Source organism: Phascolarctos cinereus, unplaced genomic scaffold (genome assembly GCF_003287225.1).
Source record: "Phascolarctos cinereus isolate Bilbo 61053 unplaced genomic scaffold, phaCin_HiC Scaffold_4;HRSCAF=312, whole genome shotgun sequence".
NCBI lineage: Eukaryota > Metazoa > Chordata > Mammalia > Diprotodontia > Phascolarctidae > Phascolarctos > Phascolarctos cinereus.
Window position 1 is genome coordinate 721,548,396 of NW_027555847.1, and position 117,739 is coordinate 721,666,134.

At 49.0% G+C, this 117,739-nt stretch overlaps 1 protein-coding gene and 1 pseudogene across 4 annotated transcripts; both read right to left on the reverse strand.

Annotated features, from left to right (window-relative positions):
* Positions 1 to 9,162: 9,162 nt before the first annotated feature.
* DGCR2 (DiGeorge syndrome critical region gene 2) lies at positions 9,163 to 111,289 on the reverse strand. 4 transcript variants are annotated; one of them, XM_020996481.2, is made up of 11 exons: positions 111,197 to 111,285; positions 89,950 to 89,982; positions 70,624 to 70,746; positions 61,622 to 61,744; positions 57,826 to 58,036; positions 55,755 to 55,831; positions 50,923 to 51,099; positions 48,072 to 48,275; positions 20,090 to 20,242; positions 15,773 to 16,009; positions 9,163 to 13,886 (listed from the first exon to the last, which is right to left on the reverse strand). In XM_020996481.2, the coding sequence occupies exons 1-11, from the start codon at positions 111,273 to 111,275 to the stop codon at positions 13,645 to 13,647; spliced, it is 1,659 nt and encodes a 552-aa protein (XP_020852140.1). In that variant the 5' UTR covers positions 111,276 to 111,285; the 3' UTR covers positions 9,163 to 13,644. The 4 variants fall into 4 exon arrangements, with proteins under 4 accessions (XP_020852140.1, XP_078010570.1, XP_020852142.1 ...); XM_078154444.1 differs by having other exon boundaries at positions 57,826 to 58,043; positions 61,620 to 61,744; XM_020996483.2 differs by lacking the exon at positions 89,950 to 89,982 and having other exon boundaries at positions 111,197 to 111,289.
* On the reverse strand, positions 32,002 to 38,114 carry LOC144457149 (small ribosomal subunit protein uS19 pseudogene; annotated as a pseudogene).
* Positions 111,290 to 117,739: the final 6,450 nt, after the last annotated feature.

Here is a 117,739-nt window from a genome sequence, read left to right on the forward strand (position 1 = left end):
GTTGGGTGTGACAAGATGAAATTTAATAGGAATATGTGTAAAGTCCTACATTTGGGTTCAAAAGATCAATAGCAAAAGCACCATGTGGGTTCGACTTGGCTAAAAGGCCATCAATGTGGGAAATGTCTTGAGGCTTTAGGAGACTGCAAGTTCATTATAGATAATTGGATCATACGGGATAGGGATAGAGACTGGCCCTGTGATTCCTCTGATATCAGGAGCTCCTGGATAAGGAAACTCCATCCACTAACTCTACCACCTCCTACAGGAAGTCAATCTTGACCCCCTCAGATGCTGGTATCCATCTCCTCAGAAGTTATTTTGCATTTAGGAGAATAGGGACGGAGCCTATGATTGGAACGATATGAGGAGGAAACTTTCAAGTGGGGACTTTCTCTCCCAATGCAGGTTGGTTCTTTTCCTGGTAGCTGTCTAGAACATTGGGAGATATATGTGGCTTGCCTGAAGCCAGAATGCATCAGAAGCAAGACCTGAACCCAGGTCTTCCTGGCCCCAAGACCAACTTTATCATCCACTCCTCCATATGGTAGCCAATGACGTTGTGATCTTGGACTAAAGTGATGGAAGTTTAGCATTGGGCATGAGAAAAGTGAGCGTCCTTCTGCTCCAGTCAGAAAGACCATCACAGGCAGATTGGAGAGTGTCCAGAGGGGAAATTCAATAATGAGAGGACTGGACTATGCCCTATGAGCATCTATTTAAGGAACTTAGAACACAAGATGTGGAAAAGGGAAGGGTAAGGGAATAAGATCCTACTATGTGCTAAGTGTGATACAAATATTATCTCGTTTGATCCTAATAACCCTGCGAGGTAGGTGCTATTATTATCCCTATTTTATAGTCGAGGAAAGTGAAGCAGACAGAAGTGAAGTGACTTGCCCACGGTCACAGAGTTACTACGTGTCTGAAGCTGGATTTGAACACAGGTCTACCTGACTCCAGCCCCAGCACTTTGCATACTGCCCAGAGAACATAGGAAGTACACATGTTTGCTGTTGTCCAATTTTTGGAAGAGCTTTCATATGAAAAGTGCTTTCATTAGCCTTGAATCCACAGAGAAGAAGTAGCCATTAACAGAAGTTACAAAGGGGCCAAATTCCATTGAGCATATAAGGAAACATTTCCCAAGAATCAGAGTTTTCTAAAAATGGATCTGGACTGTTTCTGGAAGTGATGAAAACATGGTCTTCTTCACTTTGGGATGTGATGACATGAACATGGGCAGAAGCTGATTCATCCTTTGGGGGTGGCAGGCAGGTAGACCTTCCAACTCTAAGATTCCAGGAATCTTTCTGTCAACTGGGTATTCAGTTATCCAATTCCTTCAGCAAGCTGTCCAGGGTTCCAGGCCTAACAGCAGTGCATGCCGATGTCAAGATATTAGAGACACCGTGTTTTCCAGAGCCAAAGCCCAGAAAACAAGCTGTGCCCCAAGCTTGGCATAACCACAATCCTTTGTGCTCACCCTCTGGCAAAATCATACGATCACTGTATTGCTGTGACCAGCACCAGGTGGTCTCTGAGCTTGGCCGAGCACTTGCTATATATCCACGCTCTGGTCGTGAAGCCCTGCTATGAATCAGAATTGTCTTATTGTTGTTACCCCTCATTGTCAGGGCTCCAGCTCACTGCGTAGCCACAGGTACAAGTATTGAGATCTCCCTACACTTCCTCAGGTCCCCCCCACTAGGGGTGAGGCCACAGCACCTATGTCTACTTTCCCTCTTTGCTTGCAAGCCATTTCCCTCACTTTGAAATTAAACTTCTGTTTGTTTCCTAACACTCCTATCTCTAGCTTGTTCTACTGGGCTCCAGCCATCCACAGGTTAGAGGGCAGTTCAGTCGAGTTAACACCTACATCAGGTAAGAAGGGTTAGACTAATTGAACTCTGAAATTCCTTTCAACTCTTAAGTTCATGTTTCAGATTCTAAAACATTGGTTTGGTGGAGGAGAGAAATGCTAGGAGCTTTGGTGTAAAGAAAACAAAACCAAAAAAACAGGCAGGAAAAGGTGGGCTGGAGGGGGGAAGGCAGGTCGCAGCAATGCGCAGACCTGGGACTACCTTAGTCAGAATAGCAAGGATTATCACTTGAACTTTACAAAGCTAACCTACAATAATCCAGGGAGGAAGAGAGTGGAAGGGTCATCTCCATTTTGGAGACAGGGAAACTGAGGCTGAAACATAGCTGTTAAGGGGCAGGACCCAGTCTCAAACCCAGGGCTTTCTAGTACAAGGCTCTTCCAGGTGCCTCTTGAGTGTGTCGCTAAGAGATTGATTTCTTACTCTGAGCCCAGAGCCCAACCAGGCTCCCAAAGGACCCAGTCTGGCCAGTCCTTTGAGCCTCCTTTCTCATCAGGCTGACAGGTTTGGTTCCTCTGGCAGCTAGGTCTCAGGGGCAGGTAGAGGGCTAGCCCAGTCCTGGGGGAGGGAGCCTAGCCTCATCAGAGACAGACCTAGTCTAGACCCCAGGGAAACTCAACTCCAAACAGCCTAAACAAGAGCATGGCTGTAGTGTCACGAAAGAGCAGAGAAACAGAGAATTGTAGCTGGAAGGGACTTGTAGTTCATCCTTCCCATGCCTGTGCAAGCCTTCCTTCCACAACATACACTCAGAGCGGTCTTTTAGCCTCTGCTCAAAGGTGCATGATGGTGATGGGAAGCTCACTGCCCCTCGAGGCAGCCCATTCTGCTGACAGACAACTCTGTGAGAAAATTCTTCCCTAAGCCAAACCAAAATCTACCAGCTGTCAACTGTCCCACCTCCACCCCCCCACTCCCAGTGAATCACTGAATGCCAAGTCGGAAAAGACTGTGGTCCACCTACACCCATACCACGTGAATCTCTCAATGTCCCCAATAAGGGTAATCCAACCTAGACTCAAGCTCTCCTGTGATGAGGAGCTCATTCCCTTCCCAGGCAACTCAACACATTTCACAAAGGCCCCTAATTATTAGGAAATCCTTCCTTATGTTAAGCTAGAGTTGGCCTTCATCTTCAGCCCATTTCTCTGGGTTCTGCCCTCAGGGCTCAAGCCGACCAAGGTAAATCCCTTTTCCTTAGAACAGCTGCCAAACACATGATGAACCTGGTCATATCCCCTCCAAGTCTCCTCTTTTCCAGGCATGGGGCCCTAGGCTGAGCAGACTGATGACATCATCATCATCATCACCACCACCATCATCACCATCATCATCATCACTATCATCACCATCATCATCATCACCATCATCACCATCATCACCACCATCATCATCACTATCATCACCATCATCACCATCACCATCACCAACATCATCACCACCATCACCACAACCATCAGCAGCAGCAGCAGCACCATCATCACCACCATCACCACAACCATCAGCAGCAGCATCACCATCATCACCATCACCACCACCATCACCATCATCATCACCATCATTATCATCACCATCATCATCACCATCACCATCATCACCATCATCACCACCATCATCACCATCACCATCACCATCATCATCACCACCATCACCATCATCATCACCATCATCACCACCATCATCACCATCACCATCATCATCACCATCATTATCATCACCATCATCATCACCATCACCATCATCATCACCATCATCACCATCACCATCACCATCACCATCATCATCACCATCATCACCACCATCACCATCATCACCACCATCATCACCACCATCACCACAACCATCAGCAGCAGCATCACCATCATCACCATCACCACCACCATCACCATCATCATCACCATCACCATCATCACCACCATCATCACCATCACCATCACCATCACCATCATCATCACCACCATCACCATCACCATCACCACCATCAGAAGCAGCATCACCATCACCATCATCAACAACAGCAGGACTTACGTTGTACTTCTAGGTTCGTGGAGCCTGTACATATGCTATCTCATTTGACCCCCTGGCTTCCTCAGGTCCCAACCACAATCCCACCTCTTTCAGGAAGCCTGCCTCAGCTTTTCTCAATTCTAGTGCCTCTTCCCCTATTTATTATTTCCTATTTATATTGTACATAACTTTGTTTGTTGTGTCCCCCCCCCATTAGACTAGGAGCTCCTTGAGGGCAGGAAAAGGCCTTTGTCTTTTTTTATGTCCCTAGCACTCAGCACAGTGCCTGACATACAGGGAGAGAGAGGTCAGAGCCTGGGAAACAGGGCAAAAGGAGCAGGGTCGACTTTCTGGAAGAGAAAGGGCTTAGTATGGTGGCCAAAACCCTGGGCAGGAAGTTAGGAGACCACGGTTCTTCTTTTTGCTCCAACTCTACCTCAGACAAACCATTTTTCCTCTCTGGGCTCCAGCTTCCTTCTCTGTAAAATGGGGGGGGGCACTCAATGATCTCTCATAGTTCACAGTTCTATGTGTTTAATCCGCCCCCTCCTAGAGCCACCCAAACTGTGAAAGTGAGGTGGGGGGCAGTGGATATGTTGAGAAAGCTCTTTCCCTTTTTGAAGGGGGAGCCAAGAGTCCCCTCCTCCTTCAGCCCATCAGCAGATCCTAGGGGCTGGGCTTCTACTCGGACCATCACACAGTACAAGGGGATGGCTTAGACCCAATTTGACCTGATTTGAGTCCAAAGTTCTGACCCATACCCAGAGACTGCTGCTGGGATAAAAATGTCAGTCCTGAAACAACTAAAAATGTGTGGTTACTGCAAGTCCAGGGCTAGAACCTAAAAGTTGTGCCAGAGCTGATGGGGGCCTTAGAAATGAAGTTCAAATACAACACTTTACAGATGAGGGGAAACTGAGGCCTAGAGATGGGAAGGCAATTTGCTCCAGAGCCTTGCTTGAGTCTAGACTCGATACCAGGGATCCTGCCTCCCAATTCAGAGGTCTTTCCCCCATGCTACGCTGCTTCAAGATAAGTGGAGCTCAATCATATGATACGGCTCATGGACTTTGAATTTAGGGAGCTCCAATCCAAGAGAAAATTCCCAAACCAACCCTCCAAAGAGTGAATTTTCTCCTCCTCCTTCTTCCTCTTCTTTCTTTTTTTCAAGTTTTTTCACTCAATTTTTTAAAATGATGATTGCTCCACAGCAGGTCCCCTAGCCTCCTCTCCCAGGCCCCACAAAGGGGCAATCCTCCCTCAGCCATCATGTAAGAGCTCATGTAAATAAACCCTTCTAAGGTTTATCAAAGCAAATTCAACACCACCACCCTCTGAGTGGAAAAGCATTTTTATCTCCATTTTACAGACAAGGAAGTAGAAGACTGCAGAAGAAATACTACCCAACGTCTACATTCTATCCCCACCTCCATGCTTGGGCTGCTACACCTTTCCTGTTTCATTCTTTTGTCTTTATACTCCCAGCAACCTATCACTGGGGCTGGCACACAGGCGCTGCTTAAGAAATGTTCTTGGATTATTTTCCTTCAAGGCTCAGCTGGGGTGCCACCTCCTCTATGAAGCTTTCTACCTTTGTGAGTGTTGGGATGGAACATTTCATCCTTGTTTTTGCATTCCCAGAACTTCACACAAAGAGGATGAACCTAGGTGGCTCGGTAGGCATGGGACTCTAGAAAATTTGAGTTCAAATTCTGCCTCAGACAGAACTTGTGACTCTGGGTAAGTCAATTAGGCATTAATCACCTTAGTTTCCTCATGTGTAAAATGGGGGTAATAATAGCACCTGCCTCCCATAGTTGTTATAAAGATAAAATGAGATGTTTGTAAGACATTTTACAGACCTTAAAATGAAATGTCAGCTGACATTATTACAGAAATGCTAGCTGATAGGCATATAATAAGTGTTTAACTGAAATAACTTGGCCAATGTCCCAAGGCCAATTGGTGACTAAGTCATGTCTCAAACTCCATCTCCTACGCGCCTTCACTCTGGGTCACCTCTCCTACCGGAAACTGCAGTTGATCGTTATGGCAGGGAGAGATAGGGGGGCACACCAGCCATGGCTTTTCCTGGAACTATTCCAACTCACTCAGGCACAGACAAGTGATAAAGTCAGCCAAGTCAGCCTTGTGGGGTCCCTTAATCCTCCCAGGCCTCTGTACTGGTCACACCATACCTGGAGTACTGGGTGCAGGACTGGATCCCACACTTTGGGACAGACATCACACTGGAGAGGGTTCTGTTGAGGGCAACCAGGATTGGTGAAGGGGCTTGCAACCTTGCCAATGGAGAATATGTTGAAGGAATTGGAGAGTTGAGCCTGAAAGATGCCTAGGAGAGGCGTGACGTTAACCTGATTTTCAGTTTTATCTAGTGTCATCGTGTAAATGAAAGCTCAGACTTCTGCAGGTTAGCCATAGAGGACATAATTAGGAGTTAGGAGGAGGGAGACATCACCTTAACATAAGGAACAAGTTCAGAACCGTCAGAACTGTTCTCCATGGAATGGGCTGGCTCCTTGTCCCCAGGGGCACCAAAGCCAATCATCTTTGCATCCTGGACTCCTCCAGCGTTCTGGAGAAGCCTTTAGCCCCCCTTCTCAGAAGAATGGTTTCAAGTCAGTGAAGGAAAGCTGCCCTTGAGTCTTCCTTGATGACCCAGCCCAGAATTTAAGGCTTCTTCCCTGAACCAGTCAGCTTTCCCAAGAGGCCAATGGTTCCCGTTTGTATAGAACTTTATGGCTTATACATCTCTCTTCTTCTTAACAAAGCTACGCAGCAGCTAACGTTATCAGACTTCACAGCACACAGTGAGAGCTCAACTGATGTTTCTCTTTTACTGATGAAGAGGAGGCTTTACATTTGACACTTACTAGCTGTGTGACCCTAGGCAAGTCACTTAACCACAGATTGCCTCGCCAAAAAAGAAAAAAAAAAGAGCAGGCTTGAAGCAGGAAAGGACTTCTAACTCTGAGATCTGGGATCTGTCAACTTTAACAAGGGATCCTACTTTGTGTCATGGATGCCTCTGGCACACAGACCTCTTCTCAGAACCACATTTTTGAATGCATCAAACAAAATACAAAAGAAACCAGTTACGCACCAGGTTAAGAATTCAGATACTAAAATGATACTTCCAAGAAAGTAAACACACACACACACACACACACACACACACACACACACACACACACACACACACGCATGCACGCGCGCTCCTGAAAGGAAGGAAGAAGGGTCATTTATCTTGTGTTCCTTGCTCAGTTCCATCCCTCTAAGACTCGGGCTTACATCACCCACCAGAAGGGCTGAGCCGTGAGGGTGGGACACTAGGGAGTGCAGACTCACAGGTTTCGAGGAACCACTGAGATCATCTTGTCTCGACTGCTCCAAGCCTCTGCTTCTCTGCAAACTTCCAATGACTCCCTGTCTGGATCAAGTGAGCTTTCTGCTGCTCCCCCCAGCAGCTTCCCCGACCCAGAGCGATCTGGGCCGACAGCTCCTCCTTCTGAGCGTCCCCTCGAGCTAATATCAGTGCAGCTTGGCTATATTCAGCACCATCAGTCATGCACCTCCACAATCCATGCCTCTCCAGCCCATTACCTTCCTCTTTAATCCCACGGTCATTGGCCCAGCCCAGGCTCTCATTACCACCCACGCAGACTACTATCATCAACCCTTAATAGGTCCTCCCGCCTCCACTCTTTCCTCTGCAATCCATTTCTTCCTTCCGCTGCCAGACTCATGTTCCCATCTGGTCACGTCCCTCCAAGAGTCTACTGAATATAAAAGTCCAAACTCTCTCGCCTGGCATTCAAGGTCCTTAACAGTATGGCCTTAGCCAGATTTAGAAAGTCAACCAGCATTGATTAAGCACCCGCTGAGCCAGGTAGCGTGCCAAGAGCTGAGGGTACCAAAAAAGGCGATAAACAGTCCCTGCCCTCGGGGAGCTCCTAACCTTGCACGGTGCCTCCCTCCCAGGTTCCACCTTCCAGCCAAACTGGACTGACTCCTCACCATTTCCGATATATACTATCTTTAATCAACCAAGCAACAGACATGTATTAATTGTCCATTAGGTGCTAGAAGCTGGGGATTTGACACAAAAGTGAGACGGACCCTGCCCTCAAGGGTAGCTAACATTCTGCCTTGCCTTGGTGTGTGTTTCCCGTGCCCAGAGTTTCACCTTCCTGCTCACCTCTGCTAAAAATTTTACCTAGATTTTAAGGCCCAGCTGCTCCCACTTCCGTGTAGCCCTACTGGATGGTCCCAGGTGGCAGGGAGCCTCCTCTCCAATCGATCAACATTTATTAAGCACCTACTATGTGTCAGGCACTGGGCTAAACCCTGGGGATACAAAAAGAGGCAAGCTACACACAGGGTAACTGGGAAATAATCACAGAGGGAAGACAAGACACTCTTTCCCTGCCCCCAATCCTTCTACTCTCCTCCCCACAACTTTAATAGGACCTGCTTCCCTGGTGTCACCAACAATTACAGTTCTTGAACTCAGTCACTGCTCATTTTCTCCCCTCAGCTACTCCAGGCCAGTGACCTGACAAGCCAAAACATCCCTCCTCGGCCTTCACTCCCCCCTTTTAGATGTAAGCTCCTCTATGCAGGGGACTGTCTGTGGTTTCGATCTGCATCTTCCGTACTGGGCGCAGTGCTAGGTACACATCACGTGTGTATGGGAAATAATTTCCCATTCATTCACTCACTCTAGTGGGGACTGCTTTTGCGGGATGGGTTGGACAATACAGGTTCCTTCTTTCTAAAATCCTGTCCTCCTGTTTACTTACACTGCTCTCCCCAACCCCAGGGATGAAGGGACGACACACAGAAGGACCCCAGAGCCCCAGAGATGTGATGCTCATTCCTAAACAGAGAGCGCTGCCCTTGGGCCTCAGGAGACGGGCCGCAATGCTCACCTAGCTGGTTCTACCAGGTACTTTCTGAGCCTCGGTTTCCTCAACTGTAACATAAGAAGAGTATGATACCACCTACTTCATGGGTTGTGGTTAGCCAGGTGATTCACAAGCCTCCAAGTGTGGGAGCTAGTTTGCTCATTCTGGTCCTCCGGGCCCACCCGGTCCAGTCTGTGGGCCAGCAGCCCGAGGGCCTCTCAGGCAGAGCCTCTACAAATGGTGCCAAAGATGGTACCCACAATTCCTCCCGCCCACAAGCCCAGCCTTCCAAGGGGCTACCCTGTCCTTCGAAAGGTCCTGGGACAAAATGACGACTACGGAGCTGTGGCCAGAACACAAATTTATTTGGCATTTAGATGACACAGTTCTCACAGCATCTTGAGGAGGACATAAAGATTAGTGCCAACTGGACAACAAAAAACAAACAATCCAAACAATTAACCACCTCACCTCCATGAAAGCAGGAGAGAAAGTCTTCAGGATGTCCACACTGCCCAGTTCGGGTATTACAGGCCTTTCGGAGAAGACCAGAAACACTCCTCCAGGGCTGCAGAGTTCACCAGCTGCACAGGGTCAGGGCGCAAGGGGAGGGTGGCAGCGGCAACAGCAGCATGGCCCCCTCACTCTCTACCCCCCACCAACAAGGGCAGAGTCTGGCCCTGGGAGCAAGTGAAGCATGACGGCAGGTGGGGAGTGGAAGGGGGTCCTACTTCAAACAACTGAATCCACCTTGTGTAGGAGCTCTGGAGGCAGGGCGTGTGGGGAAGAGGGAAAGACCCTCACCCCTTATTGGACCACACAAACCTCCCCTCCCCTGGTGAGGTACTCAGTCAAGTCTGGAGCCCAAATCCTTGGAGAAAGTGGCAATTTTCAGGGGGATGAGAAGAGGACCGTTGGGCATCCTGCCCAAGCCTCCGCATTAAGAGTCATGCTTCTTGGTGACCCCTAGGGATGCTAACCTAGTGCATAATGTGGAAGCATCTTTTCCTATGGACAGAAAGCACATTGGACTCCCAGGCTTGACCCATAAGGAAGCCCCTGTACAGACTTCACTGAGCAGAATCCAGTCCTCATTCTGAGGAAGGAGGCAGGAGGGGGAAGAGCACCCCAGCAGCTCTTTCCAAGGAGGTGGGGTCACATGTTCACAGACAGAAGCCACACGAACCCTCAATCAGTTCTGAGGTGATGGGTGGCCACCTGTCACAGAAGTGTGGAGTTCCCCTGGCAGAGCCACGCCACTACAGGCAGTTCTAAGGAGATACACCCACCCATACACTCTCCTGCCTTCATACCCTGGATGGCTCAGGGTAGCAGAGAGGAACACGACAATCGGGCAGGGCAGGGTTGGGCTGGGTGCCCAGGCCCTCAGGCCTCAGCTTGGAATGAAAGGCACTCATTTGCATGGCCTCAGGAGGCCTCAGGGCTCAGGCTGTGGCTAGAGTGTTTGTGTTTAGGGGTATGGGGGTCCACTAATGCTGCCTCTACTATCCCAGATCTCACTGCCCACCCAGGGGCAGAAGCCACCAGAATACAGAACTAAGGTAGTGACTGACAAGAAGCCATTTCATCAAGTGAAAAAATAAGGACACCCATGACTGAGTATTTCTGAAAGCATAGATCCCAGTGTTTTCAAATGGCACTGCTTTGTGTTAGGAGAAGTGAGGAATAAGTCTCTAACTACAAAAGACCCAGGCAGGGCTGGGCTGGGGTTGGGGGAGCTACATACAAGGAGATTCACTACCTACAATACTCCAACGTGTAGAAATGCATCTCAGCTCCAGCCCTGGGTCCACCGCAGCTCCCTGCCTGGCTCTCGGGCACTGCGCTGGCCTAGGCTCTACCCGCAGGCCTTCAGTTACACGGGGGATGGCTCTGGAGCCAGCCAGGGGCAGGCCTCTCTCACGGGAGGCACAGCCTCAGGCCACCTTGGATGGACCACCGTGGCTTCCCTGCTCGGGGTTCCCCAGTGGTCTGGAGTTGAAAGCAAACAAGCTGACTAGCGACTTTCCTTCCGCTCTGGTCGCGGTGGATGACAGCCTTGGAGATCAGTTAGCGTGGTGTGAGCCTAGCGTCTTCCTGGTTTAAAAACGAGGAAGAACCCATCCATCTGAGGGCCCGGGTGACACAGGACAAACACAAGGGAGAGGCACATAAGCAAACGATGAGCACTCCCCCATTCTGAAACACGGCCTTTCTCTCTTCCCCAGCAGACCTCAAATAATATTCCGGAAACACCAACCTAAAGCCTTTTTTGTCTTTAATTAACAATCAGAATGAGGGATCCAACGTGCAAACAGATGATGCCACCATTCTTTAAAAAAAAAAACCCTGACGCTTCTCCCAGCAACCGTCTGGTAAGAGGAGGGGAGAAGGATTCTAAGAGCCCGAGTCCCCGGGAGCAGCTAGCCAAGGCTCCCCACACCAGGCCCGGGCAGCTGTCAGCAAGCTCTGCTTGGGGCAGGAGCCCCCGGGGGGCAACCATCCCTCCGAAATTAAAAACACGCCCACACACGCCCGCGAGAGAAAAGCAAGTGGGCCCCATCCACAGAACAGGAGGAATGAACAGCCACAGGTGACTGAGGAACCCAAGAGGAAGGAAGGGCTGCAGGGACGAGGCGACAAGCCAGTATCCGAATCACTGAGCTGAGACTGAACGACGCCCTCACAAGGCAGCCAGTTCTGGCCCAAGGAAATGCGGCTCGATGAATAAAGGAATGAATGAATGAATGAATGAATGAATGACCCCAGCAACACTTGCTCCAAGCCTCCTCAGAAGGCTCCTACCTCAGCCACCCCAGGCCTTTCTTCCTCAGGTGGGCAGCCCACCGTACCATGATCACGCCCGCCCACACACACAGACACACACACCTACATCCACACACACATTCGACCATTCATATAAAACTAAAGGAAACACGATCAGTACATACAATGTATAGAAAATGTATAGATGTGCTCAAAAGTGCACAACACCCGCTTTATTATTCCTACTTGGGCAACATTTGCTGTCCACAGGCTGTGTCTGTCTCCGGCCGGCCAAGGCCCTGAAACAAGGCCATAAGCGACAGCACACCGGGCAAAGAAACCCCGCTCCGTTCACCGGCTGCTCACGACCGACACCGTGCCGCGCACATGGTGGCTGAGGGAGAAGGAACCACCCTTCAGCAGGGCGAGGCGCCCACAGTGGGCCTGGCGGGCGGCTCTGGCCTCGAGGGCGGGACAGAAGCCCGAGCGTCTGCCCACACTGAACAACCACAAGCTGCAGACGCGCAGAGCCCTGGGTAACCTTTCCCCACCGGGAAGCATCAGCCCCGCCCTGACGGGAGCAGCTGCCCACAGATCCCCCCCCAGAGTTCCTAATGAGGTAAACCACTGACCAAACTGAAGGGGAAGGCAGAGGCAGGTGGGGACAGATACCAGTGATCACACGGCCCAGGCTGAGAGGTCTGGGCCCAGGGCAAATACCTCTGGGGCTCATCCCCATGACGCTCTCAGTTTTAAGTGGAGAGTGGAGAGGGAGCGCCCCAAGCTCCCCAGTGGACCAAAGCCTACACCAGCAGAAATCAAGCATCTTCTCGGCTGCTCTCCCGTCCCCTGAAAATCCCCCCTCAGGGGCAACTCCAGCTGTTTCCAAGAAAGACCCTGTCCTCCCCTTGCCTGCTGCCCACTGCCACCAAGGCCTCTTCTTCCAGAGGCATCAGAAAGGGCGGCAACTGCCCCAAGCAGGGTCCTCAGAGGCTCAAGGGCAGAGAGGGCAGAGCATGGGAGGAGGGACCCCAGTTTCCAGAGGCGGTGGCCGAGGCTGGGGGGGGGGCCCACAGGGGCATGACGTCACACGTGGAGGTTCTGCACAGATCAGTCTGGATTCACACCCCCTTCCAGAGCGAGGCCGCCCACCAGAGTCGGTAGTCACTCCGCAGTCTGAGAAGCAATTCTATCACCAGGCCAATTCGCAATGGGCCATTTCCTTTCTTCTGATCTCACACCCAAGCAGGTCTGAGTGCGGCTACCAGGCCGGCCGGCCCCTCCTTATTCTGCACCGAGGTCCCTGGCCAGCAGAGCTGCACTCTCCTTTGCCCCACTTGCTCAGCCCACCTCGGGGATGCCGGACAGCATCCTGAGGAGGCCAAAGCATCGACATCCCAGCGTGCCTGCTCTCCCCACCCTGGAAGCCTGGTGATTTAAGCACTCCCCGCGCTTACGGCTCGCATTTAAGGCCTCTAAAGGCAAACCCTCTGCAGATCCCCTTCTTCTACTCCTCTGCCATCTCAAGATGGAGACAGAGACCTGGCAAATGACACATTCACCCCCAGGGCCTTCCTGGTCCTAAGCTCACACGTGAACATCACTCCACCCCAGCCAGCCCTACCTGTGGCTGTCCTGTGGACATTTCCAAGCGCTACATAGGAGCAAGCGATGCAGGCAGACCCCGCCCCTTCCAGCCCCCAGCCTCAACCCTCTCGCTACCACCGAGAGCCCGTCACCCTATCCCTCCTCCATAACCGAAGAAGACAAGCCAAACCCAAGAGCAGTGACCACAGCCGTCTGACTTTCTGTCCTTTCTTCATCCCCTGATGAGGACCCTCCGGCCTTCCTCTCACACAGCCCCCGTCCCTATTTACACAATAAACCAGGTGGTAAATGCACAGTGAGGGCAGAGCCATGCCTGGCACAATGGGGGGCCGATGCCAGCCTTGAAGAGAGAGGGCAGAGCTCAGCGCCTAGAGCCGTGTTTCCTCGTCCAGTTTTGTGCAAACAGTTGCTCCAATGATTTCTGACCGGCAGGCTATCAGCTCGCCGCCCCTTTAGACAACGGTATTGAGGGAGCAGAGGCTGGGGCGGCTGCCCCCTAGAGTTTCTGCCGGCCTGTTCTCGCTCGGGGGTGTGTCCGGAGGTACAAGGAGGGTGCTGCTATCAGCCGAGTCATCCAGCTCTGCTGGGGAGGGCCCCACCGAAGGTGGGAGAGGCCCCTCCAGGAGTCGGGGAGATGCATCACTGTCTCCGAGGGTGGGCGGACTGCTCTGAGCGGTCTGGGGGCAAACACCATCTAGGAAAGAAGACAAAAAGTGATGAGGAAGCAGGGCAGCCAAGCATGGCAGCATCCCGGGACACTAAAGGGCCCTTCCCCTCGACCCCTGCCTCCCTCACCGTCAAGGCCAGCCTGGCCCAGCCCTGGCAGACAGCCATGAAACATCATGACGGCCACGGCAGCCACCCCCAAAGCTACCCCAGGAGACCCCCGAGGAGCGCAGGGGGAGCTGCAGGCTAAGGTCTCCTTTCCCCAGCTTATTCCTCCATTTCCCTTCTTTCAGGGTCCATGCCTTCTCCAGCAGGAGCGCTCCCTGCACCACCCCAGATCCCCCCAACCCCTGAGCCTTAGGAAGCTGGTGCCCAGTGAGAGCCACAGAGTCCGTCACTGTGCAGGCCTCCCCAGCTGGGCCGGCCCTCCCACAGGCAAAGCCTTTGAGATCCCAGGCTCATCTCGACCTCCATACCACGATGAGGTCCTCCCACAGGGGAGGAGCAGGGCCAACTGAAAACACTGTCAAGTCAGCACAAATTTTCAACCATCAGAAAACAGTGTTTGCCCCACCCCCTGCCCTGACTTGTGCAAACAAGGATGCAGTCAATGAGGAACAAGGAACAAGGGCTCACCCCAACGTGGCCGTCCCTCCCAGCTCACCAAAAGGAGATTCCAACCCCTACTGCATCCTGGCAGACAGAAGCCCAGGCCTCCTCTCAACGACCCTGCCAGGCAGGCAGCGCCACCCACCTCATCATCCCTGTCTACTGCCACCACGACTCCTAGTAAGGAGAGGAGCCGGAACCCAGAGCCATGTCACGCCTCCACCGAGGCAAGGGCCACGGTTCGGGCGTTTCAGTTGTGTCTGACTCTCTGTGACCCCATCTGGGGTTTTCTTGGCAAAGATACTAGAGTGGTTCACATCTCCTTCTCCAGCTCATTTTACAGATGAGGAAACTGAGGCAAACAGAGTAAAGTGACTTGCCCAGAGTCACACAGCTGGTAAGTAGCTGAGGCTGGATTTGAACTCAGGAAGATGAGGCTTCCTGACTCCAAGCCCAGCGCTCTGTGCACTGTGGCACCACCTAGTACCCCAAGAGGCCAGTAGATACCCCCAAAGTTTCACCCCCTTGGCAAGCCCAGCTAGGACAACTAGACTTTTTTTAGAAGTCAGAATCAATGACTCCTGCTATCCTGTAGCTGTCCGCCCATTCAGGACCAACAATTATCACGGGGCTTCCTGAGCAAAGCCAGGTTTGATCACCCTCTGGCCTGGCAGCGAGCCATGGCTCTGCCCTCGCTCTCAGGGTGACCTGGATAAGTGACTTCCCTTCCCTCTGTCTCAGGGCCAGAGGATTCCTAAGCTTCCTCTAACTCTCAAATTCTGCCCCCGAGTTGTGTCGGCAGGGATGACGTCCAATGGTGTGTCCCACTACCCAGGGGTGCCTCATCAGAACAGCCCCAGCAGACAGGCAGGAGCACGGCCAGAGGCCAACGCGTGTGTGCACCCAAGGAACAACCCTCAAAACAGGCTCCTCCGGGGATGGTGTTCAAAGGGGGGGCACGGTTCACATCTGGGTGAGGGACGGGGACCTTCTAGAAGACAAACCGAGGCCTCCGTCACTCTGAGGACCTGGGAATGAACACCTCCCGACACGCCCAGGGCGCCACTTCTGCACCAGAGAACGAGCTTCAGGGAGAGCGTTCAGTGAAAACAGCCTTCTGCCAGAGGAGAAGAAGAAGGGGGAAGGGGAGGGAGGCAGACGAGGGGCATGAGGAGCACGAGGGGGAAAGGAAGAGGAGGACGGCTGCTGTGGAGGTAACAGAACGCTGAAAACCACGCGCTCATCCTCTTCAATCCTAGATTCACTCCAACCCCACGGCTGAGCGGTAAGAAGAGGGGGCAGCACCTGGAGTGGTGCAGAGCACGCTGTCGGGGTCGATGGAGGCCTCGTAGGGTGGCGGGGGGTCGTCAGGGTGCTGGATGTCTGGGTACTTGTAGGCTGTGTATGGCGGAGGAGGGTCGTGGAAATGAAAGGCTCCGCCTTCTCCATCATCAGAGAGGTGCAGCGGAGTGAGGCCCGTCCCGAAGCCATCAGGGCCATAATCGAAGCCCGGGATCCTCCGGCCCAGATTAAAATGATGCACTGTGGGAGACCGGGAAAAAAAGTCAAGCAGAGCCCCATCTCTGTCCTCCACTCCCCGCCCACCCCAAAGACCCTGCTGCCATCATCGCTGAAGGAGACGGGCCACACCTGACCTGCGGAGGAGCAGAGGAGGGGGACTTCTCCCCTCTGACCCACCTGCACGCCACAAGGTGACCTGTGATATCCCTCCCCCATTAGACTGTAAACTCCCTAAGGACGGGGCTTGGCTCTTCTTCAGCTGCGTATTCCCAGCACAGGCACAGGCTCCTTCCAAGCTTCATCTAAGCTTGTGGAACTGGAATTAATGGAGCCAAATTCTCTATAAGTAGTTTTGATTGATATTTCACAAGAACAGTCTTAATCCCTCCACCCACTCTTACATACACACGCACGCACGCACGCACACACGCACGCACATGCACACAAACGCATATCCACACACGCACGCATGCACATGCACACAAACGCATATCCACACACGCACGCACGCACACACGCACATGCACACAAACGCATATCCACACACGCACGCACACACACACACACGCATGCGCACACACACAAGCACGTTTTCGGCTGGTCTGAATATTTCCTCATCTTGGACTTCTCTTACAGGATCCTAGGTCTAGAGCCGGAAAGGACCTTACAAAATAGAGGAATAAAAGTCTTTGCAGCGAGAGTCTCTGATACGGCTCTGATTTCTAAGACACTCAGGGAGTGGATTCAAATTCCTAAGAATAAGAGTCATCCCACAACTGATAAGTGGTCACAGGACGTGATGAAGCTGTATTCAGAAGAAGGAATCCTAGCCACCAACAGCCATATTAAGAATGTCCTGAATCAATAATCAGAGAAATGCAAACTAAACAATTCTGAGCTTCTGCCTCACTCCCACCAGATGGACACGACTGATAAAAATGGACAAAGACAAATGCTGAAGTTGCTGCATTAATGTACTGTTGGGCATCGGTGCAGCACTCGGCAAAGCAGCTTGGAGCTATGCCTGGAAGGCCATTAAACTGTGTGTGTCCTTGGCCCGCCGTCCTGCTACTAACTCTCTGGTCCAAAGTGATCAAAGAGGAAAAGGAGCCATGCGGTCAAATATACAGCAGCTCTGTTTGTGATGGCAAAGCATTGGAAACTGAGGGCAAGATGCCCCATGGGGAATGGCCAAACACGTCACGGTCTGTGAACGTGATGGAACACTGCTGCTCTGAGAAATGATGAAGGGTGTGGTTTCCAAGAAACCTGAGAAGACTTATACAAACTGACGCAAAGGAAAGGGAGTAAAGCCGAGAGAACAATTCATGCAACAACAACACGGTACAGACAAAGAACTCTGAACAACTTCGGAGAGCTGATCACCACCAGGACCCGCCAGCATTCCAGCAGTCTCATGGTAAGACATGCCACACCACCCTGCTCCAGAGGGACACGCAATGGGCTCAGAGAGCAGAGGAAGGCTTACGGTTTGGGTTTTCGATATGCCTAATGCAGGAATTTGTTTTTAATATCTGTATTTACAGATGTTCCCATAGAGTTTATAACAGGATCTGCTTTTGCCATGGGCGGAAGGGGAAAGGGGAAGGAAAGAATTTGGAGCCAAAAACGAAACTGAATTGTAAAAAATAAAATGAAATGAAACTGAGGATTTGAATCCAGACCTTCAGGCTCCAGGGACAATAGCCTTTCCATTGTGCCCCGATGTGCACCTCCTCTTTCACTAACACCAGGAGCCCAGAAGGAATGGGCTTTACCAAGTTCAGGCAGTAGCCCCAGCCTGGGGGCTGAGCTAACATCCTCCTCCAATACCCCCAACTTCAAGCTCCTCTGAGCCCGAGAAGGCTGGGCCCCCCAAGTGAAGTCTCTGGCCCAGGGTCCACCCTGTGCTTCCCTTTTAACCAGAGCCTGTCATGTGGCTGCCTCCTCAAGGGCAGTCTCTTTGTATCGTCCTGGTGTATGCATCCCAGGTCTAAAGGAGAGGCCTGCTCCCCTTGGGAACTCCCTGCACCCCTCAAACATACTCATCCCCAAAGCCAGGTCTACTGTTTCCTGGCCTTCTGGACAAGCTCCTCCGGGCCTAGCCTCTGCCATCTGCTGCTTATCAAATCAATATCCAAGCTGGGCCCTGGGACACAGCTGTACTAGCTGAGGGAGGGGAAGTAACTCAAGAAGGCCATATTCACCAAGGGCCCAATGCCAGGCCTCTCCCATGATGCCTCACAGATAGGCCCTTCAATACCAGTTCTCCTGGCCACCTGGACCACCCCACCCTGCTCAGGAAATGATAACCAAATCAGCAGCCCATCTGGGGACTGGGGCATGGTCCCTCTATTAGAAAGCACGTGGTCATCCACTGTTCTATGGTTAACAAATTTTCCCTGTGGTTTGAAATTAGAATCGGACTCAGATGGCACCTAAATGACAATCTGCTGTCCTCATGCAGCCCAGCCCTGCCCTTCCCTGGGCCCAAGCCCGAGCTCCTCTCCACCTCTGCCTGGTGCATTCCAGAATCTCAGCTCTATTATTTTGTAAACAAAATTGTGCTGCTATCTTTTGTTTATGTATCACCTACATTTTCCACTGTATTCCTCCCCCCACATCTGCCCAGAAAGTCCTTCTTTATAATAAAAAACAAAAGAAAAAAAAATTTCAGGAAAACCAACCAACAACCTAAAAGGCGTTTACCATGCTCCCCCACCTCACCAAGGAGTGAGGGATATTTGCCCTTCTCTCTTCTCTGGGGCCAAATCCAACCCCTTGTCAATCTGCCACTTGTCCGGACGGCCTTGTGGCTGTTCTCCCTGGCCTCTCTATGGGCACCATGGCTTCCCTTTCCATCAGTTCACTGAGCTCTCTGGGGCTTCTGGGTCTCAGTGGAAGCTCCCTGCCCCTTCCAGACCCCCCGCCGCCAAGTACAGTCCACTGTTGTGTGTCATCCAGACGGGATTCCCTACTGGCTTCCAGGCAGGGCCCCTCCACCTTCCTTCTCTAGGAGGGCAGTCCCTCCTCACAACCAGCTGGCCTCCACAACACTTATCCTTAGAAACTTCAGTGGAGGCCCCAATGTCTCTGCTAATGGTCCCACCGCCGTCTGAGCCTTCACTCCACGTTAATGACACACACGAGTCTCACCTCCCCGACCCGGACAGCTGGCCTGCCTCCACGTGGCTGCAGCTTGCTACCCATCTCTCTCTCACCATGCCTACAACTCCCCTGCTTCTGTTAGGGAGCCAACCATTTTTTGGGGGACCCAGAGTCATCCCTGTTCTTTGCTGACCCACCTCCTCCAGCCAGCCAGGCTCCCTGCCCTGTCGATGCTGCTCCATCTCTCTCCCCACACCCACGGGGGCTTCCCTCGTTCAGGCTCCCAACCCTCCTGCCCAGGCCTCTGCCCTGTGCAGGCCGCTGCCTCTGGATAAGATGCCCATGCCTACATGTGGCACTTCCCTTCACTTCTCCCCACTCCCCTCGTGGCTCTGCAGCCAGGCTACCAGGTCCCACCAGGGTGGGGATCTTCTCCCTGCTGTCTTCTGGCTTTCTTAGACTGGAAGCCCGAAGACGGCAGGGCTGTCTCTCTTTTGGTTTGCACTTGAATCCCCAGCACTTGGCACAGTGCCTGGCACACAGTAAGCCCTTACTGAATACTTGCTGCCTGACCCACTGATTTAAAACCATCCCGATCTGGTTCCAACCTCTCCTCAGCACCCTGAGCTTCACCTCGCTCTCCTGCCAGTGCACATCCCGGCCCCCCACCTGCTGCTGCACAGGCTGCCCCCAATGCCCATCCCTCTTTCCCGCATCCCTTCAAGGTACGTCTTCACACTGGAGGCCTTCCCTCCCACCCCAGAATACTGCATACTGACTCTGCGTGACTTTGTAGTATCTGTTGTTCTTCCCGATAGAAAGGAAGACCCCTGAGGGGAGAGACTACATCTCTTCCCTTTGTATCCCCAAGGCTAGCAGCACAGCCTTTTCATCCATGTCTGTTGAGCTGAGAATAGATGAAATGCCGTTCAAACGCAGGAAAGGTCCTGGAACCTTTCTGAGGCGGCCAGCACAGCGCCACCCGCTACTTACGGTTCGCACCAATCAACGACTCGATGCGCTCTCGGCGTCTCTGACGTAGCCGATGGACCATGAAGAGCAGCAAGGACAGGATGAGGAAGGAGGAGATGCAGCTGACGATGAGGCGCATCCCACTGGCCATGGAGTCGAACAGGCTGCTGCCATCTGTCAGACAAACCAAAGTCAGGGACCGCTGCCCCAGGCCGGGGGTTGTTCTCTCTCCCTCTGTCCCTCTGTCACACAGACACACACACATGCGCGCGCACACACACACACACACACACACACAGGTCAGAGACGTGTCCCAGGTGGCTGCCAATTGTTTAAATAGTAAGGACACACCATGTGCTTCGATCACCCAAACCCGAGCCCGAGTTCCAATCTAAAGAAATATCTTTCAACCTAAGGACCTAAATTCAAAGGAGAATGAAGCCCTGGAGAAGGCTCTGGGTTTCTGCTAACTTCTCGCCCTTACAGATCTACTGAGACCAGCAGACAGCACCCCTAATGACCACTCGCTCCTTAAGGGCAGCAGAACGGCGCTAGGCCTTGACCCAATCCACGCTGCTGAGGAACCCAGTCTGAAGGGCGGAGAGCACAGGAGCAGCCTCAGTCCTCGCGGCCCTGGTCATCATGCTGCCCCGTTCATCAATGACCCCTAGGGCGCCAAAGAGCACGGGGCTCTTCACCACGGCTTTGCCCAAACACTTTGTCTTCCCAGGACAATCCGTGGCTTCTCTAGGGAGTCTTCTCTATATGACAGTACTGGCAGCTCCCGCTCCCATGGGACTTCAAGGCTCATAAACTGCTTTATTGAGCTATCATTTTTAAGAAGAGGACGTTAGACTAAAGAAACAGCTTTTCACCAAAGGGAGACACGGACAACAGAACCACAGTCCGGGGTAGGGGGAGATTGGTATCACCTCTGGAGATGCTGCAGACTTAAAGGAGGGCACCAAAGAAGTGGCCCAACACTTTTCTGAAAACACAGCCCCTGAGCCTGTTTCTGGCTGACCAAAGCCTCCAACTGCAGCCTGTTTTCAGAAAGTACATTATTAATGTGCCTTAAAAGCAAAGCCATGCTCCTTTGGAGGGCTCTCCACAAAGATCCTATTTATAGCCATTCTAAAGAAGGACGGCACATTTGTGAACACTCTGGGGGCCTACACCCCTCGGACGCTTCGATCAGGCCCCCGCCCGCCATCACACCCAAAGCTGTGCCTCGAGGACGTGCCACTGCTAACACCTCTTACTCTATAGACTCTGTATTCTAGTAAAGCTGCAAATTTCTGTTGGAAGAATCCTGTTTCCTATGCAAATCAAAACAACTCTGAGGTACCACAACACACCTATCAGATTGGCCAACATGACAAAACAGGAAAATGAGAAATGTTGGAGAAGATGTGGGAAAACTGGAACACTAATACGTTGTTGGTGGAGTTGTGAAATGATCTAACCATTTTGGAGAACAATTTGGAACTATGCCCAAAGGGCTACAAAAATGTGCATACCCTTTGATCCAGCAATACCACTTCTAGGGCTGTATCCCAAAGAGATCATACAAATGGGAAAAGGACCCACATGTACAAAAATATTCATAGCAGCTCTTTTTCTGGTGGCAAAGAATTGGAAATTGAGAGGATGCCCATCAACTGGGGAATGGCTGAGCAAGTTGTGGTATATGAATGTAATGGAATACTACTGTGCTATAAGAAATGATGAACAGGCTGACTTCAGAAAAACCTGGAGAGACTTGTATGGTCTGATGCTGAGTGAAGTGAGCAGAACCAAGAGGACTTTGTATACAATAGCAGCCACGTTATGCAATGACTAATACTGTTAAACTGAACCCTTCTCAGCATTATGAGGATCTAAGACATCTCCAGAGGCCTCAGGATGGAAAATGCTGCCCACATCGAAAGAAAGAACTATGGAAGTCGAATCACTATCACTTATTTTTACCTTCTGTTGAGTTTTGTTTCATCTTTATGATGGTTCCTCCTATTGGTTTTAATTTTTACTTACAACTTCACTAACGTGAAAATATGTTTAATGGGTATGTAAATGTAAAGCCTATATCAGATTGTGCACTGTCTTGGGGAGAGTGGGGGGAGGAAGGGGGAGAAAAATTTTCAACTCAAAAGCATATGGAAGTGATTGTTGATAAATCAATAAATTAATAAAATTGAAAAAAAAAGAATCCTATTTCCTGATTGACTGCCACTGTAAAATCTAAGAGATGGTGCTACACAGAAAAATCCCTCCAAGGTGGGGAGAGATAGAAGGGAGGACAGATTAGGAGAAGGGGTATTCAGAAGGCATGCCATCTTGGGGTGGGGAGAGGGATGAGATGGAGAGAAAATTTGGAACTCAAAATCTTGTGGAAGTGAATATTAAAAACTAAAAATAAATAATTTTTTTAAAAAATAGTTATATTAAAAAAAGAAAAATCCTTCCAAAGAAAAAAACTCAAGAAGAAAGGGTGAGGTAGTTATGCCCAGGGACAGTCTGGGTGCCGTACGCCCCATGCCTACTGAGCATGCTCTGTCCACCTGGAGCACTCCCCTGTGGTGGGAAGGCCCAGGCTTTGGGAGTCCTGAGCTCCAGCAGGGCTGGAGCTGGTCCAGTATCCATACTGAGTCAGCTACTGATAGGGTGAGCTCCCAGGAGCTAGGGCACTATGAGGCTGCCTAAGGAGGGGCAAGCCAACTCAGATCAGAAAAACAGAGCAGGTCAGGCCTCCTTGCTGATTAGTGTTGGAAACAGGCCCATGAGTGGCCACTACATGTCTAGCCTGGGTGAGACAGGGAGACCCAGTCCAGAAGAAACAAGAAAGCTCTATGGCACTTCTCCTTACTCCTACAGCTTCTCCCCACTGTCTCCCATCTCCAAATGGCGGGTCCTTCTGCCATGTTTCTACTCTCCCAGCCTCTTCACAAACCGGACTAAAGCAGCATCCCTGGCTGGCGGATGCCACCATCTAACCCAGGGTGAGTCTACTCTAGTCTAACAGTCCCCGAAATCTGCCAACGCGAATCAGGCCACACAAAGCAGCGTCGTGAACTCTATGAATCTCTATGGCCCATGTGGCATTTACTTTCAAAGAGGGACACCTGCAGCTGACATGAGGAGACACTCAGAAGGCCAGAGCTGAAAGTCACAAGCAGCCACGTGGCAAAGACACCACGCCTTCCGGGTCACTCAGTGACCTGCTGACGCTAGGATCCAAATTCCCCTGCGGACACCCACACAGCTTCCGGTTCTCCTTCTTTCCTTTTTGACACCATGGCTCCTCCCCCATTCCTCCCCACCCCACTGGATGAACTGACCTGGAAATGGCAAATTCTTTAGCCAGCCCTACCTCAGGCCAACGACTGGCCCCAAACAATTCTGGTGAAAGACCGGAAAACAAGACACGGCATTCACTGACAGCCTCACCCGCCAGGTATGGCAGCCTGGCCTACCACCCCATTACAACTGGCAAAGACACAGAAGATGAAAATCATCAACATCAGGAAGAAATGTGGGCATCCAGGAACACCAATACACTCCTGGCGGGGATGCAAATCACAACATTTGTGGAAAACAATTGGGAGTTTGGCAAGAAGGCTGCTCTTGTGTTCAGACTCTTTGATGCGCGATCCCCCAAATGGGTTTACATCTCAAGGATTCACTAGCAGAAAGCAAAGTCTGATTTATACCAAAATATTCAATAGCAGCAAAAAGCAGAATATAAATGATGTGGCTGTCCTGTTAAATTAACCAATCAGCAAGTATCTATTAGGCTCCTACTATGTGCCAAGTGCTTCACGAAGTCATGGGAAAACACACACAAAAGTGAAACCATCCCTGCGCCCTCGAGGAACTTACACTCTAACAAGGAAACACACACACACACACACTGTCAAAGCAATGGCTGCATTACGGTAGATGCATATAATGGAATAATTTTTGCCCCACAAGAATGAATGAATGAAAAAAGCACTTCTAAACAATGAAGATGAACTCAGAGAAACAAGGGAAGGTCTGTCTGAAATGCCGGCACCAAGACAAAAAGGACACCCAGAGAGCAATCTGTGCCCTGACGACAGCAACATAAATGAAGACAGTACTACTCCAAGACGCCAGGGTCTGAGAGAATACGCTGGCCAACAGCCATTCCTGGTAAACGATTTTAGATCGTTGAACACCAACAGAAGAACGCTACCTGAGCTCTGTTTCCATGACAGGAAGTGCCAGCAGTCTGTGGGGCTTGGGAAGTGATATGTCAAGAACAAAACAGGTTCATTTAAAGAAAGAGTTGGCTGGCACGAAAGTGAAGAAATTAGGGTTGGCCCTGTGCACGGGTGGGAGGGCCACAGTATGATCTAAAACAAACTGCCCCCCAATACATTCCCCATTCATGCCTCTTTTTAAATGGAAGCACCCCTAAATTAAACCACAGCCTGGGAATTTCAGAAAGAGCCAGCAGAGACCACCAGAGTGACCCTAGCATTTTCCAGAAGGGGGAGTCAGGAGGCAGCAAACTCACGTCAGTCTCAGACCTCAGGCGTCCTGACACCCAAGCCTTTAAAGGCTCTGTCAAGACATGCTTCAAGACTCCTGAAGAGGTGTACGGGGCTGTCATTTCCCTTTCTTCCTGAAAGAGAAGGAAGGAGGCCCGAGCTCACAGCTTCCGGAGGAGAAATGGGTGGGAGGCTGACGTCAGCCAGGGAGGCATGGAAACGTGTAGGGAGTCGTGTCTGGCCCACCCGCCAGAATCAGTCTCGGAGAATGCCAGCCCCTCCAGAGACACCAGGACCAAGCAGCAATGGGCTCCAGGTCCCATGTCCGATGATGTCTCTGCAGATCATCACAGGACCCTTGAGTGCAAAGAACCTTCAAGGTCATCCAGCCCAACCACTTGCCCAATGAATGAATCCCTTCTACACCATTCCCAACAAACGGTCATCCTGCTGCAGCTTGAACACCTCTGTAACAGGGAACTCACTATCTCACTCGATTCTATTTCCAGAAGTTATAACAATCATTCACTTAATCACCAAGCATTTATTAAGTACCAGCCAGGTGGCAGCCCCTATGCCAGACACGAGGCACACAAAGACAAAAATGAAACAGTCCCCGTCCTCAGGAAACTTCTACTCTACTGTAAGGAAATAAGATGGACCCCAAAAACACTGCCTTATTCATATTCACACGCATACAGAAAGGAGAATACATCTGGAGGTATACATACACATACAACCCACACGCAGAACACACAAGAGTAATTGGGGGGGGGCTGCCATCAGAAGTGAGGTGAATCAAGAGAGTTTCCTACAGGATGCGGCACTTGACTAAGTTCTAAAATAGGCTAGAGTGCCCGTGTGGCCGAGAGGAGAAGGCGTGGGGAACTGCCTGGGCAAAGGCGTGGAGGCAGGAGATGGAATATTGGGAAGTCAGCAGCTTCCATGAAGCACCTACTATGGGCCAAGCACTGTGTTCAGTGCTGGGGATACAGATAAAGGCAAAAATAGCAGCTCTCAAGACTGTTGGGTGGAGACAACACGCAAGAACCCCTACACAAATAGGACATCTACAGGCTCAGCTGGAGGGAAGGGAATGAGCTCCGTTTTGGACAGGCCATTCGAGATGCCCACAGTAGTAGGAGATGGGAGAGTAGAGGTCAGCAGAGAGGTGAAGGCTAGAAAAATAAATCTAAGAGTCATCTGCAGAGAAATAACTGAATCCATGGGAGCTGCTAAGATCACCGAGTCAAAATCCCACACTGCGTATTATGAGGAAAAACAAGCAGGCTGGTTTGGGCTGAACCGGGAAGGCAGGAAGGAGAGGAAGGGGCTATACGTCTGGAGACAAAGGCAGGAGTCAGACTGGGAAGGACTCTGCAAGCCAAATGGAGGAGGTGGTGCTTTGCTCTTAAACAGCAGAGTGACGTGGTCAGATCTGTGCCTCAGGAAGATGGGTCACAGACAAGAGAAGCTGGAGACAGGGAGATCGATTAAGAAGCTACTTCCAGGGCCAGCTAGGTGGCGCAGTGGATAGGGCACTGGCTCTAGAGTCAGGAGGACCTGTGTTCAAATCCAGCCTCAGACACACAACACTTACTAGCTGTGTGACTCTAGGCAAGTCACTTCACCCCAACTGCCTCACAAAAGAAAAGAAGAAAAAGAACAACAAGAAGAAACTACTTTCAGAGTCTCAAGGGAGAGGTAGGGGGGGCTGGAAACTAAGAAGTTAACTGTGTGAGGGGCGAGGAGATGTTGTACGGGGAAGTCGAAAGGGCAAGACTTGGCAACGGACTGGGCATAAGAGGGGAGGAGAAAACGAGAGTGAGGAGTAGAAGATGACCCTGAAGCTAAGAACAGGAGTTATTGCAAAGACAGTGGTGCTCTCCAATGGAAATAATAAAGTTGGGGGCGAGGGTATTCCGAGGAAAAGAAAATGAGTTCTGTTTGGACATGGAGGATTTGGGATGCCTTCAGATCAGTTAGACGGGTCCTGTGATGAGGTCTGAAGTTCAGGAGAGAGATTGGGGCTAGATATAGAGATCCAGGAGTCATCTGCACAGAGATGATCAGTGAAAGCACTGGGAAAAGAGAGACGGAGACAAAGAGAGGGAGGGAGAGAAGAGGACAGAGAGACAGAGAGAGAGGGTGAAAAGAGGAGAGACAGAGAGAGAGAGAGACAGAAAGCAAGAAAAAGAGAGAGTGAGAGGGAGGGAGGAGAGGGAAAGACAGAGACGGAGAGAAGGGGAGACACACAGAGGGAGAAGAAAGGTCTTTTCTTAAATTGAGCTGAAATCTGTTTCCCTTCAATTCCTAAGCCACCAACACTTACTCTACCCTCTAGGCCACCCAGAATAAGGTAAATACCATTTCTGCATGATGGGCCTTCTATTACAGGCCTTCCCAATCCTGTGCCTCCAGACTAGGCTAAAGATCCCAAGTTCTTTCAACCATTTTTCAGAGGACACATGTCCCAGTCCCTTCCTCCTTATCCCAAGTCCTCCCATCTGAGAACTCTGGTCCACTACCCCAGAAATGAAGTCTAAGAAACCTATCTGGGAGAATACCCAGGGGACTGTACACAGAGTGCTGGGCCCAAACCAGCTGTGGAGAGAAGCGTGTCACTGGGACAAGGCAAATTTCTGCCCAATGTTCCAACAGCATTTGCATTACAAGATTCTAATGACACACTCAAAGCTGCAGAGGAGAAGCAAAGACCGCGTGGGAGCGATACAAGCTATCCTCAAGTACTTGAAAAGCGCCTGTCTTGTGGGAACATAGATCTGGGGGGAGGGAGGAGGAAGCTCAGGAGAGGCAAATTCAGGGGATGTAAGGAAAAGCTCCCTAATGATCAGGGCTGAGTCACAGCACTGGCAAGATGGCAGATGGGCTGCTTTCTGGGAACCTCGACCCCAAAAGAAAGAAGCTATTCAGTAGATGTCGAATCACTCGAGGTAGCACTAGAGACGACAGAACTGCACCCCCACCCACCAGGTAAAAACCTCATGAATTAACCCAGGAGAATTTGAATACCCAGAGGTCCACCTCAGCGCCCTTCTCTGTCCCCCAGCCTCCATACAACAATGGTAAGGAAGCCCCCAAGAGCAGCAAAAGCTGACTCCCTCCAGAGAAGGCACTGGGCAGGGTGGGCTTGAAGGGACTGGAACCCTCCCTGAGGTCACTCCTGCCCTAACCCCCTGGACCCCAGGTTACTCTGGCCTGGGACCCAAGCTAATCACTCCCACGGGAAGGAGGCCAAAGAAGCCCTCTGCAGCCTAGCCTCAGGGCCTGCTCACCAATAAAAGGGAAGGACTCTGAAAGTAAATGAAATACCACAGACATCAAGAGAAAAATCTTCCATAAAAACCCAGCCAACAAACAGATAAACGAGGAGGATTACACAAAAATGGAATGGCCTGTCTGAGGAGCTGGCAAGGTCCTCCTCCCAAGGGGTTTTCAAGTGAAATACTTTGGCAATCTGAAAGTGACAGAGAAATACGAGTGAGTAATGTTGTTCTCACTGTTTTAGATCATTTCTTGACATAAGCAGGTTCTAACATATAACCACTGAGGCACTCTGCAGAAGGACAGGGATGGTACGACAGGCAGAGAAGGTGGGCTGGTCAAATAGAGAGGGAAGGAGGGATGGAGACAACCGGAATGCCCCCAGGTACCTCCTGATGTCAGGAGAAAACCAAAACTTAGGGGGTAGACCCCACGTGGCTAACTTACAGGAGGGTATGGATAGGCTGCAATCTGCATCACTGGAGGGAGCTCCAGAATCAAAGAAATCATAGGGCTTATCTGACAGTATTTCTGGACGCTGGGTTATGGCATCAAAACTGTCAATGTGTCTGTTTACCAGCTGCAAAAAAGCTGTAATGAGAATTAGAAGGGACTTACCTTTACTATCATTACAACAGATCAGTGGATGGATGGAGGGATGGATGGATGGAGGGATGGATGGAGAGACAGAAAGATAGATGGAGATACACAGATAGACAGATACACACACACAGAGATAGACAGACCTGTGACAGACTCAAAGGACCAAAGAAAGGACTTTTTCATCTTGGGTGTGTCCTCTCTGGTGGATTTATGAAAACATGACCAGGAATCACACAAGATGAGATGAGTTATGATGGTCCCCAGAGGAGGGAGCCCATAGCCATCCAAATTTCAAAGTAAAAGCAGTATTTCTACTGTTCTTGATTTCTACAGGTGAGTTCTAGTGAGCTCTCCCATTAGATTAGATGTTTTTTAAGGGTAAGAATGAGTTCCTGCTTCTTCTGCAACTCTCCCTAGCCAAGACAGGCCCACAGACATTTACTAAGCACAGGAGATACAAAGAAAGACAAAAGATAATTCACAAGAACTGCCCTCACGGAGCTCACAGTCTACAGAGGAAACCATATTCAAACAACTACGTACTGACGTGTTGTAGACAGGTAAACTGCAGGTAATCGTTAAGGGACAGGCACTAACTGGAATAAAGGGGCACTGGGGATGGATCCCTGTGGAAGAGCAGGAGATGGAGAAGAGGAGGGAGTGAATTCCAGGCAAGGAGGAGAGCCGGAAGAAGTGCATGGAGTCAGTCAACAGACATTTCATAAGCAGCAACTATGTATCAGACACTATTAAGAACTAGGGATGCTAAGGAAGGCAAAAGACAGTCCCTGATACCAAGAAGCTCCAACAGGGAAACTACACGCAAACACTTTCAGACAAAGACACTGCTCAGCTTGCACAAGGGTGCATTCCTGAAAAAGGCATGAAAGTCAAGAACACGAAAGCTGCTACGGTGAACCTACAGGAAGTAGGGAGCTAGGTTCCTGCAGCTGCCAAAACCTGGAATCTTTCACTAGAGATGGCTAAAAACACACCTTGCTGCATACAGTTCTTTATGACAAAACATTCATTCTGATCATATGCACTTCTGCTAACACAGTGACCATGAAACTGCCCATAAAATGCAATACACAAAATAAAACTGGTAACATGCAAAACACTTTTCTCTGCTAGTAATTCCCTAGAACTCTGTGACCTTTTCTACTAATGTCAATAAAGAAACTGGTTTCCGACAATATTCACTTTTCATAACACCTGAAATCTACCATACCATAAATATCATATGACAAATAAGACACTTAAAACGAAAACATTTTTTAACCTGAATCCTACCTTGCCACCACGTCCAACGTTGGTATGAGGGCACTGTCCTGTATGCTACCCTGCCGTGAACCTAGAGAGACCCTGCTGGGGCTTTAGCAGCTGCCGGAAGATGCTCAGACTGGGGAGGTCTAGACGCTGCCTCAAACGCCCCACCCTTCAAGGTCACACCAGCTACTCCACAAACTTGTATACATCAGGCCTCTCATTTTTTTCTTTACTATGTGTAGCCTCAAATGTACTCGGCTGCCAATACAAAAGTAAAAATAAGGTCACTAGTACAATTACATGAATACTTGAAGTCACAAAAGTGAATCTGTATATACATGTATGTATACATATATACGCGCGTGTGTGGTCATGGCCAAGAGCAGCACGGCATGGATGGGCTGCAATCTGCATCACTAGAAGGAACTCCAGAATTGAGGAAATCACACACATCCATAGTATTCATGGTAGGAACTGGGCGTGAGCCCCTAGTCTCCAGATTCACTGTTCTTCCTGCCAGCCCTGTGCCACCTAATATCAGAGGTTAAAATAAGTGTGCCCAAGTAGTAGCTCTAATGAGAGACTTTTAAATCCCTTGTGGACTGGGCAGCTATTTCAGGGAGCAGTTGGGGGCCCAGAGCCCTAGTCCTGGAGTTAGGAAGAGCCGAGTTCAAATCCTTCCTCAGATGCTTCCCAGTTGTGTGATCCTTTCTCTGCCTCAGCTTCACATATCCATAGATCTATCTTTATGTTTCACATGCAGGATAAACTACAGACAACCAACAGAAGGGAGCACACTAGCATGAAAAGGAAACAGCGAAGGCTTCTTGCAGAAAGTGAAATTTGAAGCCAGGGACCAGGAGATGGAGTTGGAAAGGGAAAGCATTCTAGGCACGGGGCACAGCCAGAGCAAATGCTCAGAGTCTGGAAATGGCGAATCTTGTTCTATGCCCCTGGATACCAGAGCACAAAGGGACGAGGGACGAGTAAGGAGACAGAAAGGGGGAGGGGGCAGGTTATGGAGGACTCGGAACGGCCAACAAAGGGTTTGACATTTGATCCTGGGGGTGACAGGAAGTCACTGAAATGTGAAGATAAAATAAGGGGATGACGCGGTCAGACCTACAATGTGGCAGCTGACCGGAGGACAGGCAACCGCAATGGCACAGGGGGAGGTGATGAGGGAGTGAGGCACATCCCTGAGAGCAGGGTCACTAGATGAGAGCAGGCGGGGACGAGGGGGGCAGCGCGGTTCATAAGGTGCGAGAAGACTGGAAAGGTAGGAGGGGGAACAGCTTAGCAGGGGCTTAAAGAGCCAAACAGAGAGGGTCTTCTTTTGCTCCTGGAGGTACCAGGGAGCCACTGGAGTTTACTGAATGGGAAGATGAAAGCTTGGGCTTTCAGAAGCTCGCTTTGACAGTGGAGTAGCTGAAGGGCTGGAGTGGGGAGACCCCCCCCCAAAGGCTATTCAGCCCTAGGACCGGGGGCCAAGCACCCTGCTTCATCTCCTGGGGCCTTCCCCCCAGTACAGCTGAATGAGGCTGGCCAAGTCAGGCCACTGAGCCACGCTGGCTGCCAAGGCCCCCCTGTTTTCCAACCACATGATGAGAAAGCTCCTTAAAATAGGCTGTTCTGTGGTTCACAGGAGCTTGAGAAGGGAACATGGGAAAAGGTCGCATTTCCTCATCAATCAGCTCCCTTTCTTTGATGGCATTCCAAATCTGAAGGAACAGTTCGTTCCTGCCAGTGGGTGGAAGAGAAGCTACTGGGGAGTGGACAGGCTCCTGATTCACTGGCTAGCCAGCTCAGAAAAAGCTGCACATTCTGGTTAACTAACTAACTGTTAATTACTTCTAAAACAACCATAGCAGCAAGCACTCACAGGGCTTGAAGGCTGGCACAGTGCTGTACATATGTCAGCTCATCTCATCATCACAATAACCCAGAGTGGCAGGGGCTATTATTATCCCCATTTTATAAGTCAGGAAGCTGAGGCAGAGAAAGGATCACACAACTGGGAAGCATCTGAGGAAGGATTTGAACTCGGCTCTTCCTAACTCCAGGACTAGGGCTCTGGGCCCCCAACTGCTCCCAGAACATAGCTGCCCAGTCCATGAGGGATTTAAAAGTCTCTCATTAGAGCTACTACTTGGGCACACTTATTTTAACCTCTGATATTAGGTGGCACAGGGCTGGCAGGAAGAACAGTGAATCTGGAGACTAGGGGCTCACACCCAGTTCCTACCATGAACACGCCTTAGTTCATAAACTGCCGACAGCAATACCTGGTCCTACCGTTACCAGGTGGCTGTGACGGTCCAATTCCATTTATTCCTCCAAAAAGAGATCTCAGCCCTCTGCACCCAAGGCACCTGCTGTGGTGTGGCTAGACTAGAGGACCTCTGCGGTCCCCTCCACCTCTGAAACGGTGGGACTCTGATTCTACCAGGTGCTGGGGATATAGAGACATACAGCAAACCCTCTGTCCTCAAGGGACTTATAATCTAAAAGGGGGAAGATATGAACACCGGTGACCAAGAGACAAGGAAGAATGAAGTTAAGTGCAGAGGAACGGGGGCCAAGAAGCATTTACTGAACACCTACTACATACCAGCACTGTGCTAAGCCCTGAACAGTCTAATCCAGGGATGGGAAACCTGTGGCCTTCTAGGTGCTCGAGTACAGTCTTTTGACTGAGTCTAAGTTTTGTTTAACAAGTCCTTTTAGAGGGCTGCACTTGAGGACCTAGAGGGCCACATGTAGCCTCAAGGCCACGGGTTCCCCATCCCTGGAAGAACTGTAAGAAGTCTGAGGAGAGAGGGATCACTTCTCTGTAAGGGTAGGGAGAAAGGAGGAGGAGAAAGGGAAGGCTTCAACAGAGGAAGACTAGGAGTGAGTGAAGAGTCCATTCTAAGTATGAGGTGGGACAGAGGAACCTCAGGAGGGGGAGAAACATCGTGAGAAAGACATGTACGGGAGTAACAGCAAGGGAAGGAGAGCTGGACTAAAACATGTCATCCCTAACAGGTGTTACAGACTGCTATAAGGCCTACAAAGTATTTTAGATCTGCGAGCACCTTCAATCCTCACTGTAACTCTACGTGGGAAGTATACTTTTCCTTATAATGGTCCTGGATCTGACCCTACCTGGGGGCAAGCACAAGGACGCTTGCAAGAGGGGCCTAACAGAGACCCCGGCGGTCAGCGGCCCCAAGGCCTTTTGAGTGAAGCGGCTTCTGATGTCTCCTCTGTGTTCCCTTGCCAAATGCTGGCTCTTATGATAACATTTATCAGGGATTAAGAGGGAGGTGGCCAGACAGAATGGGGACTGACCAGTTCCAACACTGTTCATCACCAGCTCATACCTCATGTCCTTCCAAACGAAGGGATGATCAGGGTGGGAGGAGAGTATGGAGAAACAAATGGAGAAAGGCCAGTCTGGTTAGACAGCGCTTATCTATAGCTAATCACCACTAGTGTTTACATAGCCCCATGCGGTTCGCAAAAGTGCTTTACAAATACCATCTCACTCGATCCTCACAACAACCTCCGGAGCTAGGGGCTGTTATTATCCCCATTCCACAGATCAGGAAACGAAGGAAGTCACAAGGGAAGTGACTTGCCCAGGTTGCACTGCTTGGAAGGACTGAATTCTGGTCCTCCAGGCCCAATGCTCTAGCCACTGCAATACCTACCTACCTGCCTGGAAGATCCAGGCTAGCTCTAAACTGACTTATGACAGTGGGGAAAGGGCCATGGACCCAACCCTTGTTAGAATCCCGCTTGGTTACCTTGAGCAAGTCCCTTGCCTCTCAGTCTCTATTTCTTTCTCTATAAAATGGAGGGCTTTGGGCTGGACACTTCCCAGGTCCCTTCTGGCTCTAAGCCTGATGGTCCTGTGAACCCCAACTCAACAGAAAGTCCACAGAACCCTGGCTTTCCTCTGGCCAATCATATGCCAGGGAGAGGGGTGGCAAGGTGTTCCACCCATGACATTTTCCCCTCACACACATGAGTAAATTTCTACCCCCCTACACCTCCCCTTCCCCACATCTGAATATTCCCAGGGATGCCTTTATAGGTCTGAATGTAACTGGGGAGACTCCTCCTTCCCTCAGAAACAGAAAGAACCGAATGACCAAAGGTTTACTCTTCAGCCCCTTCACAGCAGTCCTTTTGTAGCTGGCAGGTCACCACAACCCAGGCAGCCATGCAGGAAGAAGCCCAAGAATGCATGAGAGCCTCAGTGAAGTCAAAAACAAGCAAGCACACCCATGCTGGGAAGTGGCCCTTCCCCCAGGGCCCAGCAGCACAGGAAGAGGCCGCCGGAGCCGCCTCGGTGGGCCCTTTCCTTTAGGGGGCCAGGAATGGGCCGGCTGGGCTCTCCCAAGGCCGGCCTCTGACTCCAGCCGTCTGAAAGCTCGGCTGCAAACTCGGAACACGCTGCCGTCTCTAGCCTGTATTGATCTGCAGCTGCCATCTGTGGGCTCACAATGGGAAACGGCGCTTTAATAGCGCATTTACAAAACCGAAGTATGGGGCCATGTGGCTTCATGACCCGCTTTAGGCCAATTTCTCCCCACCAAGGAATTACTCTGGAGGTCATTTCTCCGATGATGTTTACAACAACCTCACCCGGACTTGGGAGCCTGGGATTAAAAGCCTGAAGCAAAGGGCCCTTGGGGCTGCCGGCTTCCCTGAGACCAACACAGACCAAGTGTCTGTTTCCAGCTGTCCTGGTCCAGGCCACAGGACTGAAGCCCGTCTGTGTCTCAGAACCCAGTGGGGGCCAGGCCAGGCCACCGGTCTCCACGCCCCGCCCCCTCATGGCAGCTGCTTCTGCCTAGGATAGATTCCCAGCCTGCACACTCTTGGAGGGCCATGAGCTGAGCTCAACTACAATGTAGGCTACCGTGCATGATGCCGCGACAGAGTCCTTGGCTCGCGTGCTCCCACTGGAGTCTGGAGCTCCGCCTCGGGATCCTGCCTCAGTCCTTCACCACCTATATGGCCTGAAGCTCTGCCTGAATCCTCTCAAAGCTTCCTCAACTATAGAACAAGGAGCCTGGACCAGATGGCCTCAAAGGCCCCTCCTGGCCGTTCTATTTAGTGACTTGTCCTGAGAGCCGGCGAGCTGACAGAGAGAAGCGTGGACAGGTCCATCTACCTGGTCTTCTACTTACACCCCCCCGGGGCAAGGGCCCAGCAAATGTACAATGATTCCCCCAGGGAAGCCAGGGGAGCCAACCCCAGGCTCAGTCAGGGCTACGGTGCGCACACAGTGAAGGACGACACCGGAAGGTTCAGCAGCCAGACGCACCGGACAAGGAAAGGACAAGAGCCAGGCACGCTGGCCTCATCTGCTCAGAGTGCAGAGAAGGCATTCACTGCGCCTGGAAACAGACTCAGTCCCTACTCTGGAGTAATGCTAGGTGAGGCAGCAAGGCTGGGAAATGAGCGGAGCCCAGGAAGGCTTGAGTTCAAATCCTGCCTAAGACCCTTAGCAAATGCCTTAACCTCCTTCAGCTTAAGTTTCTCCACCTATAAAAAGGGGACAAAAACAGCAACTACCTCACACAGTTGCTGTGAGGCTCAAATGAGGTACTGCCTGTAAAGTGCTTTATGAAACTTAAAGTACTACAGAAGTACTAGCTATAACCATGGCAGTCCTTCATGCTACTGCCTCATCACTAGAACCTGTCCCAAGATGGGATCAGGGATGAGTGGGGTAGCAACCGCTTCACACACCTTCTCCTCCTCATCCTTTATGGGGTGGGGCACTTTACTTTGAATCCATCCAAAATAAGAGACCTTCCTTCCATCCTTCTATCCATCTATCCATCCATCCCTCCATCCATCCTTCTATCCATCATCCACCCATCATCTATCCTTTCATCAATCTGTCCTTCCATTCATCCATTTCTCCATCCATCATCCATCCATCCATCATCCATCCATCCATCCACCCATTCATCCATCACCCATCCATCCATCCATCCTTCCATTCATCCATCCCTCCATCCATCCATCCATCCATTCATCCATCATCCATCCATCTATCCATCCTTCCATTCATCCATTTCTCCAACCATCATCCATCCATCCATCCATTCACCCATTGGGAGGAGCTCTTCTGTTTCCCTCTATCCTGAGGAATATCTCTTCCCTTCAGTCTGGTACTGTTACAACAGTCAAATCTGAAACACTTAAAATACAGATAATCATAGAATCTGAGAGCTGTAAGGAACCTCAGATACCATCCAGTCAAAGATCTTGGAATTATGAATTGATCATACAACACCGCAAGGGTCATCTGACCTCTCCTTGAGGACCACCAGTCAAGGGGCAACTGACTAGTGGCACTTAGACAGCGAAGAGAGCACTGCCCTCAGGAGTCAGACCTGAGTTCAAATTCCTGTCTCATACACTTAGCAGCTCTGTCACCTTGGACAAGTTACTTAATTCAAGTGATGGACACCCCTCGTTTTTAAGCAATTCTCCTTGCCCTTTAGTAAAATTAGCTTCCCTGACCCTTCTGCCAAGTACTCTCAGCTCCGCCTTCTGGGGCTAAGCCTCTTTCTCAAATACCAGGAGTCAATGGCCATGCTGCACGTCAGTCTTCTTTCCTCTTTCCAGGCTAAACGTCTTCCTTCCACTGATCCTTCCCAGTCCACTCCCCACACAGGACTACTCTACCTCCTTCCTCTCTTTCTTTTTTTTTTTAAGAAGCTTCTTATTTTTATTGTTAGGACTTGGGTTATTTGAGAGGGATGAAACGAGAGGAGTGGGTGACTCCAATACCCAGCCGGCCGTGTTTCACAGGCTCGGGGGTGATGGAGAATTCGCCCAGGTAGCGTCCAATCATCTCGGGCTTCATTTCTACCTGACTGAAGGTCTTGCCGTTACAGACACCCACCATGCTTCCCACCATCTCAGGCAGAATGACCACGTCCCGAAGGTGTGTCTTTACAGCCCTGGGTTTTTCCACGGGGGGCGCCTCCTTCTTGGCCTTCCTCAGGCGCTTCAGGAGGGAAGGCTGTTTGCACCGCAGAGCCCTGCTGAGCCACCGCCACTGTCAAGCACTGTACGCCTGCATGAGCTATTCACAGGACGTGTCCAGCAGCTGATCCGGTGAACTTCCGGAAGGTTTGCTTCTTCTTCTGCTCCACTTCCGCCATCTTGTCTGCCTCTACCTCCTTTCCAAGCGCAGTGCCCAGAAGGGGCCACCGAACTCCATATTTCTGCCATCTGCCACCAAAGAAGTGCTTGTGACTCCCACGAGGCACTACTGGCTACACCAGCTACTGGTCCACTGCAACCTCAAGATTTTTTTCACCCAAACTGCTTTCCAGCCTTGTCTAACCTCTGGTACTTCTACAGATCTTATTCTGAACCCAAATTCAAGACCCGACCTCTGACCCGATGACTTTTCCTCTTGGAGTCATCCTGTAATTTCAGCCTCTGGAGGACCCTTCATGTAGAAGCGGCTCCTTGCACCCTTCTGTCAGGATGGCATGTCATCTGAACACAGAGAAGTGAAGTTGGCGGAGGAAGCAGCGGTTCACAAGGGAAGACAAAGAAGAAAACCGTGTAAAATGTGGAAAGCAGCCACATAAACCCTTCACCTTCAAATTCGGACTTGGCGGGCGGGACACAAGCTCCCTTCCCCACCAAAGGTCTTTCAGGAGGATCCAGTCTGCCTGATGGGGAAGGCAAGGTAGGCCCTGTTTGGACAAGGGGGAAGATTCCTGATTGGCCAATCCAGTAATTCTGGAGCATCCATTCAGCAACACCCTTGTCTTAGCAAAGGTAAGTCTGAAGAGTTACAAAAAGACGGCAGAGGGAGAGGTCACAACAAGCCCAGGGCAGTGACAAAGGTACCAAATAAAATAAAATAAAACCACAACCAAAAAAAAGTAAGAAAAAAATCCTCATAGGAAAAACCTTGCAGGAAAACTAACAAAATGAGCCATCAAAAACACACCATACAAAATGAGAAGAAAACAAGTACAAATACTTTTCAAAACTATAGCTGGAGAAGAATTCTCAATCAAATGAGACAGAGCTCATAAAAGATAAGAGGCGACTGTGGCTACACAAAAAGATTCCGCGCGAATACGATAAAGGTAGAATGATGAGACATCAAAACAAAATGTATAGGATGTGGCAAAAGCAGTGCTCGAGAGGAAAGTTTATATCCTTGAACACATATTAATCAAATAGAAAAAGAGAGGGCAACTGAAGGAAGCATACAATCTAAAACCTCAAGACAGGAAAAATCCAAAAAGGCACAAACACGAAAGACGAAATAAACAAAACTGAATTTTATAAGACAAAAAGCTTTTTGAAAACAATACAAACAAAACTTAATTTGATTAACTAACTAAACAGAAAGACTCAAACAAAATAAAAAGTCCAAAGAGGGAATTCACAATAAATAAAAAGGAAACAAAGAAATTTCTCATAAACTATGATACCATTCAATAATACTGAAAACTTAAAACAAATTTTTACAAAACTGGAATATCCCAATGTCCCATACCAGAAAGCAAGTGAAATGAGCCGTAAAGGAACTCTCATAGAAAGTGACCAGACCCGCAAGCGAAGCAATCGTGAAAGATCAACAAATCCCTAACCATGTAACGTAAACTATTTCTAAAACACAGAAAGAAGGAACTAAACTCTAGGAGAGAACTCCAGAAAACGTTGATTCCTACACCAGAGACAGAACAACCAGAGAAAGTTCTAACTCAGCATCACAACAGAAATGGAGGTTAAGAGATGAACAAAAATAACAATATGCCAACAACACTTGCAGAAAACACTATTAATAAGACAGAGTGCTCATTTGGTTTAACATCAAGAATGGGAATGAAAGAACATTATTTGATTTTTAAAAAGCATTTCACTAAAACCAAGAGTTTGCATGATCTGTAAAGGAGACATACTGGAAGCTCACCCAGTAAGATCAAGGATGAAGTGAGAATGCCCACTGTCCTCATCACTATTTGACACAGTATTAGAAATACATCAAGATGAGAAAATGAAATTAAAGAAATAAGCATTGGGAAAAGTGGCTAAAGGACCTCTCTCTAAAGAGAATATGACGGTTTACCTAGAGAACCCTAGAGAATCAGCTAACAATCAAATCAAGAAAATTATATCAGCAAAAGAATAGGATACAAAACATATCTCCCCCCTTATCAAGGGGGAGTTCTATTGATCCTAACAAATACCAGGAAGAAGAGGGGGAAAGTTGAAAAAATATTTTAAAAAATTAAATATCAGTTTGGAAATAAACTGTGTTCAGTGATTAGCAAACAGCTGGACAAACTGGGTGTGTAAAATGAAATGGAATGCTTGTTGCACCACAAGGAGTGACAAAGAGGATGAATTTAAAGCAAAGGGAAGGCCTGTAAGAAATGATGCCAAGCAAACCAAGCAGAACCAAAAGAAAAAGAAGTTTTACACACACACACACACACACACACACACACAATCCCTCTATGTTTCATTACTATAATTTATTTTGATATTATCTTCATTTCTGAATATTTCCTTCTCCCTCTAACATCCAGCAAGTCATCCCTTATAACAAAGATTATTTAAAAGATGAGGGGGAAAAAAAGGCAGTCCACCAAAACTGGGGAACACATCAACATGTCTAACAGTACGTACTGTATTTCATACTCATAATGCCTCACCCTCTTCTTTTTCTCAACTCTTAAGTGGGGTTAGGCTTGATTATTGTACGGCCTACCATTCAGTTTCTTTATTTTCCTTCTTTCCATTGTTAAGTCCTTGCATTTACTGCTCTGGTTCCGTACTGGTAACTCTGCAACAATCCCTATAAATCTTTCCATGCTTCTCTGAAGGCTCCACATTAGCTTTTCCAGTCCCCGTGATATTTCATTCCCTTCACATACCATAACTCGTTAGGCCGTTTCCCAAGGGATGGGCATCCAGTTTGTTTACAATTCTTTGAAACCACAAAAAAGGGCTGTTATGAATTTGACTATTCCTATCTTCTCTAATCTTGTCAATTTGTTCTAGCTTTGGGCTCATTTGCATTTGTCTTATTCCTTGGGATTTGGAGAATCCTTTCATATGGTGATTAACTGTTGAAAACTCTTTTGAGAACTATTTGCTCCTATCTACTGACCACTAATCTAATGGTTCTTGGTCTCCCCTGTCAGTGCCAATTTTCTAATTATCAGGCTCTCCTAAGAGATATTTGGTGTAAAGGTTTTATCACAAGAGGCACCTTCCCAACTCATCCTAGCTGCACTGATTTTCTCTGTACAAAAGCTTTGATCTTTCAAGATCATCTCTAACCCTTGTTATAATTGTGAAAGGAACCTCGTCTCATTGGTGTCTAATCTTTTTTTAAATGGTGTGACCTTTATATTCAGGTCATGCATTCATGTTGACCTTTTCTCAATCCTCTTCCTTCTCAACCTTTCTAAAGCCTTTGGCACTGTTGATCTTCTAAATACCCCTGAACAATTTATCCTCTCCTCTCTAGGTTCTTGTAACACTGCTTTCTGGTTCATTGCCAATCTGGCTGATGGCTCCTTCTCACTCTTTTTGCTAATTCTTCATTCTCATCCCACCCTCGAGCATCCCTCAAGGCATCCCCTTAGTATACTCTAAGTATCCCTGAGGTATCCCTCAGAGCTCGGTCCTGAGCCCTCTTCTCTTCTCCCTCTATACTGTCTCACTTGGTGACCTCATCATTTGCCATGTATTTAATTATCATCACTGTGCAGATGCCCAGATCCACATGTCCAGCCCCAACCTCTTCCCTGACCTCCAATTTTGCATCTCCAACTGCCTATTAGACATTTTAAACTAGATGTCCAGTGGACATCTTAAACTCAAAACGTCTGAAGAGAACTCATTATCTTTCCCCCTAAACCAGCCCTACCTCCCATCTTCCCTGCTACTGTTGAAGACACCACCATCCTCCCAGAACCCCAGGCTCACACCCTAGGAGTCAGCCTGGACTCCTCACTATCTCTCACCCCCCATGTCCAAGCTGGTGCCAACGCCTGTAGATATCACCTCTACAGCATCTCTTGCCCATTGCACTTTCGCAACATTTCTCATTGATTTCACCTCTGCAAAATCTTTCACTCAGTGATGTCACCTCTGCAACATCCCCTGAATACGCACCCTTCTCTTCTCTGACACTGCCCCCTCCCTGGTGCAGACCCTCCTCATCTCACACCTAGGTGAGTCTGCAGGTGGGTCTTCCCACCCCAGTCTAGCCTCCAGCCAGCCACCAAAGTAATTTTCCTAAAGCTCAGGTTTGACCATGTCACTGCCTGTTCATTAACTCCAGTGGCTCCTATGGCCTCCAGGATCAAATGCTCTGGCTGGCCTTCAAAGACCCTCATAACCTAGCCCCCTCCCATTTTTCCATCTCTTATTCCCTTACATGAATTTTCTAATCCAAGTACTCATGACCTGACAAAAACTGCTGGGAAAACTGAAAAGCACTTTGGCAGAAGCTAGGTCTAGACCAGTATCTCACACTGTATACCAAGATGAGATTAAAATGAGTAGATGATTCAGACATAAAGAATGATGTCATAAGCAAATTAGGGGAGCACGGAAAAATGTGCCTGTCAGGTCTAGGGACAAGAGAAGAATTTACGAACAACAAGAGGCAGAGAGGCTGCGCCGTGTGAAATGGATAATCTTGATCACACTGAATTCAAAAGGTTTTGCACAAACAAACCAAAGCAGCCAAGCTTAGCAGGAAAGCAGGAAACAGAAAGAAACATGACAGCGAGTTTCTCTGATACCGGTGTCACTTTTCACATATATATAAAGAACCGAGTCAAATGTATGAGAATGTGAGTCATTGCCCATTTGATAAATGGTCAAAGGGTATGAACAGGCAGTTTTCTGAAGACGAAATCAAAGCTCTCCATAGTCACGTAAAATATGTTCTAAATCACTTATTGATTAGAGACATGCCAATTAAAACAACTCTGAGGTACCACCTCATACCCATCACACTGGCTAATATGACAGAAAAGGAAAATGAGAAATACTGGAGGGGACATGAAAACACTGGGATGATAATAATACACTACTGGTGCAGTTGTGAACTGATCCAACCACTGTGGGGAACCACCTGGAACCATGCCCAAAGGGCTATAAAACTGTGCATAACCTTTGACCCAGCAATACCACTACCACGACTGTATCCCAAAGAGATAAAGAAAAAGGAAAAGGACCTATTGTACAAAAATATTTACAGCAATTCTTTTTGCTGTATCAAAGTACTGGAAATAGGGAGGATGCCCATCAACTGGGGAATGGCTGAACAAGCTGTGGTCTATGATTATGATGGAATACTGTTGTGCTATAAGAAATGATGAGCAGGATGCTTTCAGAAAAACCTGGAAAAACTTGTATGAACTGATGCAAAGTGAAGTGAGCAGAACCAGGAGAACACCATACAGAGTAACAGCCACGCTGTGCAATGATCAGCTGTGAAAGACGTAGCTATTCTCAGTAATAAAAGGATCCAAGATAAGCTTGAAGGACTCATGATGAAAAACGCTACCCACCTCCAGACAAAGAACCGATGGAGTCTGAATGCAGACTCAAGCACACTTCTTACACTTTCTTTTTCTTGGGTTTTTGTGGCTGCTGTCATCAGGTTTTCTGGGTCTGTGTCTTCTTTTCTTTCGCAACATGACTAATATGGAAATTGTATTGTTGTTTGTCCTTCGCTATCAAAGAGAACTGATGACATCGTGAGGTGAATATGTTTTGTGTGACTGCACGTGTGTAATACACAACAAATTACTTGCTTTCTCAAGGAGGGGGGTGGGAATCTGGGGGGCAGGAGGGAATCTGGGACTCAAAATTTTTAAAAATGAATGCTAAAAAATTGTTTTCACATGTAATTGAGGAAAAAAAACAATTTTTAAAAAAGATTCAGCTCAAGTCTGTCCTGCAGGAGGCTGCTCCTGTGGCTTCCCTCTGGGACGACTTTCTACCTCCCCTCTATCTCCGATGCACATAGTGATTCACGTGCCGGCTGCCCCCTAGAATAGGAGTCCCGGAAAGGCAGGGCCTGGCACACAGCAAGGAGTGCCTAATAAATGCTTGCTCGCTAGGGTGATGCATTCACAGTACAAGATGTGGGGCTCCCCCATATTTCCACAAGTCCGCTCTCCAGGTTTCCCAGTTCTTGTCAAATAGAGTTCTTCCTCAAGTAACTGAAATTCTCAGGCTATCAAATACTGGCTCATTGAGTTTGATCGCTTCTGATTTGTTCTTATCTACTCAGATCCCCTAATATACTTTTCTAGTTTGCAACAAATACCCCAAAGTTTTTATTAATACTACTGAAAAGTATAATTTGAGGGTTAAGGTTGAAAATAACTTGTGTAGTAGGGTTATTAATTGCTTTTTAAATATCTGATACCTGTAAATCTGCCTGGACTGGGGATTTTCCCTTTTGGGGAAACTCCTTTGGGGTTTGTTCAATTTTCTTTTCTGAGACTGGCCTGTTTAAAATGTCTGCTTCACATTCTATCAATCTGGATGGTTTATATTTTTCTTTTAAAAGTCTCAGTTTTTCTAGTATATAATTCTACATAGTTGACTCTGACAATTCTTTTTATTTCTCCTCTGTTATGAACACCATTTCAAATGGCAACAAAATTCAAGATACAAACACTAGGCAACATCGGTCCTGATGACATACACCTTTAAAAGAATCAATGGTCAAATATTATCCTGGAAGCCTGCATGCACTATCAACTTATTCACTGTTTACACTGTTTGGATTACGTGTTCTGGAGAAGCGTGAATCCTGAGGATTCAATTGTGAAGACAACTGAGTCTTGTATAATGAGATGAAAACAATTTACCAACAAAACAAAAGAAAGTAAAAGGATGATGATGACGTCTGAATTTCCAATGGCGGCAGTAGGGCTGTAAAGAAAAGAACCAACAGAAAAGTCTGTTCTGGTAGGAGAGGTTGTGGAGAAGAGGGGAGGAAGATGCTCCCTCTTCTTTTCCTCCCAAGATAGATTCTAAGGTCGACAAAAGCAAACTAGAAATCATTTCTCTCCCTATTTTGTGTCTCCATCATGAACAGGTGAAGGAAGGGGTTCCCTGCAGGGCTTCATCCTCATCAGAGCCCCATCACACCCCTTTCATGAGGGCGTATCGCAGACTGGAAAGGGACCTGAACATGGGAGTCAAGAGCTTCGGGCTGAGAGCTCAGCTCGGACCCTTGCTGGCTCTGGGCCACAAGTAACACTCAGTCTTCTTGTTTCCTCCTTCATGAAAAGGGGAAGACGATCCTTCAGACAGTCATGTGGAAAGCAACTTATAAATCTTAATTCACTAATACATGCGGAGAAGTGGAGATCGTCAGTGCAGGGCAGTCCCTCCACCAACAGAAACCCAGACTCATCCATAACTTCAGGGAATCATCTTGGCAAGGTTCCTGAAGCCCAAGAGAGGTCGGGGGAATTGTCAGGGACCCCACAGTAAGTATGGCATGGGAGATCTGAACTCAGATCCTTCTGCCTCCACATCCAGGAGTCAATTCCCAAGCCCAAGCCGCCTCTATGGAAACCTTTGCACTCTTATCCAAATGGGGTCTTCGGGAGTTAACTTCAAAACCTCAAGGACCTGTGGTTTCTCCCTCCGGAGAGAGAGATTACAATCTTTCTGTATGGCTTTAGGGGTAGCTGGACCGCCAAGTCGGCGATCACTTCACTTGCAGTAAATTCTTCCTTGTGCCTCTCCTAGGACTGTACCTAAGGACCATAGACCCTCTGCTCAGTAAGGAGGCAAACCCTCAGGTATGCGGTTATGAGCCATCAGTCAAAAGAATGTATCTCCCTTGAGATTATCACTTTAAATATTTGGGAGAAATGGATCAGCTGAATTATGCCCATTACAACAGCCCCATCTGCTGACAATGCGCTGTCAGTGACAGTGCCGACAAACAGCACATGACCAGCCACCTTCTGAAGCAGCACAGAAAGAAACCCTTAAGGTCAAATCCTTCAGAAAAAATCACAACTCAAACCACGGATCATCTTCTTCAAAGTCTGCCCAGCACTCTGTTTGGAAACTAACTGGTTTCAGGAAGTCCACCTGAAACACATCTGCTACAATCTCAAAGTACCTGATTTCAGAGTCCTGAAATTATAAGGGGCGGAGGAGAAATCATGTTCAGAGACATTGGGCAGAGCCTATCTGGAACAAAACAAACAACAGAGAGAGTGAGAGCACATCTGCGACTAACCCACCCTCAGCCAGCCCAAAACTCGGGAAAACTCGCCCGTTTCCTGCCTGCGCTCTCAGTGAAGAAGGGGCTAGTAAGAGCGACGTGACGAGGCGCGGGCAGAACCCAGAGAACGACCTCTACGACCTCTGAAACATAAAGAGAAACGACCCTGAGAGATCACGGCTGGCCCACGAGGACCCAGCACGCCGAGAGGCACGCAGCGAGGCCCAAGTCATCACTACAGCCAACGGACGGGTTCTTTTTTTCACTTTTGTTTACAGGTTCTGAGGATGTAAAAAGAGAGGAGATGGGACCACTGAGCATGATGAAGAAAAGAGTGAGAACACCGATTAACATTCAAAATACATAGGCGCATTGGGGTGAGATGAGAACACCGACAAGAGGGGCAGTTTCAAGACTAATGGGCCCAACTTCCTGCAGCCTCGAGGCCAGCATGGCCCTCTAGGTCCTCAAGTGCAGCCCTTTGACTGAATCAAACCTCACACAACAAATCCCCTTAATAAAAGCATTTGTTCCGTAAAAGTTGGACTCAGTCAAAAGGCCGCACCCAAGGACCCAGAAGGCCAAGTGTGGCCCCCAGGTCAAAGTTCCCCACCCCTGACACATTTTAAAAAATAAAATTTACATGTTGTTTATATATGAAAAAACTGATGTTGATGTTTGTGAAGTTGGGAATAATGCAAAAATGTAAATTTACTTAAAAACAGATATGTAAAAATCAAGTCAAAAGAATTCATATCTCCTAGCTGTTATTTTTTTGATTCTGTAAAGTTGAGGAATTCTTGTTAAAAGAAGACTCCAGTCACGAGGTGGTCAGTGGTGGCCTTACCGGCAGCCCCTGCTAAGAGCAGCCCAGCATCCTCCATGACGTGTCTCCCGAGGCCTGGGGATGGGGAAGACCAGGCTAATGGGGGCTGCCCCATACGATGACACACGCCACCCGGAGAAGGCTCCCGGTGTGTGCCACAGATCCACTCTGGAGGATGCACCACAAGAAAGGGGCGAGGGCAATAAAGGAGCAGAGGCGTGGACCAGCTGCCATCAGCACTGGGCGGGGCGGTACCTCTTGCCTGGACTAGCTCATGAATCTGGACAAGTCACCTTGAAAGACCAAGAATTCTTCCACAGCCCCCAAAGCACTTCATAGCAAAACCTTCCCAAGTGCCTAAAACATCAGCACGCACACAGTGGGGGATGGGATGGGGAGAGACAATCCCCTGGTCGCCTCACAAGGGGGCAGGACTGAAGAGACCTGAGTCAGCAAGAAGAAACCGTCTCCGTGTAAACCCTGGAGGAGCCGTCAGCAAGTAGAGATCTGGGCTTGCTTCTGAAGGGAAGAATATCAGGGTCATGAGCCCCAAGGGCTTGAGGACTCTTGAGGCCGGCCCAGGGCAAAGAGAGACCTCCTACGGCCAGCACGGACCTGAGCCTGGCCCCGCAGCCCTCCTGTGTGACCGGAGCCCAGGCAGACCAGAGGGCAGCTAAGGCCCTTCCCAGGCCTCTGTCCTCCATGACCTACCCCCAGGTCGTGCCACCCCAGGGGAGTATAAGCGCCTGGAGGGCAGGAATGGCCTCAGGGACAGCCCCAGCACACAGTCCACACCCAGTGTGCCGCACTCAGTAGGTGCTGATAGATGTGGGTTAAACTGAATCAATCCTGTGGTGAGTAAGAAAGAAAACCTCCAGGAGGGTCGTGCACTGCCAGAGGAGAGCGGGGAGCAGGAGCCAGGCTTTAATTCCACACAAAGCAGTCTGGGACCTGTAGCAAATTGAGTGTACCACAGGCTTCTAAAATGAATTCTTTCCACAACAGACTCAATGACAACACAAATTTTCTGGGCAGCGAGGTGGCAGAGCAGACCGAGCACCCACCCTGGAGTCAGCAGGACCTGAGTTCAACTCTGGCCTCAGACACTTGACACTTATTAATTTTGTGACCCTAGGCAAGTCACTTAACCCCAACTGCCTCACCCAGAAGAAAAAAAAACAACACAAATTTCCTCTTTACTAAACATGAGAGTCTGAATTACTCTACGATCATTTTTTTTAAATGGCAACAAAAAAATCTCCCTCTAAAGTCATAAAATCACAGAAAAAAATAGCGACACAGCCCTCCTTCTCCCTCCCACTCCAATCTGGGACAGGTTGCTCTGCCCACTGGCCGATCGGGAGTTAACAAGCAAGAAGATGAAAAGGACTTTAAAACACAAAGAAGGCACTGGAGGCTTCTGTGGCCAGGGAAGGCATGTTCTCCTCACTCTCCCTCCTTTTCTCCTTTCCTCGCCCCCCATGCTCTCTCTGACTGTCTCTGTGTCTCTTTCTCTCCCCCCTCTCTCCACCCTGCCCCCCATCTCTCCCTGTGTCTCCTCTCTCTCTCTCTTCTCTCTCTCTCTTCTCTCTCCTCCCCGTGTCTGTCTCTCTGTCTTTGTCTCTCTCCTCTCTCCTCCCTCTGTCTCTCTCTCCTCTCTCTCTGTCTCCCCTCTCTCCTCTTTGTCTCCCCCCTCTCCTCTCTCTCTCTCTCTCTCTCTCTCTGTCTCCTCTCTCCTCTCCCTCTGTCTCTGTCTCTCCATTTCTCTGTCTCCTCTCTCTCTCTCTCCTCTCTCTTTCTGTCTCCTCTCTCTTCTCTCCCTCCCTCCTCTCTCTCTCTGTCTCCTCTCTCCTCTCTCTCCCTCTCTCCGTTTCTCTGTCTCCTCTCTCTCTCTCTCTCTCTCTCTCTCTCTCTCTCTCTCTCTCTCTCTCTCTCTCTTTCTGTCTCTCTCTCTCTCTCTGTCTCCTCTTTCTCTCTCTCTGTCTCCTCTCTCTCTCTCTCTGTCTCCTCTCTCTCTCTCTCTCTCTCTCTCTCTCTGTCTCTGTCTCCTCTCTCTCTCTCTGTCTCCTCTCTCTCTGTCTCCTCTGTCTCCTCTCTTTCTCTCTCTCTCTCTCTCTCTTTCTGTCTCTCTCTCTCTCTCTCTGTGTCCCCCTCCCCCTCTCCCCAGCCCACTGTGGCTGGCACAGGGGGTCACACCATCCCCCTGGGCAGTGCCACACAGGCTCCTACCTGGATCCAAGCACATGAACTTGCAGCACTCCTTGGGGTCCTTGTCGTACTGCTGGCAGCCCTGGGGCCCCTCGCACAGCGCGGCCACGCACATCTCGGGCTCCCCGTTGTGGCATGTGCAGCTCAAGCAGGGGTCGTTGCCCTTGGGCGTGAAGTGGTGGCCTTCCCCCACGATGTTGTCCTTGATGTCCACACATGTCTGGCCTGTGACAGACACAGAACAGCAGGATGTTCCGAGAGGTCACAATGAGCAGAGGCAAAGGACAGTGGGGGAGGACAGGGTTTGGATCCTGGGCCTGCAACTGCCTCCACGTGACCAGGGGCCAGTCACCTGTTGGATGCTCAGCGTCCTCCCCTGTAAAACGAGCGACCTGGAACCAATCTCCTCCTCCGCTCCCTTTAAAATCCCAGCCCAGCCCACAGACACCCGTGCAGTGTGTGTCTCCAGCACCCCAGCCTGACAGGGGGTCACGGCCTCCACGCCAAGGCCTCCACAGTCAGCACAAACCCAGTGGAGTCAACTTCTGAACAGAGCTCAGTGTTAGGAGCACGGCTCTCCTGCAGAGACAAAATCAATCTCCACCTACACAAACAGGAACTGGCTGACTGGCAGGGCTGCCAGGACTGAGGCACGATAAGCCGATCAGCTGACATTAACAAGCCTCCACTACGTGTCCTGTGCTTAGAGCAGGAGGCGCCAGGATGATGAATGAAATGATTCCAACTCCAAGGAGGGGGGAAGGACAGGAGGCCGGAGGCGGGGCGACTGCATGCACAGAGCTCCCTCCTCTACCCCAAGGCCCCCAAAGGTACGCATGTACCGGGCCCACTCTCCGACTCACACGCTTTGTACATCATGCTACCAACCGGCCGCCACTCTCAAAAGGCCTTGGGTTAATTCATTAAACCACCAGGGCACGGGGCCGGCGAGGGGCACGTCCGACGAGGACCAGTGCGGCCAGTCACACAGGGCTGGGGGGAGTCCTCAGGGGCCTGGAAGCTCACTCCCTTGCTTTCTGCCTGGCTCATGTCATTAATGACAATAGCAGCCCACCTCCCTCAAGGGCAGCCTGTCTGCGGCTCACCAATCCCTGAGAACGAGCATCAGTCTTTCATGTGGACCCCTGGGCACAGCTGCTAAGTGACACTTGGGCCCCAGCTCGCCCTTCTAAGGCCAGGGAAAGGCAACACCTCCAGCTAAGACACTCAGGAGCCAGGCCGTGCCTGCCACTCTCTGAACCCTTGGTTTCCTCATCTGGTCTGTCTACTACCCACCTGATGGGGCTGTGGTGAAGAGCCTGATAAACTTAAAACAGGAACACGATGACAGTTATTACGGCAGAGAGTTCCTGTGAACTCCTGAGCGCTTCCCTCAGCGACCGCAGGGAGGGCCTGCCCTGCACTGCCCTGCCCTGCCTGACCCCACGTCACGAATCCACTGTGGAATCATGACCTGGCTGGTTGGTCTCTTTCCAACACCAAGAACACGCAGAGTTCTGGCCATCATTTGTCCCCTTTTGGTCTCAATCACAGTGGCATCTGGGGCAGGAATCTGAGGGTGCTGTCTAGAGCAGGGTCACGCAGCCAGGCGGGCTCAGAGGCGGGCTGGAGCCCTGGGCTTCCTAGCTTTGAGGCCAGCTAGCTCTCTCCCCCCAGGCCGGGGCTGCCTCTCCCGCTTACACTGTTAGGCAATGCTCCCCCACACTAAAATACGGAGCTAACCAGCAAGCGTCCTGTGACGGGAAGCCCAAAGTACCCGTCTGAGACCAGAGTAGGCCTGAGGAGGGGAGGCCACCACAGCCCTGGGGGCCTTGGTGCAGAGGCCGCACAGCCCTGAGGGACTTGATTGGGAGGCAGGGAAGGTCACCGCAGCCCTGGGGACCCTGGTCAGGAGGCAAGGGAGGCCGCCAAAGCCCTGGCAGCCATGGTCGGGAGGCAGGGGAGGCCACTGTGGCCCCGGAGGCCATGGTCTGGAGGCAGAGAAGGCCACCACAGCCCTGGCGGCCTTGGTGCGGAGGGCCGCACAGCCCTGAGAGCCCTGATTGGGAGGCAGGGGAGGTCACCGCAGCCCTGGGACCTGGTCAGAAGGCAAGGGAGGCCGCCAAAGCCCTGGCAGCCATGGTCGGGAGGCAGGGGAGGCCACTGTGGCCCGGAGGCCATGGTCTGGAGGCAGAGAAGGCCACCACAGCCCTGGCGGCCTTGGTGCGGAGGGCCGCACAGCCCTGAGAGCCCTGATTGGGAGGCAGGGGAGGTCACCGCAGCCCTGGGGACCCTGGTCAGAAGGCAAGGGAGGCCGCCAAAGCCCTGGCAGCCATGGTCGGGAGGCAGGGGAGGCCACTGTGGCCCCGGAGGCCATGGTCTGGAGGCAGAGAAGGCCACCACAGCCCTGGCGGCCTTGGTGCGGAGGGCCGCACAGCCCTGAGAGCCCTGATTGGGAGGCAGGGGAGGTCACCGCAGCCCTGGGGACCCTGGTCAGAAGGCAAGGGAGGCCGCCAAAGCCCTGGCAGCCATGGTCGGGAGCAGGGAGGCACTGTGGCCCCGGAGGCCATGGTCTGGAGGCAGAGAAGGCCACCACAGCCCTGGCGGCCTTGGTGCGGAGGGCCGCACAGCCCTGAGAGCCCTGATTGGGAGGCAGGGGAGGTCACCGCAGCCCTGGGGACCCTGGTCAGGAGGCAAGGGAGGCCACCAAAGCCCTGGCAGCCATGGTCGGGAGGCAGAGGCCGCACAGCCCTGAGGGCCCTGATTGGGAGGCAGGGGAGGCCACTGTGGCCCTGGGGACTTCAGTTGGGAGCAGGGAGGCCATCTCAGCCTGAGGGCCCCAGGTTGGGAGGCAGGGGAGGCTGATGCTTACTTCGTTTGCAGAGGAAGGAGGACTTCTCGTAGCAGTTCTCTGCATACCAGCTATGTAAGTCGTGGTGCCGCAGGGTAGGGAAGTGGAAGCACTGGAGCTGGGCACAGAGCACGTTGTCATTCTCAGGCACAGCCGAGGCGAAAATGGGGTCTGGTGGCAAAAAGACCTCGGAGGGACCTGCAGGAAGAACCCAAACAGGCACGAGAACATGAGGAGATGGACTCCGCCCCATCTAATGCCAGCTCATCTGCGTCTAAGGGAGGGGAGCTGGCACCATGGGGGGGGGGGACTCCGCCCTCGGGAGGTCCTGCCTTGTGCTCGAGCTCCGTGGGCACAGCCAGCCAGGGGCCAGCCAGCCCAGCAAGGCACAACTGCATGAGGAATTCAGGGAGAGGAGCCTAGCTCTACAGCTGAGAGGGACCCACTCCACAGACAAGGAGACTGAGGCATCTGCCCAGTCACCCAGCTAGCCGCCGATCCGCACTGCCAAGGCACTTTTACAGGATGCCTCGCGTCCTTAAATTATCCCCACAGCAAAGGGCTTACAGTAAAGAGGAGTGCTCTGAAGATGAGAGCAGACCCAGTCTGCAATCCCAGCTTGGACTGTGTGATGAGCCACACAACTCCGGCCTCTGCCTGGACAAGGGAGGAGGAGAAGCCAGGGATAGGAGACGACACTCTGCCCTGACCTGTGGCCTTGTGGTGCGTTTCGCCGTGTCCAGCAGAAGGAAGGAAGGAAGTGAAGGAAAAGAGCGTTGTAGGCAGGGAAGATGGCCAGAGAGAAAGCCCAGAGCCGAGGGAGGGAGGGTCTTGCTCATGGAACAGCCAGGAGGCTGGGGGCACTGGATGGGAGAGGACGTGCAGGGGAGTGAGGTGTGAGAAGGCAAGAAAGGGAGGACAGCACTTTGTACCTGATCCTGGAGGCCACAGGAGTTTATGGAGGAGGTGACAGGGTCACCCCCACGCTTTAGGAAAATCACTTTACTGACTGCATGGAAAGAGACCTGAGGAAGGGAGCTCCCTGCCCCCCAGCTGCTGCAACAGTCCGGGGTGAGGGGATGGGGGCAGTGGCCGAGGACAGGAGGGGCACATTCTGCCGAGCTTCTTGGAATTCCTCCTCTTCCTTTCCCCTCTGTTCTCTCTACAATCACAACTATCGAGGGATCTCACAGGGCAAATGTGACCTTGTGGAGGGCGGGGGGGGGGTGGCGTGAAGGTTATACTTGACTCTACCAAGTCAGATAAAAAGAATGAGATGCGCTCCAAAGCGTTCAGTGCACTGCGCAGCGGCAGAGACGGGGTCTGCTGCTAAGTGTGCCACGGCCTCCGGCCTGTCTCGCTCTTACATTTTCATTAAGGGCAGCCTCATCAGATAGATAAAGCAGTCTCATGAAGATGAGAAAGCAGGCATTTCAGCCAACATTTACTGATGTCTTCTTTTAATACCTTTTTAGGTATTAATATTATTCTGATCTTTTCCATTCCTTTGGAATCTTCCCTTTTTTGAAAAAACAACAGCTCATTTTTGTGAAGCAGGCAAGGCCAGGATTATCTCCATTTTACAGATGAGGAAACTGAGGCTCAGAGAGGCTAGGTAGGGCCATGAATCCATGTGGAGGCTCCCCTTCCCTCTCTGGAAGCCTTCAGGCAGAGGCTGCCCAGGAGCAGGGAACCCGTGCTAAGGGAGGGGCTGGACAAGACACCCCATCCCTGAGAGCCTAGGACCCAAAGCCCTGCCACTGGGCACAAGGCTCTGCCCTGCCAGATGGCTCAGCTGAACATTCACATTAGATCTGGCATGCCTTTCCTTCCCCATTCTAGGTGCACAGGCTTCCTTTCCATCCTTGGTACCCGAGTCCTTATCAGCTTATCCACAGGTGATACAAAGAACCTTTGGACATTCCATCCTGTGGCCCCTGACAGCCCCAGCTGCTTTTTCATTTGGGCCTGCCTGCTAGGGTCCCTAAAAAAGTACACCAGTACACCATCCTGAAGCTGCAGGGGGCCCCTAGGTTACCCAGCCTCCTCTGGGCAGCCTCTGGGGGGTGGTTTCCATCAGCTTTTCTCCAGCAGTTCCTGGGGTGGATGAGTCAGGGGATATGGAGCACATCCACTCTCTCTTCTCTGGGTCTCCTCCAAAGTGGCCAGCTCCCTGAGGGCTCTGGATTGTGGTCCTACAGCACAGAGGTGAAGAGGAGCTCTGTTCCCCCCAGGCAGCCACATGGAAGGCCACGCTGGTCACAACTGCAGGGCATTCACGGACTCACTGCCTAGAGGTGTACACTTACGGCTCATGGCTCATGGCAAATGTCTGTTCTCCAGTGGACAGTGAGGGCCATGAAGACAGAAACAAAGTGGACGATAAAAAGTCCTGTTCCATGCATGTCTTCATCTGATACCAAAAGGTCCAGGACGGCAGCATGTGGCTCAGAGCTGCAGCGATGGACGGGGAAGTCAATTGTCTGAGGATCAGGCCTAAGGAAGCAAGGGCAGGACTGCCTTCTTCAGGCCAGAGGCCCATGCTGAGACACAGCTGTTCCTAGCTGAGGCAGGGTGGCTCCGGAGGAGGGGAAAGCAACCACAAAGCAGGGCCCGAGTGTGAGCTGCTGCACACATGCCATACATACCACTGTGGAAGCTCCTTGATAACACAGGATGGCAGAAGACTGGGCACCCTACAGTGAGTAGTGGGAGAAGAGGTGGCAGACAAGGAAGGCCAGAGGCCCACCGGGGCTCCATCTCAATTCACTGGCAGCGGAATGGGGAACATTCCGTCAGACCCTGGGGCAGGCGAGTGGCCAGTCTGAAGGGGAGTGCCTCCCCTCAGCTTTTAAAGCTCGTCACCACCTGACCCTACACCTTATGTTTCCAGCCCTGCTGTACGTTACTCTTCCATCCCATACTCCGAGATCCGGCCAGAGTGGCCTTCTCTCTGTTTCTCACACGACACTCATCTCCCATCTCCATTTCTTTGGCCGCCCCCAGGCCCAGAATGCACTCCCTTCTCATCTCCAGCTCACAAAACCCCCCTCTTTGTTTCTATTTGCATTTATTCTTTTTATATTGATGCTGTACATACTTGTCTCCCCAGCAGAACATGAGGATATTGAGAGCAGGGATTGTTTCATCCTCTGAATCTGCAGAGCAGGTCCTGCTTCACAAATGCTGACTGCCTGACTGACAGGACCTTTTGAATGTGAGGTCTGATGAAGTAATCTGGCTGGCTTCCTGGGATCCTCTCTGGGATAAGCACTCGTATTTTTTGCACTCGGAGAAGCTGGCTCAAACAGCGACCAAATCTCTCGGTCCCCTTGATAGGCTGACTTTCACTGATCCCTTCTCCTGCTGACCCAGCACCAACCACAAGTGCGTGTACTTCCAATGGGCAAAGAATGGGAAGAAACGCAGGGGAATACCCTGGGCTCCTGCACTTCTGCAGGAGGCCCCTTCCCCAGGCAGCAGAGGCGAAGAGGGGTCCACGTCCATCCCCAGCTTGTGTGCTCTTCATCCCAGGCACTGCTTCTCCCCTTCTACGACTGAACTCTTCACAATGCACTCAGGTTATACCTAAGAGCAACAGGCACCACACGCCAACGAGATGGTCGCCACACGCTTCCAAGGTAAATCTTGGCTTTGCAGGCTTTGGGAACCGCCCGGATTCGCAAGCCCAGATGTGGGGTCAAGCTGTGTGCTGTCTTTCTGGAAAGAAAGGTTTTTACTGAAGAGGTTGGATACACGTGAGGCACAGCATGATGGAGAAAACAGGAAGAGGGTGGGGGGAAAGGGCGAGTGGAGAGGCCCCGGTGCTGGCAAAGCTCTCGGAGCAGGTTTGTTCCACCATGTTTCATGGGCTGCAGACGAAGACCTGTCCTGCTTCACTGGGGCTCCAGCCATGCTTACCCCTCCAGGCCTTAGGCTGGCTGGCTGAACTCCAGCGCCGTCAGCCTCTCCTCATGGCCTCCACCACAAGGCAGAGACACTTCTGGACAGAGCTTCAAAGTCAAAGACGCCATGCTCTCCTCCAGGCTGGCCAGAAAGTGAGCAGGGCTCTGTCGAGGCCCCCAGGGGCAGGTTCTGTCACATGGGCTGCTTTCTTCATGAGCCTGCACAGGGGCAGTCAGGGTGGGGGGCTTGGGGAGAGCCTTCCTTGAGCAGGGTCTGGGCTGTCACTGGGCTCTGGAAGAAGGCTGGTTCGAACCAGTCTGGTTGGAGCCCGGCCAGGATGCCCTCCAAGGCACAGGCACTCTGCTTGACCTGCATCTCCACGGAGTGCTCCAAGATCCTCAGGACTGGACCTGGGGACAGCCCTGGGCAGCTTCCACACTGGCATACATCTGCTCAGTCAACACCAGGTCCTCCTCTGCTTTCTCACCAGCCAACACCAAGGCCAGGTCCAGCGCTGCAACCGAAACCTTGAGTCACCCTTTTTTTGTGCCTGGACCGAAGAGGCCACAATCATTTCTATGTGAGGCTGCTGGCAGGAGCCTACCTGGAGAGCCAGAAAGGACCCAAGGACAGGTATCCAAGGAGCATCTAACTCTTCCCAATCCAGAGAGATAAGGCTCCTTCACTTTCAAACAGCACTCCTCCTTAGGGCCAAGCTCAGAAGCAAACGGTGGGTGCCCAGTGAGTACTTGCTGAACAATCACATGACCACAGACATATCAGGAAATCAGTCATGCAGCCCAAACCCTCATTTTTACAGATGAGGAAACTGAGGCACATGACAACTGGATGATATTTTGAAGCCAGGTTTTTCTGACTCCAAGGCCAATGCTCTGTCCCACCACACCCTCTAATGAATGAATAAGCGCCTGAGCAGGGGCACTTACCTTTGTGAGCCACCTCCCAGCGACCTTCTAGAGACCGGTTTCGACCAGTAATAACATACTGATAGCCCACCCAGAACCTGTAAAGACAGAGAAAAGAAAACCAGGGTGATTTCAATAGGAGAAACACCCCCATTGGGGTTTCTCTCTGTCTCTCACTGAGGGTCCATAACTCTATCAGACGGCTATTACTCTCCTGGCGGCCCAGCAACGGGGAACTCGACTCACAAGTGGCAGGAACACCGGGTTCCGGACCACCTCAGGCACCTTCTTATTTTCTTATTTTCTAAGCTTGTGCACGGCCTCTGGTTTTTTCTGAAGGCCACGTGGTTTAGAAGAATGAAACATCTCACTGCTACCCTTGGGTAGGAAGTCCCACATATACCCACTAGCGCACATGTTCTAACAGGCCCATGCCTGGGATGCCAGGAGGCCCACTGAGTCGAGAGACACAGCTCCAATTCCTAACTTAACTCAGCCTGTTGTGCCCATGATCCCATTTATAAAATGCAAATGACACACTCACCTGCAATCTCAGTAAGTCTTTGAAGAAAAAGCAGCAGTGAGCTTTGGGTGAAAAGTAGCATTTTCCACCTCCAGAGCTCAAAATAAATGCTTTCTTGGGTCTTGGTTTAACCAAGGGGATAAGAACATCTATCGTATCATTCACTCATCCTGTCAGGGCCACAAAGAATCAAAGGAAAGCCTAGACACAATCTTTTCATATTTGCAATTTCCTGCTGGACCCTAAGACTACAGTATGAAATCCGACCTTGCAGCTGATGACCTTTTACTCAGGGTGACAAACCCCCGAGACACCTGTCTTTCACCTTCATGCGGGCCAAAGAAGGGACAGTCTGGGGTGACTCTTTCCCCGATCCCCTGCATCCCCAAAGAAAACTAAGTCCTCAGCATCTTAACACTGAGCCCTAGTGCAGAAGGCTTAATTGTCCTGAAGCTCCTGGGCAGCAATCTGAGGAGGACCACAGGCCCCTCAGGTAGCATGGGCTGAGGAATACCATGGGCTCCATGGGTGGCTATCTGGTCTGGGGAAGAGCATGGACCACCACCGCCACCACCGCCACCCTACTTCCTCAGAATAGCATGTTCAAACACGTAAGATCAAAATCAGAGAATTATGGGGCTAGATGGTGCAGTGCATAGAGCACTGGCCTTGAAGCCAGGAGGACCTGAGTTCAAATGCAGCCTCAGACCAAACACTTGACACCTACTAGCTGTGTGACTCTGGGCAAGTCACTTAACCCCAATTGCCTTAAGAAAAAAAAATCAGAGGATTACAAAGGAAATCAAGTCTACTGAAATAGTTATTTAAAAAAACAATAAAGCCAGTTTGCAGACCTCGAGGTAAGAACGTCTGCCCCAGGACCTGCTGCCACTGACCAGCAGCTAGTCAGTACTAACGGGCTTGCCAGGCAGGGCCCTCAGAACATTCTAAACCTCAGAGGCAGATGACGACTTCAGAAGAGGGAGGCAGAACTGGAAACGTCCTCAGGAGTCAGCATCACCTTACTTCAAGGCCCAGAAAGGCTTTATGCACGGTCGCGGGGCGAAATGAAAAGACAGTCTCCACCACTGATGCAGGCCTGTGGTCTAAGTTCTTCTGTTCCCTAAGTTTCTAGGGCCGCCCCTCACCCTCAGCCCCTGTTAAATTTCCCGGCCAATGAGAGCACCTCCCTATTAGCGAGGGTGCCTTAATCAGATGAGAACACATGACCCCATGCCCAGCCTCAGAAGGCCTGCCTAGAGGGAGCAGGAAGCACAGGGGGTGTGCCTGACCGCAGAGAACAGACCCAGACACACAAAGCTGCAGGGAACAGGGGCAGAGAGAGAAACACTTCCCAGCTCCTAGAGCTTCCCCAAAGTGGCCTGGCCTGGCCCTCAAGGTCTGTAGCCCAGGCTGGCCCACCCCCTTTAAAGAGTGCTGGGAGCAGACGGGCCCCCGTGTGGCAAGGGCTGCCATGACAACAGCAGGTAAGGCCCCTTGTGCCCAGCTCCCACCACCTCTGGGCTGGGTATCTCCTTCTTCACCAGCCTGTGCGGCTCTGTGACTCACTTGCGTTGGTCCTTCCACCCAAAGGTCCTCTCCTGTAGGTCCCATTCCTGGGCCAGAACGAAGCGGAGCTCCTGGTCGGTCGTGAAGGCCACTAAAGAGCCATTCACCCTCTGGCAGGTCTGCACGGCATCCCAGTAATTCTCCCCATTTAGATAGACTTTGTAACAGCTGGCCGTGCCCTCGTAATGATGCCATCCCGTCGGGCACTTTCCTAGGAAACATGAAGGACAGAAGGGAAACAGTTCCCCCCAATTAGGACCGGAACATGAAAGAAACAGAAAGAAAATACATTTTCCCAGCCCAGGAAGCCTTTGCTGCATTTCCCTGAGAGCATAATTCAACCTAGGTCTAGCATGTATTAAGCAACACACTCCCACTCACACACACTCACAGACATGCACACGTTCACACACACACACACTCTCAAACATACACTCAAACGCACCCACACAGATGTGCATGTATGTACACATTCGTATACATACAATGTATACATGCATACACATCAGAGACTCCAGCAGAGTACATTCTAATAGGCCAGGCAAAAGCGTTTCTCTGTGGCAAATAAAGAGTTTCACAAAAGGAGAAGTTGAAGGGTGCTCAGGCTTCCCTGCCACACCCTATCTGATCCGGCTGGTATTTTTAATTGGGTCACATTCATCCACCAGGATTCAATACAACCTCTGGAAAGACATCTCTCTTCATCAAAGGAACAAGAGGAACCATTTCAGCCTCGAAAGGGAAAAGCCACCCAAACCAATGCTTTCGTGTTTGTCCTCTGGAGGAGAAGCAGCTTGGCAGCACCTGGGATTCTGCTTCTTTCACATTTCAGAAGCTCAGGATGCAGCGCCCCAAGCCCAAGTCCACTCAGTGACTAACCCTTAAATAGTTTTAAAGATAGCTCCTAGCTAACCTGGTTGTTTTCATTATAAAACAAGATGAAGACAAGCTAGTGGACATTTTATTCAGCCAATTAAAGTTTTCTAATCCCAATCCCCGATGCCACTGACAGTCTCATTCTCCTGAAAGCATCCAAATAGAGGGAAGCTTTGCTAGTTTACAAGGCCTAAATAAAGGTGCCCCCATGCTAGGGCTAGCAAGCTAAGATGAGGGACCATCGTTTCTCACCTGATATCTAGAGAGTCTCTCCTCCCTAAAGAGAACAACTAAAAAGCAACAGTCGGGCCCAACTGCCAGGTCATCCCTGTAAATCCAAAGAAGGCAAAGCCCAAGCCCTGGGCAGCCTCACCCAGCCCCCAACCCTTCCCGAGCAGTGGGTGCTCCGCCTGGTAACACCCAAAGGTTTGTAAAGTCCCTCACAACAAACCTAGGAGCGCACAATGCTAGTCTTCATCATCTTCCATCCACAAATGAGGAGATTAAGGCCCCAAAGGGTCACCGCAGTTAGAAGTGGCCATGCCTGGACTCCAAGACCCCCCAGGCTGGTCCTCTCTTGGCCAAGGCCCTGGCACTACCTACCTCTCCCTTCCAATGCCTGGATCACGAGGCTTTCTCCCAGAGATAAGACCCCTTGACTCTCTAGCTGTAACTCCCAGAATTCTGCTCCCCTCCACCTCTGATCCAGAGCTATCCAACATCAGGGTGATCTGGGATACATAATACACCTAACCAGTAGGCACCATCATCACGGAACAGAATATGTTCCAGGCACAGAATTCCTAAACCTCAATAGGATAAACGGCCTATTACCTGAAATCCACAATCCCCCAATTCTACTTCTTGAGAACTCCTGCTGGGCCCCCTTCCTGTGCCCGGGGACAGTCTCTTCCAGCTGAGGACAGCTGGAAGGTTCTAGGCACAGCCTTGGGCATATCTGTCATTTAAGTACCATCGAGGCCCAATTCAAAAAGACAGGGAGGAGGCCACTTCATGACAGTTCTCACTGTAAGGAGGCATTTCCTGAAGTCAACTTGAAAGCTGCCTCTCAGTAACTTCCACCCATTCTTCCTGTGTAAGTGACAACACCTGACTGCTCTGGGACTCAGTTTCTATATTTATAAAATAGGGATAATAATGCCAGAGACAGAGTTATTGGATCAAATACAATAATGTACGTTAAGGACTGCATGTGTCTCAGATTTCACCATGACTAGTTTAAAAAAACGCCGTCTCCTCTGGAAAGCCTTTCTTGAGACCTTCTGGGGTCCACAGCAGAACACTTCCAATGGCTCTCTCAAATCACAGTCTCCCATGCTTGCAGGCAGCTGCCATGTGCCCCTTAAGTCTGCCCTTCTTAACACTCAAAATCTCCTATCCTCACATCATGATGTGCTGAGTAAGGCCCTTCCTTCCCCACCCTGGCTGCCTTGCTCTGGACCTCTCCAGCTTATCCAGGTCCTTAATGTGTTGCCCAGACCTGACCCCAGGAGTGGGCTCTGACCAGGGCCCAGGAGAGCAGCACTCCCACCCACCTTGTGCAGGACCTTCTGGATGCAGCCTATGACCTCACTAGCCACTACTATGGCTCACTATCCATGAAGCTGGAAATTTACAACAAGTGAATTCTTCAGCCAGTGCTGAATCAAGGGGTCTTATCTCTGGGAGAAATCCTTGCGATCCTCACCTCTTTCAAGTGAACTGCCCGACCACATTCCAACTCTTCCTAGCTTCATCATGTTGATTTTTGGAACCCCTATTGATTTCTACTCAATTTCATCTTCTTAGATTTGACCCACTAGTGCAGATTAACAACTCATCTGTGGCTTATAATTACTGTTCCCCACCCAGGTAACATTACAGACTCCCCCCCCCAAAACTTCCCAAATATTCTATTAAAAGGCCCCACATCCAAGTTGTCCAGATCATTTTGGATCCTGACCCTGTCACCTGACCTTCTGCCTCTCCCTCCCAGATCTGTGTCATCTGTAAATGTGAAAAGCACGTCCCCTCTATTTCCAAGTCATGAGGGTATCAAACACTGAGCTGTGGGGTCCTCCACTACAGACCTTCTGCCAAGCTGACACAGAACACTCACGACTCCTTTCTGAGTGAATTCTTCAGCCAGTTCTCAATCCGCCGTTAGCCTACATCTCATCTCATCCACAAGAGGAGCAAGAGACTGTCAAACGCTCTGCCATGTAGATAACTGGGCCCACCGTCTTCCTCTGATGTGCCACTCTAGGCGGCCTATCAAACACGGCCATGAGCCTGATCTGGGTGGAACCGTTCTTAAAGGAGCTGAACAGGCTCGCTCTCAGTGACCACCGTTTCCTTTTCTCGATGACCACTGATTCAGACCTGGGACTTCCCTGGTGAAGGGAGCTTCTGGGGAAAAAACTACTGCTTCCCAGAGGAGGTCAGCAAGTATCCTGCAAATCACAGTCTCAAGAGCGTGGCCTGGGATTCATGGCTTCATAGACCATCCTGCTCTCCTTTGTGCAGGGAAATGTTTGTGTTTCTTGATGTCTGTCATATTCACGATAATAAAGGGGCTGCATGGAGGACTGAGAGTAAGTTAAATGACTTGCCAGGAGTCACATGCCAGGAGGCATCAGAGGGGTGACTTGAAAACCCAGGTCTCCCTGACTCCAAAGCCTGTGCTCTATTGCCTGTGTTACGCTGTCTCTCTACTTTACTAATTAGACTTAAGGAAAAAAAAACTCAACCCCTACCAGAACACAGAATTTGGCACAATCCTGCCCACAGGACTGTGACATCTATGATAAAAATATCACTTTGATGTCTAGCCAAAACCACTGGGTGTCTGATCCAGTAGGAAGGTGTCCACAGACCTTCCCACCTCATAAACAAAGACCATCACAAGTCTACAACTTACTGCTAAAGCGGACGGGCTGCGCCACATTCACCGTGTGGAAGCGGGTGGCGTCTCCTCTTCCACGACTGGGCCGTGAATCCATGGCCTCCTTTCCATGATAAGAACGTTGGTCCCCAGGTACATCTAAAAGTAAAATAAAATGTCTAATAACCACAAAATGATCTATGCTTTTTGAAGTTTAGCTAAAATGCTTCAGAATGGCACACAAAGGAAGAGTTCAAGAGCTAACTGGTGACAGACACCATTTTAATTGGAGAAATGAATTCATTCAGTACTTTTTATTATAAGCCAGTATCAGTCAAAATCAACAAGCTTTTATTAAATGTCTGTCAGCCTGCCAAGGGCACTGGGGCTACCCTCCAACAGGCTTTCAAGAAGGATTCTGGGGCCTGCCCAGCATGGGCATCTCACAATCTCCCCTGCTGCTACATGCATCCCTTTCCAGCTCATACCCTGGGTATCAGAGAGGCTAACAATAGTTCCACTGCTCCACGAAAGGGCAAGCCCTTCTACTGCCCTGTGGCTCCCTTCACTGGGCCAGAAGCTCCATTCCTGAGCCACCCACTCCCTAATATATGTTGTATTCCTTTAGAAGGGAGGCAGAGGTGGAATCAGGCTTCAGGATTGAATCCCTGGGCCAAGAGCTTAATAAATTAATGCATATTTTCATTAAGCACCTTGTTCACAAAGTATCGTAAAGTCACCTGGGAAGGATACATGCTGTATTACAGGTGAAAAGTTGGAAGTTAGGCCTTCTTAGCCTCACCTGGATGACTACAGTAGCCTCCTAACTGGTCTCCCTACTTCCAGCCTCTCCCCTCTTCCATCCATCTTAAGCCTGGTTCCCAAAGTGCCCTTCCTTTATAAAGCACAGGGCTGCCTCTTGAGGTTCCCACTGCGTCTAGGCCCAAATCTAATTTTTGTCTCTTTGACGTTCACTAATGCCCTTCACACACTAGCTCCAGACTTCCTTCCAGACTTAGATTCCCCTCGCTTATCACTGGCCTGCACGTATCCCATCACCATATCTTTACATGACCCACCGCCATGCCTGGAATGCCCTCTCTCCACGACTACACCCCCTAGAAATCTCTAGCCTGGAAAGGTGGAGGCCTACAGGCATGGAATTCAGTAAGTATCATTAGGTTTAGCGGCTTCATCAGTCAGCTCTGCATAACTGTTTTTATCAGTTAATGTGTATATTAGGAAATAACTGTGATTTTTTTAAAGAGCATTTTTAAAAACTGGGGGGGAAAAGAAGAACAGGCCCAGGAACCACAGGGGACAAGAAGAAGGGGATCGCACCGAGGTATATTGTGGAACCAGTGAAATATCCAAGAAATAACAGGGAGCTGCTCCCATCTCTGGATGGGCCTTCTACGGCTACAAAACACATTCCTTCCAATAGGGCAAGTGGAGGCTTACGACAGGCAAACAATCTGTGCTGGAGGGGAAGGCAGGACAGATTATAGAAGCACACACCCAACATAACACAAAGTTCCATCTGAGACCCAAGGAAGGGATGGATACTTCCATAGCGAAGAATCAGGAAAGCCTTCAAGAGGACCTCGGACAATGGGGCTGAACCTGCTGCAGGACAAGATTTCAAATGCAGGAACAAGGGGGAGGAGTGATGTAGAAGTCTCAGGAATGGGACAGCCCAATCCTTGCAGGAGGGGAGCCTTGCATCAGGAGGAAGAAAGTAGGATGACATCTGGGCTGTCCCGCCTGGACACTGTGATGTAGATGAAAGGGCACTGGCCTTGAAGTTGAGACTCCAAGCTCTGATGCTCTTTAGCTGTGGGACCCTGGACAAGTCACCTGACCTCTCTGGGCCTCGGCCTCCTCTTCTGCAAAACCAATAACTGTTGCTCAGAGCCAGAGGCTGACTAGTCACTTATGGGCCAGACTCTAGACGATTCAGGGGCTTTTTTGTTGGAGGTGTGGGAGTGAGTACAAGAGTCATTAACAGGTTGATCTCAGTGACCTCAGAGGGCCATTCCAACTCTAAATTCCATGGCAATGACCTCCATGGCAGGAGTGAGCTGTGACAGCCAAGCAATCCGCCATTATTTCTTGGTGATGACTGGTGGAAACTGCCATCCCCAACCCCTGGGTGAGGTGTCCACTGGGGAGGGAGAGACAGAGGAGGCAGCAGCAGCGATTCCTCACTCCCCAGGGTGGTCTAGGAAAATAAGAGTGAGGACTGCCTCAAGAAGCACAGGAACGTGGAGGTTTCTGTTGCAATGCAAACTGCCAAAATCCTGCTAAATGTGATTACGGGAAAGGCAGCAAGATCCTTCTGTTTCCTCCTCTAGAATACAGGAATAACAAAATTCAGCTCTCAAGGAACTGAATTACAAAGATCGTATTTACAACCGCAGTCTCTGGTGATTCACACCCTAGGAGAGGAGAACGTACCATGTTAAGGGCTCTCCCCCCAGAGCAATGACGGAGTGCCACGAGGGCTTAGGTTTTAAAATTGCTTTTCCAGTGCAGCCTGGCTGGGCCATCTCCTTAACCCTTTCTCAATGAACAGCATACACATGTGATACAGGAGAGGGTACAGTCAGCCAGCATGGGTCCAAAACAGAGAGGTTTCCAAGAAGGGCTTGGGACAACACGCATCCAGGAGTCCTGGGGAAGGTTCAGGGACCGAGCTAGATGCCCTCTGAACTCAGGGGTCTAACGCCTGTGATTCCATAGCAACCCTGACCCTCACAACTTCATCCTCTTGCCCAGAATTTCCCAATGCTTTTCCAGTCCGTGACCCCTGCAGATGTATGCACTTTCTGTGACATTCCATTGGCCAATTGGGAAGATTCCTGAAGAAGAAAATATTGCTGAGAAAAGGAACTGTTTGCAGTATTTGGAAAAATGGAGACATCCTCTAATAAGATAATGGAGAGAGAACTTAAGGGAAAATGGAATTTATTAAAACAACAACACACACACCCCTACAGGAAATAGAATAATGAAGGCCCAGATGCATTTTAAAGTTTGCAGGCGTGATGAAGAATTGGAAATGAGGGGGGCAGCTAGGTGGCACAATAGATAGAGCTCCAGCCTTGGAGTCAGGAGGACCTGAGTTTAAATCACTTGACACTTACTAGCTACATGACCCTGGGCAAGACACTTAACCCCGTTGCCTAGCCAAAAAAAAAAAAAGATATTAAAAAAAAAGAATTGGAAATGAAGGAATGCCCATCAATTGGGGAATGGCTGAAAAAGTTGTGGTATACGATTGTGATGGCATACAATTGTGCTACAAGAAATGACAAGTGGGATGGCTTCAGAAAAACCTGGGAAATTTTATACGAACTGATGCAAAGTGAAGGGAGCAGAAACAGGAGAACACTGTACTCAGGAACAGCAATATTGTAAGATGAGCAATTGTGAATGACTCAGGTATTCTCAGGAAATATAATGATCTAAGACAATTCCAAAGGACTCATGATGAAAAGTGCTATCCACCTCCAGAGAAAGAACTTGTAAAGCCTGAATGCAGAGTGATGCATACTTTAAAAAAAAAAATTTTTTTTCATGGGTTTGTTTTTTTTTCTGGTCTGCGTCTTTCACAACATGACTACTACAGAAATATATTTTGTATGACTGCCCATGTATGACCTATATCAAATTGTCTGCCTTCTCAATGGGGGAGGAGGAAGAATTTGGAACTCAAAATTTTTAAAAATGAATGTTAAAAATTGTTTTTACATATAATTGGGGAAAAAATTTTAAATATTTTAAAAGTGTACAGGGCACTTTAGGTACAACAATCCTGGGGCGACATCTGTCTAGGAGTCAAAATAGGAGCTGAGCAAAGAAAAGGCAAGAGAAGGGAAAGGGATCAGAACCAAGGGAACGAGTGTAAAAACACATGAGAAAGGAGGAGAGAGAAAGCTGGGCAAAGCTGCTGGGGCCTCCAGGCGGCCACGGGGTGCACTGGGTCCTCAGGACAGCGGCTGCTACTGCTCCACAGCTACTTCTTCAAAGGGTTCCAGCCAGGGATGGCCCAGAGTCAGCTCATAAGATACAACAGGCCCAGCCTCCCTCATCGTCCCGCCTCCCAAGCTCAGAAAACAGATGTTCCCTAGGAGGATTCTGGTTTCCCTTTCTCTGATGGGCCAGCTCCTTCCAGGACCTCCATTTTAAGGAAAGTGCCTGCCCAGTCACATCTTCATATCCTCTGGGCTCCATTTCAGACTTCCCAGGCTTTCTCCACCAACCCCCGTGCAAACAACCTTCTTCCTCCCTCCTCCTCTTTCCCCTATTGGAACGTAAGCTCCTTGAAGGCAGGAATTGTCTTTCTTTCTGCTTGTTTTGGTATTCCCAGCACTTAGCACAATGCCTAGCAGTGAAAGCACTTAATAAATGTTTGGTGACCCACTGATTTATAGAGGAAAAAGGACAGAAAAAGCGTAACTAGCTATTCTCTGCTTCAGTTCTACAAGAGGGAATGAGGTGGTCCAAACTAAAGAGACGGGCCCTTTTCTCTAGACCAGTGGCCTCTTCACAGGCCCCTGCCTCATGCCCCTGTCCGTAAGCACAGAAATATGCTGCCAGCAGAAGGCTGGGGGTACAGTGGGAGTGGGGTGCACAGTGGTGCATGCTGGGTAAAGTGTATTAGGGAGAAAAGAGGGTTGCAGAAAATGACTAAGGGCATTTCACCAGGACTGCCTGAGAAGACAGAGCCTCAGTTGATCTAGATGGTTATGTGAAAGGCCTCAGCCAGATCTGGGAATCTGGGACACTATGGACGCAAACAAGGTCCCCTCATCATCAACAGCCCCTCTTCTCCCCTGGTGTCTCCTCTCACATTCCATGCCATCCAACTCACCGCTACTAAAGCCTGGCAAGGCTTCAGTCCATTTCTTTCAATTTTCTCTTATATCAGGGCACAAAAGTTACCAGTTCTAAAAATCAACCAAAAACATCACTTAGAAAATGGAAACTAAGAGAAAAGCTCCCATCTGTCCCTCAAGCTTGCTCCAGCGCTCTAAAGAGCTTTCCCAGAATCTAAGAAAATGAGCCTTTTCCTTTCCCTCTTGGAGAATGTTTGTGAAGACAATTGAACAGAGGGTGGTCTGGTAATCTAGGTCTCTGGGGGATCACATCCTGCTGGGTTAAGATGCTACTAACACGTAAACGGTATTTCAGGACACTCTAAATGCATTTCATCTGCACCACAAGTCACTGATGCAGAAAATAGGATCACAATACCAACTGAATTGAATTAAACTCAGCAAACATTTAAGCACCTATAACGGGTAGGACTCAGTGCTTGGTGACAATACTTCAATGCAAAGTGACAGTGGCATCTGCCCTCATGAGTAGGGAGAAGCTACGGCAAGTATATGAACTATGAACACGAGGCAGAAAGCGGCAAAGCAAGAAAGAGGCCCCATCTGTGCAATGAGAAGCATGGGTCAGGAGAGCTCATGTCCCTTTTTTATTTGGGGGGGTGGCGAACAGATGGGCAAAGAGGACTCAAGAAAGGTTTTATGGAGAAGGCAGCCCACCCACGGCCCTTCCTCAAAGCCTCCAGGAGAAGGGCAGCTACAACGGAAAGAACACGTCTGGCAGTCTGCTGAGAAGGCCTAGTGGGCACTGCAAGCCAGCCCAGGCTTAGAAGCCAGCTCTGCAGCAGCGGCAGCAGCATGGTGGTATTCGATATTTGGCTAAAAGCTACCGTAGACAACAAAGGAATATCAAAAATTTTCACAGCAAGCTTCTCTGATGAGGGCCTTACTTCTCAAATATATACTGAGTATGGAACTGAGCCAGGTTTATTTCAAAAAAAAAAGAACAATTCCCCAATTGAGAAATGACCAACGGATACAGACAGGCAGCTTTGAGAAGGAGATATAAAAGCTATCTAGAGTCACATGACTAGATCACTACTGATTAGAAAAAGGCAAATGAAAACAGCTCTGAGCTACCACCTCACACCATTGAAAAATGCTGGAGAGGATGAGGGAAAAATAAGGACATCAGTGAAGTGTTCATGGAGCAGTGAAGTGGTCCAACCCTTCTGGAGAACAATTTGGAACCAGGCCTAAAGGGCTACAAAACTGGGCATACCCTTTGAGCCAGCAATACCACTACCAGGTCTGTACCCCAAAGAGATCAAAGAAAAAGGCAAAGCTCCTATTTGTACAAAAATACTTCTAACAGCTTCTTTTTGTGGAGGCGAAGAATTGGAAAGTGAGGGGATGCCCATCCCACGGAGCTGAACAAGCTATGGCCTGTGATTGTGATGGAGTGCCATTGCGCTATAAGAAATGACAAAGGGGGGGCAGCTAGGTGGCGCAGTAAATAGAGCTCTGGCCTTGGAGTCAGGAGGATCTGAGTTCAAATCCAGCCTCAGACACTTAACACTTACTAGCTGTGTGACCTTGGGCAAGTCACTTAACCCCGATCGTCTCACTAAAAAAAAACAAAAGAAATGACAAAGGGAGTCGTTTCAGAAAAAACATGGCAAGATGTATATGAACCGATGCAAAATCAAGTGAGAAGAACTGGGAGATCACTGAGCACAGTAATAGTAATATTGTCATGACTGTCAGCTATGAAAGACTTGGCTACTCTGATCAATACAATGATCCAAGACAATTCTGAAGGAACAGTGAAGAAAAATGCTATCCATCACCGGAGAAAGAACTGATGAACTCTAAATGTAAACTGACATACCATTTTCTCTCTTTATTTTTCTTGCCTTTTTTTTCCAATATGGCTAATATGGAAATGTTTTGTATAATAAATGTTTTTGTATAATTAGTATCATATTGCTTGCCTTCTCAATGGTGGTGGAAGGGGTAGGAAGGAGAAAGAATTTAGAACTAAAAATTTAAAAAGACAAGAATTTTTACAATAAATAATAAATAGAAAAAAATGTTAATTGACTTATAAAATCCATCCCCAGATCATCCAAAGAACTCAAAACAAGATGGAATCTGGCCGCTGTTTAGGGGCCTCCCTGCTCCAGGATCTCAAGTGGCATTACAGCAGACTTTCCAGCTGAGGGAGAAAAGGCAGGGTCAGATCCTAGAGCTTCGGGGAGTCTCTGAAATCACGTACTCCCACATCTCATTTCACAAAGAAGGAAAAACTCACATCCAGGATGTGTTTAATTAAAGCTTGCCAGATACCTGGTTGGATCTGGGCTTAACAGAATATTTCAATACGCTGCCGTGGCCAAAACAACTTACTAGCCAGTGGCCACTCCTGAGCTTTGTGGGCTCCTGTACCAAGGCCTGTGTGGCTGGGCCCACAACAGAGCTTGTCTGCTGAGCTCATCCGTGTCCTGGGAGAGTCTCTGAGTGCCCAAGGCCAGTGCCATGATGAGCTGAGGCCTGGCAGGGCCCTTAACACATCATGGAGGGATATCAGCTCTGTGATGTAACTTAGAATGGAGGCAATACCACGCTCTGCCTTCTGCCTGTCTTCCTGTACCATCTATCTCCTTCACCAGTCTTAAGCAATGGCATTTCCTGTGATGGCCTAATACCAGGGCACTGAGACATGTAACAACCTGAGGCTTTTTAAATACGCCCACAAGAGGTAATCCAGGCTACAGACTGTCTGGAAGAGCCAGGGATGGAAAGCTCACTACCTTGGTGATCTTAAGAAAAGAATGGAGAGAAAGAAGAAGAGGAATACACTGGGGGGGGGGGGTACACGAGACAATTATCTCACATGGGGGGTGCAGCTGACTCTCATCTGAACCGATCAAAGGAAGGAAAAATACACACACATATGGAGTACAGTACAGAAACACATTTCATTCAACAGAGAAACAGGAGCCAAGAGAGAGAAGGAAGAAGGGGGAACTAAAGTAAGAGCAGATTAAGAGAGGGGCAGCTATGTGATGCCATAGTGCACATAGCACTGAGCCCAGAGTCAGGAAAACTCATCTTCATGAGTTCAAATCTGGCCTCAGACACTTACTAGCTGCGTGACCCTGGGCAAGCCTTAGTTTCCTCATGTATAAAATGGTCTGGAAAAGGAAATGGCAAACCAGTGTCTACCAAGAAGGCCCCAAATGGGGTCACAAACAGTCAGACACAAGTGAACAAGATTAAGAGAGGGATTATTCCTAAGCAAAACAATTCTAAAGACGTATAAAAATATTTATAGCAGCAATTTCTGAGGTGGCCAAGAATGGGAATCTGAGGGGACGCCCATAAACTGGGGAAAGGACAAACAAGCTACAATACGTAAATGTGATGGAACACTACTGTGCTAGAGATGATGAGGAAGATGGTTTCAGAGAAACCTAGGAAGACTCATGAACCGATACAGAGGGAAGTGAGCAGACTCGGGAGAATGATTTATTCAATGACATCAATATGGTAAAGGAAAACAACTCTGACAGAACTAAGAACTCTGATTAGCGTAATGAGTAATGCCCAACCACAATTCTAGAGCACTAATGACGAAAAAGTCTCCCTACCTGCCTGATAAACAAAGAACTCAAGAGCGCAGAATGAGACATACGTTTTTCTGGTCACAGCCAATGTGGAAATCTATTTTTACTGACTACATGTTTGTAACAGGGTTTGTTTTTCTTTATTTCTCAAGTAGGAGCAAACGGAGTAGAGGTGAGGCAAGAGTTTATAGTTTATAGTTAATAACAAGTACACTTTTCAGATTATGAAGAGAAAGCTGCATTGAAAACTTTAAAAAGGCAGATGTTTATTGATTGAAAACAAAATATCGATTAAAAAAAAAAGGAAAGCTCACTAACCCCTGCCGTAGCATATTCTGAGTCAGAAAAGAACATGGTACATAAATTTACTGTTACTTAGTTAAAAGTATATAACTACTTCGGATGCTGCAGTTTTATTGGGGTGTCTCCATTCTGTTGCTGGCTAGTTAGCTGAGAATATTTTTAAAGCTAAAATCCAAAGCACAGAAGAAGAGCGCATCCGGCCACGTCTGGGCCCGTGCCAGGACCACAGACCAAATTTCTAGGTTTGTCCAGTCTTCTCACCACTCACCTGGACAGCCAACCTCGTCACTCTCATCTTCGCAGGTCCCCCTGCCGTCACATTGCCAGGAAAGGGGGATGCACTGGATGGCACCACTGCGACAAGCAAATTGGCCTGGGTTGCACCGCAATTCTACAAGACACAAGTTCACAACATAATTAAGGCAGTGGAGACAACCTGATGTGTCCCATGCAAAGACAGCTGCTTGGCTGACTGAGTACTCCAAGATGGAACATGATGGAACAGATTAAGTCTGGCTTAATCAATTTAAAAACATTTATTAGGGTACGGGTGCTGGGGATACCTCAAAAAGCCTACTTTCTAGTGGGGAACTCCCCATGTCCACTCATCAGCAGATACAAGGGAAGGCACTCATCAATGAGGACATGCCCCCAGAGCTGAGCCTGGAGGAAGAGAAGTCATAAGGGAGATGGCATTCAAGATGGAGGGCACGTCAAGTACCAGGATGATGCCCGGAGACAGGGCTCCAGGGAAAGTAACACAATTTTGGTAGAACTGAAAGCTTGGGAAGGGGAAGAAAGGATTGGGTAACTTGCTGGTCCTTTTCAATAAGGAATCAAATAATTCTTTTTAGGTAACTCACTGACAATAGAAAGACCTCTGTTGGTCCTTCCTCCATTCTATTTCCTTCCCACTTCTCCACTAAGGCTACAGGGCCAATGAATCATATCCTCGTTCCTAGAACCCCAAAAGGACATAGATTAATGAATGTACTTATAAAGAAAAAGTGAAAGGCTTTAGTAAAAATACAAAGTTGATGGAATTGAAAAGAAGTATCATTCCGAATAAAACCAGAGTCTTGCACTTGAGACTTCCTTGACTACCGTCTTGTAACCTGGAGATGAGCTTTGGGTCTCCAAAGCTTAGCCATCAGAACATAATCTCCAGGTGGGTGAGGCTAATGAAAGGCAGTATGATTTTATCCAAGAACCAGTCTCATTTAAGAGGCTCGCCAAAAACAAGGTAGGTGATTTCTTTTTTCCAACAGCAACTTAAAAACTACTCTAAGGCATGGAAGAACGGTAAGCTACACTGATAAAACTAGTGGTCACTTAAAATACTAAAGGAGAATTACAGCCCCCATCTCATACAACACTTCACTTTACTTTGCTCCTACCACATTTCTGTGATGTTGGGCTGTAAGCTCCATGGGAACACGGACTTCTCTTACCTAAACTTTCTATCATTCAGTTAGGGCCAGCCACAGTGCTCTGGGCATGGGGGGCAGGCCTTTCATAAATGGTTGCTGAATGAATATGTAGGTTGAATTAAATACCATAAATGATGAACATACTGCAGTGTAAAGACACAGGAAACAATTTTCAGTCGTATAAAAGAAAAACAACACATTTCTTAACTGACATTCTTAGCCAATAAACCTGAATGGAGGCAGGCACATGGTGGGTTAAGAGCTGTGCAGAGGTCTTGCAAATGTATAAACTCAGGCAAGTCAAAACCACTCTCGACTTTCCATCTTTGATTCTCTCTACCACTGGACGCATGGTATAGAGTTCAAAGGAAATGTGCCCTACAAACTGATCACACATTTAAGATTAAACAGCAACATGTATTCTGATATGAAAGGACAGCACGGCTTTCAAAGACAATGCATGGGGTTGGATGGGGTTGGAGACCTGGACTATAGTTTAAAAGGGGAGAGAAGGCACCAAGGGGAAATCTCATTCTCTATCCTATCTTCACCACAGGCAGAAGCGCCACTCTTCTTGGATGGAGAGGACGGAGACCCTGAAAGGAGTAGAGTATTCACCTCTTTCCTACCTCAACCCGTACCCACACCCTTCCCCTGACAGAGTCTGTGAGGGAGGAGAAGAAAGGCTGACATATCTGACATGCACCACAGGGGCTGGGAGAGCACATCTCAAAAGGTTCACAGCAAGGGCAGGTAGGATTCCAGAGAGGAACATTCAGAGGGGAAGTCAGCCCAGCACAGACAGGAAACCTGCTAAGAATGAAATCTGAAGAAACAAAGAGAGGGGTCCACAACCAGCTCAGGTGTGCCCAGAAGCTCAGCAGCAAGGGACGGAAACAGAGGAGAGATCCAGAGCCCTCACAGCCCAGCGCAGCACCAAGAACATCGGGAGGACTCGTGCTCAGAATGAGCTGGGCCAGGAAGGGAACGGAACACAACCGATGGGAGGGTTAGCTGGACTGAGGAAGAGGAAGATGAAAAAAGGGACGATCAAACATGGCATTTAAAGCCCTTCCTACCTTCCCAGCTTTCTTGTACTTCTCCCCCTTCCATCCGCTCTATGAGCCAACCTCATGGCCACCTTCCTGTTCCTCACACAAGTCACTATATGTCCAACCTCGACACCTTTGCCCCCGTTGTCCTCCCCGCCAGGCGTGCTCTTCTTCTTCACCTCCACCTCTCAGCTCCCCTCTTCTGCAGGAGATCTCTTCCAGTCACCCCTTCCCCTGTGGTTTCCTTCCATTTACACTGTAGAAACTTCACACGTACAGGGTTATTTGTATGCAGTCTCCCCTATTTGAATGTGAGGTGCTCGAGAGCAGGGACCGCATTTGCACCTGTTCTGGTATTCCTAGTGCCTGGCACGTTGTAAGTGCTTAATAAATGCCTGCCAACTGACTGACTGACTGACTTTGTATCCCCATATCCAAAACTGACATGGAACAGGAAGAAGGGAAGCCAAGAGCTCTCCCTCGTTAGAAGTCTTCCAACAGCGGCAGCCTAGGTGGCGCAATGGACAGAGCTACATGTGAACCCAAGCCCTCGAGACTCCTTCACTAAGCTACACTGTTTCTAAAGCCCAAATTAGTAAAGTAGAGGAATGAGCCGACAACTCAAAGAAAGTTTACATATGATGACAGTCCTTGGTGTGAGGAGTTCTCAAAGGAAGAAATCCAAGCTACAAAAGACATAAGAAAAAGTGCTCCACAATTTGGAACTCTGCCCACAGGGCTACAAAAATGTGCATGCCCTTTGACCCAGCAACAGCACTGCTAGGGCCGTGTCCCAGAGAGATCACACAGATGGGGAAAGGACCCACATGTGCAGAAATATCCATAGCAGCTCTTTCTGTGCTGGCAAAGAACTGGAAATGGAGAGCATGCCCATCAGTGGGGGGAATGGCTGAGCAAGCTGTGGTGTGTGATTGTAACGCAATACTATTACTCTGTAAGAAATGGTGAGCAGGCAGACTTCAGAAAAACCTGGAAAGACTCGTATGGACTGAAAAATGGGCAGAACCAGGAGAACACTGTATACACAATAACAGCCACACTGTGCAGTGACTAACTTTGACAGACATAGCTCCTCTCAGCAATGAAAGGATCTAAGACAACTCCAAAAGACTCGTAATGGAAGATGCTATCCACATCCAGAGAGGGAACGATGGAGTTGGAATGCTGATCGAAGCAGACTATTCGCTCTTTTTGTTTGTTTTATTTCTTCTTTCTCGTGGTTCTTCCCATTCATTCTAAATTTTCTTTACAACACGACTAACGTGAAAATACATTTAATAAGAATGTATATGTATAGCCTATATCAGATTGCACACCGTCTTGGGGGGGGAAGGCAGGGAGGGGGAGAAAATTTTAAACTCAAAAGCTTATGGAAGTGAATGCTGAAAACTAAAAATAAATTAACTAATTTTAAGAAATGTTTACAAAGTGCTCCAAATCACTAATAATTGGAAAAATGCATGTTGAAGCAACTCAGAGGTCAAACATCACACCAGTCAGTTTGGCCACGTTGACAGAAAAGGAAAACGGTGACTTGAAGGGGCTGCCGACTGAACTCTAATGATGACTGAGCCACTCCAGCAAATGATTTGCAGCCACACCCAGAAGTCATTATACTGAGGATAACTTCTAACCCACTGATAGGTCTATTAGGGCTGACCCCAAAGAGACCAAAGAAGGGAGAAAAGACCCAACGTGTACTAAAATACTTAGAAGGACTCTTTTTGTTATAGCAAAGAAGGATGCAGAGGGGGGTGCCCATCAATTAAGGAAAGGCTAAAGAGGGATATCATTATTCTGCTATAGAAAGGACAAGGGGCACAGTGCTAGCACACAATAGGCACTTATGTTTTCTGACTGCCTCAGAAGACTTGCATAAACTGATGAAGAATGAAATGAGCAGAAGCATAATTGGTAACCAAGTCCACTGTAAAGGAAAACAAGTCTGAAAGCCTCACGGATTCTGATCGACGCCGTGGCCAGCCACGTCTCCACAGGCCCAATGATGAAGCAAAGCTACACATATCCTGAGAAACAGGACTCAAGATGCAGGACAGGACATACGTTCTAGGATGTGGCAAATGTGCAGATTTATTCTGTTTGACCATTTATTTAATATAAGCACGTGGGGCTTTTTTACTGGGGGGCGGTGTAGAGAATTGGGAGCAGAGGAAGGCTTAAAAATAAATACATCTTTTTTAAAGTATTAAGGGAAAAACCAAGAAGGTTCTCAGAGGTCATATGCAGGAACACAGATGTAGACTCGGGAGGAATTTTAGAGGCATTCTAGCACAACTCCCTTTATTTTACAGATGAGGAAACAAAGGCCCAAAGAAGACATAAGACTTACCCAGAAACACATAGTAGCAAGTGACAGGTGGGATCTGTACTCAATTTTTCTCACCTGAGCACCAATTCCTTCACAAATGGGACATTTTAAGTGACTTTTTAAAGAACTATTTACAAATAAAATCCCACCTTAATACAGCGCTCTGAGAACAAGCCCCAAAGCCCTAACCTTCCAAAAGCACTCACACAGCTTTGAAACAATGCGCAGCTTCGGCCTAAAGCTGTCCTGGTCACTCCCACTGGACGCCTTACACAGTCATGGCCCCTTCCTCACTCAATCCACTCGCAGTTCATAAACATTCCCCATCTGCACAAAAGGTCAGCTGACCACCACTTTGCTGCCATCTTCAGACTCCAAACAGCCCCTAGAAAGACCCGGACCAAGAAGGCCCATGGCCCCCAGCACCAAGAATGAGAAATGACCCCACTCCACGTCCCCCTTGGTGAGCCTTTGATCACATCATGTCCCCACCTCCATAGTACCAGCCTTCATTCAAGCAGTGAAACAATTTTCACACACACACACACCCCTCTTCTTCCCTCCCTTCTCTTCTAGTTCGGGCCCTGCTGCCTTCTCTTCACTCCCAATACGAGCAGCAAATCCTCCCTCATGCCATCTGACAAACACAAGCACGCTGCATGGAAGGCCTGGCATGAAGAGATCACACAACCAAGAAGCCACTTCTAAAGCCCCAGAGAGACTGCCCAAGTCTTGAGAAGCTCATCGAGTCTCTCTGGCTCTTCCCTGGCCACTTCATATTTCTCCCGTATAGAATTAACCTGGGACAAATCGTCTCCCCCGTGTGAATGCAAACCGCCCCGGGCACCAGCCCCTAGCTCAGAACCCTGTACAGAGAATGATTCCTGCTGAAGGATCAGCATTCACGAAAGTCCCTTTTTAAATCTGTTTCTCAGTTTTAATTACTGGTTGTGCAACATATCATTTTGTGTTACTTGCTAATATCCATGTCCCGTATCTGAGCCATGAATTAAAGATCATTTAGTGGGCTAGCCTGCAAAATCAGCCAGTCTTTATGAGCATTGTTTTAATAGGAAAATGTCTTGTGTTCTAAAAAAGTGTCAAACAAACTTCAGCACGCAACATGTTTATGAGCTGGTAATTATCTGGAAACTCTGTCCACAAACACAAAAGTCAACAGGGATAGATCCCGATGCCACCTCTTCCTTCCCCTCCTATAGGCCAACTCCACCCCAGAGAGCCAATAGGAAGAGAGGAAGACAGGATCATCTCTGCTTCAGGTTCAGCAGAATTCTTTTTTAAGCCAGAGTCGGGGGATGACTTCACGCCACCTTACTGTCAACTAAGTCTCACCTTATGGAGTTCACAGGCTTTAGATCTGGCCGTGACCTTAAAGATCATCAAATCCAACCATCTCATTTTACCTATGAGGAAACCAAAGCCCAGAAAAGCCAAGTAATTGACCTGAGGTCATATAGGTTTAAAAAAAAAGCTGACATTTTAAGTGTGTCCAGGCTGACCCGGTGTTTGACCTCATACGGTCCTCACGATTCTGAGAAAGGTACCATGTGTATCAGTATGCTCATTTCACAGATCAGGAAACTGCGGCTCAGAGAACAGAGCAATGAAAAGTAGCGCCAGAGCTGGAAGGCGCATTTTCCGACAATACAGTGTTCTTGCTACTCTGCCATCCCGTGAAGAGCACCACCTAATCCAGAGGACGTCATGCAATAATGAGCCAATGCATTAGGGCTCAGATTCTGCTGTATTTAAAGTTTCCCTAATAAAAAAATCTCCATCTTCACAGAGGATGAAGGAGAAAGACAAAACAGAATCACGCTGTGACAAAGCAGTTTACTTAAGCATGAGGAAGAATGGAACAAGACGACACCAAGGGAACGGTTAAATCACCACCTTCAGAAAAACAGTCCCAGGGGCAGCGAGGTAGCACAGTGGAGAGAGCACCGGCCCTGGAGTCAGGAGGACCCGAGTTCAAGTCTGGCCTCGGACACATAACACTTACTAGCTGTGTGACCCTGGGCAAGTCACTTAACCCCCACTGCCAAAACAAAAAAACACAAACACAAAAAAACAGACAAAAACAGAAAAACAGCCCTTGACTAATAAGAGCAGCTGACATTTATACAGTGGCTGCTAATGTTTTACAATTATAATTGAGCCTCACAACAATCCTTCAAGGTGCTGTTCTTATCCCCATTTTACAGTTGAGGAAACTGAGGCAAACAGAGGTAAAGTGACTTGCCTAGGGTCACAGAGCTAGTTAAGTATTTGAGGCCAGATTTGAGCTGAGGTCTTCCTGACTCCCGGGCCAATACTCTAACCACTGCGCCACCTAGGTGCCTGATGGCTACATACCTCAGGTGTAGACAGATAAGGTATATACACCTGCTAGACATAAGACACTGCACTTTTCAGGTTCCTTCTAGCTATAAGTCACTATCATCAATTACGCTCTTTACTGGATCATTCACCACTTCCTACTCATTTTCAAGTACCTAATGACCGGTTCCCATACCATGCTTCCTTCCAAGGCATAGGTGAGAATTACAGACAGCAGCTGAGGTGCATTTGTACCTTCCAAATAACAGAAAATGTAAACGCCTTCACGAACATCAAAAGGCAAGGTTCTCTTTATCCCACATTCTGCACTAAAGCAAAGATAAAGTCCATACATCTGCTCCTTTTTCCACTGGGGTCAAATCACCAGGACCATCAGAGTGTCCTCGGACAGCGGAGCTCAGACTCGCCCACAGAAAGGACTTGATCTAAATGCCTCATTTGGCCACGGGGGACAGCGAGACCCACTCCCACAACGCTCACAAGGCTGCTGTTAGGAAAGTGTTAGATCCTATCGAACATGACTTTCTGTTGCTCTTGATTTCCTCATCCAGGGTCAGGCTTTGTGTCGGGACCAGAAGGGAGGATAGAACCCACTTGTCCGTCCTGGCTCCCATGACACCACGCAGATGCATTTTCTAGCTTCCCCTGCTTTGGAGGAGTTTGGACTTAGTCCTCAGTTTTCTGACATGGCCTACTCCACTTCAACTTTCGTCCTCTGCGTGGGCTCAGGAGATGGGCAGTTCCAGGCATTTCAATACTTCAAGGATCTCCAGTTTAGGTGGCGTACTCACTCCCTCCTTCCTTGACAAGGCCAGCTCTTAGCACAGTGCCTGGCACACACCTGGCCAATGCTTGCTGACTTGATCAAGTATGAATTGAGAGACCTCCCACTAATTTACAATACTCGGCTTTCTAAAAATATTTACCAAATAAGGGCATGTTTGTCATATAATGGATTTTCTTCATCTTTTTTGCTATCACTAAGAAAAAAGGCACTTTCTTCTTTTAATTCAAACATCTGCAAAGTCCTCTGAAAGCACAGGAAACCAAAGGTGATCAAGAAGGATCCTGTTTACTACTTCCCTCTGTGGCACTGTGGGCGTCTGCCTACTTCTCTATACTCTTTGTATTACAATAAAAAATGAGAGAAATGGCATCTACACTGACTACAACAGTGTGAGTGGAGAGAAGAGTGAATCAGTGGGAACTGGATGCTACCCAATTATAAGGACTTGGCCCCTAAGAAGAGCCGTGAGAGGGCGGCTCCCTCCCCTGGCTGCCCTGCAGGGCCAGGGAACCAGGAACCACGGCAGCAGAGCCTGCCCATAAAGGACGAAGGTCTGCAGGTGTTGTTTTGTTTTGCTGAACTGGTCTGGTTTTTGTTTTGTCCTGATTATTCATCCTTCATTATTAGGGATGACTTTCTGGAAGGGGAAAAGGAGAGGAGCATCACTGGGAAACATAGGCAATGACAAAACAAAAGAAATGAATACAAATGAGGTTTCTTTAAGGTGCCCTATCCTCTTCCCCCACATCATCATGCAATTTTACCAAGAGCCTTCCTTTTTTTCATATTAATATTTTTATTTAAAGTTCTGAGTTCCAAATTCTATTCCTCCCTCCCTCCCCTCACCCCTCCCTGAGACAGCAAGCAATCAGTTAGACACGTGCAATTATAAAAAAATTTGAAATTAGTCATTTTGTATAAGATCTAATTGAAAATTTTAAAAATGAAAAATAGCCTGCTTCAGTCCATATTCAAACAATATCAGTTCTTTCTCTGGAGATAGAGAGTACGCTTCATCATTAGGCCTTTGGGACTGTCTCAGATCATTGTATTGCTGAGAATAGCTAAGCCATTCATAGTTCTTCACTGGACAAGACTGCTGTTATTACATACAACGTTCTCCTGGTTTTGTTCACTTCACTCTGCATCAGTTCATGTAAGTCTTTCCAGGTTTTTCTGAAATCATCCCGCTTGTCATTTCTTACAGCACAATAATATTCCACTGCAATCATATACCACAGCTTGTCCGGCCATTCCCCAACTGATGGGAATCCCTCTGATTTCTAATTCTTAGCCCACAAAAAGAGCTGCTATAAATATTTTTGTACAAATAGGTCTTTTTCCATTTTTTTAGATGTCTTTGGAATATAGACCTAGTAGTGGTATTGCAAAGGGTATGCATGGTTTTGTAGCCCTTTGGGCATAGTTCCAAATTGCTCTCCAGAATGGCTGGATCAATTCACAGCTCCAACAGTGCATTAGTGTCCCAGTTTTCCCACATCCCTTCCAACATCCAACATTTTCCTTTTTTGTTATATAAGCCAATCTGATAGGCGTGAAGTGGTACCTCAGAGTTGTTTGAATTTGCATTTTCTAATCAATATCAATTTAGAACATTTTTATATGACTATAGATAGCTTTGATTTCTTCTGAAAACTGTTCATATCCTTTGACTATTTATCAATTGGAGGATGACTTGTATTTTTATAACTTTAACTCTGTTTTCCATATATCTGAGAAATGAGGCCTGTATCAGAGATACTTGTCGTAAAAAAAAAAAATTTTTCCCAGTTTTCTGCTTTCCTTATAATTTTGGTTGCACTGGTTTTGTCTGTGCAATTTTTTTTTATTTTATATAATTAAAATTATCTATTTTACATCTTGTAATGCTCTCTATATCTTCTTTGGTCCTAAATGCTTCCCATATCCATAAATCTGACAGATAAACTATTCTATGCTCTCTTAATTTGCTTATGGTATCACCCTTTTATATGTAAATCATGTACCTATTTTGACCTTAACTCAGTATACAGTGTGAGATGTTGGACTATACCTAGTTTCTGCCATAACGTTTTCCAGTTTTCCCAGCAGTCTTTGTCAAATAATGAGTTTTTGTTCCAACGCTTGGATTTTTGGGTTTATTACACACCAGATTACTATGGTTATTGACCATATGTAACCATATATTAATGTAATTTGTACCTAATCTGTTCCACTGATCCAACAGTATTTCTTAGCCAGTACCAGACAGATAGTTTTGATAATTACCACTTTATAACACAGTTTGAGATCTGGTATGGCTAGACCACCTCCTTTCACATTTTTTTTTCCCAATGATTCCCTTGATATCCTTTGTTCTTCCACATGAATTTTGTTATTTTTTTTTTTGGTATGGCACTGAATAGATTAATTTAGGTAGAATTGTCATTTTTGTCATATTGTCAATATTGTTATATTTTGTTATACTGAGAAATTAATATTTTTCCAATTGTTTAGATTTGACTTTATTTGTGTGAAAAGTGTTTTATAGTTATATTCATATAGTTCCTGGGTTTGTCTTGGCAGGTAGACTCCTTAGTATTTTATATTGTCTACAAGTTATTTTAAATGGAATTTCTCTATCTCTTGCTGTTGGACTTTGTTGGTAATATATAGAAATGCTGACAATTTATGTGGGTTTATTTTGTACCCTGCAACTTTGCTGAAGCTGTTAATAATTTCAACTAGTTTTTTAGTTGATTCACTAGGATTCTCTAAGCATACCATCATATCATCTGCAAAGAATGATACTTCTGTTTTCTCATTGCCTATTCTAATTCCTTTCATTTCTTTTTCTTCTCTTAGTGATATAGCTAAACTTTTCTAGTACAATATAGAATAATAGTAGTGATAAAGGGCATCCTTGCCTCATCCCTAATTGTACTGAGAAGGCTTTGAGCTTATCCCCATTACAGATAATGCTTGCTAATGGTATTTAGATAAATATTACTTATCATTTTAGTGTAAGCTCCGTTTATTCCTGTGCCCTCTAGCATTTTTAATAGGAATGGGTGCTATATTTTGTCAAAGGCTTTTTCTACATCTATGAGGTAATCATATGACTTCTGTTGGTTTTGTTACGGATATGGTCAATTATACTATAGTTTTCCTATACACACACACACATACACACACATAAAATTTTCCTATATGTGTATACAGATACAGAGAGAGAGAGAGAGACAGACAGACAGACAGATATAGATAGCTAGTCACAGATATAGTCTTATATACATAGTTTTCCTAATATTAAACCAGCCCTACGTTCCTGGCATAAAACCCACTTGCTCATAGTGTATAATCCTTGTGATATATTGCTGTCATCTCTTTGCTAGTATTATGTTTAAAAGTTTTGCATCAACATTCATTAGGGAAATTGATCTATAATTTTCTTTCTCGGTTTTGGCTCTTCCTGACTTAGGTATCAGCACCATATTTGTGTCATAAAAGGAACTGGGTAGAACTCCTCCTTCACCTATTTTTCCACATAGTTTATATAGTTTTGGGATTAATTATTCTTTAAATGTTTAGAAGAACTCACTTGTGAATCCATCTGGTCCTGGGGATTTTTTCTTAAGAAGTTCACTGATGGCTTGTTCAATTTCTTTTTCTAAGACTGGGTTATTTAAATATTTTTTCTTCTTCTGTTAATCTGTGTAATTTACATTTTTGTAGATATTCATCCATTTCATTTAGATTTTTAAATTTATTGGCAGATAATTGGGCAAAATAGCTCCTAACAATTCTCTTAATTTCCTCTTTATTGGTGGCAAATTCACCCCTTTCATTTTTGATATTAGTAATTTAGTTTTCTTCTTCATTTTTTAAATCAAATTAACCAATGGTTTATCTATTTTATTGGCTTTTTCCATAAACCAGCTTCTAGCTTTATTTATTAGTTCAATAGTTTTCTTACTTTCAATTTTATTAATCTCTCCTTTAATTTTTAGGATTTCCAATTTGGTTTTTAATTGGGGATTTTTAATTTGTTCTTTTTCTAGCTTTTTTAGTGGTATGCCCAATTCATTGATCTGCTTTTTTTCTATTTTACTGATGTAAGCAATTAGAGATATAAATTTTCCCCTAAGTACCACTTTGGCTGCATCCCATAAATTTTGGTAAATTGTCTTATTGTCATTTTCTTTAATGAAATTATCTATTGTTTCTATGATTTGTTCTTTGACTCACTTATTTTTTGGGATTAGATTATTTAATTTCCAATTAACTTTTAATCTCTCTTTCCATTGTCCATTATTAAATGTAGTTTTTATTGAATTATGATCTAAAAAGGATACATTTACTATTTCTGCTTTTCTGCATTTGACTGTGAGGTTTTTATGTCCTCATACATGGTCAGTTTTTGTGTAGGTGCCATGTACTGCTGAGAAAAAGGTATATTCCTTTCTATTCCCAATTTATTTTCTCCAGAGACCGATCCTATCTAACTTTTCCAGAATTTTGTTCACCTTAACTTCTTTCTTGTTTACTTTTTGGTTAGATTTATCTACTTCTGAAAGGGGAAAGTTGAGGGCCCCCATTAGTATAGTTTTATTTTCTATTATCTCCTGTAACTCGTTCAACTTCTTCAAAATGTTAGATGCTATACCAATTGGTGAATATATGTTTAGTATTGATATGAGCTCATTATCGATGGTACCTTTCAGGAAGATAACCTTCCTTCTCTCTTTTAATTAGATCTATTTTTGCTTGGCTTTGTCTGAGATGATAATTGCTACTCCTGCTTTCTTTGTTTCAGCTGAAGCATAATAAATTCTCCTTCATCCCCTTACCTTTACCCTGTGTGTATCTCTCTGTTCCAAATGTGTTTCTTGTAAACAACATATTGTAGGATTCGGGTTTTTAATCCATTATGCTATCTGCTTCCATTTATGGGAATGTTCATCCCATTCACATTTATAGTTATGACAACTGTATATTCCCCTCCATGCTATTTTTTCCTTATTTATATCCCCCTCTCTCTTTCATCCCCCACCTTTTCCCACCTCAGAAATGTTTTGCTTCTGATCACTGCCTTCCCCAATCTATCCCTCCTTTCATCAGTTCCCCCACCCCTTTCTATCATCCTCATCCCTTTTTACTTCCTTATAGGGTAAGACAGATTTCTGTATCCAACTGAATGTGTATATTATTCCCTCTCTGAGCCAATCTGATGAAAGTAAGGTTTAAGCTTTGTCCATCATCCCTCCTCAAAATTCCCTTCCATTATCAAAGTTCTTTCATGCCTCTCTTATTGGGGATGATTTACCCCATTCAATCTCCCCCTCCTTCTTCTAATGAATTTTCTTCTCACCCCTTTACTTTTTTTTTTTTAGTATCATCCCATCAAAATCACCTTATATCCACACCCTCTGTCTATATATATACTCATTCTAATTGCTCTTATAGTAATAAAGTTCTTAAGAGTTACAAATATTATAGAAATACAAACAGTTTGACCTTATTGACTTTCTTAGGTTTTCTCTTTCTTGTTTCTTTTTTACCTTTTTATGTTTCCCTTGAGTCTTCTGTTTGGAGGTCAAATTTTTTATTCACCTCTGGTCTTTTAATTAGAAATGCTTGAAAGTCCTCTATTTCATTAAGTATCCATTTTTTTCCCTGAAAGATTGTGTTCAATTTTGCTGGGTAGGTGATTCTTGGTTATAATCCTAACTCTTTTGCCTTCTGATATATCATATCCCAAGCCCTGCAGTTCTTTAATGTGGAAGCTGCCAAATCCTGTGTAATCCTGATTGTAGCTCCATGACATTTGAATTGTTTCTGTTTGGCTGCTTACAGTGTTTTTTCCTTGATCCATGTGCTCTGGAATTTAGCTGTCATGTTCCTGGGAGTTTTTCATTTCGGGGTCTCTTTCAGGCAGTCATCAATGGATTCTTTCAATTTCGATTTTGCCCTCTGGTTCTAATACAGCAGAGCAGTTTTCTTTTTATAATTTCCTGAAAGATGCCATCCAAGCTTTTTTTTTTTAATCATGGCTTGCAGGTAGTCCAATAATTCTTATGTTATCTCTCCTGGGTTTATTTTCTAGGTCAGTTGTTTTTGCAATGAGAAATTTCACATTTTCTTTTTTTTTTTTACTTCTTTTGTTTTAGCATATCTTGATGTTTCATAGAGTCATTAGCTTCCACTTGCTCAATTCTAATTTCTAAGGAATTATTTTTTTCAGTGAGCTTTTGTATTTCCTTTTCCATTTGGTCAATTCTATTTTTTACGGAGTTATTTTCCTCAGTAAATTTTTGTATATGTTTTCCCATGCTACTGACTTTTTTTTCGTGATTCTCTTGCATTACTCTCATTTCTTTTCCCAATTTTTCTTCTATTTCTCTCATTTGCTTTTTAAAATCCTTTTTTAAGCTCTTCCAGAAGGTCCTTGTGGGCCTGAGACCAAATTACATTTTTCTTTGAGGCTTCATATGTAGCCATTATACTATTGTCCTTATAAATTCATGCCTTAAGCTTCCCTGTCACCGTAACAACTTTATATAGTCAAGCTCTTTTTTTCTTTTGTGCTCATTTTTTCTGCCTTTTTTGTGACTTAGTATATTTTTTTTTGGTGAGAGTTGGGCTCTGGTCCCGCACTGCCCCAAGCTTTTTGTGTTAGGGCTCAGGGTCTTACTGCTGGCTTTCACTGGGCTTAAGGGCTTAGCTACTTGCCTTCACTGGAGGGTAGGCTTCCCTTCTGACATGTACTGAGGAGTGGGCCTCCTTGTTGGCCTCTCCTGGGTGCTGGGGCCAGGCTGCTGGGTTGGTATGGAAACAGGGTTTGTTTTCTGGCCAGCCCTGGGGCAGGGCCTCACCACTGGGCAGCAACTGGGTCAGAGCCTCAGTGGTGGCTTGGTGGCTGGTGCTGAGGGTGTGGTCACTGGGGTGGGGCCTCCCTGAGCTGCAGAGGCTGCCCACTTGCCTAGAGGGCTGCTGCCTTGCAGGAGGGTGGAGCCTCACTGGCAGATTGTCCAAGGCTTGGAGCCCTGCTGCAGGCCCCCCTAGCTGCTGCTGCTGCTGCTGCTCTTGGACCCTGCTCCCCTCCCACCCCAGTGAGACAGACCTTTCCTACCTTGCTGGTAAACTGCTTCTCTGCTCCTGGATCAATTCTGAGGCAGTTTTCTAGTTGTTTGGAGGGGAATTTGGAAGGGCTTCCTTCTTCACTCTGCCATCCTGGCACCAGAAGTCCCAAGCCTTCCTTTTAATGTTTTTCATCAATTTGATTACTATTCCAATGTCTAGATAACTGTCTGTGGTCCCTTACTTTCATTTCTTGCCCCAAGGACTGCCTGTGAAACACAAACATGTTCAAACCACAAGAGGGGTCCCATTTTTACCACGTGTTTGTAGGCCTATAGCTCAAAGCAACTCCCACAGAGCTCAGTGAGGTCAGTGTCATTATCATTCGCCCACATTATATTGCTTTCATTTTGAAAACCCGCCTGTTACACTGAAAATCTCTCTTAACGGGGCACTGCCGCCACAGGCTTGCCCAGCAACCAATCTTCTTCAGCATCAATTTCAATGTCACATCACTATGCAGGACATGTCTATAAGGAGAAGCTTACATACAAACATAACATACATACATACATAAACACATTTCCCTGTTTGTATTGCAAGTGCCTGGGCCACTTGCAATACAAACAGGGAAATTTGGGTTTCTCAGATTATTGATCGTGAAGACCTTCTATTATCTGGAAGTAGAACCCTTCAAGGTGGCCTGCACATGATTCCTCAAGTACCTCGTGCAGATATCGCTCCATTTCTCCGTCACTGCACTCACTTACCCGCTGTTTTCATGCCTGGCATGCTCTTCTTCTTCCTTACCTCAGCATCTTGGAATGAGAACTCCAGAAGCCCTTCTGGATGAAGCCCTTCTCTGTCTCCCTCCACCCCCGGGCACAGGGCCCTCCTTACCCCAGCTACCCTGGATTCTCGGGGCTCTATGTTTGGCATCTACTTAGAGATGGGCTGGTCTTCCTTACTCGAATGGAAGCTCCCAGGGTGCAAGGATTGCTTCACTTTTACCTGTGCATCCTCAGCAGCTGAACAGCAGGTATTTAATAAATGACTGGCTGAGATCAGAGCTGAAGGCAACCCCATATTTCTCCTAGTGGATAAGGATTCTTTATACTTATCAATTCTGATCTGTCTTGCCAACATACTCCACCTGTACAAAGGTGTCACTTCAACTGACCAGGCTTCAGGCTATCAGAGCCAAAGCTTTCATACAATGACTAAGGGACCAGGACTTTATATTTGAAAGAAAACAGGCCCTGGTGCTCCATAAAGGATTTGGAGGATCGTTACAAAACGCAGAAACAGCATTCAGAGGACAGGAAGGAGAAGAGGACGGCCCAGACTACTCGTGGTGTCCCCCAGCAGCCAAAGGCCTTCCACAAACCCCTCAAGCAGGAAGGCCTTCAAGGCAAAGGACAGGAAAGTCTGCTGTCAACTGAGACTCTAGTCAAAATTACATTTTCATTATTTGAAAATGAAGAGAGCCACAGAGAGTTTCATTCCCAGTCAGACTGTGGCAGTGCCTCAAAGACATACCTCTGTCTCTCCTGTATCTTGGGGGGTGAAAATGGAGGCTCCCTAGTGGAAATGGTGAGGCTTCCTAAGATCATCCATAAAGCTCCTTCCTACTAAATGAAGTCTTTTTCTGAGCCAGGGAACCATCCTCAAACTGCACCAATCATGGAGACACTTCTCCTTTTAAAACAGAAGGGCAGAGAGGCTGTTTCATACGCTGATTCTTTTTCTAGATGCAGTTTCCCCTCGGTCAGCGAGTCTTGACATGCTTATACATAATGTAACCCCATTGTATCGCCTGTGTGCTTCACAGTGGGAAATTTAGTATGAGCTTTAAAATGTCTCCACTGATTTTTTTCCACAAAGAAAGTAGACAGTTCAGGAGTCTGCTGAAGTTTGCATTTGCTAAAAAAATAAGGCCAGTGTTTGCTTTCATTTAGACAGACCAGGAAATGGAGACAAACACTCTCTCCCATCTGCCAAGGCCCACACACCTCCCCACGACAGAAGGATCCTGCCAAGGTCAGATTTCAATTCCTATGACAATGCCCTTTCCGGGGACAAGAGACGACCATGAATTAAGACTGGTTTATCCAAGTAACATCATGATAACTAATAAGTGACGAGTGCTAACTAATGGGACTCCTTTCCATTGGATTGCTCCAAAGCCTCTGGGTGGATGGGTGTGACCCTGGGCACCTCCTACCCAACCAGAAGGGCCCCAGTGAGCTACGTGCACAGCAAGGTGCAGAGCAGCGATGTGCCACCAGATGAGTCATGTCTCTAGGCCGTGGCAGCTCGTGGAGCCTGCTCAGCCAAGCATAAAGGAGTGGTGGGTGATCTGCCTTCTCCCCCTCCTCCGCCATGGGATCAGGAGTTTCTCGAAGTACTGACATGGGGCCGGGAATATGATGCTTGGGAGGAGAGAAAGGCAGTGCCCATCATCAATGGGCTTGGTCCCCAAACAGTTCCACTTCACCTCAGCCTCAGTTTTCCTGTTTGTAAAATGGGGATCTCTCAAGTTCCTCTCTAGCTTTAAGATTTGCTAACACTAATCATTAACAAAAAGAAAAGCTGTACAAACATGAAAATACTGATGGCAAAACAAGGGGATGCCCATTGACCGAGGCTCAGCAAACAGTGGTACATGAATGTAAAGGAATATTGGCTGTGCTAAGGCACGACAAATGTGATGGGGGGAGAGAGGGAGAGAGAGAGAGAGAGAGAGAGAGAGAGAGAGATGCGGGCAAAGACTGGCATGAAATGACAGAATGTGACATGAGCAGAGCCAGGAAAGCAGCTTACATAATGGGAGCCCTAAGGAGGATGGAAAGGCCCATTCCCACAAATCATGGCTCGGCTCCACAGAAATCTCCCTGTGCCCCCCTCCCCCCACCAGCCCCAGCTCCTCTGCAGAGGGGAAAACAGGGGCAGGGGACAGACAGTGGACAAGGATGGGCAAGGCAGTTTTTTCAATGGGTTGATTAATAATAATCTTAATGGCCAACATTTATACAGGGCTTAGTATGGGCCAGGCACCATGCTGAGCACTTTACAAATAACTCAGTTAATCCTTACAATAATCCTGGGAGGTAGATGCTATTATTGGCCCCATTTTACAGATGAGGAAAAAAAAGGCTGACTGAGCTTAAGGACTCACCTGGGTTCACACAGCTAAAAGGCATATTGGAACTCATGTTTTCCTGACTCCAGGCCTGGTGCTCTAACCACTGCACAGCCACCCAGTGACCTAAAAAGTTTTGCTGACTGTTTTTTTCTTCTTAAAAAAAAAACCCTTTGTTATAAAGGCTAATGGTCTGGGAGGGCTTCAAAGAGTGATGAGGAATCTAGGCTAAAGAAAACAAAACATAAAACTCTCTTCTGAATTTCTTTAAACGATTCTTTGGCTCTGATCAAAAGGGCTGGTAGCCCTCTACAGAGCGGCTCAGCGGAGCCAGGAGGGGCCCACCAACTGCTGACAGCTTTCTCTTGCCCGGTCGATTGCCTGAAACTCCCCACTGGACTCACTCCCTCTGCATTACACAAAACTCTCCATGCCAGGGCTCTGGAAGCCATCAAACGAGCTAGAACCCCTGCATCTAAGTTATCAAACACCTTCTCTCTGACAGAAAGCGTGAGCCCCACGAGAACACACACAGGGAAAGGGAGAGAAGGACAAGCCCACACGCACCACCTGGGGCACTGCTGACCCTCTGCTCATGCCCCCTGCCGTGTTCACCTTCAGCAGGATACTCGGCTCTTACCACAGCCATCTCCTATAAACATGTCTGAATTTATGCTTGACCGTTCCAAGGAAGGCACTCAGAGAACCTCTAAGTCGGAAAGACCTCCACAGCCTGCTAATCATTCAGCCAGTCATTCAGTCAATAAACATTTATTAAGCACCTACTGTGTGCCAGGCACTGTGCTAAGTGAACCCAGTCTCTCTAGGGCTGGAAGGGACCTTAGAAACAATCTGGTCCTACAGAGCAGATGTGACTTGCCCAGGGTCACACACCCCTGAAATATCAAAGGGAGAAGTCCTGGCTCTGCACCCAGCTCTTGGACTGCTGTGCCAAGCTACATTTACCCGAAAGATTTCTTAGGATTAGAGACTTGGGTCTGGAAGGAGCCTAAGACCGCTTGCTTTACAAAGGGGGAAACTAAGGCCCACCAGATTCAAGTGACACTCAAGGTCTCAAAAGGGGCCAAGCCAGGACTTGACCTCTGATCCTGCAACTCCACGTTTGGGGCCTTGGACCATTTGGTCAGTCAGTCTCCTCTCTGGGCAAAGAAGGAAAGTAAAGTCCCGTTGAGTGGAAAGAGGTGCCGGGGCAGTCTAAAACCCCTGACTAGAAGGATCCTAGGGCATTCCCTCTGAGCTAGCAGCTCCATACTAGCCTCGCCGTCTTCAGGAAGCCAAGAGCAGAGAGGACACACTCAGACCCACCCTGTGAGGAATAACTAGGGAAAGGGGCACCAGGTGCTGCAGAGCATCATCGCGGGGTGGGAACCGTGTGCGGGAGAGCCTACTCACCTGACAGAAGTCTCGCCAGGGCTAGTGGTGGACCTGTAATTTAAAATTTAAAAGAAACTTACAAAGCAGTTGGAGATTTCCTTGAGCAAAAGCCAAAACTGATGGTTAGCTATTGATAAACTGAAACACAGCCAATGAGCATGTGCAGTAACTGGGTCCCCTGGGCTTAGCCACACCGATGCCTGCTTTTTCCCCAACCCCAAGAGGAACGACACTAACGTACTGTCTGGGAGTTTTCTGATCTTCAAGTCGCTGGAGGCTCGCTCTGGAAGGGCTCCACTGGACATTATGGGGTTAAGCACCCTCATCTACAGCAGAGCAAACAGAAGCCCTGCGTGGGGAAGAGACTTGCCCAGGGTCCCACTAAGTTCATGTCACACCTGGCACTGGGAGAAAAGAACTGCAGAGGCCCTTTTTTTACAGATGAGGAAACTGAGGCCTAGAGGAAGGCTGCAATTTGGAGTTCAAGGCAGAGCTAGGATTTGAACCCATGACCTCTGATGCCCAAACTGGTGCTTTTCTTCTCCTACCACCCAGTCTAGGCCAAGGCTCCCTGCACTGCGTTAGGCTGGTGTATTTGTCACAGAAGCAACAATCAGATCCCTGACATTTAAAAACTGACATGATTTTACAAATATTTTTTCAGTTAAACCCCAAGGTGTATATGAGACCTCGGGGGTCATTAGCTGGTGCCTCAATTTTAAGAGTCTTTCTGATGTGTTAGGAAATGCATTCCCATATGCACCGCCCCAATAAGACACAAAAGGCAGGTAAGAATGAACACTGCACCAGGAGCCCCATCTCATACCCTGGCACGTTCTCAGTATAGCCGAGGTGCTCAGAAAGCAAAGTCAGCATTCCTACTGTCAGCCAGGAGGAAAAGGCGGAGGTGCTGGGACAGGGAGTGGAGAAGGAGAAGCACACAGTAGCAGCAGAGCTCGAGGCCAAGGCGTGCCCCAACCTCCACCCCAGCTGACTGCATTCTTCAGCCACCACAGATAAGCAGAGGGACTGAAGGTCTCCACTGTTAATGCTTAGAAATCACTCCTCATCCAGGAGTGTTTGAGGAGCTTTAGAGTACTGGGCAGGAAAGGAAAAGAGATGGACAAGTCCTCACCACAGGCAAGACAGGTCAGGGACTGGAAGGTGTCTTTCATTTCATTTTTATTATTAATAACAGCTGGCATTTTGGGTATAGCATGCAAAAGTTTGCAAGGTACTTTACAAGTATTATTTCATTTGATCCTTCTGAGGTAGGTGCTATTATTAATCCCATTTTACAGATGGGAAAACTGAGGCTGAGAAGTTAAATGACCTGCCCAAAGCCACACAGTTAAGTGTCTGAGGCTGGATCCAGACTCAGGCCTTCCTGAATCCAGGTCCAGGGAGCTATTCACTGTGGCTTTGTGTTGTATGACTGGCCACAAAGCACACCAATGGAGGCTGAGCTGTGATGAGTTTCTGCCGTGAGCCTGAGAACCTGTTTCATACCTTTAAAGATAATTTATCCTCCTTTCCCTGGCCAAGACTGCTATAAGACCCAGGAGCCTACTAAGTGGAATTTATATTCAACTCCTGACTCAAAAAGGTTTACAAGTGGGGCCACTAAAGCTCTTCTTCTGTTCTCTGAAAGTAGGCTTCATCCTCTTACGCTGGGAGCTAGAACTGCTACTTAAGAAGGTCTCTTCTAATTCTGCATCAAAGAGGAGCAGGAAAATGGAGACAGCGTAGACTCCCCAAGTCCACATGATCTACTTTTTGGTCCCACATGGAATTCAATAAGACAGGCAGCTATCCAATTTCATATCAGCTTTTCAAGCAGTTAGAAGTATGGACTCCTGGGTCATAACTGCAAGCTGAGAAAGGAAACTATTCATTCTAAAAACATTTTCAAAACCATCAGGAATTGTCTCCCACGCCAGGTTCCCAAACTCAGTGTCAACTTTAACCCTCACTTAGTCCACCTGTTCAAACCCTAGCTGACCCAGTTGCCACATGGTGTAGTTTCTACGTGTAGATCTCAGAAACGTTGCTTTCTCCCCTCTCACACAGTCACCACGAGAGTTCAGGGCTCCCCCATCTCTGGCCTTTACCACTGCCAACACCTGAGGCCGATCACCCGGTCCAGCCCCTCCTCCACACCACTGCCAAATCAATTCTCCTGAAGGGCAGATCCAATCAGATCAATCTCATTCTTCAGTAAACACTACTAGCTCCCTATTGTGTCCAAGCTCGAATATGATCTCGGTTTGGCATTTAAGGCTCTCCTTACTAACTTTCTGGTTTTCTTACACACCTCTCCTCCCCCACCACCACCACCACACGCACACACACACACACAAGCGTGCACTTTGGTTCAGATTGTGGGGGCCCTCACAGCATGCTGCTCAAAGAGTCTGGACTTTGTTCTGTAAGCAACAGGGAGCCAATGAAAGGTTTCTGAGCTAAGGAGTGACATGACCAGATTTTTCCCTGGGGGAAAAACTGAAGGGAAAAGACTAGTGAGGAGGCTTGATGGAGGCAGGACCCACAAGTGGCACACGCTGCATGTTTTCAGACTTTTTCAGTCATCAGCTGTACTGGCTTTTTTCCTCTTTTTGTTTCTTTTTGGTTAAAAAAAATGCTCTCTTAGAAGGGGCAGCTCTCTAGGAGGGCCTTGGGGAGGGATACTGAGGAAAACCATCATAACCCAAAAGGCTAAGGCTTAATTTCTTAAAATTCTATCAGCTTGCCATGTTGCACCACGTGACAAGGCCAAGGACTTTGGTAGCAAGAACTTTCTTTCCTGGGTCTTCTGGCTGTAGCTGCCACACCTGTGTGGGCAGCTGCCAGGCTGCTGGGTGAACAAGATAACAACTAAGAGGATGGAAAAGCACCGGGCCAGGAAACTGAATCGCTCCCATTTGAACCGTCTTAGGAAGATTCTGAAGATCACCTGGCAGGATGACAGACCATGAAAAGCGTTGATCAAACACATAGGAGTCATAGGAACATAGCTGGAAAATACTCTTTAGGGAAATAAAGACAGAACTAAATAATTGGGTAAATATTAGTTGCTCATGAGAAGGCTGAACCAATGGAATGAAAATGACACGACTACCTAAATGAACGTAACCATTCAGTGCCGAGCCAGCCAAACTCTCCCCAAAGCGTTATTTTACAGAGCTAGAAAAAAAAAAACAACAAAATTCATCTGGAAGAACAAAAGGCTGAGAATCTCAAACTACTGTATAAAAAAGTCATCATTAAAACGATCTGGCCCCGGTAAAGAAATAAAGAGGTCCATCAGTGGAACTGATTAAGAAGATGACATACGGAATCCAATGAACACAGTAACAGTGTCTGATAAACTCCAGAACCCAACTTCCTAGGGTGAGAATTCATCTTTCCACAAAAACTGCTGGGAAAACTGAAAAGCAGAAACTAGATAGAGACCAACATCTTCCACCATACGTCAAGGTAAGTCCCAAATGAATAGATGACTAGACATTAAGGGGAACATAAATTAGAGGGACTCAGAAAAAATACCTTTCCGATCTAGAAGAGCATAGAGAGAATCACAGACGATAAAACAGAAAGTTCTGATTATGTGAGATGAAAAAGGGACTTTTCTAACCATTAGAAGTGAAACAGGGGGGCAGCTAGGTGGCGCAGCAGATACAGCACTGGCCCTGGAGTCAGGAGGACCTGAGTTCAAACCTGGATTCAGACACTTGACACTTACTAGCTGCGTGACCCTGGGCAAGTCACTTAACCCCACTGCCTAACAAAAAAAAAAAAAGAAATGAAACAGGTAAATGAGGGGGAAAAAGCTTTTCTACAAGCTTCTTTCATGTCAAAGACATATGAAACAGCCTCAAATTTATAGTAATTCCCCAGCTGATAAAGTCAAAGAATCTGAACGGGCAGTTTTCTGAAGACATCCAGCCATCAATATCCACGTGAACAAATGTTCTACATCACCAATCCGTAGCAGGGCGAACATCCAAGGAACTCTGAGGTTCCGCCAGACAACCCTGAGATCAGTTCAAACAACAGAAAAGGAGACATACTGAAGCACTTCCGGGTGGGCTAATGAACTGGTCTGGCCATTCTTGAAAACAAGCTGGAACGACTCCCCAAAAGCTACTGAACCTTTTGACTCTGCAACAGCCCTACTCAGCCCACAGCCCAAAGTGATCAAAGAAAAAGGAAAATGTCCCATATGCACAAAAATATTCACAACTGTATTTTTCATAGTGGCAAAGCTAAGGAGAAGTTTATCAACTGGAGAACAGTTAAACAAGGTATGGGATAGGAATACTATATAATACAATTAATAAGGAATGATGAAGCGGATAGTTTCAGAGAAACCTGGGAAGATTTGCATGAAATGATACAGTGAAGTGAGCATAACTCAGAGAACAAATTATGTCACAACAACACCGTGAAGACAAACAACTTTAGAAGACTTAGGAACTCTGAGCAATGCAATGCCCAACCAGAATTCCAGAGGACCGATGCTGAAGCACGTCACCCACTCTTCTGACAGAGTTGTTGCATTCATTAAGTGCCTACTGTGTGCAGACACTGTGCCAGGTGATGAGTACACAAAGGACGACAACGGGAGCAGCACCACGGCTCTGCAGACCTTCACTCTGGCAGTCAGTCTAATGCCTCCTCTCTCCCACACTTTCCTTCGAAGCCTCCCAGATGCTGAGCTCGTCCTGGCAATGCGGGCGTCAACCTCGTGGTCAATGTGGACATCCCCGGAGAGTACACTGCCAAGGTGAGTGACCTCATCCGCAGCATTCCAAACTCCATTTGCTGTGGTGTGGTGCTGGCTGATCTGCGTTGACCTCACCATACACCTGCCAAACCCGGACAGCCTACCAGCGCCACGCCAGAAAACAGAATCGCTTCCATTTGGATTGTCTTAGGAAGATTCTGAAGATCACCTGGCAGGAGAAGATAGCAGATGCTGAGGTCCTTTCCCTAGCTAATCTGCCAAGCATTCAGACTCTGCTGCAGAGAGTGCAACGATCATGGGCTGGCCACATTGTTCGAATGCCAAATGTATGCTTGCCTAAAAGACTATTTCACAGAGAACTCACACAGGGCAAGCGTTGACATGATAGTCAGAAGAAGCCATGCAAGGACACTCTCAAGGTCTCTCTGAAGAACCCCGGAACTGACTGTGTGACATGAGAGACACTGGCACAGGACTGCCCAGCATGGCATGTCCTCATCAGAGAAGGTGCTGTACTCTAGGAGCAAAGCAGAATTGAAGTAGCTCAGAAACACTCAGGATGAGCACATTTAGAGACTCCAGCCCAAAATGTTCCCATGGACTATATGTGCCTGAGCTTGTAGTAGAACATTCCAGGCCCGTACTGGTCTGACCAGCCACAGGTGGACACACCGGGCCCTGCCTCTAGCACAGTGATGTCACTTGGGTCGTCTCTGAGAACACAGGACAACCACCACACAAAGGAAGACAATACAACAGTCCACGCTCTCAAGGAGCTCACAATCTCCTAAGGGACAAAAAACAAAAAGTACAAACAAGATACATACAGGACAAATCTGAGAAAATCACAGAGGGAAGGCCCTAACATTAAAGGAATAAAACCCACTTTTTGGACGCTGGCCATATGGGAATGTCTTCTTGATTACCCATATTTGTTACAAGGGTTTGTTTTTCTTTCCTCTCCCCACACTGGGTGAAAGGAGGGGAAAAGGGAACCAGCATTCACGGGGCACCTTCCAAGGGCCAGGCACTGTGCTGAGCACTTTTACAAATATGAACTCATCAGATGCTCCCAACAGCCCTGACGCAGACGCTGTTATTACCCCCATTGCAGGGGAAATTGAGACAAGCAAGGGCTAAGTGACTTGACCAGGCTCTCACAGCTAGCGGTTGTACGAGGCCAGATTTGAACTCCAGTCTTCTTGACTCCAGACCCAGTACTCTATCCATCCCACCACCAGCTGGGAAAGGAGGGGAGACAAAGAAAAGAGAGTTTACTAACTAAAAAGCTTTTTATTTTAATTTTTAAAAAGCCATGGTCAAAAGAATGGCAGTAACACTGCTTTCAAATCACAGAATTTCAGGTTTGAAACAGCTCTCGGAGGGTCACAGTCCAAACTGTATCTAACCAAAAATCCAGTTCCCAACAATCTGTCGTCCAGCCTTCACTTACAGTACCTCTGAGGCCAGAACCCGCCACACCTGCTGAAGGGACCCTGGACAGACCTCAGTGTTTGGTTTTCCCTTACAAAAAGCCTGAATGTGTTCCTTTCCAACAAATACAGACCACCTTGAGAGGCAGCAGCTCTTCCTTCTTCAGAAGGCTTGGCCACGGGTTCGTGTGCGACAGTGAGGATGCCTTCCAGGCCTGGGCTAAACCACGTGGCCACTAAGGACCTCTGCAACTCTCGGTGGTTCGGTGAAATAGAACGCTTGCACATTAGGGCCCTCTAAGTAAGTGAAGGATAACAAAATGTCCCCAATTCTTCTCTTCTTTAGGCTAAATATCCCTAACTCTTTCACTAGTTCACAGAGCAGGGTATCCAGGCCCTCACTACTCTGAACATTCTCCTCCAGACTCTCCTAAAAGGCACACCCAGAAATGAGCAGGATACTACAGCAGGGATATGTCCCTCCTAAGATGAGCTCAAGGGATAGAGAGCCAGGCCTCAGCTCTGGAAGACCTGAGTTCAAATCTAGCCTTGGACACAGATTCCACGGGCTCAACTACCACCCCTATGCAGATGATTCCCAGCCCTGACTCCTGTCCTGGAGCAGCTAGGTGGCACCACAGTGGACAGAACACTGGGCCTGGAGTCAGGGACTCATCTTCTCGAGTTCAAATCCAGCCTCAGACACTTCCTAGCTGTGTGACCCTGGGCAAGTCACTTAACTCTGTCTGTCTCAAGTTTCCTCATCTACAAAATGAGCTAGAGAAGGAAATGGAAAACCACTTCAGCATCTCTGCCAAGAAAACCCCACATTGGGTGAGGAAGAGTCTGGACTGAAATGCCTAAACAATGGGAACAAGTGAAGCTGATCACTTCCACCCACATCACCACGCACTAACTCAACCTTGGATACCTGACCCCTTCCCACTTCCCTCAGCCTCCTCTCCCCTCTGATTGGAGGGCTGGAGGGAGGGGCAGCTAGGTGGCACAGTGGATGGAGCACCGGCCCTGGATTCAGGAGGACCTGAGTTCAAATCCAGCCTCAGACCCATAACACTTACTAGCTGTGTGACCCTGGACAAGTCACTTAACCCCGACTGCCTAGCCCAAAAAAAAAAAAAGCTTTTCGTGGAGGGCTGGAGGGTAGAGCACTAAACACCTCCCGAAGCCTTCCTTCATGAAGGCAGAAATCAGACTTCCAGCTCACTCCGCTCTCCACCTGCCACTTGGCTTAGCTTCCACTGTTCGGAGCAAGCTGCCTCTGGGTGGTGTGTACCCCCGTCACGCCATCCCCTTTCCAGCTTCCTTTTGTGTCTCGCTGCCCCCCTTAGACGGTAAGCTCTTTGAGGGCAAGGCCCAGCTCCTCCTTATTTGTATCCCCACCCTTAGCACAGTGCCTGGCACAAAGCAGGTGCTTGATAACTGTTTATTGAGTTAAACTGAACTGAAACACAACAGACCAGAGAACTACCACTTCCCATATTCTAAACATTGAATCTCTTCACCTTCTCCTTGCTCTACCACCAACCACTTGGAATACTGCAGCACCCCAACTGGCTTCTCACTCATCCACTCACCCTGCACAGATCTGCCCGTGACGCTGCTCTGCTCAAAACTTTTCAAAAACTCCTTAGTCAAAAGGATGGGGGGAGGGGGGTGAAGCATCTCTTAAAATTCACCGAAGAGAAGCTCAAAGAGGAAGTAGTCAGTCAATGAGCATTTATTAAGCACCTACTGGGCACCAGACACTAAGTGCTAAGTGCTGGGGACACCATGCTTGTTCTCCTTCATTGTCCCAGAGGACCAGTGGCATCACGGGCCGCCAGCTTAACTTGAGTGTGAACTGGATGGATGGAGGCAGAGCAGCACAAAGCCGGGCTTCACTCTCTCTTCCTGAGTCAGCAAAGTCCAGTGGCAGGACAAAAGTCAGCACGCCTGGGGTCTGGGATCCCCTGGAAGACCTTGGCATCTTTGATGTCTGGCCGAGTTCTAAGCATTCCACAGCACCTACTTCGGCCGCCTTCACAGCTGTTGGAACAAACTGTTCTCATCCGTCCATTCTGCTGGGGGCAGTCCTCATGTGCTGGGGGCAGACATCCCCCTAACTTGCCGATGGGTTTGAGGCCCCTCGGTCACCCTCCACCTGGTTTAGCCCGTCTGCCCAAACAGTTCACTGAGGTGCGGCCGCTGTGCACACTATGGCTTCTTGGAGCCACAGATGAGAGCCGGATGGCAGGTGGACACCGACGGTGGATGAGCAGCCCTGAGAAAGGCTCAGCAGCCCTCAAGGCAGAGGTGCTAGGCCATACCCTGAGGAGCTCAGTCTAAAGAGGAAGACAACACGTAAGCAATATTGTACAAACGAGCTATAAAAGGATAAACTGAAGGTAATCCACAGAGGGAAGGCACCAGAATTAAGGGGGCTGGGAAAGGCCTCCGTAGGGATTTTCGCGGGGCCAGGACTTGAAGGAAGCAGAGACAGACATGAGGAGGAAGAGCATTCCAGGCCGGGGGGGGTGGCCAGAGAGAACGCCCTGAGCCAAGAGACGGAGGGTCTTGTTTGTGGAACAGGCTGGGGGCCAGTGTCTCCAGATCAAAGAGCACATGTTATGGAGTAAGGTGTAATCAGTCTGGAAAGGTAGGAGGGGGCCAGGTTATAAAGGGCTTTGCATGCCAAACAAAGCATTCTGTATGGTCCTAGAGGGGACAGGGAGCCACTGGAGTTTACCGAGTCAGGGGGTGACAGGGTCAGTTCTGTTTTAGAAAAATCACTTTAGTGGCTGAAAGGAGGACGGATTGAAATGGGGAAAACACTGAAGGCAGGGAGACCCACCAGCAGCTACTGCAATAGTCCAGGCCAGAGGTAATGAGGGTCTGTACCAGAGCTAGGGCAGTGTCAGAGGAGAAAAGGGAGTGTATTCGAGAGACACTGCAAAAGTAAAATTGACAGGCCTTGGCAACAGCTTGGAAATGGGGGGGTGGGGCACGGCGGGGGCAAGACAGAGTGTGAAGTCCAAGATGACTCCCACGTTGGGAGCCTGAAGGACTGGGAGGAGGGCGGCGCCCTCTACAGTGACAGGGCAGGCGGGGGGGAGGGGGCAGCTTCAAAGGGAAAGATCAGGTTGTGTTTGGGACATACCAGAGAGAATAGTTCTGGTGGCATGATAAGGTCGGAAGCCAGACTGATTGTAAGGGGTTAAGAAGAAAGTGATAGGTGGGCAGCTAGGTGGTGCAGTGGGTGGAGTTCTGGCCTTGAAGTCAGGAGGACATGAGTTTAAATCCAGTCTCAGACACATCACACTTACTAGCTGTGTGACCCTGGGCAAGTCACTTAACCCCAACTGCCTCACCAAAAAAAAGCAAAAAAAAAAAAAAGAAGAGAGCAATAAGTGGAAGCATCTCCTATAGATGCCGTTTTGAGTTTAGCCACAAAGGGGAGGAGAAATACAGGATGACAGTGGGATGGAAGGATCCAGTGATGGGTTTCTGAGGGTGGGGAAGACATAGACATGTCTGGAGGTAGCAGGGAAGCAGCCGGCAGACGGGGAGAGAGGAAAGATAAATGAGAAGGTAGGAGGACAAAGGGGGCAACGTGCCAGAGAAGACAGGATCGAATGGGATCAACGGCGCGCAGGGAAGGGTTTCTTTGGCAAGGAAAAGGGCTGCCTCTTCATGAGACAAGAGCGAAGGAGGAGAGCGGCAGAAGGCATCCGAGGGACATGAGATGTAAAGCTGGGAAGAAAAGAGAGCTCTGAGTGAACGGCCTCAATTTTTTCCAGTACAATATGAGGGTCTCCAGATTCTCACCTGAGAGGGTGAAGGGAGGGGGAGCCCCGGCAGGTTTGAGGACTGATGAAAAGGGTTGGGAGAGTGGGATGGTGAGGTGATAAGGGAGGCGTAGGATTGCCGAGTAGCAGTAAGGGCCCAGCTGAGGCTGTGTAACAACATAACTCTGTAGTGGACTCTGTCAGAACGGCTGCCAACTCAGCAGACACGTACAGGAGCAAAGGTAAGGGGTGGTGAGAGTAATAATCCAAGGCTGAGGTGTGGCAGAGCCCAAAAGTCAACAGCTAAGGGGAGCCAGGAACTCAAGAGAAAAGGACAAGGCAGAATTGAACTGGTTCACCAAGAGGCCAAAATGGGGAAAAAGAGGCCAGTGGCCAGGGCAGGGCTGACGGTCTTGGAGATAACTGAGGGGTTGATGGTGGGGTTAAAGAGCAGGCAAAGACAACCAAGGAGGCGGTCTTGAAAGTCACATGAAGAATTTATTATGCCCCTTCTTCCAAAAGGAATCAGCTTGAAATGGAGATTCAGTTTCACAGAAAATCTTTTTTCTAAGCTGCTGTGTGTATAGAAATGTTCTCTTTGGGGCATTTTAGGTTCAGGATAAAAACAATCATTTGCTACCTCCTTAGCTGACCCCAACCAGGCCCCTGCCTCCATTTCCAGTCCTGTCTCACACTCCTCTCTTCCCAGGGCCCTACACTCTGGCCAGTCTGGACTACCTGCCATTCCTTGGGCGTATCACCAACAGAATGCCCCGTGCCTTTCCTTATGCAAATTCAAGAGACCCAAAAGTGTCCCAGCAAGAGACAACAAGGGAGTCCCTAACAGGTTTGGAGCTGAGGAGGGCCAACCAGGTCCAGCTGGATAAGGAAGCTCCACCTGACAGCGCTGCCTGCACGGGGATCAGGGGAGAAGGGCTGATTTCTGAGGAGGCCCTCCCGCCTCACCACTGCCCTTTCAAATGCTCCAATGCCACCTTCTCCAGGAAGCCTTCACTGATTCCCCCCAATGGACAGTGGTCATTCTTTCCTCTGACCACAAATAACCCTTGTTCCTTTCTGTACTTCAGCTGAGTGTGTCAGACTGGCCCCCTCATCCCAGAACAGAACCCACAGGCCAGATGGGCGGAGCTGAGCAGAGAGCAGTAAGACAAGGACATGCCTGGGATTTCACTTAGGGATGTGCCTTTATTAACCCAATGTGTTTATATATGAAAGATGGACCCTCTGTTAAAAAGTGCACATTTGCCTCAAAACAACAGAGCAGAACAGAGACAAGTATCTGGGTGCATTCCCACAAGTCAGTGTTTGCTGCACTCTGGCTCAGAAGTGACAGGAATGGATAGGTGGGCCAGGCTTTTCTCCCACCTGGATCACAGGTGGTTTTTGCCTGAGCTCCTTCTGACGTAGAAGTAAAGAAATTTCCATCCTGCCAGAGAGGGGCAAAGAGGAGAGAAAAGCTCTCTCCCTGGAGCACAAGACAAGTATCCACTTCGACATGTGAGATCAGGAGCGCACATTTGTGGAATAAATAGACTACATCACACAAGAGTGTTTTTATTAGCATGGAAAATGAAAACACAGTGAGAAGACTAACATCTTAAGAGTTACTGAGTTCTCCAAGGGGGCACCCTGGCTTTACAACCACAGGGAAGGACTGAGAATTAGCTGGTCATCTCTACTGCCCCCAACAAGACCTGGATGCCCGCTGCCTCTGACCAATTCAAAATGATCGCCATAGAGAGGGGCAATGGTGAGCTCAGCATAGGGTGAATGTGAGCAGGCGGCACCTCCAAAGGGTGTGAGGAAAGGATGCAAGGCATCAGAGAATTTTATGACTGTACAGAAGACAGACCGGTCACCCGGCAAGAGCCAGAGACGGTGGACAGCCAGAGCCTCCTTCCATCAACAACCTGAGGAGAAAGCAAGGCAGGCCTCCAGCATGTCGGCTGTATTCCTTGTGACGAATTTTCGGGAGAACTGAACAAGAGTGACATGGGACAGGCAAGTCTGGACGAGCTGTGACCTAAATCAGGGAGGGAACTCCCAGATCAATGAGATCACTGACGCATCTGAGCATGATCTCATGCCTAGCACCGGCCTTAGAAGCAGGAGGGCCACGTTCCAGCTCTCCTTCCAACACGCCCTCTCCCTGGGACCAGGACAAATTACTTCACTTGTAGGAAACCCTGCTTCCTCATCTCCCAAGATGAGGGCAATTCGTGCATGACCTGCTCACAGGGTTGTTAGAAGGAAAGTATTTTGTAAACCACAAAGAAATACAAGTTATTTGTGAAGGGCCACGAGCAACAAAAACTCCCCAAGGCAGGAGCCCCATTTAACACTGGGACACTCACAGCAGTTTTGTCTCCTTTGCTTGAGCAAAGCTCCATAAAACCAAGGATTGGCCCAGTAGGTCGTTTTTTGTTTTCTTTTTAATTCTCACTGTGGATTTGAGGAGAGGGGGCAGGACAAGCCTCTCCTCGGACATCTCCTCATTTCCCACCCAGCTACATTCATTTTGGACCTCTGTGGTTTCTCTACCACGTCCCCAGTAACTGAGGCAGCAGCAGGGAAGCGAACCTGTTCAAGGTCACACTGACAGCAAGCAGAGGAACAGGGACTGGCACCCACTTTCCCTTGACCCCTTCTGTCCCCCGCCATCCACCGAGGCAGCTGCTGGACAGCAGCACACCGCACCCAGAAAGGCCCAAGAAGCCAAATCCTCCCTCCCACGTGAGTATTCCCTGGGAGGCACACCTGGTAACGGCCGCTCACACCTCTGGTTGGGATTCAAACCCAGGACCCTCCTGCCTCCGTGGCCAGCATGCCTCCACTATGCCCCACTGCCCATCATGTCCATGCCACCAGACCAGGCCCAATGAACTCTTCTCATGGCATGTCTACTTCAAGCACCACGCTGGAACTCGGGATCCACAGGCAGAAATGGGAGAGGCCCTGTCCTCAAGGGGCTCCCAGCCCCTCGGGAGAAAGGATGAAGACAATCAGCCTGGGCCTCGATCCTCATTGGGGCCCCAGGGAGATACAGAGGCCAGTCCTCACTCTAGAACACGCCACAACAAAGGCTGGATCTAAGCTGTCCTCTCGCCGTCCCGCTCCCCCTTCCCTGCCATCCCGCCCCGCTCCCGACTTGGCTTTCGCCCGTGGCTGCTCCACCATCTCCCGCTCCTCCTTCTGGGGCCCTGCTGCTCCAGTCTCCTCCTCTGGGCCTCAAGCTTCCTGCTGGGCCCTTGCCCAAGGCTCCCAGGAGATTTCAGTACCTGCTTCAGTGCTCAGACCCTCCCCTCGGGCCCTTCCCTTCCACCTCAGCTGACCCTCCCAGTGACACTGCCACCCCCTCGGACTTCACTCCACCACCAAGCTCACAAACGCCTGGGGTGTAAGTCAGCCCTACCGAGCCTGGCGTTCATCCTCGAGGAGGCTTCCCATCCCATCGGCCCCCTCCCTCTGGGATTCGTTCATTTCCCTGCCAGGCTGGGACACCCATGTACCAGGCTGCAGGCAAGCCTCCCTCCTCCCTTCCTCCACCCCATCTAATCTCACCCACACACAGCTTTTTCCAAAAGCCCAAAAGAGCCCACGTACCAAGATCCAGGATGAGACACTTGGATGCCATCAACAAGGTCAGAAGATGGCATGCTCCCCACTCCACCCCCGACTCGTTCCTGTCCACTGAGGTCTTCTGCCTTTACTAGAATAAATGTTAACCTGGATTCTGACAAAATAAATGCCTACATAGCACTTTCCAACACCAACACGGTACTCTGTGTGCCTCCAAGTGTCACTGGCATGTGTATAATTACTGCCATTTCCCGACAATAGAAAGGTGCCTTAGCGCCTCCATCCCTTCTTTGTGGGGGAGGGAAAGGACAACTGGTGTGGACCCCTGCTGACCCCACCCCTGGGGGCTGGAGGACAACAGAACCTGCAGACCTAGGCCACTCAGCTGGGGGCTGGCTGCTGCTACCTGCCCACCTTCCCAGCTCTGATCCCTGCCAGGCCACTCAAATCACCCCAAAGCCCCACCCACAGGGGGCTGAGCTTGATGCTTCAGTGAAGCCTGAGAGGGGTAAGCCAAGAGCGACCTAATGCTCTGCTCGGGAAACACTGGAGGAACTTGGCTGAGCAGATCTTCTTTCTTTTGAAATTGTCCCCTTCTCTCCTTAGAAGCACCTAAATTCGTGCCGCTGCCCTTCCTCTCTGCCCAGGGGGCATGGCCCTGGAAGGGTCTCAATCACCCTGGGAGGGAGAGGGCCTGGGGGCAGAATCACCATCCTCAAGGCAACACAGTGCTGCTGGAGCTAGGGCTCAGGCCAGAGCCGGCTGACTCTCCCGACTCCAAGGCCAGCGGTGGGGGGATGGCAGGCACCCCATGACCCAGGGGATGCAAAGCAATCACTTAACCTCTCTGGGTCTCAGTTTCTGCAGCTTTAAAATCATGAGCTCAGACTAACATTGACAGAGTTAGCCCTTCTCAGCAATGCAAATATCTAAGACATCTCCAAAGGCCTCATGATGGACACTGCTATTCACATCCAAAGAAAGAACTATGGAGTCTGAATGCAGATCGAAGCAGACTATTTGCTCCTTTTTTTCTTCTGTTTTGTTTTGTTTTCTCTTTCTTGTGGTTCCTCCTGTTGGTTCTAATTCTTCCTTACTACATGACTAATATGAAAATATGTTTAATAGGAATGTATACGCATAGCCTATATCAGATTGCATGCCATCTGAGGGGGAGAAAAATTTAAAACTCAAAAGCTTATGGAAGCGATTGTTGATAAATCAAAATAAATTAATAAATAAATAAAGTTAAATCATGAGCTCAGTCCAAGGTCCCTTCCAGCTCTCAGATGACTACACGAAACATGGAAAAGAAACTGACACTCTCCAGATGGGGCTAAAAGGATCTAATCTAATGAACTGTTTTAAAAGACCGAAAGGCACATATAGAAAAATGAAGCTTCTTCCTCCTCTGGGCAACCAGCCCCATTTAAAGAGAAACCTGTCTTGGACAAAGGTGCGTGAAAGCTGACGACAATGCAAGCGTAAGCCCCCTGAGCCTCCATGGCAAGGGGCCAGAGAGAGAAAGCCTGAAGAGCCAGGCTGAATGGCCCCATCACCCAAACGGGAGCAGGCCTGGGGGAAAAGGTCACATTGTGCTGTCTGCCCCTGATAACTCATCTAGCATCAAAGGCAATATCACTGAGAAAGAGAGAAGATCGCTTTGGTCACTATAGACACAACCAAGTCTAATCCTAAACAACAGCTAACATCTTAAGGTTTGCCAACCAACTCACAGACGTTCCCTTGGATCTTAACACCCCAGTGAGTGAAATGAGATCGTAAATTGTGAAGCCCTTAGCACCAGAGACCTGGCACGCCATAAGCATCATAGAAATGTCAGCCATTACTAGTGATTCGTCTTTTACAGATGCGGCCACTGAGGGCGAGGGGAGGGACGGCTTGCCCTGGAGATAACCAATGAACGGCCAGAGCAGGATTCCCATGCCGGCCTGGGCCCCTCTGAAAAGGCACTGGCTCTTTTATCAACTACACTGTGGCTTACAATCATCCTCAAAGTAATTTTGATCTTAGAACAGAAATTCCAGAGGAAAGAAAAACTTCTCCAATCACTCTCCAAAGCCTACCCACCCTTCAAGACCTAGTTCACGTACGATCACCTCTGAGTCTTCCTTAAGCTAACAAGAAACCCAACCCACCATGACTCTACCATTCAATTCAATTCATATACTTTTTATGCCCTGACTATGTCTGAGGTACTGGGTTTGGCACAAGGGATACAAATACAGAAATGATGAGTGTGAAATATTGTGACTACCATCAGACTCAGGGAATGGGGGGGGGGGAGACACACTGGTTAGCCCTGCTGCCTTGCTTTTTCTTCTAGGTTATCCAGATAATGAGCTAGCCAGAGAGAGGAGAGGAAGGAGGGGAAGAAATAGATCAGAAAATCAAAGCGGTATAAAAACAAAAATATATCAATAATTTTATTAATAATCAATAAGCTGAAAAGTAATCCAGTCCATGCTCTAAGGAACTTATATTCTAGTGACAGCAGGCATTGCCAGTGTCTGAGGTTGGGGTGACAGCCTGGCTAGCTGTCAGGTCTGATTGGAGGCTGCTGGAAAGGCAGCATGGAACCAGACTGTGGCAGCTCCCACCTCACCCATCGGCTCGGCAAAGACTCAAATGGTGCAAATGTGAGTGGCATGCTGAGGAAGTATCTGGAGGGGAGGGGAAGCCAGTTTGAAGTTACACTAGAAAAGTCTCTAAACTGTACCAACAAGGCAGAAGGCTCCAAGGAAGTCAAAGTCAAAGGGAATTGCCTCAAATACACAAAATGAGATACAGCAACCTTCTCCGAGTAACTAGAAAGAAAGCGATGCCGTTGACTTGGCTGGCTGGCTCCTGCCCTTTATAGTCGAAGAGACCAAAATGGCATGGTTCTGTTAGGGTCTTGACCCTGGCCCACTGACCAGACACAGGGCTGGAGGAAACGGCAGCCTCGAGGCCATATGTGGCCTTCTAGGTCCTTGGGTGTGGCCTTCCAACTGAGTTCAAGTTTTACAGAACAAATCCTTTTATTAAAGGGATTTGTTCTGTGAAGTTTGGATTCAGTCAAAGCGCCACACTTGAGGATCTAGAGGGCCACAGGTTCCCTACCCCTGGACTAGAGGATGACCAGACAAACTGTGGTTCAGGAATAAGATTACCGCGCTGTTAGAAATAAGAAAAGGGAAGAATCTAGGGAAATATGAGGAGGAGAGAGGAAATGGAAAAAACAAAACAAGGGGTGGAGCCAAGATGGCAGCATGAAAGCAGTGACCTGCTTGAGCTCTCCCCTAGACCCCTCCAGATACCTGTAAAAAAATGGCTCTAAACAAATTCTAAAGCAGCAAAACCCACAAAAAGACAGAGTGAAGCAAATTTCCAGCCCAAGACAGCCTGGATGGTTGATCGGAAAGGCATACAGCACCAGGTGGGGAGAGGAGCCCAGTTTGGCTTGGGCACACAGGCCGCAGCAAACCTGGAGCAGGCCTCAGAGTCGAATGAATCGCGGGCAGCTGTGGCGGTTTCCAGACTTCTCAATCCTTGAATGCCAAAGACAACTTAGAAGGTCAGTGGGAAAAGTCTGGTTTTTTGGTGAGAGAAGAGCTAGGTCAAAGCCAGTTCCAGAGCACAGAGCCTGGGTGCCAGGGTGTGGCTGCGTCCTGAGCTTCAGGCCCACAGACTGAGAGGGAATCAAGTGGCTGATCAGGGGGGAACTGCAGGGATCTCTTTGCCAGTGCCGAGGCAGGAATCTCTTGCTTTGCCCGTGCTTGGATCTGGGTCACAGTTCTGGGTGGCGGTCCTGGGGTGAGGAGGAGTACTGGCATGGTGGAGCTTGTAGTAGCGGTGCAGAGGAAACCCTCCTCACAATTCCAAGAGAGAAAAGACTGCTTGTGGCTGGTCACTCAAAGACCAGAGCACAGGCCAGGAAAAGAGTAAACACCTCGCCCCTTATCACACCACCTTGGAAGAACTGAAAATCTACAGGTCCCTAGAAGTATCTCTGAAAACAGCTGTACAAATCCCCGAAACTTGGGACAGTACATTCTCCACACTGGAAGCAGACTTTTCCCTTAACAAAGAGTTTAAAACTCAAGTAGTTGGCTGGGATCATGAGCAAACCTCGCAAAAAGAGTCAGACTATATTATCTTACTTTGGTGAAAAAGAAGATCAAAATATACAACCAGAAGAAGACAACAAAGTCAAAGCTGCTACATTCAAAGCCTCCAAGTAAAATATGAATCCCATTCCAGGCCTTGGAAGAGCTCAAAAGGGATTCTGAGAAAAAAGTAAGAGAAGTAGAGGAAAAACTGGGAAGAGAAATGAAAATGATGCAAGAAAATCACAAAAAACAAGTCAACAGCTTGTAAAGGAGACCCAAAAAAATACTGAAGAAAATAACCCCTTAAAAAATAGCCCAAACCAAATGGCCAAAGAGGTCCAAAAAGCCAATGAGGAGAAGAATGCTTTAAAAAGCAAAATTGGCCAAATGGGAGAGGAAATGCAGGGCAATGACTTTCCTTGGAAGTCCCAGTGGCAGCACTGCCAGATTTGGAACAGAGGAGAAGCGTGCCTCGCTCGGGCCATACGGAAGCGGCACAAAGGACAGATGGCAGCAGGGGGGGGGCCTGGTGGCAGACCACTGCTCAGGCCACACAGGTAATAACAAAGGCCTTTACTAGGCTCAGCTGAGCTTTCTGGGCTCCAGCTCTGCATCTCCTGACTGAGACAGCTTGAGCTAAAGGCCTCTGAAGAGCCCCTAGACTTGAAAGTTCATGACCTGCCACCAGGTCATGAAAATACAAATTCCCTCATCCTTGTTGTTGTAACACCATCATCTTCTAGCAAGATGTGTAAATAACAGATATCATTTGCCAACTATACAGTAACTGCCAGATTTAGACACAACCTTTTTCTTGAATTTTCAAGTTTGAGTCTTCTGGGGGCAAGGCAAAAACCCTGTGGATTTATACAGATGAATGACCCCAAAGACGAAGGTTCTCACAGCTCATCCTTCCCAAAACCCAAAAGCCCCCTCCGGGGGTGAACCATATGCACTAAGGAGATGTGGTGAAATCTGGCCCATGACTAACATCAGAAATGGAGAATCAACACCTGACAGAGGCAGAAGGATGGCTACCGTCATGCAGTCAGCCTGCCTACTGCCAGATACCACCCAGGACCTCACCTTGGGAGGCAGGTGCCTAATCCTGGGTGCCCAGAGCAGAAGTGAGTGAGGAAAGCAACTTCTCAAACACACACTAATATCAATGCTCATTCACAAATGTCATTTACAAAAATGCAAAGAGGGTCCCCTCCAGACACCAAGCTAACATCACAGTCGGTCCAGTGTCTCTTTAGATCGAGCTACTCAGAGAGGCACAGCAGGGATACAAGCCAGTCCCTGCCCTCCAAGAGCTTCCAGTCAACTGCAAGTGAAAGGACAAACGCCCAGCTGCCTCTAATCCAAGGCAAAACAGTCCACGAAGAGCCCGAAGAGAGGCACAAAGTGTTAGCGGGCATTCAGCAGGGCTTAATAAATGCACACTGATGGATTACATCACATTTTCCCAAAGAACAAGGGACGACTCTCCCTTCTGGATTGTATCAATAGCCACATAATCAACAGTCTGCTGACTATGGGTCAATTTCCTTGGGTCGTGTGGCCCCCTGACACCTGCCAATCTCATGAAGTAATCCGCAAACCCAAAGACACCCGACTGCTCATCTGTGGAGCCTAGCACATCTCTGAACCCCCACTCCTACCCTCCCAGGTCTTCCTCCACAACAGACGCTTCCTAATTCAATTCCAACACCTCTTTTTTTCCCCTTCTCTAAACCTAGTTCCTTGGAAGACCCTGTGCTCCCTGGCCTCCCACTCCTGGTCTCCAGGCTCTGGCCCCTCATCCCCAGACCCCAGCCCCTGGTCCCCAATCTCCAGTCCTCCACTCCAGGCCCCTGGCCCGGGGTCTCCAGTCCTTGTCCACCCCTCTCTCAGCTGAAAGGATCCCCTGGAGGAGTTGGGGGCTGGAAGGGCCCTCCCTCACTTTAGTCACCACCTTGTCCTCCACTGCTCACAGCCCCCCATCCTCTTCTTAGGCCCTTGCCCTACTCATCTGTGTACCCCGTGGCACGGAGGTGGTCAAGCCTCCTCCTCATGCCAACACAGGGCATGCTCCTGAAGGTGGGCCTGGCGAGGACCCACACTTCTATCCCCCATCCAAGTGCAGAGCCTCACTTTGGAGGGGCTCACTCCAAGGCTGGCTCAAAAGAGATGAACACTTTGGCCACAGCCACTCCTCAAAAGCCTCTAGTGAGTCAGAGGAGGGTGAACTGCTCCCAAAGACAGAATCACAAACCCTAGGGACAGAAGGAAGGCCTTGGTGGGTGGTCCCCCAGGCACAGCCAGAGGAGTCTGCACACAGTGGAAACTTTGTGGAGTGGGGGCAGGGGACAGGCACAAGGAACTCAGCTTAACTGGAGAGAAGAGTTCAAGCGTCCCAATGGGAAGCCCTGGCACACCCACAACAGGGCTCCCTCCTAACCACTGGGGCAAGGATTTGGACTCCAGTCACAAGCCCCTGCGGAGGGCCCAGGAACAGAGAACATTCACAGTAAGCAGAGGCAGCCCCTTCTCTTGCTGGACAGCTCTCACTGACATTTGGCCCTCCAGTGAAATCTCCTCTGCCCATACACGCGGAGGCCAGTCAGTGAGTCAGTCAGTAAGCATTCCCAAAACAGCCCCTCACATGCCAGGCAGTGCACTAAGAGAACCCTCAAAAAGCTGCTTCAGTCAGCGGGCAAGCTGTGGGTAGAAGGGGCTGGGGAGAACCCACCGACGTGGGCTATCACTGAGGGGCTTCTGCTGTGCATCTGAGAGGAGGAAACCAAAGGGTGAAGCGGGAAGTATCTCTGGCAACCAAAAGCAGAAATGGTGAAATGGCCAACAGGCTCTGGAGAGGGACGCTTAGCAGCCACGAAACTGGCACCCTCACAGCACTGTCCAACTTCAGGACAGGGAAAGAACCCATGAGGGCAGGAAGTCCAGTCATCCCACACTGATTAAGTGCCTCCCGTCCTGGGGCGGGGTGAAGAAAAGGGAAATAAAATATGCTAGGGGCAGGGGCAGCCAGGAGGCTCCTGGGGGAGGGGGCAGGGGCAGCCAGAGGGCTCCTGGGGGAGGGGGCAGGGGCAGCCAGGGGGCTCCTGGGGGAGGGGGCAGGGGCAGCCAGAGACTGGGCTTCACCTGTCTTTGTATGCCCACTGTTTGGCACAGTGCCTGACACACAGCAGGCACTTAATGTTTACTGACTCTGCAAAGGACCAGGAAAAACAAATTCGCACCCCGTGGGAACCTACTTCTACTTGCCTCGTGGTCCCTGGGTTTACTTTGGGTCACACTCTGTAGGCCCGGGGGGGGGGGGCCCACGGGACACGACACCACACAGCTCCAGACCCAGGCCGAGGCCCCGCCCCTCCCAGGCTCAGGCTCCCTTCCTTTATATTTCGGCCCCGCCCATTACGGGTCAGGCCCCGCCCATTATGGGTCAGGTCCCTTTCCTATAGGGCTCAGGCCCCGCCCCCTGAGGGTCAGGTTCCCTTACTTCAGGCTCAGGGCCCGCCCCTCGGCCCCAGGCCCCTGGCCCTGGCTGGGGCCCCTGGGGCCCTCGGTCTCGTCCTCAGGCCTCACCTGGGCGCAGCGGCTCGGTGCCAGTGAGCACCAGCAGGAAGAGGAGCACGAAGGCGCCGCTGTCCGCCTGGGGCACCATTTATCCTCCGTTCATCCTCCGCGGGCGGCGCGGGCCCACGCCGGACCCCGGAGCGCTCCGCTCTGCACAGGCTGTGCCCGGCTCTGAGGGTGGGAGACGGGACGGCGGAGGGGGTGGGGGATGGCGGCTCCCGCTCTCGCGCCTCCCGAGGCCCGGGTCCTCACTCCCTCGCTTGCAGGCCGCACGCCTGAGATCAGGCTCGAGCTCAGGCTAAGGCTCGGGCGCCGCACAAGATGGCGGCCATCCCGCTCCTCTCACAACAAGCCGCCTCCCGGCCACGCCTCCGCCGCGGACCAATCAGCACGCACAGCGGCGGTCGGGGGCGGGGCCCCAGGTGCTCATCTGCATACGGGGGTAGGGCATTTTGGCCAGGCTGGGGAGATCAAGGAGCGCTCGGCCGGCCGCGGGCACTGTGGCCGGCCTGCGAGGCAGGGCAGCGGCCGCCGAGGCGCAGCGGCGCTCGACTCCCGGGCGAGAGTCGCGATGCCCCCCCGAGGGTGGCCGCGAAGGAAGAAAAGCAAGAGCAGAAGCGGGAGGCTCCCCCCTTCCCTTCAGAGTGGTACGATCCTGCCTGGAACGGCGACGGATGGGGCGGGGGAGCAGAGCCTGGGGTGGGCGGGGCGAAGCAGGCAGGCGGGGCCTTGGGAGTAGTGATTGAAGCTGTCATCCTATACAGACGGATGTTCCAGGAGTGAGGTTCTCCCCCCACCCCCCGCAGCGCCCCAAGCCCTAGGCCAGCCCAGCCCACCACCTCCTCTGGGAGGCGTAGGAGAGGCCCCGGGCCAGGAGACTGATCTGGGGAGCCTCGGCTACATCACATCACATCCCCACAAGGTGCCTCCTTTTCCTCATCTGTAAAATGGAGGCAATATCATCAGACCTTAGGAGCCTCGGGGGACACCCCCTCATTTCCCTGAGAAACTAAGGGAAGCCTAGAGAAGCCAAGGGATCTGTTTGCCCGAGGCCACCCAACCATTAAGCCTTCGTGCAAGATCTGAGCCCAGGATGTCCCACCAAAGGCCAGCTTTCTATCTGGATTGGATGAACGAATGAATAATATATGCATGCATGCATGCATGCATGGATGGACAGAAGGATAGATGGACAAATGGACAAAAGGATGGATGGAAAGATGGGCGGAAGGATGGGTGGACGGATGGGTGGATGAATGGGTGGATGGATGGATGAATGGGTGGATGAATGGATGGATGGGTGGATAGATGGATAGATGAATAGGTGGATGGACGGATGGATGACTGGACAGATGGACAGAAGAATAGATGGATGGATGGATGGATAGAGGGATGGACAGAAGGATAGATGGACGGATGGATGGATGGATGAATGGGTGGATGAATGGATGGATGGGTGGATAGATGGATAGATGAACAGGTGGATGGACGGATGGATGACTGGACAGATGGACAGAAGGATAGATGGACGGATGGATGGATAGAGGGATGGACAGAAGGATAGATGGACGGATGGATGGATGGATGGGTGGATGTATGTATGTATGTATGGATGGATGGATGGATGGATGAACAGGTGGATGGATGGATGAATGGATGAGTGGATGGATGGATGGATGGATGGATGGACGGAAGGATAGATGGACAGGAGGATAGATGGGCAGATGGATAGACGGGTAGATGAATGGATGGATAGGATAGATGGACAGATGGGCGGAAGGATGGATGGACAGATGGGTGGATGAATGGATGGGTGGATGTATAATGGATGGATGGATGGGTGAACAGGTGGGTGAATGGATAGATGAACAGGTGGATGGACGGATGGATGGATGACTGGACAGATGGACAGAAGGATAGATGGACGGATGGAGGGATGGACAGAAGGATAGATGGACAGATGGACAGAAGGACAGATGGGTGGATGGATGGGTGGATGAATGGATGGATGGATGGATGGACGGATGGGTGGATGGATGGGTGGATGGATGGATGGATGGGTGGATGAATGGATGGATGGATGAACAGATGGGTGGATGGATGGATGGGTGGATGGATGGATGATGGATGGATGGATGGACAGGTCAATAAATGTAAAAGCATTTTTCAGCAAGTACTACGTGCCAAGCTCTGTGCTTTCATCATACTTTCTATGGCATATAGTTTTATAGGCATATAGTCGTGAAAGTACCACCAGAACCTTCTCAGGCACCTCGCTGCCCCTGGAAGTGACACTGGACTCTTGGAGGCTTTGTGCAGGGTCCTGCCAGTCCTACTGAAGTCACAATCTCAGGGCATCAATAGTGCAAACCCTATAGGTTCAAGAATCTGACATGCAGCCTACACAAATGGTCATCCAACCTTTCAATCAACCTGTAGCTCAATCAGAAAGCTCTTCAGTCAACCAACAAGCGTTTATTAAATCATCTACTAGGTGCTTAGTACATTCAGTATGTGCTAATCCACAAACAAGTATCTCTCTGGCCACCCCATGCCTGGAACGCTCCCCCTCCTCCGCTCTGACCACTGACCTCCCCAGCTTCCTTTAAGTCCCGGCTAAAACCCCACCTCCTACAGGAAGACGTCCTCAACCACGCTTCATCCCAGTCCCTTCTCTGTTCATTATTTCCTGTTTCTCCTGTCCATATAAATTATGCTCACATGGACTATTTGTGCCCAACTTCTGAGCTCATAGAGGTCTGATCAGCCAGTCAGACACACTGTACCCTGACCCCAGCATAATGATGTCATTTTGGTCCTCTCCAAGAATAAAGGCCAACCACCAACCATTTCTCCTGTCCGTAGCTTGCTTTGTATGTATTTGTTTCCATGTTGTCTCCCCCATTAGACTGTAAGCTCCGTGAGCACAGGAACCGTTTTTTGCTTCTCTTTGTATCCCCAGTGCTTAGTACGAGGCCTGGCACATGGTAGATACTTAATAAATGTTGATTGAATGAATAAATAAACCCACTAGTCTTGTGCTGGGCACTGGGTGTATAGAGTCAAACAGAACCTGCCCTCAAGAAACTTATATTCTATAGCAACTCTCCGCATCTGGGAAGAGCTCTAATTGTCCGAAAGCGTTTCCTGACATCCCCCCTAAACCTGCCTCTACAGCTTCCAGGCAGGGCTTGTTCAGTCATGCCAAGCTCCAGGCCTGGGCAGAACCGTTCTCATTCTCCTCTGTGAGGCAGCCCTCGGCTAGCAGCTCTGTATCCCTCCAAGGTTTATAAACCGACTGGACATGTCATCGTTTGAGCCTCACAACAGACCCAGGAGGAAGGCACCAGTGTCCCCACTCTGCAGATAAGGAAACTGAGGCAGAGAGGTTCCCTGGGGTGATACCCTTGTGTCGGTGGTTCCTGACTCCAAATACAGCTCTGTAGGCCCTATGCCACCTAGCTGCCCGAGTCCCTCTAAATCTCTTCTCCCGAATCCTTTGACCAACCCGATGGTCTCAAAATCCCCTGCTCACCCTAGCCGTCATCCCCTGGACGCTCTCCAGTCGGTCACTGTCCTTCCCGGAACGTGGCGTCCAGAGGCAGGGACTGAATCACCCCTGTCTCTGCGTTTACCACAGCGTCTCACACTGCTTAATCAATGCTTGTTGAAGGTAGGGTGGCCAAGGCCAATCAGGCCAGTGGCAGAATGATCACCTCCTGGTTCGAGATGCTCTGCCTCTCAAGGAAACATCAATCCAGATTAGGAGTTGGGGCTTTTGACTTCTTTTGCTTTGTTCTGTCATCGTGGACTCAGACTCATACCGCTGTCTACACACACCTCCCCCGTCCTGTGCTTCGGAAGTTGACTATTTGAACCCAAACGTAAGATTTTGCATTTCAACCTATCAGATTCCCTCTTCTCCTGTGCAACCTGCAGAGGCCTGTTTGGATGCCGCCATCCCAGCTAATGCAGCCGGAAAGGCTTCCAGTGTGAGGCCGGCAGCCAGCGGGGCCACTCTCAGAGGGCCAGCATAGCTTAGCACAGACAGGCTCATCACCCCAAGTTCAAGCGACAGATTCTAAGTCTCCACGTGGCTGTGACTGGTTTCAGTGCGCAGGAAAGCATGGATCCTTGAATCATTCATATGAGAGGTGCCTGAGAGGAGACACGGTGCCCTTCTACTGCCAGCATCCAGCGAGAGCTCGCCAGTGAGAGGAAGCTGCAGTGAATCCTAAGTCTGGCCTTCCACAGCACCACTCAGGGCATACCTTGACCCATGTAGGTGAAAAGGAGGCTAGGCAGGGAGCACCCCCCAGTTCAAATTGGGTTCTAGCTGTTTGGGATTCAGGGTACTTTGAAAAGCAAAGGCTTCCCAGAGTCCAGTTTGCTCCTTGGCAGAGAGGCAGCTTCCTGTTCTTGGAAGGGATCCCCAGGACACCCCAGAAAGCTCCAGACTATTAGAACAAGAGCAACACAGTGAAGAGAACCCTGGAGCCTGGGCCACAGGAAGCCACTAACTCACTGTGTGAAGTTGGTTGTGTTCCTTGACTTTTCTGAATCTCAGGATCGTCCTGTGCCTACGGAGGGGTGATTATCTGTTCCCCATCTGCATCACGGGACTACTGAAGGGCCTCAACAGATACAGACGTAGAGGGCAGCTAGGTGGCCCAGTGGATAGAGCACCAGCCCTGGAGTCAGGAGGACCTGAGTTCAAAGCCGGCTTCAGACACTTGATGCTTACTAGCTGTGTGACCTGGGCATGTCACCCCAACTGCCTCACAAAAAAAAAGCAAAAAAATATAAAGGAGAGAGAGAGAGAGAGAGAGAGAGAGAGAGAGAGAGAGAGAGAGAGAGAGAGAGAGAGAGAGAGAGAGGCCTGAACATGCCCCATGATATGCGACGTTCACTAGCTGGAAAAGAGCTAAGATGGAGGAAGGAGATTAAACTATCTTGAGATCAGAACTCGGATCAATGAAGCTTCTTTTAAGGCAGTGAGGGAGATTCCTGACAGGGACAGACGACCTGTGAACGTAGCCCCTGTCCTCCACCCAGAGGCTGGATGGCCCTTTTTCAGGGATGCTAAAGAGAGTGTTCCACTGCCAACTCTAAGATGCTACCATTATCTAGTCCGAGTGTCTAGCTCTGACAAAGAAAATAAGACCAGAGAGAAGTGAAGTGACTTACCCAAGGTAACACAGAGAGTGTTACACAGAGCTAGGATTCAAACCCAATACTCTTTCCACTACACTGTGTTTACTCCAGAATTCTGTATCAGCAAGCAAGTGTATACAGCACTCAAAAGAGATCAGGAAGGAAAGGAAGGGGGGTGGCTGGAGGCTGAGACTGCCCTGGAACAGCAGGTGAACAGCTAACAAGATCCAGGGTGGCCTCCCAGTGGGGAGAGGAAACCATAAATGCCTCCACATCATCAGGTGGACCCACTCCTGCCCCCGGTGGAAAATAATGTGGGGAGAGGGGCAGGATGGTCTGTGATGGACTCCAGAGCCAAGGAGATCGCCGACCCATCCGAGTATGTGATATGAGCGAGGTATAGAAATGGGAGACCCAAGCACACCCATGGTGCTCATGCCCACTGTGGAGGTGTCCATCACGGCACCCAAGCTGAGCAGAGATCCCTTCCCTTGGGATACACCTGGCTGCAGGTAACAAGGTGCGGACTCCATCAAGCGCTGAACACTGAAGAGCCCCAGACATGAGATGCACGACTACCCACCCAGGAAAGATGCCAGCCAGCTGCCTAGAATGCGGCTGGCAGCTGGCTGGGCAAGGGCTTCAGGTCTACAAAGCACTTTCCTTAGTGGATCTGGGCTCACGATCCCAGCTCTGCCATGGCTTACCTGTGTGCCTATTCCCTCATCTGGAAAATGATGACCTCTGAGGCCTTTCCAGCAATAAATCCACAAATAACTAGGTAGGGAGCAGACATCGTGGTTCCCATTTTATAGATGAGCAAGATGAAGGTGAGATGAAGGAAGGAAGGGGCTTGGCCACTATGACCCACAAGTCATAAATGGCAGGTACAGGATTTGAACCCAAAGCTGCTGATACACAATTCAGGCCTCTTTCCACACCCTGTGTGGTAGCGGGAGGAGCCAGCTCCCCACCTGAGCTCAGGAAACGGATGTCCACAGATGCCAGAGCCACGCCTAGACCCCGGACTCTCAACACAGAGCTCTTTTCACCGCCCCAGTGGGCCCAACTGTGGGCCTTGGGGGCCAGGTGCCTCTTCACAGCCTTTTCTAAAGTCCTGAGAGCACTCTGCTTCCGTCTGCAGGTATGGGGAGACCACGGTAAAAAGCATTTGCCCACAGAAATAAGGCCAAGGGGAGCAAATGGGAGCTGAGGCTGCCAATACAGGCAGTGGGGAGGGGCTTGCAGGCTCCGTCCAGCATTTCTGAAATTACGTCTGCCCTGTTCAGTCCCAACGAGGGCTAGTCCCACATCAGCTGATCCTCCCAGGAAGAAGGACTGGCAGACAGAGCCTAGGACTTCCGCTCCACAAATCCATCCTTCCTTCCAGGAGCAGCC

Coding starts and splice junctions, on each gene's coding strand:
- DGCR2 (XM_078154444.1), bottom strand. CDS start 111,275: ATGGTGCCCCAGGCGGACAGCGGCGCCTTCGTGCTCCTCTTCCTGCTG. Junction 51,100..55,754: donor CTGGGAGGTGGCTCACAAAG/GTAAGTGCCCCT, acceptor TTCTTCCTGCAG/GTCCCTCCGAGGTCTTTTTG. Junction 13,887..15,772: donor CGTGCTCTGCACCACTCCAG/GTGCTGCCCCCT, acceptor CTTCTTTCCTAG/ATGGTGTTTGCCCCCAGACC.